General features: G+C 42.4%; 1 protein-coding gene across 1 annotated transcript; it reads right to left on the bottom strand.

Annotated features, from left to right (window-relative positions):
* Positions 1-40781: 40781 nt before the first annotated feature.
* Positions 40782-84835, bottom strand: snx33 (sorting nexin 33). The gene is made up of 2 exons (XM_055934909.1): positions 82167-84835; positions 40782-45560 (listed from the first exon to the last, which is right to left on the bottom strand). The coding sequence occupies exons 1-2, from the start codon at positions 83587-83589 to the stop codon at positions 45307-45309; spliced, it is 1677 nt and encodes a 558-aa protein (XP_055790884.1). The 5' UTR covers positions 83590-84835; the 3' UTR covers positions 40782-45306.
* Positions 84836-102276: the final 17441 nt, after the last annotated feature.

The following is a 102276-nucleotide window of genomic DNA, read 5'->3' as shown; positions in this document are numbered from 1 at the left end:
TGGCTACTTTGATGTATCAAGTGGGCGAGATGCGCAGTCTGTGTTTGACTTTATGAATTTTGGCATGTCTGAGTTTAACTTCATGGAGCAACTCGTTGTCCAAACCTACTATGGCGCAGCTGTAATGGAATGTATCTGCTGTTTGTATTTACAGCCGAGTCCCCTCCTGTTCCCTGATTAAGAGTTGATGACCACTCCACTCCACTACCATCGTCAACTTTCTCCTGACATGAACTGAAGCCACGACTCATGTGCCCGCTCATCCACTGGCACATTGAATGTTTCCCCTCCAAGCACCCTGAGTACCCCTATCAATTTTCTCTCATTACTGTGTGTAGTATCAATCACATACAAAAACACAATCCCATTATTACACATCAATGATTTTACTCCTTGCTTGGAATAGCTCATTTTTAGATATTTTGTCTAACGGTGTAGTGTGTTGTGTTATTGTTTTTTGTCTTGCCAGTCAAATCCTGTCCTGCACTGGTGAAGCCTCTGAATATCTCAACTCATGCCACATACCCTCATTCAACCACTGCTGTGATCCCTTTCCAACACTGTAAGTAGCCCTGTCATTCCCATTCCACATGATATTGTACTACAAATGTAATTATTAAATGCTTTAGGTTCAAATAATTCGTCTTTGACGATTTCTGAAAGACACTTTGTGGTCTCTGTGCGTTCTGCGCCTATACTATGGGTCTCCCATCCTCCTCAATTTTTAAAGTCACCAGCCTCCACTGCCATACACTGAGTATACAAAAAATGAATAACACCTGCTCGTTCCATGACATAGACTGACCAGATTTATTCAGGTGAAGGCTATGATCCCTTATTGATGTCACTTGTTCAATCCAATTCAATCAGTGTACTGTGGCTGAAGGGAAGGAGACGGGTTAAAGAAGTAGCTTTATGCCTTGTAACAATTGAGACATGGATTGTGTATGTATGCCATTCAGAGGGCGAATGGACAAGACAAAATATTTATGCGCACTGAGGCGCACACGCTCCTAATATGCACAACCAGAATGACAGAGACATAGGACACAGACGGAACTCCGACATAACACTGGAAAACAAAGGAAAGCATACATTGAATTAAATTAACAGAACTTCTACCTCAAGAGTCTTGTGAGCGTTCATGTGCACAATAAACATAGTGCCCACTCAGAGTTTAAGACATGGTTGGCTAAATAAGAATGTATCATAGACCTATCAAACATGAAAAATAAATGTATGCGTTGCAATAAATGGTACGGGGATGGAATGATGAAACGCTAACAATTAGGGCCTATGCATTTAAACATGTGAAAGCAAGAGCAAACATTTCAACAAGATTTTAAAAAACACTCCACTGCGCCTATGGTGCGTCTTCGCCAAAGTAATACTTCATTTGAAACATATTCCAAATGCAAGCTTCGTAAGTAAATAATCATATTCAAGTAATTGTTACTTACCAAAATACCAGTAGGTCTATATTAGTAATTGTTGCCCAATTGCTGATGAGATTGCAAAGTAAACAGTTCATATTCCTGATCACCAAACCATTTTTGGAGCTATTTATTATGGCAATCCCCGCTTCCTATAACTTGACGTTTGCGCTGCACCCGTACCTATCTATAGCTGTACAGCAAATCAACAACCTGTTCGCTAGCTCACCACCCGATCTGTGTTGATTGACAGTTTACTTGTCCAATCAAAGTTCCCAGTGTGCGTTTCACCAATCTGTTGCTGGTTTTTCTGCAAGAACGATGCTGCCGCTACTGTATCTGGCTGTGTGTAGAGTAATCCATGTAGACTCTGTGTGCCACAAAATTAGTGACAAAACATGACAAAACCTGGCAAGATAAGTTCAAGTCATCAGTCTCAAGTCAAATTCGAGTCCCGAGTCTTGAGGTTCCAAGTCCAAGTCAAGTCTCAAGTTTATTTTCTATGAAGTCGAGTCTCAAGTCATCAAATTTGTGACTAAGTCAGATTTGGGTCCAAGTCATGTGACTCGAGTCCACAACTCCGTGGTTACATAAGACAGAAGGTTACTTAAAGCAAAAACGAAAGGAGGGTGGTAGGTGGACATATAAGGTCAACATCTATTAACATCTATTAATTAATTATTAAGGTTATGTCTTCTAACGGAAAACTTTAGCATTTTAGCTAATTAGCAACTTTCAACAACTTACTACTTTTTAGCTAACGTAAACTCACCCCATTCAGTGGTTGCTTTATGTGCGCAACCGCAACATTCAAACGAGGCTACAAAGAAAACGAATGGGACTGTAGCGACTGTGTTGACTTCAAAATCAGGGGTGTGAACTAGGTTTCTATTCAAGCGTTGATCGACATGGTAATGGCTCTATAGTATTGGAGAAAAGTTGAAAAAACGGACCCTCCGTTACATATTGACGTGTCATGTCGTAACGTACAGCATGCATAAAGCAACTATTTCTGTCTTACAATCTCTCTCCACCAGGTGTAGCACTTCTCTCATCCTTAAAAACAAGAAATGGACAGTGACGGGGGTAAGGGGGATACCTAGAAATTTTTTGCGTCATCATTGCATGCGATCATCATTCTCAAAGCCGCTGTTTACTTCTAAGATCACTTTAGCACCGCCCTAAAAACCTGATTCAAATTCGACACAAACCTTCAAATAGGTATGTAATGACACATTATATAAACCCTTTATAGTGTTTTATTTACATTTTAAAGGCGATAAGGTGATAAGTTGGACAGATTGAGTGAAAAAAAGCAATTTTCCCACACTACATCTCTCCTTCTCACTATCACGTATTAGTTTCGCTTCCACACCCTCCATTTTTAAAAAGACCCGACGGGCCTCATTGCCTGTTTGAATTATGCAGAAACGGGCAGCGTTTAGGTCATGTAATTGATTCTGTTGGAAAGGGGAGAAATTATGCTTTACAATGGTATTGACATTACAGTTGATCTGGAAGTATTACGTTTTTGGGGCGCTAAAATAAGGGCAATTGTACGGACCAAGGCGATGTACGAGTTTACGTGAGTTTACGTTACTTTGCAACTACTTAGTATGTTAGCTAACCCTTCCCCCAACACTAACCCTAAACTTAACCCTTTTAGCTAACCCTTCCCTTAACCCTTTAAACTAACTCCTAACCTTAAACCTAACCCCTAGACTAGCTAACGTTAGCCAGCTAGTCGACGTTAGCATTAGCTATCAAGCCACCTAGCTAACTTTAGCCACAACAAATTGGAATTCGTAACGTATCATACGTTTTGAGAATTCAAAACATACTGTATCATACGAATTGTAACAAATCATATATAGCATCCAACAATGTATACATAGAATACGAAACATAACATATCATACTAAATGGGGTGTAAATACGTACAGAATAATGAGAAATGCTATGAGACCAGGTTGATCCACCGCATCCACCAATGTCGGACTTCCGCATCTGCCGTGGAAGTTGGCAGAGCAGCGGTGTTTGTCAAACCAGGAAACATCCTGAAAATCTCACAATAATGTATATAGCGTCCGAACGGTTTGGGCTACAAACTAACATGACCCTTCTATGGATGGATGAAACTCAAACTCAATGATGTTCTTCGTTTGAAGTCGGACCGCCGATGTGCAAACTTCTGTCTGTAGCGTCTGAACGGTTTGGTATAAAAAACAGATAATGAAATGGGAGACACCTACCAGGTGTCTCCCATTACCTCATGTGTATTTATACCTGCGTTTTCTGTTTGTCTGTTGCCAGTTCGCCTTGTCCCGTCAGGTCCTACCAGCGTGTTCCCGTGTTCCCTGTGCTCTAGTTTTTGCTTTTTATAGTCTTTCTGCCTGTTCTGATCCTGCCTGCTGTCCTGTACCTGCCTGACTCTGATTTGGATTACCATTCTTTGCCTACCTTGACCTACATATTGCCTGCCCCTTGTACTGTAATAAACTGTGAGATTCGTACTATCCGCCTCCTGTGTCTGCATCTGGGTCTTAGCCAGAGCCGAGATAATATGAACTGGCCATGACTGACCCAACAGACTCGGACCAGCGCCGCAACGTGTCTTCCAAGGAGGCACCATTGGAAGACACAAGGAGTTACTGTAAAGCCTTATGGAGGGACTCCATACTCTGGCAAAACGCCATGACCATGCGTTCAGTACATTGCTGGAGCAATTCCACAGATTCACAACTAGGCACAGATTCACAACTAGGCAGCAAGCCTCAACAGTAATCCCCCAGACTCTCAGCAACCCGCCACCAACGGCGCTTATTTCCAGCCTACCCCATTGTCCCGAAAACCTTGCTTACCTCCTCCAGAGCGCTACATAGGAGATTCTGGAACCTGTCGGGCGTTTCTCTCCCTTGTGCTCCCTCATCTTCGAGCTGTAACCTTCTTCGTTCCCCTCGGACCGCTCAAAGATAGCGTATTTGATAACGCTGATGTCCGGGAGGGCCCTCGTCTGGGCTACGGTGGTGTTGGAGTAACATTCCACCGTTTTCCTCAGTCTAGAGGAGTTTGTGGCGGAGGTACGTAAGGTGTTCGATTCTCCGTTGTCCGGGAGAGAGCCTTAAACATGGCAGCGGGCACTACAAGTGCCTGGTCCCGTCAGTTCGTGGTGGAGGTTGATGCCTCAGACATCGGAGTGGTGGCTGTCCTGTCCAAGTGTTCTGCCCAGGACCAGAAGCTGCATCCATTTCCTTTCCCATCGTTTTAATCCTGCTGAGAGGAACTGTGATGTGGGAAATCGAGAATTACTCACAGTTAAGATGTTGTTGGAGGAGTGGAGGCACTGGTTAGAAGGGGTGAAACATCCATTCTTGGTGTTGATGGACCATAAGAACCTGGAATATCTCTGCACCGCCAAGCGTCTCAACTCCAGGCAGGTGAGAGGGGCCCTGTTATTTGCTCATTTCCATTTCACTATCTCCTACCGCCCTGGGTCCAAGAATGTGAAGCCTGACGTACTTTCACATCTGTACAGAAACGGTACAACACCATCGGACCCCGAGAACTCCTGCCTACTTCCTGTCTAGCGGCTACTATCATCTGGGGAATAGAGAGTCTGGTCCACAAGGGTAACCAGATGTTTGTTCTGGACTCTGCCTGTGCTCTGCATGGCTAACGTTTTACATTCTCCCAACCAATTGTGCTATTTTGTAATCTTTTTGTGTTTTGTGTAACTTATTTTTTTACTTATTTTGTACATAATGTTGCTGCTACCGTCTCTTATGACCCGAAAATAACTTCTGCACATCAGAACAGCGATTACTCACCACAGACTGGAAGAAACGTTTTCCTTTAATGAGTCTGACGAGAAGGATGTACTGCTTTCACTGGAACAGGCCCAGATCCCCGTAATTTGCTTGAAGAAAAGACGGAGGAAAAGGGGCTGCAGATCAGGCTGCCTTCTGAGAATCCGTAGGCGGGCAAGTAAACCCCAACTGCCATGTGTCTATGTGTGTCTATTTGTCAATAACAGCTGGTGCGCGATGTCTAATATTAAAGAAGTCTTGAGGTATTGCTTGCCTGAGGTAGAGTACCTTATGATAAGCTGTAAACCACGCTATCTACCAAGATAGTTCTCATCTATATTATTCGTAGCCGTCTATTTACCACCACAGAACGAAGCTTGCACTAAGACCGCTCTCATACAACTCTATAAGGCCGGGGACTTTAATGCAGGTAAACTTAAATCAGTTTTACCAAATATTTACCAGCATGTCACATGTGCAACCAGAGGGAAAAAAATCGTAGACAACCTTTACTCTACACACAGAGATGCATACATATCTCTCCCCCGCCCTCAATTTGGCAAATCTGACCATAATTCTATCCTCCTGATTTCTGCTTACAAGCAAAATCTAAAGCAGGAAGTACCAGTAACTCGCTCAATACGGAAGTTGTCAGATGACACATATGCTACACTACAGGACTGTTTTGCTAGCACAGACTGGAGTGTGTTCCGGGATTCATTCAGTGGCATTGAGGAGTACACCACCTCAGTCATCGGTTTCATTCATAAATGCATCGACAACGTCGTCCCCACAGTGACCATATGTACATATCCCAACCAAAAGCCATGGATTACAGGCAACATCCGCATCGAGCTAAAGGCTAGAGGTGCCTCTTTCTAGGAGCGGGAGACTAATACAGACGCTTATAAGAAATCCCGCTATGCCCTCAGATGAACCATCAAACAAGCAAAGCGTCAATACAGGATTAAGATTGAATCCTACTTCACCGACTCTGACGCTCCTCGGATGTGGCAGGGCTTGAAAACTATTACGGACTACAAAGGGAAACCCAGATGCGAGTTGCCCAGTGACTCAAGCCTACCAGACGAGCTAAATGCCTTTTTATGCTCGCTTCGAGGCAAGCAACACTGAAGTATGCACGAGAGCACCAGCTGTTCTGGATGACTGTGTGATAACGTTCTCGGTAGCCGATGTGAACAACACCTTTAAACAGGTTAACATTCACAAAGCCGCTGGGCCAGACGGATTACCAGTACGTGTACTCAAAGCATGCGCGGACCAACTCTCAAGTGTCTTCACGGACCAACCTCTCCCTGACCGAGTCTGTAATAACTACAGTTTCAAGCAGACCACCATAGTTCCTATTCCCAAGGAAGCGAAGGTAACCTGCCTAAATGATTACCGACCCGTAGCACTCACGTCGGTAGCCATGAAGTGCTTTGAGAGGCTGGTCATAGCTCACATCAACAGCATCTCCCGGACACCCTAGACCCACTCCAATTCCCTTACCGACCTAACAGACGCAATCTCAATCGCACTCCACACTGCCCTTTTCCACCTGGACAAAAGGAACACCTATGTGGGAATGCTGTTCATTGACTACAGCTCAGCGTTCAACACCATAGTGCCCACAAGGCTCATCACTAAGCTAAGGACTCTGGGACTAAACACCTCCCTCTGCAACTGGATCCTGGACTTCCTGATGCCCCCAGGTGGCAAGAGTAGGCAACAACACATCTGCCACGCTGATCCTCAACACTGAGGCCCCTCAGGGGTGTTTACTTAGTCCCCTCCTGTACTCCGTTCACCCACAACTGCGTGGCCAAACACGACTCCAACACCATCATTAAGTTTGCTGACGACTCAACACTGGTAGGCCTGATTACCGACAACGATGAGTCGGCCTATAGGAAGGTCAGAGACAGGACAACAACCTCTCCCTCAACGTGATCAAGACAAAGGAGTTGATCATGGATTACAGAAAAAGGCGGGACGAACAGGCCCACATTAACATTGACGGGACTGTAGTGGAACTGGTCGAGAGTTTAAAGTTCCTTGGTGTCCACATCACCAACGAACTATCATGGTCCAAACATACCAATACAGTCATGAAGAGGGCACGACAAACACTTTTCCCCCTCAGGAGACTGAAAAGATTTGTCATGGGTCCCCAGATCCTCAAAAGGTTCTACAGCTGCACCATCGAGAGCATCCTGACCGGTTGCATAGGCGGTGCCTGGTATGGAAATTGCTCGGCATCTGACCGTAAGGCGCTACAGAGGGTAGTGCATATGGCCCAGTACATCACTGGAGCCATACTTCCTGCCCTCCAGGACCTCTATATCAGGCGATGTCAGAGGAAAGCCCATCAAATTGTCAGAGACTCCAGTCAGCCAAGTTATAGACTGTTTTCTCCGCTACCGCACGGCAAGCGGTACCGGAGCGCCAAATCTAGTACCAGAAGGCTCCTCAACAGCTTCTACCCCCAAGCCATACTGCTGAACAATTAATTAAATCGCCACCGGACTATTTACATTGACCTGCTGCTACTCGTTTTTTATTATCTATGCATAGTCACTTGACCCCAACCTACATGTACAAATTACATGTACACTGACTCTTGTTATTCTTATTGTGTTACTTTTTATTATTATTTTTTACTTTAGTCTATTTGGTAATATTTGGTAATAACTCTTCTTGAACTGCACTGTTGGTAACGGCCTGTAAGTAAGCATTTCACGGTAAGGTCTACATTTGTTGTATTTGGCACGTGACAAATAAAGTTTGATTTGATTTGCTCCAGTCCTGGAATGGCCATATTCCTCAAGACTCACCTGTCATCCTGACTCCCGTCAGACCTTGGCTTTCATCCAACATCATTTTGGTGGCCTACCATGGTTCCTGACGTCTCTGCGTTCGTTACCGCCTGCACTTTGTGTGTGCAGAACAAGACTCCGCGGCAAGCTCCAGCTGGCCTCCTTCTAACACTCCCTGTTCCTCACCGCCCTGATCCCATATATCCTTGGACTTCATCATGGGTTTCCCTCCGTCAGATGGCAACACCACCATCCTTATGGTGGTGGAAAGGTTTTCCAAAGCCACCCATTTTATCTCCCTTCCTAAGTTGCCCTCAGCTAAGGAGACGGCCTAGCTCATGGTGCAGCACGTCTTCCGGATCCATGGACATCCGGTCGACATGGTATCCGATTACTGTCCTCAGTTCTCATCCCGGTTCTGGAAGGCGTCCTGCACCCTTATTGGGTTGTCGTGTGGGGACGACTCTTCGTTGCCTTGTCTCCACCAATCCCACCACCTGGAGCCAGGAACTCGTGTGGGTGGAATATGCCCGCAACACCCTTCCCTGTTCTACTACTGGTCTCTCGCCTTTTGAGTGTTCCCTGGGATATCAGGCCCCACTCTTTCCGGAGCAAGAGTTCAGCCTACCATCTGCACAGATGTTCATCCGTCAATGTCGCCGTACCTGGAAGAGAATATCCTGGACTGCCATCGACACCCCGATCAACCAGGTATGTCCCAGGGTAGGACGCCAAGTGGTGCCCCTAGAGGGGGATGGGGAGGGGACTGTCAAACCCTGATGTATTTAATTTCAACTCAGTTCTTCACAATTCCTGACATTTAGTTTAGTTAATCTTAGGTCAGTTAGGATCACCACTTTATTTTAAGAATGTGAAATGTCAGATTAATAGCAGAAAGAATGATTTATTTCAGCTTTTATTTCTTTCATCACATTCCCAGTAGGTCAGAAGTTTACATACACTCAATTAGTATTTGGTAGCATTGCCTTTAAATTGTTTAACATGGGTCGAAAATTTTGGGTAGCCTTCCACAAGCTTCCCACAATTTTGGCCCATTCCTCCTGACAGAGCTGGTGTAACTGAGTCAGGTTTGTAGGCCTCCTTGCTCGCACAAGCTTTTTCAGTTCTGCCGACAAATGTTCTATAGCATTGGGGTCGCTTTGTGATGGACACTCCAATACCTTGACTTTGTTGTCCTTAAGCCATTTTGCTTCAACTTTTGAAGTATGCTTGGGGTCATTGTCCAATTGGAAGACCCATTTGCGACCAAGCTTTAACTTCCTGACTGTTGTCTTGAGATGTTGCTTCAATATATCCACATAATTGTCCTGCCTCATGATGCAATCTGTTTTTTGAAACGCACCAGTCCCTCCTGCAGCAAAGCACCCCTACAACATGATGCTGCCACCCCTGTGCTTCACGGTTGGGATGGTGTTCTTCGGCAAGCCTCCCCGTTTTTCCTCCAAACATAAAGATGGTCATTATGGCCAAACAGTTCTATTTTTGTTTCATCAGACCAGAGGACATTTCTCCAAAAGGTACAATCTTTGTCCCCAAGTGCAGTTGCAAACCATAGTCGGCTTTTTTTATGGCGGTTTTGGAGCAGTGGCTTCTTCCTTGCTGAGTGGCCTTTCAGGTTATGTCGATATAGGAGTTGTTTTACTGTGGATATAGATACTTTTGTACCTGTTTCCTCCAGCATCTTCACAAGGTCCTTTGCTGTTGTTCTGAGATTGATATGCACTTTTCACACCAAAGTGTGTTCATCTCTAGGAAACAGAACGCATCTCCTTCCTGAGCGGTATGACGGCTGCGTGGTCCTTTGGTGTTTATACTTGAGGCGTTTGGAAATTGCTCCCAAGGATGAACCAGACTTGTGGAGGTCTACAATGTTTTTTCTGAGGTCTTGGCTGATTTCTTTTGATTTCCCCATGATGTCAAGCAAAAGGCACTGAGTTTGAAGGTAGGCCTTGAAATACATCCACAGGTACACCTCCAATTGACTCAAATGATGTCAATTAGCCTAACAGAAGCTTCTAAAGCCATGACATAACTTTCTGGAATTTTCCAAGCTGTGTAAAGGCACAGTCAACTTAGTGTATGTAAACCTCTGACCCACTGGAATTGTGATACAGTGAATTATAAGTGAAATCATCTGTCTGTAAACAATTGTTGGAAAAATGACTTGTGTCATGCACAAAGTAGATGTCCTAACCGACTTGCCAAAACTATAGTTTGTTAATTAGCAAGAAATTTGTGGAGTGGTTGAAAAACGAGTTTTAATGACTCCAACCTAAGTGTATGTAAACTTCCGACTTCAACTGTATGTTGTTGTTTCGTTTTTATAAAAATTTGATTAGAATTATACACTGTCTTTTTAGTCCTTATCAATAGCATAGTGAATTTAATCTTGCTTTTTGACTACGCTGTGCATGCCCATTTCCAGACAGCAATTTACAGTAGACCTATACCCTATTTTAGCGTAAGTGCTATAGCCTATGTTCAACAATGTATTTCCATGTTTAAGCAATGTAATTAGAACACTGGGGACTACAAATATTTTCAACATATTTAACACATATGGGGCAGGCTATTTAACTAGGCTATAATGGACTACGATTCGAATTGGAGTTGATGACAGCACAATACATAAAATGCCATAAATACCGAACTTGAAGCAACCACGTATTTATCCATGGAGGACATTCTGATTGGCCAGTGAGGGGCCAAGCCTCGAGACACCCACAACTTGTTTATTCATTAAAACCCAGCACTTTCGCACCATCATCAGCTACAGTGCCCATAATTCCAGTTGTGAAAATAGCAAAAATATTTCTGACACACCCCCAAACCTAGAACGCTAACACCAGAGCTAAGATGTATCTTTTTGGTAGGTTTGTGTTAAAATAGAGTGCTAGATGTAGGGTTATGTTGGACAACTGACCATTAAGATATTTTTTCACAGTTGCCAAGATGAAGCATGTGATGTACATAGGATAAAGAGTTACAAGCCTGCATAGAGAGGTCATTTTGTTGTTTTGTTGCAATGAAAGTGCAACTCACAAAACAGAGGTTGCACCATCTGTTGAGACTTTGAGGCAAATTGTTTTCAAGAACAAGATGTAAACAGAATGCATCAGATTTCACCAAACCATGGACCACTTGGCAAAGTTTGCCAGCTCTAGTTCCAATAAACAACCCCAGTAACGTTTCCAACCTGCGTGATTTCAAGTTGGTTCAGGACCATTGTTTTGAGTCATTAACCTCTCATATCATTGAAAGCCAAATGTTGTTCACTTGGGTTTTTCACCGACTCTGCGTCTCAGACATCTTCTCAGACATTGGACTCTGTGACCACTCCCAAAGCCCAGTCAGTCTTCCCCTCCACCTGCACCTCATAGGATAATCTCCCTGAGGAGAAGTCCCCCAGCTAGCACATAACGCTCTGAGAACCATATGTTTCTTGGAGCTTGGTGAGAGCGTGGTTGTCCTATGGTTATTTTGCACACAACCTTCCCACAACTTTCTGGGAATGGTGCATGATAGTTGCTTGACATTGGAACATTCTCACCACATTTAAAGGGGAACTGCACCTGCTGATTTGGCTTCGTTTTTTTGGCTTGCTCCTCAAGAAATGCTGGTGGCCATGACAGAAGCCAAATGTGAGTTGGCTTGGGGGTGTGGTTTGATGTGGGTGTTTCTTGGGTGCGTCCAAAACACACCTTTCTGTCAGAAGCTTTCCCACAGCTCTTTCCTGCTACTCAATCACAACAAATAAACCTCCTGCGGGTTGAGTTCAATAACTACAGGCAGATGTACGGTGAGATGCTCGAGGAAGCTTCGAATAGGTAAATAGCCCACAGAGTAATATGAGAAGAATGCAATTGCTGAAATTATGTAGATTTTCTAAACTAAGTGTTTTGATAACTTTCAAATGTATTACAGGTCCATGCAAATAGTCCCATGGAAGCAGTGCTCTGCTAATATAAGAATATGCACCTTTCATCTTTCATTCCCAGCCGATACAGATAATGTGCCTATCGGCATTTTGTCTGGTGATAATGGGGCTACCTTGGCAAACATGTCAGAGTGCTCATCGGTTCCTGTGTGGTGTCCCCGATACAACAGGAGGTCCCAAAATGCACAGGGTTTCTCCCGCCCCATATTGACTGATACCATTTGATTCAATAAAAAAAGATAATACAAGTGAAAATGGTAATGCCGAGTGCCAGGTCTCTCTCAATTCAGAGACATCACTATCAAGCCAGTCTGGAGATCATCTTGCAAGTCTCTATGTGCTGGCTCCATACATGTTTCTGGGAACGCTCAGAATCACTGTTTTATTACCAATGGTAGTTAGTATAGGTCATATCTGACACACGAACAGGTACTATGTTGACGTTTTAATAGGTCAGATAAAACCTACCCAATTTTGTTCTCCCCATCAAATGACAGAGGCTGCCGTCTGGTAAAAGCATCTTCAGTCCATCTGTAGAAATAGGCAGATGTTGTGACTTTGACAATGAATTTTCAAGGTCATTTACTGATTAATTACTGGAATAATTAATTGATCTAATTGATTTATTTAATTTGGTTATCCTATCCAAATTAACCTAAGTGGGGCACCATTAAGGGTTTTGATATGGAGAGACCCCTTGAATTAACTATATCAGTAGTTATCATTAACTCAATATGAACAATAGTCTTAATCAACAGTCAATTTACCATATTCTCATTCTGAAGGGTTGTTGAGCTCGGAAACTTCAAGAACCCAATCGCTTGGTAATGGATTCAAAACAAAAAATAATTAATTTAAGGTTTTATTTAATAGACTAAATAAGTTGGAAAATTAGGTCGTTAACAGATACAATAGTATCTACATGCACTGTAGTCTTATAACCCACTCCTCAGAGCCTGATTCCTCTCTAGGTTTCTTCTTAGGTTCCTGCCTTTCTAGGGAGTTGTTCCTAGCCACATGCTTCTACATCTGCATTGCTTGCTGTTTGGGGTTTTCGGCTGGGTTCTATATAAGCATTTTGTGACAGCTGCAAATGTATAATACATTTGACTTGTATGAACATTTTCACATATCTGTGACCAATGGTTCTCCATAATGTTTTCCTTTAGATCTGTTTCCCATTTTTTCCATGTCGGTCATTTTTCAACCCTTGATATAACTTGGCAATCAACGTCTTTGGCGTAGCAGGTTATTTCAGTATGTTTAAATTCATCTAGATTCTGCCACTCACAAAACAGGTTGGACCATGCACATCTGTCGAGACTTTGAGGCAAATTTATCTCAGGAACAATAAGTAAACAGATTGCATCAGATTTCATTAACCATGGACCACTGGCAAAAGTTTGCAGACTCAGCAGGTTCCAGTGTCCAAGTATCGTTTCCAACCTGTGTGAGATCAAGTTGGTTGAGGACTATTGAGTTCAGTCATTAACCTCTAATATCATTGAAAGCCCAGTGTTGTTGACTCAGGGGTTCTTCACTGAAGTCTTTCTCAGACAGCTTAAGTACTAAGGATGTGACTGTTTACTTTGCTTAGAAGTGTGCTGACAGCATCTAAACACAATTCTTTCTTAAGTACATGGCTTATGTATACATAGTACAATAACCTCGATGATCAAGGTTATCCAGGTTCGTGTGTGTGTGACTGCATGCGTGTTTTACTGACTCTGAAGGATAACATGCCTCTGTCTACTTTTCATTCATATAGTCATTTATTTCCCCCTCTTTTTTAGGAAATGTTCACATACAAATCATTGAATAGCAGGAATAGTGTGTATGAGACACAAAACATGGTTAAACTACTTCGGATGAGAAAATTACCAAATAAAACTTGAGAAAGATATTGACCCTTTCAATGTGTCAACAAAAGTTTGAGTCTGTTTTACTGACAGGAGTGATGATCAATGGGGCTAGGTTTATACCATTCTCATAAGTGTCTGGACCGAATAATAGAGTTTCTCGGGGAAGGTGTAGTCAGTAATGGAGTTGATGTGAAACCTGGCCTCCACATCATAGAAAGAGACCTGACTCATCTCGTAATCCACAAACACCCTCACCTTCTGGGGCTTCTGATTAATAGAGGACAGAGGTGTAACCAAGACCTCCATACTTACACTGAGTATACAATACATTAAGAACACCAGCTCTTTCCAAGACATAGACTGACCAGGTGAGTCCAGGTGAAAGCTATAATCCTTTATTGATGTCACGTGTTAAATCGGTGTAGATAAAGGGGAAGAGTGCCCCCCAAAAAAACATTTTGGGGACTGCCTCTCGGGCCTCTGTCGTGATTGCGACTCCCGGAGTCGTCGTTGATCCTCCTTCGCTGCCTCCGACCAACTTCCATGGCAGGGTCTTGTCCCCTGCCATAACCTCCTCCCATGTCCATGATGTCCTCCACTCACTTTTCTCCCAGGCCCAGGATCCCTGCTCCTCCTGGCCACGCTGCTTGGTCCTTTGGTGGTGGGATCTTCTGTCACGCTCGTTGAAAGAATTGGACCAAGGTGCAGCGTGGTAAGCGTACATTTTATTTTATTTAAATGAACAGCAAACAAAAACAACAAAAACTGAACAAAACGTAAAGCTACTGGTGTGCACGCGGGCAACTATCTGTAGACAAGATCCCACAAAACACAAAGGGGAAATGTCTGCCTAAATATGATCCCCAATCAGAGACAACGATAAACAGCTGTCTCTGATTGGAAAGCATACCAGGCCAACATAAACCATTAAACACCTAGATGACCCACCCTTGTCGCTATCACGCCCCAACCAACAGAGAATTAACAGCTCTCTATGGTCAGGGTGTGACAGGGGTATATGTTGTACTTAGGCTTGGTTTATAAATGAAGCCCCAGCTGTGCAAAGCTCTTAGTGATTTACCCCAAAAGTATCACAGCTATAATTGCTGCCAAAGGTGTTTCTAACATGTATTGAAAATTGTTAGACTTTATCTTCCACTTTGACATTACAGAGTATTTTGTGTAGATCGTTGACAAAGAAATGACAATTAAATCCATTTTAATTCCACTTTCTAATGCAACAAAATGTGGAAAAACGAATCACAATTCACCTACACCAGATTTTCGGGGGCATTTGGGGGCATTTGGCCCATAGACTGAGAGTTGCCCCTTGCTATTGTTCCGTACACAACTCCAATATGAGCAAGGTGACAATATAAACCCTCTTGAAAACTTGATATAAAGTAAATAAATATAGAGTATATAGAAAAATATATTCAGAAAATATATTCAGAAGCAAGAGGAGTGACATACCGTTGATTAATTAATATGTATCCATGGGATAAGCACATTACAGTTCACCACTGTACATGAAAATACACTCGCATGCCCTTGATATATCTGCACACTATCACAACAGTCCAGAGTCATTACATTTTTCAGGAGTCCACTATAACTTGACTTACAGTGCCTTCAGAAAGTATCCATTCCTCTTGACTTATTCCACATTTGGTTGTGTTACAGATTCAAAATGGATTAAATATTTTTTTTTTCTCACCCAGCTACACACAAAACCCCATAATGACATGTTTTTATAATTTTTTTGCAAATGTATTGAAAGGATAAACAGAAAGGATTAATAGTGTCAGTTGCCCTGGGATCCACTGTACACAAAGTCCGTGGATGCATGTGTGCGTGTGAACCCCGTACAGCTGTTCCTGACTCACCGTAAGCAAGCCTGTACGGACGTGTGTTTTTGAACCATGCAATGACCTTTTACGCAACCTCAGCTTCCTGACCGGGAGACAGTGTAATTTACTGGTGCTTGGTGGTGACAGAAGAAGTGGAGCATTAGAAGGGTCACAAAACTTTTAACTGGCTTCTTTTCATCCTCTATTTGCTTTCAATATTAGTCCTAATCAGTGTGGGTCCCTGTTGCTTGATGAAACTTCTGAGGAATCGGTCTCTGTGTTTCATTGTGAGCAACTGTGCGCTTATGCGGTGACCCCATTTACGTCCACCTCAAAACAATCCAAATCAATAAAATAAAAATGTATTTGTCACAAACAGTGAAATGCTTACCTCTGGGTCCTTTTCCAACAATGCAGAGTTAAAGATATAAAATAAAACATAGAAATAGTGACACAGTGAATAAACAAATAACATTAACGAGTAAAAATAACATGGCTACAGTTGAAGTCGGAAGTTTGTATACACTTAGGTTGGAGTTATTAAAACTCGTTTTTCAACCACTCCAAAAATGTCTTGTTAATAACAAACTATAGTATTGGCAAGTTGGTTAGGACATCTACTTTGTGCATGACACAAGTCATTTTTTCAATAATTGTTTACAGACAGATTATTTCACTTATAATTCACTGTATCACAATTCCAGTGGGTCAGAAGTTTACATACACTAAGTTGACTGTGCCTTTAAACAGCTTGAAAAATTCCAGAAAATTATGTCATGGCTATAGAAGCTTCTGATAGGCTAATTGACATCATTTGAGTCAATTGGAGGTGTACCTGTGGATGTATTTCAAGGCCTACCTTCAAACTCAGTGCCTCTTTGCTTGACATCATGGTACAATCAAAAGAAATCAGCCAAGACCTCCACAAGTCTGGTTCATCCTTGGGAGCAATTTCCAAATGCCTGAAGGTACCACATTCATCTGTACAAACAATAGTATGCAAGTATAAACACCATGGGACCACGCAGCCGTCATACCGCTTAGGAAGGAGACGTGTTCTGTCTCTTAGAGATGAACGTACTTTGGTGCGAATAGTGCAAATCAATCCCAGAACAACAGCAAAAGACCTTGTGATGATGCTGGAGGAAAACAGGTACAAAAGTATCTATATAAAACGAGTTCTATATCGACATACCCTGAAAGGCCGCTCCGCAAGGAAGAAGTCACTGCTCCAAAACCGCCATAAAAAAGCCAGACTACGGTTTTTCATCTGCACTTGGAGACAAAGATCGTACTTTTTGGAGAAATATCCTCTGGTCTGATGAAACAAAAATAGATCTGTTTGGCCATGATGACCATCGTTATGTTTGGAGGAAAAGGGGGGATGCTTGCATGCCAAAGAACACCATCCCAACCGGGAAGCATGGGGGTAGCAGCATCATGTTGTGGAGGTGCTTTGCTGCAGGAGGAACTGGTGCACTTCACAAAATAGATGGCATCATGAGGGAGGAAAATGATGTGTATATATTGAAGCAACATCTCAAGCTATCAGTCAGGAAGTTAAAGCTTGGTCGCAAATGGGTCTTCCAAATGTACAGTGACCCCAAGCATACCTCCAAAGTTGTGGCAAAATGGCTTAATAAGGACAACAAAGTCAAGGTATTGGAGTGTCCATCACAAAGCCCTGACATCAAACCTATAGAAAATGTGTGGGCAAAACTGAAAAAGCGTGTGAAAGCAAGGAGGCCTACTAACCTGACTCAGTTGCACCAGCTCTGTCAGGAGGAATGGGCCAAAATTCACCCAACTTATTGTGGGAAGCTTGTGGAAGGCTACCTGAAACGTTTGACCCAAGTTAACTTCTTTGGGCTGCAAGCCCGAAGCCGGGCACAATATGACAACAGCCACTTCAAGTGCAGGGCGCGAAATTCAAAATATATTTTTTAGAAATATTTAACTTTCACACATTAACAAGTCCAATACAGCATATGAAAGATAAACATCTTGTGAATCCAGCCAACATGTCCGATTTTTAAAATGTTTTACAGCGAAAACACCACATATATTTATGTTAGCTCACCACCAAATACAAAAAAGGACAGACATTTTTCACAGCACAGGTAGCATGCACAAAGCCAACCTAACTAACCAAGAACCAACTTCATCAGATGACAGTCTTATAACATGTTATACAATAAATCTATGTTTTGTTCGAAAAATTTGCATATTTGAGGTATAAATCAGTTTTATATTGCAGCTACCATCACAGCTACAGTCACAAATAGGACCGAAGCAGCCAGAGTAATTACAGACACCAACGTCAAATACCTAAATACTCATCATAAAACATTTCTGAAAAATCAATGGTGTATGGCAAATTAAAGACAAACATCTTGTGAATCCAGCCAATATTTCCGTTTTTTCAAGTGTTTTACAGCGAAAAAACACAATACAGCATTATATTAGCTTACAATAGCCTACCACACTACCGCATTCATTCATCAAGGCACGTTAGCGATAGCAATAGGCACGTTAGCGATAGCGAATAAACCAGCAAAAGATATATAATTATTGACTAACCTTGATAAGCTTCATCAGATGACAGTCCTATAACATCAGGTTATACATACACTTATGTTTTGTTCAAAAATGTGCATATTTAGAGCTGAAATCAGTGGTTATACATTGTGCTAACGTAGGATCTTTTTCCCAGAATGTGCGGATATTTTTATGGCACTCAACTATTCTGACCAAATAACTATACATAAACGTTACTAAAAAATACATGTTGTATAGGAAATGATAGATACACTAGTTCTTAATGCAATAGCCGTGTTAGAATTCTAAAAATAACTTCAGTACGACATCCAGCTTAGGTATAGCGAGAGAGTACCCAAAATCTGGGCGCAAACGACTATTTCACATGTTCGACAGATATATGAAATAGCATCATAAAATGTGTCCTACTTTTGATGATCTTTCATCAGAATGTTGTACAAGGGGTCCTTTGACGGGAACAATCGTTGTTTGGATTTAGAATGTCCTCTTCTCCAGTCAGTTAGCACGGAAAGCTAGCAAAGTGGCGCAAAGCTCTCCTTCCTGAACAAAGGCACGCAACGCAACACGCCTAACGTCCCGAAAAATTTTCAATAATCTAATAAAACTATATTGAAAAAACATACTTTACGATGATATTGTCACATGTATCAAATAAAATCAAAGCCGGAGATATTAGTCATCTATAACGACAGCTTATCAGAAGGCAAAACCAGGTCCCTTCACGCGCTCTCCAGAAAACAGGAAACTGGTGACACGTCATGCCGAGAGCTTTTATTCGACCCCAGATCAAGTTATACACTCCATTTCTTCTCTCACTGCCTGTCGACATCTAGTGGAAGATGTATGAAGTGCATGTATTCTAATAAATATCAAGGACATTTATAGGCAGGCCCTAGAACAGAGCATCGATTTCAGATTTTCCACTTCCTATCAGGAAGTTTGCTGCAAAATGAGTTCTGTTTTACTCACAGATATAATTCAAACGGTTTTAGAAACTAGAGAGTGTTTTCTATCCAATAGTAATAATAATATGCATATTGTACGAGCAAGAATTGAGTACGAGGCCGTTTGAAATGGGCACCTTTTATCCGGCTACTCAATACTGCCCCTGCAGCCCAAACAGGTTAAACAATTTAAAGGCAATGCTACCAAATACTAATTGAGTGTATGTAAACTTCTGACCCACTGGGAATGTGATGAAATAAATAAAAGCTGAAATAAATCATTCTCTCAACTACAGTGGGGAGAACAAGTATTTGACACACTGCCGATTTTGCAGATTTTCCTACTTACAAAGCATGTAGAGGTCTGTCATTTTTATCATAGGTACACTTCAACTGTGAGAGACGGAATCTAAAACAAAAATCCAGAAAATCACATTGTATGATTTTTAAGTAATTAATTTGCATTTTATTATGGTGTTGGACGCTGAGCTGTAGTCAATGAACAGCATTTTCACGTAGGTTCCTTTTGTCCAGGGGGGTAAGGATCAGTGTGGAGTGCAATTGAGATGGCCTTTTGCATATCCTCCAGAATGTTATGAAGAGTGATCAGGTGAATTACAATTAATTGCAAAGTCCCTCTTTGCCATGCAAATGAACTGAATCCCCAAAAACGTGGATCACGTGCCGTCATCATTGCTTTGCACAAAAAGGGCTTCACAGGCAAGGATGTTGGTGCCAGTAAGATTGCACCTAAACCAATCATTTATCGGATCATCAAGAACTTGAAGGTGAGCGGTTCAATTGTTGTGAAGAAGGCTTCAGGGCTTCAGGGTTCAGAACGTCCAGCAAGCACCAGGACCGTCTCCTAAAGTTGATTCAGCTGCAGGATTGGGGCACCACCAGTACAGAGCTTTCTCAGGAATGGCAGCAGGCAGGTGTTAGTGCAGCAGGCAGGTGTGAGTGCATCTGTACGCACAGTGAGGCAAAGACTTTTGGAGGATGGCCTGGTGTCTAGAAGGGCAGCAAAGAAGCCACTTCTATCCAGGAAAAACATCAGGGACAGACTGATATTCGGATAAAGTCATTTTCTCTGATGAATCCCCTATCCGATTGTTTGGGGCATCCGGAAAAAAGCTTGTCCAGAGAAGACAAGGTGAGCGCTAGCATCAGACCTGTGTCATGCCAACAGTAAAGCATCCTGAGCATTCATGTGTGGGGTTGCTTCTCAGCCAAGGGAGTGGGCTCACTCACAATTTGCCTAAGAACACAGCCATGAATAAAGAATGGTACCAACACATCCTCCGAGAGCAACTTCTCCCAACCATCAAGGAACAGTTTGGTGATGAACAATGCCTTTTGCAGCATGATGGAGCACCTTGCCATAAGGCAAAATGATAACTAAGTGGCTCGGGGAACATAACATCGATATTTTGGGTCCATGGCCAGGAAACTCCCCAGACCTTAATCCCATTGAGAACTTGTGGGCCATCCTCAAGAGGCGGGTGGACAAACAAAAACCCATAAATTCTGACAAACTCCAAGCATTGATTTTGCAAGAATGAGCTGCCAACAGTCAGGATGTGGCCCAGAAGTTAATTGACAGCATGCCAGGGCGGATTGCAGAGGTCTTGGTTAAAGAAAGGTCAACACTTAAAATATTGACATGCAATTGTCAATAAAAGCCTTTGACACTTATGAAATGCTTGTAATTATACTTCAGTATTCCATAGTAACATCTGACAAAAAATATCTAAAGACACTGAAGCAGCAGACTTTGTGAACATTTATATTTGTGTCATTCTCAAAACATTTGGCCACGACTGTATATACAGTAAACTCCAAAAGTGTAAATTATACAATAACTATGATGTTAAAGTACATACTGTCAGCTTTAATTTGAGTGTATTTAGATTTCTTGGTTGTTGAAATTACAGCACTTTTTGTACATACTGTAGTCCCCCCATTTTAGTTGGATGCATTTGCTGTTTGTTTTGGATGTCTTTCACATTATTTTCTGCCAAATAGAAATGAATGGTAAATAATGTATTGTGTCATTTTGAGGGAGGGTGGGTGGGTGAGAGAGATTTGGACACATGGTGTAAAAAAGAAAAATATCACTCTCTATTACTTGTCACGTCCTGACCATAGTGCTTATGTGTTTTGCTTGTTTTAGTGTTGGTCAGGACGTGAGCTGGATGGGCAGTCTATGTTGTGTGTCTAGTTTGTCTGTTTCTGTGTTCAGCCTAATATGGTTCTCAATCAGAGGCAGCTGTCAATCGTTGTCCCTGATTGAGAATCATATATAGGTGGCTTGTTTTGTGTTGGGATTTTGTGGGTGGTTGTCTCCTGTGTCAGTGTTTGTGCCACACAGGACTGTGATGGTTAGTACGTTTGTTGTTTTGTATTCTTGTCTAGTTTTCATGTCATTAAATTATGGAAACTTACCACGCTGCACATTGGTCCTCCGATCCTTCTCGCCTCTCCTCGTCTGAGGAGGAGGAAGAGCTAGACTGCCATTACATTACTGGTATTTTAGATATTAATGTTCTGCCATAAGTGACTACCCAGCAAACTGGGAATGTTCCCAGAACATTAGCTAAGATCCCCATTAAGTTGTAGTTAGGATTTTATCTCTAATTAGGATAATAACACTAAAATGTTGTGAGCAACAGCTCTGACAACCACGACAGAACATTCCCCAAAAGTTTGTATGTTTATATAAAATTCACCTGATGTTGCAAGAACATTCCCAGAACACATTTTGTCTGTTCCTTAAATGTTCCCAGAATGTTTCATCAGGTTTGGGAACAGTCTGGTGGGAACATTGTGGGGACATCACAAAAGATATGTTCCCAAACACCAAAACTTTCCAGTTGTGCGGATGATTCTACAATGTTTATTTTAGGATGCAAAAAACATTCATCTCATGTTACAAGAACATTCCCAGAACACATTTTGTATGTTCTTTAATTGTTCCCAGAATGTTTCATTAGGTTCTGAAAACATTGTGGGAACATGACAAGAGATACGTTCCCAAAACACCAAAACTGTCCAGTTGTGGTGACATTCAGATAATGTTTGTATCACGGTGCACAAAACATTCCTTTGATGTTGCAAAAATGTTGGCAAAACAGCCTTTCTGAGTTCTTTAATTGTTCCCAGAACATGTAATTAGGTTGTGGGAACAGTGTAGGTACATTTCAAGAAATACTGTAGGTTCCCAAAAAACAAAATATACTCACTTGTGATGACATTCATACAATGTTTCAGCCAGGTTGCACAGGACATTCCCGTAATGTTGTAAGAATGATGTAAGTCAGTTTTTATGATAACATAATATTCCATTGATGTTCACACAATACACATTTGACCTTGTCTTGGAGGTCCTCAGAACATTACGTTTTACCTAATATTACCACCTAATATTGTCAGCATGCAAATTAAAGCAGATTGGAATACATCCCCATTATGTTTACTCTTTAGATGTAATGGCAATTCGCATTTGAGGACTTGTAGGTGATATAGAGACACGTGGTGTTTTAATTTAATTCATAGGACATTTTAACAGCATTTAATCGTACATGCACAACCACATTTTTGACACCTCACATGTTGACAATCTGCACATTATTTCATTCATTATACATTTGAACAGTATGTTATCATAAAACCCAACCATCTTAATTAAAGAACAAAAAATGACATGAATTTTAGTCATTTAGCAGCCTAAGATCACGATGCGCAATGTCAAGCGTCGGCTGGAGTGGTGTAAAGCTTGCCGCCAATGGACTCTAGCCGTGGAAACGCGTTTTCTGGAGTGATGAATCTTACTTCACCATCTGGCAGTTCATGAATCTTGGTTTGGCGGATACAAGGAGAACGCTACCTGCCCCAATGCATAGTGACAACTGTAAAGTCTGGTGGAAAAGAAATAATGGTCTGGGGCTGTTTTTCATGGTTCAGGCTAGGCCCCTTAGTTCCAGTGAAGGGAAATCTTAACGCTACAGCCTTCAATGACATTCTACTTTGTGGTAACAACAGTGTGGAAGGCCCTTTCCTGTTTCAGGAGACAATGCCTCTGTGCACAAAGCGAGGTCCATACAGAAATGGTTGATTGAGATCGGTGTGGAAGAACTTGATTGGCCTGCACAGAACCCTGACCTCAACCCCATCAAACACCTTAAGGATTAATTGGAACTCCGACTTGTGAGCCAGGCCTAATCGCCCAACATCAATAATGCTCTTGTGACTGAATGGAAGCAAGTCCCCGCATCAATGTTCCAACATCTAGTCGAAAGCCTTTCCAGAAGAGTAGAGGTTGTTATAGCAGCAAAGGGAGGAAAAGCAGGTGTCCATTTACTTTTGGTCATGTAGTGTACATTTCAACTGAAAGCTTTCACATACAACCATGCTTTATTAGAAATGCATGTCAAGCATCATGTGTCAATTTATATGTTGACTGTCTGGGGTTTGAACCTGCAATTTTTGGTTAGCAAGCTGGAACTTTTATCCTCTGCGCCACCAGGAAAACATTCTTGAGGGGTCTTTTTATAGTATATAGCCATGACAATATGGTCAATCAGGAATTACATGCTTTCTTTGATATAACTAAGCCAGGGAACAACTGATAATTGGGTTATTCCCCATCACTTCACCAATCCTCTTTTTATGCTGCGTGCTTCTGGGCCCATATTTACAAGGTATCCAAGACTCTGAGTGCTGATCTAGGATCACTTCTGCTTTTTATGATCATGAAAATAAGACAGGGGGGGGGGGAGCATATCAAACATCTTCATCACATGTGTTGAAAGTCTTATTAAATGTGATTTTTGTTGGATAGAGCTTCCTTTAAATAACCTGTATTTGTGTGTTTTCATATGCTTCTTAAATACAGACTCAGAACCTTTTCAATTTCAAAATCACTTCCAACACCTGATGAAGAAAAAATATAATAAAATACAGTGTTACAAGTACACAGCATTATAAGAGAATGGAAACATATTAATAACGGTTCTGTTTTGTGTCGTGATTGACCATTTTTGACTGAACAACAAAAAAACTAAAATCCCAGGTGTGCAGCTATCACCTGGTGGAGCAGAGGGATAATGATCTACCTCTGGAGCGAAACAATACAGGTTCAAACCCCCACATGTACCGGTTGTGAACATATGTGAAAAAATAAAATATATGTTTCATTAATAAAATGCTCTTCAAAGGTTCTGTGAATTTATAAATGTGCAGATGATGTTAAAATGGCTTCTGTCTCAATATCATCTATAATAGAGCCCTCAAATGCCAATAAATCTACAGAGAAAACATAATGGAGATGTATTACAAATTGCGTGCTGAAAATGTTGTGGTAATATTAGGTAAAAGATGTCCTAAACATTCTTGAAATGTTCTGAGAGCCTCAAAGACAAGGTCAAATGTATATTGAGTTAACGTCATATAAACAGACTTATTTAATTCTTACAACATTAAGGGAAAGTCCTGTGCATCCTGACATAAACATTGTATGAATTTCATCACAACTGAGCATATTTTTTGTTTTGGGAACCTATCTCTTGTAATGAACCCGTACTGTTCCCACAACCTAATTAAATGTTCTGGGAATGTTTAAAGAATTTTGAAAGACTGTTCTGCCAGCATTCTTGAGACATCAAAGGAATTATTTGTGCATCCTGATGCAAACCTTACCTGAATGTCAGCACAATTGGACAGTTTCAGTGTTTTTGGAACACTAAAATGTGTCATGTCGACACAATGTTCCCACCAGACTGTTCCCACAACCTAATTAAACATTGTGAGAACCTTTAAAGAACTGAGAGAAAAAAGGTTTCTGGGAACTGTATTTTTTCTATACTATATTTTTTTTGCTCGTTAAAAGAAACGTTTTTTTGTGTTTTGGGGAAATTATTTTTGTGATGTCCCCACATTGTTCTCACCAGACTCTACCCACAACATCAGGCGAATGTTTTATACAAACATTCTACAATCATCACTACGACTAGACAGTTTTTGTGTTGTGAGTACATTTTCCGCGACCTAACGAATGTTCTGGGAACCTTCACAGAACATTTTTGGTGTGCTGGATATCCTTTTTTTTATGTTGACATTGTACATTGTTTATGTATGTACATACTCTACCGTTCAAACATTTGGAAATAAAATAACATCAAATTGATCAGAAATACAGTGACGACATTGTTAATGTTGTAAATAACTATTGTAGCTGGAAACGGCTGATTTTTTTAATGGAATATCTACATAGGCGTACAGAGGCCCATTTATCAGAAACCATCCCTCTTGTGTTCCAATGGCACGTTGTATTAGCTAATCCAAGTTTATAATTTTAAAAGGTTAATTGATCATTAGAAAACCCTTTTGCAATTATATTAGCACAGCTGAAAACTGTTGTCCTGATTAAAAAAGCAATATAAATGGCCTTCTGTAGACTAGTTGAGTATCTGGAGCATCAGCATTTGTGGGTTCGATTAAAGACTCAAAATGGCCAGAAACAAAGAACTTTCTTTTGAAACTCGTCAGTCTATTCTTGTTCTGAGAAAGGAAGGCTATTCCATGCGAGAAATTGACAAGAAACTGAAGGTCTCATACAATGCTGTGTACCACTAACCAGAATAGAAAGAGGAGTGGGAGGCCCCGGTGCACAAATGAACAAGACGACAAGTACATTAGAGTGTCTAGTTTAAGAAACAGACGCCTCACAAGTCCTGAACTGGCAGCTTCATTAAATAGTACCCGCAAAACACCAGTCTCAACGTCAACCGTGAAGAGGCGACTCTGGGATGCTGGCCTTCTAGGCAGCATCCCGTAAGGCCTTTCTTGCCTTATGCTGGGCATCATTCACAAGCTATAATATATAATTCACATGGCTAATATTTTCACCCATCAGACTTTTCTTGATTTCATTTTCTTTACACATACTAAATAATATACGTAAAATTTGTTTTGATTTTAGAATGGTCCATTATCATGCACCTGTCTCAAAACAGGGGCGGGTGAAAAAATACATGTCATCTATGCACTGAAATAGTGAATGGAAGACACTTTTCCAGTGGTTCATTTTCATGCCAACCAGGTAGGCTATACTCCTGTTGTAAAGAGAAGCAATGTGCTTAATATTAGGAGAGTTTAGAAATAAATATAGTAGGCCTAGCCTATAGAAAGCTGATGGGAGTGCTGAGTACCATGCAGTTAGCAAGTTCGGTGTGTGTGTGTGTGTGTGTGTGTGTGCGCGTGTGTGTGTGTGTGTGTGTGTGTGTGTGTGTGTGTGTGTGTGTGTGTGTGTGTGTGTGTGTGTGTGTGTGTGTGTGTGTGTGTGTGTGTGTGTGTGTGTGTGTGTGTGTGTGTGTGTGTGTGCGTGTGTGTGTGTGTGTGTGTGTGTGTGTACTTGCGTGCATACATGTCCGTGTATCTGTAATTTTCTAACGTCTAACAATCACAATACAGTAGCTCTCACTCACAGATGGATGTTCTTCTCCAGTATGTATGATGTAAAACTGTAAAAATGATGGCAGCCCTTACCATGTTAGTTTATGGAGAACTTACAGTACATTGACTCTGAGAGACTGAGGATGTGATGAAAGAGAGGGAGGGAGACTTGAGTAATGACAGTGAGATAATGGTTTTCTGTGGCCATTGCTGCACTGTGGCTTTTCCCAAAGCTGGAATGTTGTTTACAGGGGTCAGGCAGCATCCCAGGAATGCGGACTCAGTGTTCTGAGGAAATGGCTGTTGTTTCAAGAAGGAACTCTTGCCTGGCTCCTGACCCACGGATAAGTCTGAGCGGGACGGACTTGAATCCTGTAGCGAAGAGTCGTGAATGAGGACCCATATCTTGCGTTGTTAGTAACTTCTTGTGGCTGCAGGGGCAGTATTGAGTAGCTTGGATGAAAGGTGCACAGAGGTGCCCAGAGTAAACGGCCTGCTCCTCAGTCATGGTTGCTAATATATGCATATTATTATTAGTATTGGATAGAAAACACTCTGACGTTTCTAAAACTGTTTTATGAATTATGAATTATGTCTGTGAGTATAACAGAACTCATATTGCAGGCAAAAACCTGAGAAAAAATCCAAACAGGAAGTCGAAATTCTGAGGCTGGTCGATTTTCAACCAAGATCCCATTGAAATCACAGCGAGATATGAATGAGTTTGCACTTCCTATGGCTTCCACTAGATGTCAACAGTCTGTACAACATTGTCTGATGCCTCTACTGTGAAGGGTTGCCGAATGAGATGGGAATTAGTCAGGTCTGCCATGACCCGACCATTCTTTGACCATGCGCGTTCACATGAGAGGGATCTCTGTTCCGTTGCTCATCTGAAGTCAATGTAATTCTCCGGTTGGAACGTTAATCAAGATTTATGTTAACAAAATTCTAAAGATTGATTCAATACATCGTTTGACATGTTTCTACTGACTGTTACTGAACTTTTTGACATTTCGTCAGCTTTTAAGGAACGCGCTTCGTGACTTTGGAATTGTTTACCAAACGCACTAACAAAAGTAGCTAATTGGACATAAATAACGGACATTATCGAACAAATCAAGCATTTATTGTGGACCTGGGATTCCTGGGAGTGCATTCTGATGAAGATCATCAAAGGTAAGGGAATATTTATCATGTCATTTCTAGTTCTGTTGACTCCAACATGGCGGCTAATTTGACTGTTCTGAGCGCCGTCTCAGATTATTGCATGATTTGCTTTTTCCGTAAAGTTTTTTTGAAATCTGACACAGCGGTTGCATTAAGGAGAGGTATATCTATAATTCCAAGTGTATAACTTGTATTATCATCTACATTTATGATGAGTATTTCTGTATAATCGATGTGGCTATGCAAAATCACTGGATATTTTTGGAACTAGTGAACGTAACACGCCAATGTAAACTCAGATTTTCATGGGGATACTCGCCGCAGATGGCCTGGCTGGCCACAACCCCAGCAGACCCTGGGACCAGGGCGTGTGTTTCGTGCCGCCTGTAGCGACACAGCACGAATGAGTTCTGTCATTTCAGCCACACATGCAGGCTTTTCCGGCTCCGGGCTGCTCTGCACCCCAGCTCGCACAGAGGGTCTGTCTCCCTGCACCCCCACCAAAGCCCCAGCTGAAGACCCAGCCCACACCAGCTCCCTCTCCAAAGCCATCTCCAAGGCTATCTGCAATGACCCAGGCAGCTGGGTCTGTATGCGCAGCTCCGTAGGATAGAGTGCTTGTATGAACTGGTCCCGTGCTAGCTCACTCTGCACGGAGGGGGGCATGTGAGCATATGCCCGCCGAGAGAGGCTCTCAATGTCATTAGCTAGCACCCGTAGAGGCTCTCCAGGCTGCCTGCGTCTATTACTCAGTTCGGAGCACAGTAGCCCGGGCTGTACACACTGTCCATAGCGCCTCCTCAGTGCTCCCACTAAAGCACCATAATCACGTCTGTCCTCGGGGCTAATCAATATCAAACAGGCCAGAGCTTCATCCGTGAGGCATAAAGCCAACTGCAGTGCCCTATGTTCATTCGACCATCCCCTAAAATGAGCTACCAGTTCAAACTGAGCATGAAAAGCTTCCCAATCCGCCTTAGGGGAATACTTCTGGGTCTTAACAGATACGGACGCAGCCGGGAACTGGGTGCCGCCATGTTTGTTTACATCCTGAGCCCCAGATTCCTCGTCCCGCCGCGTCGACGTCACCCCTTCGGTCCGACCGCCAGAATCCGCGCGAAGCACAGTCGACGAAGGACTCATGCCTGCTTCAGGCGCCATCACTCTAACGTCCTCCCTCAAGCGGCCTCTGGGCTCCAACGCCCTGGCAATCTCCTCAGCCAGATCCTCCGACATCCATGCGCACGCACCTCCTTGGCCACAATTGCCCCCTACCTCCACCTTCACTTTCGGATTTCCTCTAAGCATTTTCAACCCCTGTTCTCACCTACGGTAGCTAGCCACAGAAGTCAGCTAGCTAGCTGGCTAACTTTTATCAATGTTTTTACTTCTGACACCAATGTAATGACCTGACTAGATCATAAAGGAACAATTGTCCAGACAGAGGGTTGAGTTTACGAATTGACGGTTTATTAACCCAACTTTACACAGGCTACTGTTTGGCCGTAGCCCACGCCAAATAAACAAAAGATACCCCACAAGCCAACCGTGACCTTCTCTTGTGAAGCCCAGACGTAAGAGAGAGAGAACAAAGGCGAAACCTGGTCTTAACTTCCAATGCTCCATCCCCCTGCCCAACCCCCCTCCACGCCACTCCGCCAACCGCCAGGATGCCCGGCATCAGAACATTCCTGGCATCCCCGTGATTGGCAGATAGCAGGTTGATTGGCATGTCGGACCCCGCGAACACTGGTAAGTACAACACAACCCACTAATAGCCTACGACATAACACACCGCTGTCCGTGCGGGTCGCTACACTAATAATTGTTTCAGCTGATTTTTCTTCTAAAGAATCCCCAAGCTTGTCTCGACAAAATACTGCACTATTACACTTTTTCCTTGTGATATGAATCACTGCAAGTCTGCAATGGCAAGATAGCATTGAAATGTACAGTTGAGGATATTCTTGTAAAAGCAGAGAAAAGTTGGCTGCCTATGGTTTTCTAATGGAAAGGGAGGTGCTAACTTTCCTATTCCATCTTTGGTTCTTTCTTGTCTTTCCTTGTTTCCCCACATCATCTCTCCCTTCCTGCTTACCTGCTTCTCAAAATACGCTGGAGAAGATACAGGGTCCCTCCCCCTTGACCTTGAAGGAAAGAGGATGGACAGAAAGACAAATTGGGAAACAGCCTTACTCTTGAAACAACCAAGAACAACAACTGTGTCAGTGCGGATCTGTGTGTAAGTATGTGTGTTTATCTGCAACAGGACAGCAGAGGCTCTCTGCATTTTCTTTAAACAACAACATTTGATTAATGTATTGTCCTGTCCTTACCGGACACCAGTGATGACATCAGCGAGGGATGAGGACGAGGCCCTCGGGAGATGATTAACGTGTCAGGATTTCGTCTTGAGAAACACCATACGAAGCAGACGTAGCCTATAACTGGGACTTTCCATAAGAATGTTGGAGCTCCAAGAGTCAAACCCACTGGAATTTCACTCCGTTGTATCCAGGCAGAGGAAGGGAGCTTGGCGTTGGGCTGGGATTGAGCGATTGGCCTCGACGCCTGCTTATGATGGGCGGAGAAGTGCCACACCTAACTGGGCAAAAGCCCCTCACAACCACCCCCAGCACGTCAATGTGTTCCCCTGGAAGGCCTGGATGCATCTGGAGTAGCAGCCGCCCCTCCCCCCCAAAATGCAAGACATGGGTCAGTTCTAGCCTTTCTGTACTATAGAGAGGGACTGAGTGGCTGCTGGGGGACTAGAGCTATTTCCACAGCTCTAAAAAGCTGCTAACCACAGCAATGCTGAGGAGGCATGCATCACTTTAACACATTGCTGTCCCCATGCAGAGAGAAGGATACAGCAGAGCATCACAGTGGAAGTAGAAGTCTTGGGCAATGATTATTATAGAAAAACAAAAACATCATGGAGTTTAAAGGGCAAGGAACACATTGTGTTTTATCTGTTATGAAAACATTGACAGTAAAAAGTGTACTTGGTACCGCCTATGTGTTCTTTCCAATGTCCAGTTTGAGATGCAAAATAATTGGTAACACTCTGTGAACCACCTGTGTGTAATGTGTTGCAAATGGTTGTTAAAAGGAGCCAAGATTAGATATTTGCCCAATCCAGAACCAACCCCTAATCCCTACTCCCTATGTACTTGTTGAAATCTGAGGCTTTGATAAATGTAAGCAATATGGTAAAAATTCCATAGGGTTTGATTTAGGATTGGCCATTATGAATGCTTAGTTTGGGTCATGGAAATTCTCCAGAGCCTATAGAAAAGCTTTGAATGTATTAGAGGGTGATAGGTAGCAGGTGGTTCATATAAAGTATTACCAAATAGTTTATACAGTTGAAAAATATTTGTTTTACTTCAGTTTATTTATTGTATGAATTGGCCATGGCCTTGTGCTTTGCAAAAGCGGTGATAAACAAATCCGTTTTTTTTAAGAACAAGTGCTTGAGATTCTTTATGCCTCTATTCCATTTGTCCCTGAAGTTGCTCTATTTGGGTATGTCTATCCATGCAGATACACTCAGTAGCAAAACAAATCCCACACACACTTCTTCCATACCCACGTAATAAGATGAACTTGCATTCCAGCTATGTTTCGAAGACATACAGTACAAATGACTTAAAAGTAACTTAATAAACTAATATACAATGTTTCCTCAGGGAATCATATCCAAGGGAGGAGCACAAAATGAAGTGCTTTGGGAAATGCAGAAAATAAATGTGCATCCCAGATTCCCAGTCAGTAACTATTTCCTGCAAACATAAATAATTGTGCATTTATTGGTCCAAAACATGCTAGCATCAGACTCGAGTTCCTGATACAATACCGTTCAAAAGTTTGGGGTCACTTAGAAATGTCCTTGTTTTTGAAAGAAAAGCACGTTTTTTGTCCATTAAAATAACATCAAATTGATCAGAAATACACTGAAGACATTGTTAATGTTGTAAATGACTATTGTAGCTGGAAATGGCTGATTGTTTATGGAATATCTACATAGGCGTACAGAGGCCCATTATCAGCAACCATTACTCATGTGTTCCAATGGCACGGAATTTTAGCTAATCAAAGTTTATATTTTTAAAAGGCTAATTGATCATTAGAAAACCCTTTTGCAATTATGTTAGCACAGCTGAAAACCGTTGTGCTAATTAAAGAAGCAATAAAACTGGCCTTCTTTAGTCTAGTTGAGTATCTGGAGCATCAGCATTTGTGGGTTCGATTACAGACTCAAATTTGCCAGAAACAAAGAAGATTCTTCTGAAACTTGTCAGTCTATTCTTGTTCTGAAACATGGAGGCTATTCCATGCGAGAAATTGACAAGAAACTGAAGATCTCATACAACGCTGTGTACTACTCCCTTCACAGAACAGTGCAAACTGGCTCTAACCAGAATAGAAAGAGGAGTCGGAGGTCCCGGTGCACAACTGAGCAAGAGGACATTAGGAAAAAAAGTACATTAGAGTGTCTAGTTTAAGAAACAGATGCCTCACAAGTCCTCAAATGGCAGCTTCATTAAATAGTACCCGTAAAACACCAGTCTCAGCGTCAACAGTGAAGAGGTGACTCCGAGATGCTGGCCTTCTAGGCAGAGTTCATCTGTCCAGTGTCTTAGGAGATTCCTTAAAACTAGAATCCTTAGTTATCTGTATGCTGTTGTTTGTATGTGTATACCCATTGATTATTGAAGAATATAATTTATAAATGTCTCATGAGCTAAGTTCAACTGTCATACCCCATCAGAACCCCAAATATAAGCTTGTTTTACCCCAATATTTGTAAACAATGCAAATTTAAACAAACACAGTATAGCCTCAAAACATGGTTAAAACTTTATTTTGGTATCATGGATGGTCAGTCCTTGCATCCATAGCTCTGTCAAGGTAATAGTCAAACTGCATTTCACAGCGTGCCCTGATTTCTCACTGAGTTTGGGACAAATGAGAATGCTCATTGGGTTCAGTGTCCTCGAAGGTATTCTGTAACAGGGCTAAAATAATGCTGTCTCTTCTCAGACTCCCAGACATGAGCTGCTGGTTTCTCTCTCCTCTTCTCAGCATGCTGTTCTTTTAATGGACATCTGCTGGCACTTTGGCCTGTAACGTGTTTGCCATGTGCCCCTCCAGAAGCACACACGCAGGAGGAGCTGGAGGAAATATGCCCCTCTCCTGAGGGGTGACTAGACCTATCCTTCTCCAGCACTTTGGAAACAAGATGACGACAGGTAGGGTATATACAGTAGATATATATATATATACACACTAATATATACAGAGGAACTCATAGTCTGCGTCCAAAATGGTACCCTATTCCCTTTATACAGTAGTGCATTACTTTGGTCTCTGGTAAAAAGTAATGCACTATATAGGGAATGGGGTGCCATTTGGGATGCAGCCTATGAGTTCCTCTGTATAAATTAGTTCAGTGTTCGAGCTTAGGGACCATATTGGACTAGTTTCAAGAACTGTTCCCTTGACTTGTGAAAACAGGTAGTTACCTCATTCAACCCTCAGCTATGTCCTATGGAAAAAGCTCAAAGGAGATGAGGTTGACTTGTTTTCATCTCTCCACTTCCTCACTTTCTTGAATCATGGCACTTTGGGAGAAGTGCACAGTTAGCATTACTTTGGCAAGTGATTCAAGGTGTTGGATCTTTTTCCAAAGTGTTGGCCATGGGTGGATTGGCCATCAGGCAATTCTGGAATTCTGAAAAAAGAGATTTTCGCACCTTCTCTCTGTTGTCATAATAATATATTTGAGCATTTGCCCCCCCCCCCCCCCTACCAAGATGAGCCGGCCCAGTTTTCAGATTGCCTGAGCTGAAGTCACGCAAAGATTCACATTCAAAGTCAACTGTGCATCAGCAAAGAGACCCGCTCTGACCAAGTGCTGTGACTGTGTATGTGCTGAGAAATGATGCTTGGCTTACCACCGACAGATCAGCTGCTGCTGCAGAAGACTGTGCAGTCGAGGTAGGGAGAAAACAGAAAAAGACACACACACCGACACAGATTTAGCCTACAGCTGCCAGTTCATATTTTGGCTGTATATCGTATGAAATAGTAGGCTAATTAATACTTAGGCCTAGTTAGGGAATTGGGGATTCAGGGGAACTAACTTGCAATAAGCCTAAAAAGTAATTTGATTGGCTTTTATAACACATAAGCCAATAAGACATTAAATACAGTGCTATTACTAGTTATAAAATACAATTCATAATCGGTACCCGATAATATAAACCGACACCAGAGTCACTCGTTACGACAGGTCATAAACTAAGACCCACTCGCTGGCTGACGAGACGGAGATTCAGAAGCAAATAAACATGGATAAAACTATTAAAAATCACAGAGTCCCTGAACTGACCATTAACAGAGGATTATTTAGCAATTATTATGCATTAATTCAGTGTTTCATTGTAATACATTATGACAGAAACACTATATTTCAAAGGTCTGTAATAAACTATTTATAAGGTGTTAACCATTCATTAATCATTACCCCAACATTAATAAACCATGTACTAATCATTAGTGAAGTATTTTTGCAGTCCCTAATCTAAAGTGAGCGCTATTTATACTTTATAAAGTCGTGACAGATGGAAGTCGTGACAGTACCCCCCCATTACGCGCGGCTCCAGCAGCGCGCCGACACCGGCCTCGGGGACGACCCGGTGGGCGAGGCGCAGGGCGATCTGGACGAAGACGGTGGAACTCCTGCAGCATTGAAGGGTCCAACACGTCCTCGACCGGAACCCAGCACCTTTCCTCCGGGCCGTACCCCTCCCACTCCACGAGATACTGAAGGCCTCTCGCCCGACGCCTTGAGTCCAGTATGGAGCGAACGGAGTACGCCGGGGCCCCCTCGATGTCCAGAGGGGGCGGAGGAACCTCCCGCACCTCAGACTCCTGGAGCAGGCCAGCCACCACCGGCCTGAGGAGATACGGTAATCGGGGGGAAGCTGTAACCTATAACAAACCTCATTCACTCTCCGCAGGACTTTAAATGGCCCCACAAACTGCGGACCCAGCTTCCGGCAGGGCAGGCGGAGGGGCAGGTTTCGGGTCGAGAGCCAGACCCGGTCCCCCGGTGTGAACGCCGGGGCCTCACTGCGGTGACGGTCTGCGTTCTTTTTTTTGCGCAGCACGGCCCACTGAAGGTGAACACGGGCAGCTTCCTATGTCTCCTCCGCGCGCCTGAACCACTCGTCCACCGCAGGAGCCTCGGTCTGACTCTGATGCCAAGGCGCCAAAACTCGGCCCAGGGCACGAACGCCGCCCACTCCCCCGGCCGGTCCTGGCAATAGGACCGCAGAAACCTGCCCACATCCTGGTTTACTCTCTCCTCCTGCCCGTTACTCTCAGGGTAAAACCCTGAAGTAAGGCTGATCGAGACCCCCAGACGTTCCATGAACGCCTTCCAGACCCTAGACGTGAACTGGGGACCTCAGGCACCCCGTAGTGCCGGAAGACGTGTGTAAACAAGGCCTCCGCAGTCTGTAGGGCCGTAGGGAGACCGGGCAGAGGGAGGAGACGACAGGACTTAGAGAACTGATCCACAACGACCAGGATTGCGGTGTTACCCTGTGAGGGGGGAAGATCGATAAGAAAATCCACCGACAGGTGCGACCAAGGCCATTGTGGAATGGGTAAGGGGTGTTGCTTCCCTCTGGGCGGTTGCCTAGGAGCCTTATACTGGGCACACATCGAGCAGCAGGAAACATAAACCCTCACGTCCTTAGCCAAGGTAGGCCACCAGGATGACCAGAGGAGGATGACGTGTGGGCCCTATAGATCAACCGGTCACGAACAGCAGACGGGACGTACAGACGCCCAGCAGGACACTGGACGGGAGCGGGCTCTGCACGTACCGCCTGCTCAATGTCCGCGTCCAGCTGGGAGTGGGCTCCATGGGCAACTCCTCTGTGTCAAACAGCCGGGACAATGCGTCTGCCTTCACGTTCTGGGAGCCTGGTCTATAGGAAAGTGTGAACACAAAACGGGGAAAAAACATGGCCCACCTTGCCTGACGAGGGTTCAGTCTCCTCGCTGCCCGAATGTTCCTCAGATTGCGGTGGTCAGTCCAGATGAGAAAGGGGTGTTTAGCCCCCTCAAGCCAATGTCTCCACGCCTTCAAGGCCTTGACGACAGCCAACAGCTCCCGGTCCTCCACGTCATAGTTTCGCTCCGCCAGGCTGAGCTTCTTCGAGAAGAAGGCACAGGGGCGGAGCTTCGGTGGCGTACCCGAGCGCTGAGAAAGCACAGCTCCTATCCCAGTCTCGGACGTGTCCACCTCCACTATGAACGCCAAAGAGGGATCCGGATGAGCCAGCACGGGAGCCGACGTAAACAGAACCCTCAGGTGACTAAAAGCCCTGTTCGCCTTAGCTGACCACTGCAAACGTACCGGGCCCCCCTTCAGCAGTGAGGTAATGGGAGCCGCTACCTGACCAAAACCCTGGATAAACATCCGGTAGTAGTTGGCAAACGCTAAGAACCGCTGCATCTCCTTTACCGTGGTGGGAGTTGGCTAATTATGCACGGCTGAAATGCGGTCACTCTCCATCTCCACCCCTGAGGTGGAAATGCGATACCCTAGGAAGGAGACGGACTGCTGGAAGAACAAGCATTTCTCAGCCTTGACGTACATGTCATGCTCCAACAGGTGAACAAGCACCCTGCGCACCAGGGACACATACACCACTACACCCTGCCTGTGCAGGTCCCTGAAAATCTTGTCTACAAAGGCTTGGAAGACTGATGGCGCATTCATCAACCCGTACGGCATGACGAGGTACTTATAGTGCCCTGAGGTGTGTGACGACCCTCCCACTCTGTCTGCCATATTCTCTCTTTGTTCTTGTTTCCTTATTAGGATGTCGGTGGGCGGAGTTGGGATGGTCGTCAGATACATGGGAAACACCTGGGCCCACTGTCATAGGATAAATGCACCATTTCCCCATTCATGGGGAGACTCTCTCCATGCCCAACTTATTCCAAAAATGAAACACGTCGCTAAGCCTATCAGGGGTAAAAGGCTATAGCTCCGGGTAGCAAATTCCACTACCCTACCCAAATCTCCCACTGAGGTACACAGCCGATTACTCACCTCCTCAGACCGATGTCCCAAAAGAAAGTAGAACAGAGTTCTAACCATTATACTGTCTCCAACGCAGCACGCAAACCAAACAACAAAGGCAACCAATACTGGGCCTATCAGACTCAAACAAAATATGCAAACCAAACACGTACCTCCACGTTCTCCCAAACCAATACGTTCAATTATCCCGGACGAGCCCCCACTTGTCACGAACCGGCTCAAAGCCCGTAACAAAAGGGAGACAACGTGGAGATAAGGAGTAACAAAATATATTTATTAAATAAAGTAACCTAAATGCAATTAACAATGGTGTGTGTAATCAGTAATCAGTAGTGTAAGTGAGTGTTTTGGCATGCATGAATGTGATAATGCGGTGTGTTGAAAGGTGCTAAAACAAACAACCAAAAAGTCACAAAAAGCCACAACAAAATCTATCAAAGTGTCTGCATGGAGAGAGTCTCCCCATGAATGGGGAAATGGTGCATTTATCCTATGACAGTGGGCCCAGGTGTTTCCCATGTAGCTGACGACCCTCCCAACTCCACCCACTGACATCCTAATAAGGAAACAAGAACAAAGAGAGAATACGGCAGACAGAGTGGGAGGGTCGTCACAGGTGGTACTGAAAGCCATCTTCCACTCGTCTCCCTCCCGGATACGCACCAGGTTGTAAGCGCTCCTGAGATCTAGTTTGGTAAAGAAGCGCGCCCCGTGCATTGACTCAATCGCTGTGGCTATGAGTGGTAGCGGGTAACTATACCTCACCGTGATCTGATTCAGACCCCGATAGTCAATACATGGGCGCAGACCTCCCTCCTTCTTCTTCACAAAAAATAAACTTGAGGAGGCGGGTGAAGTGGGATACCGAATGTACCTCTGATGCAGGGATTTGGAGACATGTTTCCATAGCCTCCGTCTCCGCCTGTGAGAGGGGATACACGTGACTCCTGGAAAGTGCAGCGTCTTCCAGGAGATTTATTGCACAATCGACCTGTCGATGGGGTGGTAGTTGAGTCGCCTTCTTTTTGGAGAAGGCGAGAGCCAAATCGGCATTTTCAGGGGGAATGCGCATGGTGGAGACCTGGTCTGGACTTTCCACCGTAGTAGCACCAACGGAAACCTCTAAACACCTCCCCGAGCACTCTTGCGACCACCCCGTGAGAGCCCTCTGTGGCCAAGAAACAGTGGGGTCATGACAAGCTAACCAGGGTAGGCCTAGCACCACGGGAAACACAGGAGAGTCAATAAGGAAGAGACTAATTCTCTCCTTGTGACCCCCCTGCGTCACCATGATCAGATGAGTGGTGGCCTCCCTAATCAACCCTGACCCTAATGGTCGACTATCTAAGGCGTGAACGGGGAAGGGCACAGCCACGGGAACAATGGGGATCCCCAAACTATGGGCGAACGATCTATCTATAAAATTTCCAGCCGCGCCTGAATCGACGAGCGCCTTATACGGGGAAAACTCAGGGAATGTGACATACACAAACATATGTGCAACAGAGGGCTCTGGGTGAGAATGGTGCCGGCTCACCTGGGGTGACGCCAGAGTGCCCTGCCTGCTGCCTCGATACCCAGAGGAACCAACCTGGCACCGACCGGCAGTGTGACCTCTGCGGCCACAAAGGATGCACGAGCTGGAACCCCCTCCGGTCTCCCTGCGCACCGCCCCTCCCAGCTCCATGGGTATCGGAGAGGGGGTGTGGGGGGGTGGAACCAACAGACCCCGATCTGAACGTCCGCGGGTAGCCAGCAGGTTATCCAGCCGGATGGACAGGTCCACCAGCTTGTCGAACGTGAGGGTGGTGCCTCTGCAGGCCAACTCCCGACAAACGTCCTCGCGCAGACTGCAGCGATAATGGTCGATCAGGGCCCTGTCGTTCCATCCCGCGCTGGCAGCCAGGGTCCAAAACTCCAGGGCAAACTCCTGGGCGCTCCTTGTCCCCTGCCTCAGATGGAAGAGGCTCAGATGTAAGAGGTGAACTCCTCAAACTGGTCCAATGCCGCATCTCCCTCTCAGCACACGGCGTTGGAAGGGAGAGATGAATCCCACTGGGTCCAGGAGAAGAAGGGGTGCGTAGTGGAGACCCCAGTTGTGCTGGTGGAGGCGCTGGGAGAACTCCCTGTCTCTCCCAGTGGTCCATTGTCTGGACAACGCGGTCCATGGCGGTGCCAAGATGGTGGAGCATTGCTGCGTGCTCCTCCACCCCTATACCCGGGGTACCTGCTCCTGCTGACTCCATAAGTTAGGTCCGGAATTCTGTAGGGGGTGTGTACTGGCGGCAGAGAAGTCAGGCGCAGAAGAGCAAAAACTGATTTACAACAGCGCAGTTTAATAAACAAAACCACTGTAAACAGAACAATAAATCAATGGGTAAACAAACCCCGTTACACACCAGCATAACGTGCACAAGCACTACAATAACCAATTCCGGACAAGGACATGGGGGGAACAGAGGGTTAAATACACAACATGTAATGATGGAATTGAAACCAGGTGTGTGGGAAGACAAGACAAAACAAATGGAAAACGAAAGGTGGATCGGCGATGGCTAGAAGACCGGTGACGTCGACTGCCGAACGCCGCCCGAACAAGGAGAGGGACCGACTTCGGCGGAAGTCGTGATAGACCCAAGTTAAACAATTTAAAGGCAAAGCTACAAAGTACTAATTGAGTGTTTGTAAACTTCTGACCCACTGGGAATGTGATGAAAGAAATAAAGCTGAAATAAATCATTCTCTTTACCATTATTCTGACATTTCACATTCTTAAAATAAAGTGGTGATTTTAACTGACCTAAGACAGGGAATTTTTACTAGGATTAAATGTCAGGAATTGTGAAAAAGCCAAATACATTTAAACTCAGTTAAGGTGTTTGTAAACTTCCGACTTCAACAGTATATTTCACATTAGGTCCAGAATGGGGCATGTCCAGAATGCAAATATTGGCAGACATAGGACTCTATTCAATCCGTATTGCGGAGGTTCAGCGTTATAGTGTGATTGAAATTTAAAGCCACGTTCCCGCATTAGCGGAGACTGTATTCACGGTAAAAACTTTTACATTTACTTTTACATTTCTAGCGTGAAAATCTGTAACGCTTCAGCGATAGATTGAATAGAGCCCATATTTACATTTGACATAAATACATTGAAGTGGATGATAACAAGCACCAAGGCCAGGAAGAAGTGGAAGAATGCATCCTTCCTCCCCTCATTCCTCATGGTGATAACAGTTCTGACATACATGGACGTTATGGTGGCATCCTGCTTTCTTTCAGGTGTAGGATCTTAATTTGATCACTCTTTTGTTGATGAGAATTTTGGGGCAAGGGAAGGTGCATTTGTGACATTTATACAGTGACAACCATTCTTACCGAGCAATGCATACGCCATAGGAATTATATGAGAATGCTTGCTGACATAAAATGTATCTTTTTCCAGCTTTGACTGGGAAACTACTGCAACAAATCAAACTCCCTCTATGCAAACTCGTAAAAAAAAAAAAAAAAATCTCCATATTTTTTTTCACAAGTTTGCATAGAGGGAGTTTGATTCGTTGCAGTAGTTTCCCAGTTAATAAAGCTGCAAAAAAATCCATATTATGCGATGTCAAATATCATTGTGTTAATAGCACAAGTGCCTTTTTTGTGTCTTTTACCCAGCAATTTATTAATACAATTTGTATAGTGTGTATTCATCCCATATATTTTGAAGGCTCCAGAAAGCAGCCCCCATCTTTTCCCAAGGCAACATTAACTCACTGTTCCACGTACAAAGATAGATAAACAACATTAAAAATCAGAATCAGCATGATCGCTTTTATTAAGACTTTCAGAGCCTCCCTTAGTGACATCGTTCCTTGTGCCAAAAACCTAAGACAGTGCGTATTTCAATATAGGAAAATATAACAGAACCATAGGTCTCATCATGCCAGTCCCAGTCTCAGTCTCACACATCCTCGTTAAGCCAGAATCATCCATGTGAGACTCAGTGTCCTTCCACCAGCCATACAGTTTGTCAACATGTCCTTACATTACCGTTCACACTGCCAGTGGCAGTCAGAGTAGGTGAGTAACAGTTCACATGGAATCATTTCCAGGCCTTTTCCCCTGAAAATTCCTTCTCCTTTTGCCCTGTTAGTCTCTTTCCACAGAGGTTGTCAGACCCATCTCCTCAAAATGTGACCGGTTGAATAAGAAAACTATTGAAGACAGCCAACACTAGACCACCTCCTATGTACGGTCAGCTATTTATTGGGAGACCCTTTCATTTCATTTGAAACTGAGTGCTAAATAATGATACTTTGGTCTTTGTGCAATCAACAACAAAAAAACAGGCGAGAAGATGAGGACATTTCAAAAGAAGGGTTGTGAAACACCTGGTTTTAACATCTACCCATACCCTGGAATGTACGTTGGAAGTGGAAAAGCCATTGATACAACACTCAGTACTGAGTCATAGACAGAGTCAGACTTCTGTGGTTTACTTCGAAGGTAATGCAGGGCAATCTTTGTTTATTTACTGAAACTATGGTCTCAAGCATTACTGGGAAAAAAAGGGCACCATCCAATAACTTACAGTATTGTTATTTTGGTGATTGGTTTGTGTCCTGTCGAATTGAGATGAATGGAAATATGTCAGGAGATCTCTTTGGGGTCTGTGTTAGACATTTATACTTCAATATTCCATGATCAGAATAAAAACCCTGAGTAGAGTACTGTATTATTTAACGGTACTTGGGAAAAGCCAATTAAAGCATGCGAATGGACCGTTAACTCAAGTAACTATTCAAAGCAACGCCTTAATTGTGAACAAGTTAGTGCTCTGCATTTAATAATTTACTTGACTGTTCTTGAGGCAATGCTTTCACTGAGAAGCAGCGTCTCTGTCTTAACCTCTTAGATTCATAATAGTTCTGAAAGATAGCACAAACAAACCACGGATCTCTATAAAGTCTCACAAGATGGCTCCTATTAAAATCCGTGTCTTATATGACTGGAACAACTTAAATGATTTGGTAATCAACACTGAAATTGGTGCGGTAGTGATTCAGTTAAGACAAGAACACTATGTTCAAAGCCAACATTGTTTCTCACATAAGGGGGGTGATTACTCCTTGTTTACACTTATTGTAACATTAAGTACTTCCAACTTCAAGACTGCTGGCCAAATGTCTGTTGCAACAGACAGAACAGGGAGTCTATCAATAACCCAACAAATGACAGTCGCACGGAGGCACACACACACACACCATGATCGACGGGTACAAAGCTCCTGTACAAACTCAGCTGGAGCACAACTGATTCCAAAGACCTGTTTCTCCTCCAATGGTGCAAAGAAGCAGGTGAAGACAGTTGTTCAGAAAATCACACTCAAATGCCTCTGCTCCTTAAGGCACTTACAGGTTACCACAGGGGAAAAAAGTAACATTAATTACATGATGTTAATTATCTTAAGTTACGGAGTGCAGCTGCTGCCTCGTGGGACTTTAAAAGCCGCCGACAGGCACAGTCATGGCTTGTATGGAGAGCTATCTCAAGAAAATACATCACGGTAACACGTTTGCAGTGAACACCTGAGCATTCAAGCCCTTACTCTGAGAAACAACGGGAGGAGATGGCATGGACTCTGTCATGGTTTTCATACATTACACTAACGGAGTTCTGTTTCTACTGTCTGCTTAAGGCTACACATGCCTATCTTTGACCCTCTACAGAGAATTCTTCAATGCCCCCTATCAATGAACGTATTAAGATTTGTTGCAAACACCTTAAATAGATGGTATTGTATACAACAACAAAAAAATGTTGGTCATAACATAGCAAAATTGGTGGATTTATGAAGAAGACAATGGTCCCTTGAAACAAAGAATTTAGACTTTGAATTTCAGCCTGGAAAGTGACTATTACGTGAAGTGCACAAACGGGCTTCCCCAGCCTCTTCAAGAACATGCCCTCTTTCTGTCCGAGTCTTTGAACCACGTGGCCCATATTCAAGTCAAAATAAGCAGAAAGTAATCTTTATAAGGCAGCAACCTCAGCAACCCCTCTCTTCTTTCAAGCCAGGGGTTTGCGTGACTATCATGGTCCACCATGAAGAAAGAGAATAAACAGATAAACTTTTCCAGCTACAGCCATCCCGCTGGGCACACGCTGGTTGAATCAACATGGTTTCAATACCATTTGTCAAAGTATTGTGACGTGGAATCAATGTGGAAAATACAAAAAGTCATCAAACAGTACTGATTTCATCTCATTTCAACCAGCGTTGTAAGCATTGAAATGAGGGTAAAACGTCAACTTAAATACAATGACTTAACCTGACTAACAGATTGTTACATCAATCTAATTTCAACATAATCATCAGAACTATGTATACGTTGAAAATGCATTGAAAATTCCACATATAAACGTTAAAAAATATATATATGTAATCCTATGTTCATCCAGGTTAAGTGTACAAAACATTAGGAATACCTACCTAATATTGAGCTATATCGCCCCCTCCCTTTTACCCTAAATTCTTGACACAAACCAGTGTGCCTGGCATCTACTACCATTCCCCTTTCAAAGGCACTTAAATCTTTTGTCTTGCCCATTTACTCTCTGAATGGCACACAAACACAATCCATGTCTCAATTGTCTCAAGGTTTAAAAATCCTTCTTTAACCTGTCTCCTCTCGTTCATCTACACTGGTTGAAGTGGAGTGAACAAATGATCCTAGCTTTCACCTGGTCAGTCTATGTAATGGAAAGACCAGGTGTTCCTAATGTTTTGTACACTAAGTGTTTATCGGGTGGTTGAAATTCAGTGTTGCGGAGTAGTGAACTACATGAAGTTCAACTAGTAATTTAACTACATTTGAAGTAGCTAGGTGGTAGTTGAACTAGTCAAAGTCAAATCAGTAGGTAATTACCTCTGTGCCACGCAGTGGTGTAGATAACAACTGAACATGACTCTTTTTGTTAAAAAATGTAATAAAATATGGGAGAAGTAGGAAATATTTTGGGGGGGTTTTCAGCGTCAGACCTGCCAAATTCTCACTTGAAACGTACATATTCTATTAAAATGACATATTCCATTCATGTATGACCCCAAAGTGAACTGTTCTTGCAATTTGTAGTCTATGACATTTCAGAGGGTTAAATGCAGAAGACACATTTCAGTTGAATGCATTCAGTTGTACAACTGACTAGGTATCCCCCTTTCCCTTTCCCTATATTTCCAGAGTAAATTCCCCAACACTGTTGAAATTATGTTGAATTTTATGTTTGATTAGACATATTTCATTTGACCTAGTAAAATTGTGTGTTTGAATCAACGTCGGTTTCAACTTCAAGTCATCAACCGAAATAAAGAGGTAAATTCAGCATCCTAATTATAAGGATAATGGTAACTACTTCTAAACTTCTAAAGATCCAATCAGCCATAGTCGAATGACAGCATACCTAGCGTTGAAATGATGGTGGCCTTTGGGAAAATCCGATGTCAATGTAGCTTACATAATAAACCCAACCTCACTCCAAACTTACTTTCACATACAGCTAGTGTAAGAAAAGTTAGAGGAGTTACTTTCAACTATTCAATGGTATTTAGGTAGTCTATGCAAAAGTGTATGGAAGCTGACCAATGTCTAACTGTCTAGACATGATAGGTCAGCTGAATTGAACGCAGCTTGTTTCTCAAGCTAAGCGGGGTACATAGAGGAAGGCATCTGTATGGTAGACTTGTTTCACTGAAGTGCATTACCTCTCCGTAGGTGTCAGTGTTCAGGCAGGAATCGTTGGACTGTGGCTTACCATTTTATTTCAATATACCTCTATTTAGGTTGATGGCATGACGTGGAAACGATGACGTCGATTCAAACATACCATTTTACTGTCAGCATTGAAACAAGTTCAAATAACATATGTCTAATCAAATATGAAATTAAACATCATTTCAACCACCCAAAGTTGAAGATTTTTTACATTTCTACGTGGAATTTTCAACGCAATTTCCACGTATTTAATTGTTATGATGAATATGTTGAAATTAGACTGATGTAACAACCTGTTCACCAGGTTAAGTCTATGTAGTTAAGTTGAGGTTTTACCCTAATTTCAACGATGAAAACTTTGTTAAAATCCAATGTATTTTCCACGTCACAATAACCTGACAATAACTTGACAAATGACATTTAAACAACCAGTGTGTGTCCAGTGGGATTTCTCTATTTCCACTAGGCTTTTTGACAAACCCTGAAGAGGGCCCGTTGAACTGGGCGGCCATTTCGGATCAAAAGGATAACGTCAGGGCTGATGACAAGCCCGGCCTCTACAGGTTGTCGTACATGTGCAGGGTACGCTCCAGCTGTTGGCCCACGCGCTGGTAGAAGGCGATCTGCTGTTTGATGTAGGCCTGCATCATCTCCTTGAAGTCCACCTCGCGGCGCTGGTGGAAGTGGTTCATCTCAGCCTGTAGAGCGAATCCCACTGTCCGGCAGCGTTTACGCACTCCGTCTGCCTCGTCCTGGTCCATTTTCCCTTCGTCGCTCATCCGCTGACTCTCTTTGACCTTGGCAAACGCACCTGAGGAAAGAGAGAGAGCAGTTGGCGGTTAGCTAGCTACTGATAAATGAGTGTTACTAATCAAGTCAAATCAAGTTTATTTTATATAGCCCTTCGTACATCAGCTAATATCTCGAAGTGCTGAAAAAAAAAAAACCCAAACAGCAAGCAATGCAGGTGTAGAAGCACGGTGGCTAGGAAAAACTCCTAGCCACCGTGCTTCCTAGCTACCTGTGGAGGGAAAAGTTTGCGGTTCGCTAGCTAACGATACAAAATAAATGCTATGACCTGTGGAGAGAGCAGTTAGCAAGCTACCGATACAATGAATATGCTATGACCTGTGGGCTAGCTAGCTACCGATACAAGGGAAATGCTACTACTACCAGTGCATGCGTGTGGACCTAGCATGACCTGTATAAGACAATGACACCTTGAAAATTATATTCAGGTTAAACATTTGAATGGTGTTTGAATTTGAGGGCTATGATCAGGAATTGTAAAAACTTGTACGACTTGTTCATATGCTTTTGAGACATTTTGGAAAACATGACAGCCTTGTGAGACTTTAGCTTCCTCATAGTCTCGTAAAACCTTTCCTTGGCTGACCTGGAATATTACAGTAGACAAGAGATTGGCAAGATAAGGCACCCTCCAACCTTTAACAGAATATGCTTTAGACCAAATAGAGCATATTACGCCACAGACTTAACTGCTACAGTAACAGTACACAAATCATGTTACTGTAAGAAACAGCAGCTAACACAACTCACTGAATTCAAAACAGATGTAGCAATTAAAATGTTGCTTCCTTCATCAAGCTTTCAAGTGTTCACATTCTTACTACATTACACATGTAGGCCAGGCTTCTCATCGACGGGGCTGTAGTGGAGCACGTTGAGAGCTTCAAGTTCCTTGGTGTCCACATCAACAACAAACTAGAATGGTCAAAACACACCAAGACAGTTGTGAAGAGGGCACGACAAAGCATATTCCCCCTCAGGAAACGAAAAAGATTTAGCATGGGTCCTCAGATCCTCAAAAGGTTCTACAGCTGCAACATCGAGAGCATCCTGACTGGTTGCGTCACTGCCTGGTACGGAAATTGCTCGGCCTCTGACCGCAAGGCACTACAGAGGGTAGTGCGTACGGCCCAGTACATCACTGGGGCTAAGCTGCCTGCCATCCAGGACCTCTACACCAGGCGGTGTCAGAGGAAAGCCCTAAAAATGGTCAAAGACCCCAGCGACCCCAGTCATAGACTGTTCTCTCTACTACCGCATGGCAATACCGGAGTGCCAAGTCTAGGACAAAAAGGCTTCTCAACAGTTTTTACCCCCAAGCCATAAGACTCCTGAACAGGTAATGAAATGGCTACCCAAACTATTTGCATTGTGTGCCCCCCCCAACCTCTCTTTTTACGCTGCTGCTACTCTGTTTATCAAATATGCATAGTCCCTTTAACTATACATTCATGTACATACTACCTCAATTGGGCCGACCAACCAGTGCTCCCGCACATTGGCTAACCGGGCTATCAGCATTGAGTCCCACCACCCACCAACCCCTCTTTTACGCCACTGCTACTCTCTGTTCATCATATATGCATAGTCACTTTAACCATATCTACATGGACGTACTACCTCAATCAGCCCGACTAACCGGTGTCTGTATGTAGCCTCGCTACTTTTATAGCCTCGCTACTGTATATAGCCTGTCTTTTTACTGTTGTTTTATTTCTTTACCCACCTATTGTTCACCTAATACCTTTCTTGCACTATTGGTTAGAGCCTGTAAGTAAGCATTTCACTGAATACCTGTTGTATTCAGCGCACGTGACAAATAAACTTTGATTTGATAGGCACTAATTTATGTACTCTCTGTCATCTGGAGCTGCATGGGAAATAGTCCAGGAACACAAAGTAAAGCACAAAGTATAATTCCCAAGGCCTAGTCAGCCCTTCCCCCTCTGAAGGGCCAGTATCCAGAGAACTGACTATTGAATGTTTTACAGAATAATACTATATATAGTATCTATGTCTGGTATCTATCTGAAACTTGATCACTCTGATGCTATCTATATGGATGTCTATATGGATGTATGATCTCTGTGGTAACTTGTATCTGTACAGGGTGAACTCTAAACTCCCGACCAATTCTTCCTAGTCAACGTCAACTCATTGCCTCTTGCTTGCTTGTATATTTTAATTATCTTTATGCTGCCAGATAAACATTTTGAAGGAGGCAGTGTCATGGTGTGTTTGTAACCGTGGGAAGTGGGAATTTACCACATATGACTGGGGGAAAATCCCTTGAACGGACCTCCAACTGGTTATTACTAGTGAGAAACTCGCCTATCATCCTGAGCACCCACTTCTCCAACATGGTGACCTCTAATGTCACCTACTAAGGAATTGGCCTCTATAATAGGGTTGGGTGGGATCCAGATTTTCATATCATCATACGGTCCTTCTCTCATCTCGGGATTTATGTTATTACCGGTTTAGTACAAACGGATTCACCAAAAAGCAAAAAAGCCATTGGGAATCTATTACAAGAACGCAAAAAAAAGGGCACAAGTAATAGCAAATTTCCAAGGAGGCTGCTTGCGAAATATACAAACGAGAGCAAACAAAAATAAACCAATTGCAAAGATCTAGCTCATAAAGTTATACATACACTGCTCAAAAAAATAAAGGGAACACTTAAACAACACAATGTAACTCCAAGTCAATCACACTTCTGTGAAATCAAACTGTCCACTTAGGAAGCAACACTGATTGACAATAAATTTCACATGCTGTTGTGCAAATGGAATAGACAAAAGGTGGAAATTATAGGCAATTAGCAAGACACCCCCAATAAAGGAGTGATTCTGCAGGTGGTGACCACAGACCACTTCTCAGTTCCTATGCTTCCTGGCTGATGTTTTGGTCACTTTTGAATGCTGGCGGTGCTCTCACTCTAGTGGTAGCATGAGACGGAGTCTACAACCCACACAAGTGGCTAAGGTAGTGCAGCTCATCCAGGATGGCACATCAATGCGAGCTGTGGCAAGAAGGTTTGCTGTGTCTGTCAGCGTAGTGTCCAGAGCATGGAGGCGCTACCAGGAGACAGGCCAGTACATCAGGAGACGTGGAGGAGGCCGTAGGAGGGCAACAACCCAGCAGCAGGACCGCTACCTCCGCCTTTGTGCAAGGAGGAGCACTACCAGAGCCCTGCAAAATGACCTCCAGCAGGCCTCTAACTGCCCTGAATACCTCTGGTGATCCTACAGCTATTGTATGCAGCAATCATATGCTTTTGAACCAGTTTTATGCTGTTAGCATTTAGGCGGTGTGCCCTAGTAGGAAGTCCACTGTGTGCAGCTCACCCTGCACTAACATAAACAAGACGAGAATGTCTACTTCTGCTAATCTTTCCAGTAAAGCAATGAAAGCAATCAAGCATCCCAGAAAAGTTATCAAAATCTACCACGTTAACATATGTAGCTTAAGAAACAAGGTTCATTAAATTAACTTGCTACCAAATGATTTTGCCAACTAATTGAATTATTTTTTCATTGGCAAGATTAGCAAACATGCCAGCAACAAACGCTGACACAACACATCCGAGTATATCTGACCAAATTATGAAAGACCAGAATTGTAATTTTGAATTCCGTAAAGAGAGTGTGGAAGAGGTGAAAAAATTTGACAACAATGACAAGCCACCGGGGTCTGACAAAATGGAACATTTTGGAAAATGACTGCGGATAATAGTGTACGATATTGCCACTCCTATTTGACATAACTTCAATTTAAGCCTACTAGAAAGTGTGTGCCCTCAGTCCTGGAGGGAATCAAAAGTCATTCGGCTATCTAAGAATAGTAAAGCCCCCTTTACTGGCTCTTTACTGGTATTTTCCGTGAAGGAAAACTCTAGATGCACATCCCTGATCACTCTATTGACGCAAAAAAAACACTGTTGACTTTCAATATAAAACGTGACCCCTGTCAATACACAGCTAAACTCAAATGCTCCGGCTTTCTCCCGTTCTGCTATTTACAAACAAACACACGACTCGTTCAAATGTTCTGGGGAACTATGGTAAGCTTCATAATGTAAAATAATGTGACAGGTGAAATGAAGAACTCGATCTGCTTTATCTCCTAATGCATGGCACAAGTTGACTACAGGCATTTACTTAAAAAGTAGCTACAAATATAAAAATGTATTGAAAAACATCTTAAGAAATAGTTTCAACGGTATTGAGGGTATTGAAAAACCATGCCATGGCTATTTCCAACTTCCCAGGTATACGGTATATACGGTATACTGCCAAAACCTATTCTATAACAGCATTTTTGTCAGTTAAATGCAACAACAAAACATTATTTAATTAACTATTTAACTCTATAATTTGTTTACAAGCATGATAGCTGTATTTTTTGTTTATTGTTCACGCAGCTTGTTGGCCGTTAGTAGAGTGTCACGCCCTGGCCTTAGTATTCTTTGTTTTCTTTATTATTTTAGTTAGGTCAGGGTGTGACATGGGTATTTATGTGGGTTTTGTAGTGTCCAGGGTGATTGTAAGGTTTAGGGGGTTTATTTAGAGTAGTTGGGTTTATGTTTAGTATAGTTGTCTAGCAGTGTCTATGTTGTGTGTAGTTGTCTAGGAAAGTCTATGGTTGCCTGAATGGGTTCCCAATTAGAGACAGCTGGTTTCTGTTGTCTCTGATTGGGAGCCATATTTAGGGTAGCCATAGGCTTTAGTTTGTTGTGGGGAATTGTCTATGTTGAACGTTTGTAGCCTGTGTATGTGCACTACGTTTATAGCTTCACGGTCGTTTGTTGTTTTGATAGTTTGTAAGTGTTTTGTTTCGTTTTGCCTTCTTCATAAATAAAAGAAGATGGCTTATTTTCCACATGCTGCGTTTTGGTCCGTCTCTCCTCCACACGATCGTGACATAGAGCTGAGCAATTAGGGCTTTTTGATGTCGGTTCGGTTTCGGTAAAAAAGATTTTGGGGGTTTTCAAACATTTTTTCTAAACATTAAATGCACTATGCATTATGTGGGTTGAATGCTGTAACAACACAGAATAAAACCATTTTTAAAAGTCCCATGATGTTAGCGACTGCCCATTACTGCTTATATGCCATCATTTATTCACATTACTTTACTTTAATGAAATATTTCAATTGTTGTGTATTTTACATTTGTTTTACTTGATTACTTGATTATTTAATTCCAAGTCATCATCTCATCTCTATAGAGCTGCTGCCTATGCTGTTTGACAAAATCACTATTTTGTAGATCTTCAAAGAAAATAAGGCATACTTTTATGACTGCTGAATACCAACTATCAATCACTTAGATCATGTATTTTCAGGTAGAAAATACCTTGCAAAGCAACAGCTGCTCTCTATATCATCTCACAATTGTGCACTCTTCTCTCTTCAGTAGTAAAAGAAACACAGACTGGACAAGTAAATGAGCAACAGATATTGGTCATTGTAGTTAATTCCCACGTTTTATGCGCTAAACTATGTAGAATATTGGCCTATTGAAAACTACAACTGCCTACTACATTGCACAGTTCAGGCTGGATCTCTAGAGAAACTGTGCGATATACGGATTGATCTCACAGGAAAAAATGGAATTCAAATGATTGAACCGATTAGTTGTTTTAAAAAACAAAAAATAACGGAAATTTCGATAATTTGCTTAGCGCTAGCCAGTAGCCAATCGGCTTTTTTAATGAGTTCAAATCACATGAACGCATCCAACTGGCATTTACGACTTCACAACTGGTACATTCCCACCTCCCACATGGTTACAAACGCAGCATTAAAGTATAAACCTGAGAGGCACAACATAACAATCCTGTCACAACAGACAATGCCAGGAACATTGTGAATGCTGAACATTGTGAATGGCATCTCATTTTCCCGCTGTACCAAACCCAACCGTGGCCCTAAAACCGCAATATGTGCACCGTGTGTTTGGTGAACTGTTACACCCCTACCGGCAATACCGTTGTAACTGTTTATTTGAAGTTTTTTAAATACATTTTAATATTTGTACCTACTTTTTAAATAAATACCCGCAGTCAACTTGTGAAATACGCCAGGAGAGAAAGCAGTTTGCGTTTTTAATTTCACCTGTCAAATTATTTTACATTATTAAGCTTACCGGTAGTCCCCAGTCACACGTTTGTTTACAAGCACACAACAATAAGAGACCAGAGCCTTGTGAGTCGCTCACTGTTGTGCAGCACACACCAGGTTACAGTATGAAATTCACAATGAAACGTTTGCCAGCTAGATATCTTATAACCGAACTATTAAGTTAACGGTCTAAAATGTGCTAAATGTTCTGCAGTTGTGAATTTGGTTGCTAACTTAGTAGCTAGTTATCTTTCTAAGTGGTTAGCTTCTTGCAATCAAGCTCCTCTTGGTAACAGCAGACTCTCCTGGATTGAGAGCCTTTATGTCTTGCATGCAGCAAACTGTGAGTAGCATTGTAGTTACTTGTATAACTTTGTGAACTGATATGTCTGTCGTGCAAATCATTTATGTCAGAGGAGAATGTATAATAACTGCATATTCGCTATGGAACTTTACATGTACACTACCGGTCAAAAGTTTTAGAACACCTACTCATTCAAGGGTTTTTCTCTATTTTTACTATTTTCTAAATTGTACAATAATAGTGAAGACGTCAAAACTATTAAATAACACATATGGAATCATGTAGAAACCAAAAAAGTGTTAAACAAATCAAAATGTATTTTATATTTGAGATTCTTCAAATAGCCACCCTTTGCCTTGATGACAGCTTTGCACACTCTTGGCATTCTCTCAACAAGCTTCACCTGGAATGCTTTTCCAACAGTTTTATAGGAGTTCCAACATATGCTTCGCACTTGTTTGCTGCTTTTCCTTCACTCTGCGGTCCGACTCATCCCAAACCATCTCAATTTGGTTGAGGTCGGGGGATTGTGGAGGCCAGGTCATCTGATGCAGCACTCTATCACTCTCCTTCTTGGTAAAATAGCCTTTACACAGCATGAAGGTGTGTTGGGTCATTGTCCCGTTGAAAAACAAATGATAGTCCCACTACGCCCAAACCAGATGGGATGGCGTATCTCTGCAGAATGCTGTGGTAGCCATGCTGGTAAAGTGTGCCTTGAATTCTAAATAAATCATAGACAGTGTCACCAGAAATGAACCCCCACAACATAACACCTCCTCCATGCTTCACTGTGGGAAATACACGTGCAGAAATCATCCGTTCACCCACACCGCGTCTCAAAATACACTGCAGTTGGAACCAAAAATCTCCAATTTGGACTCCAGACCAAGGTACAAACGTCCAGCAGTCTAATGACCATTGCTCGTGTTTCTTGGCCTAAGCAAGTCTCTTCTTATTATTGGTGTTTTTAGTGGTGGTTTCTTTGCAGCAATTCAACAATGAAGGCCTGATTCACACAGTCTCCACTGAACAGTTGATGATGAGATGTGAACCCTGTGATGCATTTATTTGGGTTGCAATTTCTGAGGCTGGTAACTCTGAACTTATTCTCTGCAGCAGAGGTAACTCTGGGTCTTCCATTCCTGTGGCGGTCCTCATGAGAGCCAGTTTCATCATAACGCTTGATAGTTTTTGCGAAAGCACTTGAAGAAACTTCTATAAATTTTCCCGGATTGACTGACCTTCAAGTCTTAAAGTAATGATGGACTGTCGTTTCTCTTTGCTTATTTGAGCTGTTCTTGCCATAATATGGACTTGGTCTTTTACCAAATAGGGCTATCTTCTGTATACCACCCCTACATTTTCACAACACAACTGATTGGCTCAAACACATTAAGAAGGAAATTAATTCCACAAATTAACTTCTAACAAGGCACACCTGTTAATTGAAATACATTCCACGTGAGTACCTCATGAAGTTGGTTGAGAGAATGCCAAGTGTGCAAAGCTGTCATCAAGACAAAGGGTGGCTACTTTCAAGAATCTTAAATCTTAAATATATTTTGATTTGTTTAACACTTTTTTGGTTACTACATGATTCCATTGTGTTATTTCATAGTTTTGATGTCTTCACTATTATTCTACAATGTAAAAATAGTCAAAATAAAGAAAAACCCTGGAATGAGTAGGTGTTCTAAAACTTTTGACCTGTAGTGCACTTGTTAGCATTGCTAGCCTTCGTATTGAAAATAGCGCCCCTTGTGTTTAGTGTCGGTATAACCGAATATCCCAGGATAGCACAAGGTCGGTATGAAGGTATTGTATCTGGATACCGCCCAACCCTAGTTTCTATAGAATTCCAGGCTGCAGTCTGAGGAAGCATGTAGGGCAGTTTATTGCTGTTCCAGGGGCAGGGCTGTACTGACCAGTCTGTGGCTCTGACCAAGAATAATGTATTGTGAAAAAAAAAGTAGGGGTTGGGTGGGGGGGAGTTTCCAAATGTCCTTATGCCATGTCCCTTAAGAAGAAAAGACTGGAATGTGGATCACACGCAATGGTCTGTTTCCCTATGTACGTATATAACGTATATGTTATAACGTATATAACATATGAAGATATTGTATCGGTCCATTATGTACATGGGGCATTTCAGACCCTACACTGTGATGTGCTAAATAAATACAATTAGTAATAGTGGTAGTCATCATAGTAGTAATGGTGGTTGCAGAAGATTGGTTTCCCTTTACTCATGTCAATCCACTGGAATAAATACTTGCTAATAAATGTCCCAATGGCCTGGAAAGCCACCACCTGATTTGTTTATTTAGTCCAACCAGATGGCTTTCCTCAGCTACTGACCCACGTCTTGTGACCATTCTGAGTTGTGGAGAGAATTGAGCTATATTATAAGTGAGAGCAAAACTGGTATGCTAACCATGCTATGCAATCGAGGAAGAGTGACAGAAAGAGAGAAGGGGGAATAGAGAGGAAGAGGAGAGAGGGCGAGAGGGGTTCGGGGCGGAAGAGATTAATTGTGAACACAACCACTCTGGTGAATTAAACACAGGAATCTCCAGTACAATTTTGTGCATTCCCCTTTCCCACACAGGCCTCCAGAGTGCTACCATTTAGGGACAGTTCAACATTTATTTGGGGGTAGTCCAAAATAGGGGAGGGTTGTTCAAAATAAATTGCTTTCGGGAGGGTTGTTGGACCCTTTGACTTGGCTGTGCGAGTAAAACATTTTGTTGGTCGCATCGGTGTGAGCTTCACATTCTACATGGTCACCTCACTCAAAGCATCAATTTTTTTTAGGATGCTAAAAACAAGATTTGTCATACAGTAAAGTGCATTCCCCTCATGATTCCTATAATGTCTGCCCTGCTGCTGTGCCTGTTTCGCAGGGGCCTGGATGCTGTGATGAGTGAGCCACTCTCAATGGCTCTCCCACTGTGCTCCGGGAGAAAAAAATGCTTAACATTTCAAAATCAAGAAGAAAAAAAACATCTAAAAAAACACAGCTATCCTGTGTAATACTTGTTGTCAGAGTTGAAGAGAGGGGTTTCTCTGCTTTCTGTAGGTATACGTTTTTTTTTCCAACATATTTGATATGGCTTTGAGATACGGAGCGCACAAAATGCGCATTGGCCATTGTGAGGTAATGGGCCTCATTGGGTAGTAGGCTAAGACTGCTACGTTATTTTAGGACATTACATTTACTGTTATATTAATACATGGCTACTACCAGTGGGTATTATATTTAGAATAACGATCTAGCTAATGTGTTTTGAGTTTCCACTTACTCAGGTAGTGAATTAGCCCCAAATAAATCTGCCTATGATATTTGTGCACATAAAGATGTAGGCAAATTCATGTCTATTGAACTAAAACATATCTATTAGGGCTGTCCCCGATTGAAAAAGATCTTGGTCGACTGAGAGTCGTCGTATTCTTTCGACTAATTGATTGGTCTCAATGTTTCAACTGATTTTTCCCATATAAAGACAGACTGTGTGTTTGAATAATAAAATCAACTACATATACACTGAGCTTGTCTGATGCTTTAAGCACACACAAATGACTCAAGAAAGAGCCCGATGATCACACAGTGTTAAAAGAAATTGCCAGCGCATGCCTGTGTGGCTGAAGCACGTTGTCTCACTCTCCTCCCTACTGCAGCGCAACGGCACCAAAGCACAGCAAGTGTTTATTGAACTGTCTGTGCTGAAGCTGCAAAATGATTTCAGTCATTTATTAGTCTCTTTTTCTGACTGTTTCTACTGTAAGTCGCTCTGGATAAGAGCGTCTGCTAAATGACTAAAATGTAAATGTAAAATGTTATGTGTTGTAAAGCTAGCCACAATAAGGATTAGGCACAATAGTGGAATTTGCGGTTTGCCTTCAAAATAAAAGTATGTCAATGACAGTGATGCAAATTAATACAAATAGTAGAATTATGCCACACTTTTATTTTGAAGGCTAACCGCAAAGTCCACTATTATTGCTAATCCTTATTGTGGCTAGCTTCACATAGATGGGGACGACCACCATTAATCAAATAAGAACTGTCTTAAAAAGTAGGGTTATTTTAGATGACACCTAGCTATATGACACTTAGCAATGATGTCGCTCTTGCTGCTGGTGATTCTCTGATCCAGCTCTACGCAGATGACACCATTCTGTTTACCTCTGGCCCTTCGTTGGACACTGTGTTAACCTAACCTCCAGATGAGCTTCAATGCCATACAACTCTCCTTCCATGGCCTCCAACTGCTCTTAAATGCAAGTAAAACTAAATGCATGCTCTTCAACCAATCGCTGCCCACACCTGCCCGCCCGTCCAGCATCACCACTCTGGACGGTTCTGACTTAGAATATGTGGACAACTACAAATACCTAGGTGTCTGGTTAGACTGTAAAATCTCCTTCCAAACTCACATTAAGCATCTCCAATCCAAAATTAAATCTAGAATCGGCTTCCTATTTCGCAACAAAGCATCCTTCACTCATTCTGCCAAACATACCCTCGTAAAACAGACTGTCCTACCGATCCTTGCCTTCGGCGATGTCATTTACAAAATAGCCTCCAACACTCTACTCAGCAAATTGGATGCAGTCTATCACAGTGCCATCCGTTTTGTCACCACAGCCCAATATACTACCACAGCCCCATATACTACTGCGACCTGTATGCTCTCGTTGGCCGGCCCCCGCTTCATATTCGTCGCCAAACCCACTGGCTCCAGGTCATCTATAAGTCTTTGCTAGGTAAATCCCCACCTTATCTCAGCTCACTGGTCACCATAGCAGCACCCACCCGTAGCACGCACTCCAGCAGGTATATTTCACTGGTCACCCCCAAAGCCAATTCCTCCTTCAGCCGCCTTTCCTTCCGGTTCTCTGCTGCCAATAACTGGAACGAACTGCAAAAATCACTGAAGCTGGAGACTCATATCTCCCTCACTAGCTTTAAGCACCAGCTGTCAGAGCAGCTCACAGATCACTGCACCTGTACATAGCCCATCTGTAAATAGCCCATCCAACTACCTCATCCCCATACTGTTATTTATTTTATAAATATATATAAATGTTATTTATATTAACATTTTGTCTGCTTTTAGTGAACGCGCTTCCTGACTTTGGATTTGTTTACCAAACACGCTGACAAAAATAGCTATTTGGACATAAATGATGGACATTACCGAACAAAATAAACATTTCTTGTGGAAGTGGGAGTCCTGGGAGTGGATTCCGATGAAGAGCAGCAAAGGTAAGTGAAGATTTATAATGTTATTTGTGAGTTTTGTTGACTGCACAATTTGGCGGGTAACTGTATCGCTTCCTTTTGTGTCTGAACGCTGTTCTCAGATTATTGAATATTGTGCTTTTGATGTAAATCTTTTTGAAATCTGACACAGCGATTGCATTAAGAACAAGTGTATCTTTAATTATATGTAAAACATGTATCTTTCATCAAAGTTTATGATGACTATTTATGTTATTTGACGTGGCTCTCTGCAATTTCTCCGGATATTTTGGAGACATTTCTGAACATGGCGCCAATGAAAACTGAGGTTTTTGGATATAAATATGAACTTTATTGAACAAAACATATATGTATTGTGTAACATGAAGTCCTATGAGTGTCATCTGATGAAGATCATCAAAGGTTAGTGATTCATTTTATCTCTATTTCTGCTTTTGTGACTCCTGTCTTTGACTGGAAAAATGGCTGTGTTTTGCTGTGATTTTGCGGAGACCTAACATAATCGTTTGTGGTGCTTTCACTGTAAAGCCTTTTGAAATCGGACACTGTGGTGGGATTAACAAGAAGTGTATCTTTAAAAGGGTGTGAAATACTTGTATGCTTGAGGAATTTTAATTATGAGATTTCTGTTGTTTGAATTTGGCGCCCTGCACTTTCACTGGCTGTTGTCATATCGATCCCGTTAACGGGATTGCCGCCATAAGAAGTTTTAAGACCAAATTCTTATTTACAATGACGACCTACCCCGACCAAACCCGAACGACGCTGTGCCAATTGTGCGCAGCCCTATGGGACTCCCAATCTCAGCCAGATGTGATACAGCCTGGATTCGAACCAGGGACTGTAGTGACGCCTCTTGCACAGATGCAGTGCATTAGACCGCTGTGTACATGTGTATGTTAAATATTTAACCGTACTAGAATATTTAAAAGGCCGCTAAAATTTTTGGTATTTAAATATTGGATATCAGTCAAAATGTCATATCGGTGCATCACTAGTGGAAACTACTGGAGATCAAGAAAAAGAAGGGTATACAACAAGCGTTGCGGGAGTATTATGTTTGACAAACAGTTACCGTTTGGCAACCATAATATTACATTTTTTTCCTGACCATTTGGAACAGTGTAAACAACACTAAGTGTACCAGAGAGTCTGTCCTCACTCATTTAAAAATCTATAAAATATTTATTACAGCAGACTAAAAACCATTGCATGCATTCGTGAATTGAGGTTAATTTATTGTTTAGGCTAATTATTCAAAGTTCCCGTTGTTATTTCATTTTAAAACTGAAACGCTTGAGTGCATTTCAAAGCATGCATGTCGCGTATGCTGTGTGATGGCATGAACAAATTAATGATTGATTGGATTGATAGATACAGTAGCGTATATGTTGAAATATAAGCCTAAGTACGTTCCGGCATTAAGACTAAACAGGATGTGCTCTTAGGCCTACAGCTTGATAGTAGTTATACAAAGCTACTATACAAAGCCTACTCATGATAACGACATTACTCATTATTATAATGATGAACATAATAATAATTGTAATAACAATAAGAAGGAGATCAAGAAAAAGGAGGGTATAGGAGCGAGAGCTTTATGCATATGTGTGACAAACAAGTGCTGTTAGATTATAATATTATTTTTGCCTGTTTGGAACAGTGTAAACAACCCTAAATAAATTATATGTCACGTTCCTGACCTGTTTTCTGTTAGTTTGTGTATGTGTTAGCTGGTCAGGACGTGAGTTTGGGTGGGCAGTCTATGTTTTCTGTTTCTATGTTGGTTTAAGGGTGACCTGATATGGCTCTCAATTAGAGGCAGGTGGTTTTCATTTCCTCTGATTGAGAGCCATATTAAGGTAGGTGTTTTCACACTGTTTGTTTGTGGGTGGTTGTCTCCTGTGTCTGTATGTATGTTCGTGCCACACGGGACTGTAGCGTTTGTTTGTAGTCGTGTACCTGTTCGTGCGTTCTTCAAGTTATATGTAAGTTCGTGTCCAGGTCTGTTTTCATCGTTTATTTGTTTTGTAGTTTATTCAAGTATAGTTCGTTTTCTGTCTACGTCGTGTTTGTTGTTTTGTCGTGTCTTAAATAAATCATGTCATCATACCTCGCTGCACATTGGTCTTCAGATCCCTCTCTCCTCTCCTCGTCTGAGGAGGAGGAGGATTTAGAGAACCGTTACATTATAAGTAATACCAGTCTGTTCTGGCAATTTTTTTTGTAAAGCCTTTATTACAGCATAGCAAAGATTAAAAACAGCCAAATCTGTGAAATTGCATTATCCAACATTTTGCCGTTGCATGAGAGTTGGTGCTCATGAAATCAGTATGCTATTAAACAAACACTCAAACAGGCAACAGAAGCAGGATCTGTCTTATTTCTGTAGATATATACGGATGATTTATAAAGCTAGGCACATTTAATAGTTAGGCTATTGATTATACACCTAATTAAATTGGGGTTTCCTTTCTCCTCAATTTTCTTTAACACAATTAGGCTAAGGCAAGGGCGGTTTCCACGTCTTTGCTGCTGCTGCCTCCGCCGCATTGTTCTCAATCCCAAAATGCTGGTTAACTTTGCTATTATGCACATAGCAACACAGGGAACGGCGCCAATTCTACGACGCACTGAAGATTATGTTTCAGAACCGCAGACAGCGGCCGTATCCAACGCGGGAGAAAGCAAATTTGTTATTAAATAATATTAGATTTATTAGTGTTATTATTTTTACATAATCTAACCATATACAATTTCAGTATTACATGTCTTAGAGTGATGGACTGTGCCTTCCCCGTGGCATCCGCAAAGGATTAGTCCACTGAGACAGGCGCAAATCAGACAGGTAACTAAAGGAACCTCAGTCGACCAACAGCCTATCGACTAATAATCGAACAGTCGTTTAAATGGAGTCAGCCCTAATACATACACTACCGTTCAAAAGTTTGGGGTCACTTAGAAATGGCCTTGTTTTTTAAAGAAAAGCACATTTTTTGTCCATTCAAATAACATCAAATTGATCAGAAATACAGTGTAGAGATTGTTAATGTTGTAAATTACTATTCCATAAAAAAATCTGCCATTTCCAGCTACAATAGTCATTTACAACATTAACAATGTCTACAGTATTTCTGATCAATTTGATGTTATTTGAATGTACAAAAAAATGTGCTTTTCTTTCAAAAACAAGGACATTTCAAAGTGACCCAAACTTTTGAACGGCAGTGTATACACACACACAGTTCCTTCGGAGAGTATTCAGACCCCTTGAAATTTCCGTTACTTTACAGCCTTATTCTAAAAATAAATAAAAAATTCTCCCTCATAAATCTACACAAAATATCCCATAATGACAAAGCGAAAACATTTTTTTGGAAATGTTTGCTAATTTATTTAAAAAAATAAAAAACGGAAACAATGACATAAGTATTCAGACCCTTTACTCAGTACTTTGTTGATGCACCTTTGGCCGCAATTACAGCATAGAGTTTTCTTGCATATGAAGCCATAAGCTTGGCAAACCTGTATTTGTGGAGTTCCTACTACTTCCTTCTCTGCAGATCTTCTCAAGCTCTGTCAGGTTGGATGGGGAATGTCGCTGCACATCTATTTTCAGGTCTCTCCAGAGATGTTCGATCGGGGTCTGGTTGGGCCACTCAAGAACATTTAGAGACTTGTCCCGAAGCCACTCCTGCGTTGTCTTGGCTGTGTGCTTAGGGTCATGGTCCTGTTGGAAGGTGAACCTTTGCCCCAGTCTGAGGTCCTGAACACTCTGGAGCAGGTTTTCATCAAGGATCTCTCTGTACTTTGCTCAGTTCATCTTTGCCTTGATCCTGACTAGTTTCCCAGTCCCTGCCACTGAAAAACATCCCCACAGCATGATGCTGCCACCACCATGCTTCACCGTAGGATTAACAGTATAACTTTAAACCGTCCCCTCGCCCCGACACGGGCACGAACCAGGGACCCTCTGCACACATCAACAACAGTCACCCACGAAGCGTCGTTACCCATCGCTCCACAAAAGCCGCGGCCCTTGCAGAGCAAGGGGCAACACTACATCTAGGTTTCAGAGCAAGTGACGTAACTGATTGAAACGCTACTAGCACGTACCCGCTAACTAGCTAGCCATTTCACATCCGTTATACTCACCCCCCTTTCAACCTCCTCCTTTTCCGCAGCAACCAGTGATCCGGGTCAACAGCATCAATGTAACAGTATAACTTTAAACCGTCCCCTCGCCCCGACATGGGCGCGAACCAGGGACCCTCTGCACACATCAACAACAGTCACCCACGAAGCGTCGTTACCCATCGCTCCACAAAAGCCGCGGCCCTTGCAGAGCAAGGGGCAACACTACATCTAGGTTTCAGAGCAAGTGACGTAACTGATTGAAACGCTACTAGCGCGTACCCGCTAACTAGCTAGCCATTTCACATCCGTTACATAGGGATGGTGCCAGGTTTGTCCCTGACCAAGGCTCAGTTGGTCGGACGACCAGCTATAGGAAGAGTCTTGGTGGTTCCAAACTCCAAACTTCTTCCATTTAAGAATGATGGCGGTCTGTGCCACGACACAATCCTGTCTCTGAGCTCTAAGAACAATACCTTCGACCTCATGGTGTGGTTTTTGCTCTGACATGCACTGTCAACTGTGTGACCGTATATAGACAGGTGTGTGCCTTTCCAAATCATGTCCAATCAATTGAATTTACCACAGGTGGACGCCAATCAAGTTGTAGGATGATCAAGGATGATCAATGGAAACAGGATGCACCTGAGCTCAATTTTCGAGTCTCATAGCAAAAGACCATGCCATACAATGACTATGCATTAACTTCTCACATGGATCGACCCAGTGACCCCGATCAGGGGTGTAGTGGAGGGTCAACACATGTAAAAGTTTATTTTTTGTGAAATAGAATTTACTCACCTTTTAGTTCATTATCGTTTACCCGCTTATTATTGCATTCCCAACGTTGATCAAAGCTCAGAACGCTAATATTCTTATCTGAGTTCTAATCACGCCTGCCTCACTGCAAACGAGTGGAATCATAATTCATTTACCACTCTGTCCAACGGCAAACTAGCTAGCTACTGCTCTGGCTACTGATAGCCAAACTCTCTAGAAGGATAAAGTTAGAAGCTAACGTTAAACAAAGCCTGGCCTCAGCAGGAGCAGTTGACTGAAATTAAGCTAGCTATAATCTTAACAAAAGATAGGCTACTTATCCTGAACAAAAATATAAACTCAACATGAAACAATTTGAAATATTACAGTTCATATAAGGAAATCAGTGTCACGGTTTTCTTCCTGGGATGAAGGAGAGGACCAAAATGCAGCACGGCTAGTGTTCAACATGTTTAATTAGACGAATAAACGGTAACACTAATACAAGTAACAAATTAACAAATGTGAAAACCGAGACAGCCCTATCTGGTGCAGACAAAACACAGAGACAGGAAACAATCACCCACAAAATCCCAACACAAAACAAGCCTCCTATATATGATTCTCAATCAGGGACAACGATTGACAGCTGCCTCTGATTGAGAACGATATTAGGCTGGACACAGAAACAGACAAACTAGACACACAACATAGAATTCCCACCCAGCTCACGTCCTGACCAACACTAAACAAGCAAAACACATAAGAACTCTGGTCAGGACGTTACAATCAGTCAATTTAAATAAATAAATTAGGCCCTAATCTATGGATTTCACATGACTAGGAATACAGATAAAGCATCTGTTGGTCACAAAAAAAGGTAGGGGCGTGGATCAGAAAACCAGTCAGTATTTGGAGTGACCACCATTTGCCTCATGCAACGCAACATAGCTCCTTCGCATAGAGTTGATCAGGCTGTTGGTTGTGGCCTGTGGAATGTTGTCCCACTCCTCTTCAATGGCTGTGCGAAGTTGCTGGATTTTGGCGGAAACTGGAAAACACTATTGTACACGTTGATCCAGAGCCTCCCAAACATGCTCAATGGGTGACGTGTCGGCTGAGCATGCAGGCCATGGAAGAACTGGGACATTTTCACCGAGTTGTGGCTGAACAACGACATGAATAACATACAGCTGGTAGGTAATACACTGTACCGGCAGGATAGAACAGCTGCCTCTGGTAAGACAAGGGTTGGCAGTCTATGTATGTTTGTAAACAACAGCTGGTGCATGACATCTAAAGGAAGACTCAAAGTTCTGCTCGCCAGAGGTAGAGTATCTCATGATAAGCTGTAGACCACACTATCTACCTAGAGAGTGTTCATCTATATTCTTCGTAGCTGTATATTTATCACCACAAACCGATGCTGGCACTAAGACCGCACTCAATGAGCTGTATATGGCCATAGGCGGCCTCCTAGTGGCAGGGGACTTTAATGCAGCAAAACTGTGTTACATAATTTCTACCAGCATGTTAAATGTGCAACCAGAGGGAAAAAAACTCTAGACCACCTTTACTCCACACACAGAGACGCATCCAAAGCTCTCCCCCGCCCTCCATTTAGCAAATCTGACCATAATTCTGTCCTCGTGATTCCTACTTACAAGCAAAAATTAAAGCAGGAAGAACCAGTGACTCAGTCAATAATGTGGTCAGACGAAGCAGATGCTAAGCTACAGGACTGTTTTACTAGCACAGACTAGAATAAGTTCCGGGATTCTTCCGATGGCATTGAGAAGTACACCACATCAGTCACTGGCTTCATCAATAAGTGCATCGATGACGTCGTCCCCAAAGTGACTGTACATACATACCCCAACCGGAAGCCATGGATTACAGGCAACATCCGCACTGAGCTAAAGGCTAGAGCTGCCGCTTTCAAGGAGTGGGACTCTAACCCAGAACCTTATAATAAATCCTGCTATGCCCTCCGACATACAATCAAACAGGCAAAGCATCAATATAGGACTAATATCGAATTGTACTACACCGGCTCTGACGCTCGTCGGATGTGGCAGGGCTTGCAAACTATGACAGACTACAAAGGGAAGCACAGCCGAGAGCTGCCCAGTGAAACAAGCCTACCATACGAGCTAAATTACTTCTATGCTTGCTTCGAGACAAGTAACACTGAAACAAGCAAGAGAGCATCAGCTGTTCCGGACGACTGTGTGATTGCGCTCACTGTAGCCAATGTGAGTAAGACCTTTAAACAAGTCAACATTCATAAGGCCGCAGGGCCCGATGGATTACCAGGATGTGTACTCCGAGCATGCACTGACCAACTGGAATGTGTCTTCACTGACATTTTCAACGTCTCCCTGTCTTAGTCTGTTATACCAATATGTTTTAAGCAGACCATCATAGTCCATGTGCCCAAGAACACTAAGGTAACCTGCCTAAATGACTACAGAACCGTAGCACTCATGTCTGTAGCCATGAAGTGCTTTGAAAGGCTGGTCATGGCTCACATCACCACCATTATCCCAGAAACCCTAGACCCACTCCAATTCGCATACCGTCCCAACAGATCCACAGATGATGCAATCGCTATTGCACTCCACACTGCCCTTTCACACCTGGACAAACAGAACACCTATGTGAGAATGCTATTCATTGACTACAGCTCAGAGTTCAACACCGTAGTGCCCTCAAAGCTCATCACTAAGCTAAGGACCCTGGGACTAAACACCTCCCTCTGCAACTGAATCCTGGACTTCCTGACGGGCCGCCCCCAGGGGGTAAGGGTAGGTAACAACACATCCGACACACTGATCCTCAACACGGAGGCCCCTCAGGAGTGCGTGCTCAGTCCCTTCCTGTTCTCCCTGTTCACTCATGACTGTACAGCCAGGCACGACTCCAACACCATCATTAAGTTTGCCGATGACACAACAGTGGTAGGCAACAACGACGAGAAAGCATATAGGGAGGAGGACAGAAACACCTCTTCCTTCTCGGGAAGCTGAAAAGATTTGGCATGGGTCCTCAGATCCTCAAAAGATTGACTAGCTGTATTACCTCTTGGTATGGCAACTGCCTGGCATGCAACCGCAAGGCACTAAAGAGGGTAGTGCGTACGGCCCGGTACATCACCGAGGCAAAGCTTCCTGCCATCCAGGATCTCTATACCAGGCGGTGTCAGAGGAAGGCCCTAAAAATTGTCAAAGACTCCAGCCACCCTAGTCATAGACTGTTCTCTCTGCTACTGCATGGCAAGCGGTACCCGGGGTGCCAAGTCTAGGTCCAAGAGGCTTCTAAACAGCTTTTATCCCCAAGCCAAAAGACTACTGAACATCTAATCAAATTGCTAGCCAGACTACTTGCCCCCTTTTACGTTGCTGCTGCTCTCTGTTATTATCTATGCATAAGTCACTTTAATAACTCTACCCTCATGTATATATTACCTCATTTACCTCGACTAACCGGTGCCCCCCGACATTGACTCTGTACCAGTACCCCCTGTATATAGCCTCGCTATTGTTATTTTACTGCTGCTCTTTAATTAGTTGTTACTTAATTTCTTAATTTTTGGGGGGGGGGGTCTTAAAACTGTATTGTTGGTTAAGGACTTGTAAGTAAGCATTTCACTGTAATGTCTACATATGTTGTATTCGGCCAATGTGACAAATAAGATTAGATTTAGGGGGGGGTTCTTTTTCTATACTTGGGGAAACACTGGGGAAGTGCTCGGGCTCCAGTCGAAAAGAGAAGTTCAGTAATGCCTCAAACACAATTGTCAACAGTGAAATGGGCTACATCTTTGTGAATTAATGAGGAGGTGGAACACACCTCAATTCAAACTGTTAGAAAATAAAACTTGTTCCAAAATAATTTGAAATTGACAAGTTGAAACAGCCTATACTGTAGATAATTAGTAGTCAGCATGCCTTGGTTTGAGGGCAGCGTGGGTTAACTGTCCTGTTGCGCAACAATCACATTTTTGAATAGTGAGTGCTTTGTGACATTACGCGCCGTGTCAACCGTTCGAGATATTTTGAACTCACAAGTGAAAAGGTTAATAAGACCTCAGCATGTAAATTGTGTTGGTCATGGTATCACTCCCTGACAAAGGCTAGACAAGACACGCCAAAACGTTTATGAGTTTGAAAGATTTTGTTCAATTGAACATTCCACTGCAATGAAGGCATTTTAATTGCATGAAGAGTGCCTTGGTCCTCCTCATTTTTGATGTGTTTGGTCATGTGTTGGTCCATGATTGCAAACAAATGTAGTACATAGAGGGGCAAGTGTGCAATAGATCCAACTGGTCTAACCATATTCACACTGAGAGTATTGTTCAACAGATGCCTTGTTGGAGGTCTGATGAACTGTGTTCTAACACTATCACACCGTCATGTTCCGATGGATCGCGTGATGAATTGACACTGAGTCAATGTCTCACAGTGTTGTTGATTAAGAGCGATCGCCATTGGCAACACGACCCTTCGTTCTCCCCGATTTTGCGTGCCTTTTTTAAGTAGAGCCATACTACGAACGAGTGATTCATCTGACCAAAAGCACAGCTCTCATAACACAACAAGCAATTAGGGTTTAGGAGTAGCCACTTTACTAGTCACAAGGCCCAGCAGAGTGTACATATTAGAAGATTACAATTTGAAAGAAAAGAGCAGCTGCTTCTCCCTTTTGACCAGGACACAATTGACAAATAGATGAATATCTCAATGGGACGTACCTGGTCTAAATAAAACTTAAAATAAAAAGATGAGCGAGTGACATGGCTAACCCCTTTTCATACACATAATATCTTGTGCTGCCTATTTCTACCTGACCCGACAGAGACACACACACACACACACACACACACACACACACACACACACGTGTCTGTACATAGACCGTGCAGCCAATACAACTCAGCACAGCACCAGATTAATGGCTACCGTCTCCATGCCAACCATTGTCAGCTTTATTAGGCCGGCAGACATAGAGCGCAGATGCCAAGAGTCTTAAAGAGCAGACAGTTATAGCTCCATTTGATGTCCTGCAATCAGGGGAGAGAGGAAGGGGAGTGGAAGTGTGGGGGTTGGAAGAGGTAGGAGGGCCAAGAATTTAAGCCCAAGCAGAAGCCTGTGAATTTTCTCTGAAACAAATAGGTCATTTTTGGAACGCCATAAAAGCCTTTAGAAAACACATACAAACACTCTGCTAAATGGAACTACTTTACCAACATGGTAACATTAATTCATCCTGAAATACATATGAAATTCATGGCACAAATTGCAAGATGCAACATCCAGTATGTTTCTTAAAGCAGTTTATGAATTCCAATCTTCTAAGACATCTCTGTATTGTATAACATCCCCACTGTGAAACAGCAATGTGCTAGCTAGGAAACCCAGTCAGCCAGGAATGCAAAGACATTTGGATAGAGAGTGTGTGAAAACACAGTCCTACCATTTGTCAATGTTTATGTGTGAGCAAATAGACAAGAGAAAACATTCACATGCAGACCAGACTAAGCAAGGGGACTCTTGTTGAACGAAAAGCACTTTATCAGGTGAACAGAAGGCGCCATTACTGGACAACTTAAAAAGGTGTTGTCGTCTTTATCTTCCTGTTGATCACACTTGGTTCTGATTTTCTGTGTACAGTTTGGGCTCGTGCTATTGTGTAGTGTGACACATTTTTGCCTAACCAATGTGCTATTTAGGATAGGATGTACACATTGTGCTCTAGTGCATAATCAATGGGGGCCTGTCTGACTTAGGGTCATACTGTAGTATGCTGTAATATCAATTATTCATCTCTGGATCCGAGCACACACACGCATGCACTCTCTCTCACACACACACACAACCAGACAGCATTTACATCTTCACTAACACGTTGCATTCCTGGTAATGTATCTAGGGCCATGTGCCTCTCCAGGTCCTGCTCTCTGGTCCCCATAAGTACAGGAACAGATGGAGAGGTCGTTTGGCCCACATTTCCACAAAATCGGGCACACACATCTTTGCTTTTCTTTGCTTTATAAGAAAAACCCTGATAGATGGATGTGATGTGTTCTGCCACATACACTGGAGGACAAAGCGGGCCTCTTGTTCACGTCAAAGCCTCAATGGCCGTTACAAGGGTATGCATACTGGGGACTGGGGAAGCGATCCCTAATTCTCAGAGTAGACTATGTCTGAGAGGGCTGACTGGCGGCGTGAGGTAAGAGGGCTGACTGGTCATGATGTGACGCCATCTTGCACTATGAACCGAGCTAAACAAATGTGAATGAAAATAATTCGTAGTACATATTTCCAATGTGTATTCAAACAATTTTAGAGCTGTTTTTCTGCCCATAATCTCCACCCCCATTCCTCCATTTTGATTTATTCTCTTTGGGCAGGTGTTACCAGATCTAGGCTACCATGCATGGGAACCTCACATTTCATCTTATGCAACATGTGGACAGCAGCTCTGTTCGATACCGACACCACTGGGGTCAGTCAGTTTCACTCCATTGTATTCCCTCGCCTCTTTGTTCAAGATTTCAACAGGTGGTTTTCTCCTTGGAAGTGACAGCTAGTCCAGCTACACTGCAGTGCTCATTGAAGAACACGAAAGATAATGATGCTCCGCCCACTCCACTGCACACTTGCTCATTGGTAATGGGTGGGACATGTACTGTGTCATATACATCAGTCTTCCATTGCAGTGCACTAACTTATAATGAAAATGTAGTGCTCCTTCAGACAGTGAGTCATGTGGCCGTGGCAGGCAGACGGACATCGAGACATTCGATTGAATGTTGAAATGGGCAAAACTAGCGACTTAAGCGACTTTGAGCGTGGTATGATCGTCAGTGCCAGGCGTGCCAGATTCAATATCTCAGAAATGGCCACCCTCCTGGGCTTTTCGCGCTTGACAATGTCTAGGGTACTCCGACAAACAAACAAACATCCAGTTAGGGGCAGTCCTGTGGGTGAAAACAGCTCGTTGATGAGAGGTCGAAGGAGAATGGCAAGAATGGTGTAAGCTAACAGACAGGCCACAAACAGGCAAATAACGGCACAGTACAACAGTGGTGTGCAGAACAGCATCTCGGAATGCACAACTCGTTGATCCTTGTCCCGGATGGGCTATTGCAGCAGACAACCACACCGGGATTCACTCCTATCAGGTAAAAACTAGACGAAGCGGCTTCAGTGGGCACGCGATCACCAACACTGGACAATTGAGGAGTGGAAAAACATTACCTGTCTGACGAATCCCAGTTCCTGTTGCATCATTCTGATGACAGAGTCGGGATTTGGCATAAGCAGCATGAGTCCATAGACCCATCCTGCCTGGTGTCAATGGTACAGGCTGCTGGTGATGGCACACCACCGTTCAATCTGCAGCAACTGCGTGATGCCATCGCGCCAACATGGGCCAACATCCCGGTGGAACGTTTCCGACTTCTAGAATCCATTCTCCAAAGAATTCAGGCTGTTCTGGAGGCAAAGGGGGGTCCGACCCGGCACTAGATGGGTGTACTTAATAAACTAGCCGGTGAGTGTATATTCATATTCAAGTCTTTCAATAGAGGTCTACCTATTGGATTAATGTTGGCGAATGCTCAAAGCACCTCTGTGGGACCACACTGGATTAACTCCTGTGTAAGTGAAACCATCCAGACCGACTGTCTAGAGAGACCTAGATATCTGAGTGAGATGGTTGGTATTCATCAAAGAGAAAGGGAAAGAGAGAGACAGAGAGAAAGAGCGTGAAAGACAGAGGGAACAAGAGAAAGAAGGAAGAGAGAGAGAGAGAAAAGGGGGGAGAGAGAGAGGAGAGAAAGGTAGAGATAGATAGAAAGACAGACTGAGAGGTCAAAGGAATTGTCCGTAGAGCGAGACAGGATTGTGTTGAGGAACAGATCTGGGGAAGGGTAACAAAACATTTCTGCAGCATTGAAGGTCCCCAAGAACACAGTGGCCTCATCATTCTTAAATGGAGGAAGTTTGGAACCACCAAGACTCTTCCTAGAGCTGGCCGCCCGGCCAAACTGAGCAATCAGGGGAGAATGGCCTTGGTCAGGGAGGTGACCAAGAACCCGATGGTCACTTTGACAGAGCTCAAGATTTCCTCTGTGGAGATAGGAGAACCTTCCAGGAGGATAACTATCTCTGCAGAACTCCACCAATCAGGCTTTTATGGTAGAGTTGCCAGACGGAAGCCACTCCCCAGTAAAAGGCACATGACAGCCCGCTTGGAGTTTGCCAAAAGGCACCTAAAGGACTCTTAAACCATGAGAAACAAGATTCTCTGGTCTGATGAAACTAATATTGAACTCTTTGGCCTGAATGCCAAGCATCACGTCTGGAGGAAACCTGGCACCATCCCTACGGTGAAGCATGGTGGTGGCAGCATCATGCTGGGGCTGGGAGACTAGTCAGGATCGAGAGAATAGGGGAACGGAGCAAAGTACAGAGAGATTCTTGATGAAAACCTGCTCCAGAGCACTCAGGACTTCCGACTGGGGCGAAGGTTCACCTTCGAACAGGACAACAACCCTAAGCACACAGCCAAGATAACGCAGGAGTGGCTTCGGGACAAGTCGCTGAATGTCCTTGAGTGGCCCAGCCAGAGCCCGGACTTGAACCCGATCAAACATCTCTGTGGAGACCTGAAAATAGCTGTGCAGCGACACTCCCCATCCAAACTGACAGAGCTTGAGAGGATCTGCAGAAAAGAATGGGAGAAACTCCCCAAATACAGGTGTGCCAGGCTTAGCATCATACCCAAGAAGACTTGAGGCTGTAATCGCTGCCAAAGGGTCTTCAACAAAGTACTGAGTAAAGGGTCTGAATACTTATGTAAATGTGATGGTTGAATTTTTTTATAAATGTACATACATTTCTAAAAACCTGTTTTTGCTTTGTCATTATGGGGTATTGTGTGTAGATTGACGAGAGAAAAAAACAATTGAATCCATTTTAGAATAAGGTTGTAACGTAACAAAATGTAGAAAAAGGGGAAAGGGTCTGAATACTTTGCGAATGCACTATAGAGAAAGAAAGAGAGAAATCTGGCAAACACCCTGAAAAACAGCTAGCTAGTTGATTTATACCTAGACTGTCTCTAGCCTTTCCTACCCAGCCATGCGTTATCAATGCCATATGTAGCTCACACCACACCCGGCCGAGTATGCAGTGATATTTCACGAGTTCACACATCCAGTCATCCACCAATATCACAGTTCAAACAGTGTTCATTACTCTATGTTAGGGAGTGGGCAGGAGAGAGCTGTGATGAGAGGATAGGATGTGAACTTTATAGGAAGAGTTGAACCCAGGTTTTGTGTGTGTTTGGTATGTTGTCACAGCTGGATCCAGTTGGGAGGAACACAAGTGACTTCGAGGAAAGCTCTCGAGCTCAGCTGGGATGCTTCAACTGACCGTCAAGTTTGCAACATTAAACTCAACACTCCATGTTGGTAAAGAAAATATGGCTATAGTTATTGATTCAAAATGTGACGTAACCCTCAAATATATTTTGGGAATATATATTCTTAGATATCTAATAAAATAAAATGTTATTGGTCACATGTGCCGAATACAACAAGTGTCACAGTGAAATGCTTACTTACAAGCCCCTAACCAACAATGCAGTTTAAAGGGAAAAAAAGAAAAAAAAAGAATAAGAAATAAAAGTAACAAGTAATTAAAGAGCAGCAGTAAAGTAACAATAGCGGGACTATATACAGGGGGGTACCGGTACAGAGTCAATGTGTGGGGGCACCGGTTAGTCGAGGTAATTGAGGTAATATTTACTGTACATGTAGGTAGAGTTATTAAACTGACTATGCATAGATGATAACAATAGAGAGTAGCAGCGGTGTAAAAAGGGGGGAGGCAATGTAAATAGTCTGGGTAGCCATTTGATTAGATGTTCAGGAGTCTTATGGCTTGGGGGTAGAAGCTGTTTAGAAGCCTCTTTGACCTAGACTTGGCGCTACGGTACCGCTTGCTGTGCAGTAGCAGAGAGAACAGTCTATGACTGGGGTGGCTGGAGTCTTTGACAATTTGTAGGGCCTTCCTCTGACACCGCCTGGTATAGAAATCCTGGATGGCAGGAAGCCGTACGCACTACCCTCTGTAGCGCCTCGCCGTCGGAGGCCGAGCATTTGCCTTACCAGGCAGTGATGCAACCAGCCAGGATGCTCTCGATTGGGCAGCTGTAGAACCTTTTGAGGATCTGAGGACCCATGACAAATCTTTTCAGTCTCCTGAGGGGGAATAGGTTTTGTCGTGCCCTCTTCACGACTGGCTTGGTGTGCTTGGACCATGTTAGTTTGTTGGCGATGTGGACACCAAGGAACTTGAAGCTCTCAACCTGCTCCACTACAGCCCATTCGATGAGAATGGGGGCGTCCTCTATTTCCTGTAGTCCACATCACCATATGATGTCTCTATGTGCCTTGCCTTCAGCTAGGTAATGAGAGTACACTGAGCTGAGAGGAAATGGAATTATTAAATATACTGTACTGACTATGCTATCACTACATTTTAAAGTCATTGGGCCAAGGTCATTCAATGGTCAGCCACATTTTTCACGAGTGGGCTTATATTTGTATTTCCAATATTTGCAGTTGAATAAATATGACCATTGGTCTCTAACATAATGCTATTATCTCTATGACATTTTCAATGTCTTTCAATTGATGTACAATTAAGGGTGTGGTGCAGATGTGATTTTTGCTGAACTCTATTATTACGCTACGAATGAACTCTTTGCACTTGTTTGCGTAATATTGCAACGCCCTTATTTACCTTGCACAACTAAGAGAAACGTGGCTTCCTGTGCTGGAGGTCCCTCCCCCTTCCATCACCTGATATGGGTTGTTTGAGAACTGAAGTATGGCCTTGGTATGCTGGTCGTTTGACTTTCTTGCTCAAATACTGCACCACCCTTATGACAGATACAGACACGTCGAAGTTTTAGGCCATGGCAAATGCATCAGCTGTGACTAAGCATGTTCTAGGCGTATCAACCCTTTCAATGCATCCAAAGAAGATGAATGATCCTTCGCATTGTATGGGGCAGGGCCTATTGAATATCACCTTTTGCATTAACACTAAAAGCTGTATTTCTTACACCTCACTGTACCATTAAGGGACAGACCATTGCAGGGCTGGCTCTAGCCTTTTAGGGGCCCTAAGCAAGATTTGGTTGAGAGCCCTAAGTGAGAAGACGTTCTGTATTCTGCTACTCTAAATCTCAACAGTAAATTGAGACCCCGACTGAGTTACTAAAAATAATTCTAATAATAGTTGGGGAGGGTTGGGGGTCCCTTGGCGGCCTTGGGCCCCAAGCGACCGGGGGCCCCAAGAGACCACTTATGTCACATATGCCTGGAGTCATTTCATAGATAATGTATATTACTCCTTTACTTACTTTTGTCTTTGAAATGTAGTCTAAAGCTAGTAGCATCCTTTTAACTGCTATGAGACCAGGCAGAGACTCTAGCAGTCAAGAGCTGTGATGACTAAGCAGATTCACACTGGCTACTAGACTCTCTGCCTGTACCATTACATTCCTTTGCCTTGACTTACAGAGCTAGGCTGCTAGCAACGTCTATTAAATCCATGCAATACAGCTAGCTAGCTGGAGCTTGAACTATATAAGCAACCAGATTTCAACCCAATTGAACACTAACACCAAGCCCAAACCAATTATATTAATTTGAGGACCGGTCGAAAAGCATTAAACATTTATGGTAATTTAGCTAGCTAGCTTGCAGTTGCTAGCTAATTTGTCCTATTTAGCTAGCTTACTGTTGCTAGCTAATTTGTCCTGGGATATAAACGTTGAGTTGTTATTTTACCTGAAATGCACAAAGTCCTCTACTCCGACAATTAATCCACACATAAAACGGTCAACCGAATCGTAAGGTAACAAAATGTGGGAAAAGTCAAGGGGTCTGAATACTTCCGAATTGAAATTCGATAATATGATTTTCTTAAGATTCGATGTTCCAAACATATTGCTTACCATTTGTGACTGACTGGCTCAATCGGTCTTATGTAGCAAAAATTGAAATTGTGTTTTTGTTTTTTTACATTAGATAATAGCAGAGACTCAGAGCGACAAAATGGTATATCATACGCGACAGTTGAGGAACAATGGGAAAGTAATTCTGCTTTGAAAGTTGATAAACTTGTAAACTCACTTTTGAGAAAATGGCCTTTGAATATTGGTACTACTACTGGAGAGCCCTTCTTGTCTACACCCATTCAGCATCGTTCACACCCTCTTAAGCTTTAGCCCCACCCATCTCTTTAAGGGTTGATCCAAGCGTTCTGTACCAACAACAGCAGTGAAGCACCCAAGCCAACTTGCTAGCTACTTCAGATACAAATGAGAGAACAGCTCACTGAACATAACTCACCCTAGCAGAGCTGGTTAGGCTGTTAAGTTATCCAGAGTGTTGGTGACTGCAAATGTGCTGTCAGATTGTCCGTTTGTATATTCAGAGCGTTTCACTCTCGGAGCGATCAGAGCGCACACTGGACGCTCTGGCCGATGAGTAGGGTTGATCCGAACGTTCTGACCTCACAACGGCGGCCAAGCACCCAAGCTAACTGACTAACATTGGCTAGCTTGCTTTCTACTTCCAGACACAATAGACAGAACACCCCATTCTAACCATTTTACCCGCCCTAGCAGAGCTGGTTAGGCTGTTTTCATGTTATCCAGAGCGTTGGTGACTGTAACTGTGCTGCAGGCAACATTTTAATTACGCTTTTTTGCCAACGTTTCCTGACACCGGCCATATTCTACGGGTGTTGAGCGTTCGTAAATGCAGTTCTTCTACGCTCTGGCACGCTCAGACGAGTGTGCTATCATGGCTAGACTGAATTTACGAACGACCCGAAATGGTTACTTGCATAGTGGAGTCTTTTGTTAAGACATGTAGCCAGCTAGCTAGGTGAACAATGAACCATAAACCCAACTCATGACATTACTACTTGGCATGAATCTGCAGGTAGCTAACCAACCAGGTTCAATGTTAGCTAGCTAACATCAGGCTATAGCTAGCCAAGCAAATGGCTCTGAGATACGAATAATAAGATAATACACGTAAGGTTAGCGAGCGAGACAGTATTTAGGGCCATCCATCATTCCTTCAAATCTGACCAGTCCCTGCCGATGAAAACCATCCCCACAGCATGAAGCTGCCACCACCATGCTTCACTGTGGGGATGGTGTTCTCGGGGTGATGAAAGGTGTTGGGTTTGTGCCAGACATAGCATTTTCCTTGATGGCCAAAAAGCTCAATTTTAGTCTCATCTGACCAGAGTACCATCTTCCATATGTTTTGGGAGTCTCCCACATGCCTTCTGGCAAACACCAAACGTGTTTGCTTATTTTGTTCTTTAAGCAATTGCCTTTTTCTGGACACTCTTCCGTAAAGCCCAGCTCTGTGGAGTGTACGGCTTAAAGTGGTCTTATGGACAGATACTCCAATCTCCACTTCAGGGTTATCTTTGGTATCTTTGTTGCCTCTCTGATTAATGCCCTCCTTGCCTGGTCCCTGAGTTTTGGTGGAAGGCCCTCTCTTGGCAGGTTTGTTGTGGTGCCATATTCTTTCAATTTTTTAATAATGTATTTAATGGTGCTCCGTGGGATGTTCAAAGTTTCTAATCTTTTTTTATAACCAAACCCTGATCTGTACTTCTCCACAACTTTGTCCCTGACCTGTTTGGAGAGCTCCTTTGTCTTCATGGTGCCGCTTGCTTGGTGGTGCCCCTTGCTTAGTGGTGTTGCAGACTCTGGGGCCATTCAGAACAGGTGTATATATACTGAGATCATGTGACAGATCATGTGACACTTAGATTGCACACAGGTGGACTTATTTAAATAATTATGTGACTTCTGAAGGTAATTGGTTGCACCAGATCTTATTTAGGGGCTTCATAGCAAAGGGGTGAATACATTGGCACACACCACTTTTCCGGGGGGGTTCTTCAAAAAATTTGAAACAAGTAATTTTTTTCATTTCACTTCACCAATTTTGACTATTTTGTAAATAATAGACAGAAGCGTGCTATATGGCAGACCAATCCAAACTCATCTCTCGACATGTCCAGCCCACTCATTATCTCAGCCAATCATGGTTAGCAGGAAGGTTGCTCCTCTTTTTCTGCGGCTAAATCAACTAGGCTCGTAATTTAACAATTTTATTCGTATTTAATAACAAGTTTGTTATTAAGGCACATGAAAGTTCACATGTTCGAGAAGGCATTTCTGCCAAAAACCGCATTTTGATAAAAGTTCAAACGGTTCTCCTGTCAAGTAGTGCTAGCTTCCTGAAACGGGTCACATTTGTCTGCTGCCGAGGAACAAGAGACAGTCATGATAAAGCAGTCATGGAAATAAAAGTGCTGAATTGGCTCCCTATTTATAAAGATAGAGAGCAAGCTACGAAGGAAAAATACTGGAGTTTTGGTGCAGGTACAGTCAACTAGTGCAAAAATGTATATTGCAATACTGTCAAAATGATTCGATATATCGTCAAAAATAATATCCCGATATGTAACTGTATCGATATATTTCCCCCATCACTATTATATGTGATACGCCTGTACAGAGTCATCTCTCTCCTTCTCTCTCACCAAGTCGCACCCCCCTGTCACTCAAGGAGCAAAGTTGTTGTTGCTCAACCATGAGATGACTTGCCAACCGTTCACTCTTCAGTCTGCTTGGTCAATGCAGCAGATGCAACAATATGTTGACGACAATGACGCTGCTTTCAACTCCGCTTCTTAACATAAATCCACAAGCATTATATAATTACACTATTAGTTTGTGTCTTCCTGTCTGCAAACAGCTAGTTTGTCTTTTTTTAGCAAGTAGTGGCCAAAATAAATCATGTTCACCCCTAGTGCTCATCGCTAGTTAGCTGGCTAGCTATCTAACTAGCTAATAAATGTATGTCAGGGCTATTCAGCTATTCACCACAGATGAGATCACTACACTGCCTGATACACCAGAGCATACTTTGCGGTTAACTCAGTGGTGAGTTAAAAACACCATGGACTGAGTTATGGCAATCATAAACTTTATCCGATTAACATCTAGCCTGCAACATAGCTTGTTTTGTAGTCTGTTGAGCATCATGATCTTTAGTTTATTAGATGTTTGTTTTTTTAGTGATCAATTGAATGGACTTTGGGACTACAGAGAAGTGATACAACAGTTATTGACACAATTGACAAACAGACTTCCTTTCAAAATAAATGTGTAATTATCTCTTCTGATTTGAGCCCAAACAAATGCTCTATTCCCTACACTGCGCAACTACAGTTAAAGTCGGAAGTTTACATACACTTAGGTTGGAGTCATTAAAACTTGTTTTCCAACCACTCCACATATTTCTTGTTAACAAACTATAGTTTTGGCAAGTCGGTTAGGACATCTACTTGGTGCATGACACAAGTCATTTTTTCAACAATTGTTTACAGACAGATTATTTCACTTCTAATTTACTGTATCACAATTCCAGTGGGTCAGAAGTTTACATACACTAAGTTGACTGTGCCTTTACACAGCTTGGAATATTGGCTTTAGAAGCTTCTGATAGGCTCATTGACATAATTTGAGTCAATTGGAGGTGTACCTGTGGATGTATTTCAAGGCCTACCTTCAAATTCAGTGCCTCTTTGCTTGACATCATGGGAAAATCAAAAGAAATCAGCCAAGACCTCAGAAAAAAATTGTTGACCTCAACAAGTCTGGTTCATACTTGGGAACAATTTCCAAACGCGTGAAGGTACCTCGTTCATCTGTACAAACAATAGTACACAAGTATTAACAAAATGGGACCATGCAGCCGTCATACCGCTCAGGAAGGAGACGCGTTCTGTCTCCTAGAGATGAACGTGTGTAACAGTATAACTTTAGACCGTCCCCTCGCCCCGACACGGGTGCGAACCCGGGACCTTCTGCAAACATCAACAACAGTCACCCACGAAGCATCATTACCCATCGCTCCACAAAAGTCGCGGCCCTTGCAGAGCAAGGGGAAACCCTACTTCAGGTCTCAGAGCAAGTGACGTAACCGATTGAAATGCTATTAGCGCGTACCCGCTAACTAGCTAGCCATTTCACATCCGTTACACGTGCTTTGGTGCGAAAAGTGCAAATCAATCCCAGAACAACAGCAAAGGACCTTTTTAAGATGCTGGAGTAAACAGGTACAAAAGTATCTATATCCACAGTAAAACAAGTCCTATATCGACATAACCTGAAAGGCCGCTCAGCAAGGAAGAAGCCAATGCTCCAAAACTGCCATAAAAAAGACAGACTACGGTTTGCACATGGGGACAAAGATTGTACTTTCTGGAGAAATGTTCTCTGGTCTGATGAAACAAAAATAGAACTGTTTGGCCACTTCACAAAATAGATGGCATCATGAGGCAGGTAAATTAGGTGGATATATTGAAGCAACATCTCAAGACATCAGTCAGGAAGTTAAAGCTTGGTCGCAAATGGGTCTTCCAAATGGACAATGACCCCAAGCATTCTTCCAAAGTTGTGGCAAAATGGCTTAAGGACAACAAATTCAAGCTATTGGAGTGGCCATCACAAAGCCCTGACCTCAATCCTATAGAACATTTGTGGGCAGAACTGAAAAAGCATGTGCGAGCAAGGAGGCCTACAAACCTGACTCAGTTACACCAGCTCTATTAGGAGGAATGGGCCAAAAGTCACCCAACTTATTGTGGGAAGCTTGTGGAAGGCTACCCTAAACGTTTGACCCAAGTTAAACAATTTAAAGGCAATGCTACCAAATACTAATTGAGTGTATGTCAACTTTTCCAAGCTGTTTAAAGGCACAGTCAACTTAGTGTAGGTAAACATCTGACCCACTGGGAATGTGATGAAAGAAATAAAAGCTGAAATAAATCCTTCTCTCTACTATTATTCTAACATTTCACATTCTTAAAATAAAGTGGTGATCCTAACTGCCCAAAGACAGAGAATTTTTCCTAGGATTAAATGTCAGGAATTGTGAAAAACTGAGTTTAAATGTAGTTGGCTAAGGTGTATGAAAACTTCCGACTTGTATATTCCAACTGTATATTCAGTCATCCTCAGTACAGATCACTCTGGTGATGTCAGAGTTTTTAGATAAACTGAAACCTAACTTTGCAACAAGATTTGGTGAGTTTAAGTCCCCACAGAGGTGCGGGGGGAGAATGACTTCTCCACAAAAGGTAGTCAACTGAGATATGCCATGCATAAAAGGTTTCTATGTGTAAAAAGACAACACAACAAGACAAAGATGATGAAATAATAAAGAAATAGAACATAGAACAGAATGTGATGCTGGTCAACTGAGATATGCCATGCATAAAAAGGTTGGCTATGTGTAAATAAGACAAAAGATTAAGCTATGTATTTGAAACAGAAAAGAGAGTGGAAATTTATGTGATGCATGTCAACTGTGTTATAAGTACAAATGTGTTCCATTATTTAAACAATTTGATACACTGAATTATGCTAATCTTAAAGCCCATAAAATGAACTTTTAGCGACATTTAATTTTAATAAAAGTGCTTTATAAGATTAGAATTGTGTTGGTGCATTGTTTTTGTTATACCCGGTCTTAGGTAAAGTAATCCCATGTAGAAAATGTCTGGCCCCCCTGTAAAAGAATTAGAGGTCGACCGATTAATCGGAATGGCCAATTAATTAGGGCCGATTTCAAGTTTTCATAACAATCGGTATTTTTGGACACCGATTGTGGCGAAATTTTTTATTTTATACATTTTTTTACACCTTTATTTAACTAGGCAAGTCAGTTAAGAACACATTCATATTTTCAATGACAGCCTGGGAACGGTGGGTTAACTGCCTTGTTCAGGGGCAGAACGACAGATTTTCACCTTGTCAGCTCGGGGATTTGTTTTTGCAACCTTCCGGTTACTAGTCCAACGCTCTCACCACCTGCCTTACATTGCACTCCACGAGAAGCCTGCGTGGCAGGCTGACTACCTGTTACGCGAGGGCAGCAAGAAGCCAAGGTAAGTTGCTAGCTAGCATTAAACTTATCTTACAAAAAACAATCAACCTTAACATAATCACTAGTTAACTACACATGGTTGATGATATTACTAGTTTATCTAGCATGTCCTGCGTTGCATATAATCGATGCAGTGCCTGTTAATTTCTCATCGAATCACAGCCTACTTCGCCAAACGGGTGATGATTTAACAAGCGCATTCGCGAAAAAAGCACTGTCGTCGCACCAATGTGTACCTAACCATAAACATCAATGCCTTTCTTGAAAATCAATACACAAGTATATATTTTTAAACCTGCATATTTTGTTAATATTGCCTGCTAACATTTCATTATTTATTTGAGGCTAAATTGATTTTATTGATGTATTATATTAAGTTAAAATAAGTGTTCATTCAGTATTGTTGTAATTGTCATTATTACAAATCAATTTTTAAAAATCGTCCGATTAATCGGTATCTGCTTTTTTAGTCCTCCAATAATCGGTATCGGCATTGAAAAATCATAATCGGTCGACCTCTACAAAGAATATAAGGTCCCACTCCCCTGGGAAACACTGACCAACACTTTGGTTCCTACCCTGTCACAATAACGTCTGCATAGAGATCCTATTAGTACTGCAATTCTTTGAATGCTTCCCTGGCTTTTTCATTTGTCAAACAACACCGTATTTAAAGTGACACTATTACATTGTAACTATAGAATTGGAATAATCATTATATTTCCATGATTCCAACAAATGTCACCTAAGTGTTTTGATCTAAATCACAAGTCAAATCGCAATTGCAATATTTGGTTAAAAATATAGCCTAGATTTTTGCCCATATTGTGCAGCCCTACGTGGCAGTGTGGAAATGATCTAATGACATAAGTTTGATTGAACATTATAAAACAATCAGAATGGAGAACTACCCATTGAAATCACTTAGAATGTATGGGTTGCCACCCTAGGGTCAAGCACAACTCATAAAGCAAATTTAGAACTTTTATTATTCAAAAATATAAAATGCCCTCAAATATCATCGTACCGACAAAACATTTGAAAAATATCGCCCGGCCCTACATTGCAAGGAACTTCAAAGCAGTTTCATCTTTTTAAAAATTGTGTATCTGGTAGTAGTGGATGTGTACTATCAAAGACGGAATGTTTACAAGATAGCTGTTCCTCTGTTGATGTGATGGAACTTTCTTCCATCCTTCCCCGCACTGGTGTTTTTAATGAGAGGAAGTAGCGGAAGTTACACAATTATCTGAAAACCAAGTGGACTTTAAAATGTACAGTGTGATTGAGTACTTTAGTAACACTGTACACAGTGTTGAAGTTCCTCTACATGCAGCTAAGGAATGGCTTGGGGGTACTTCGATTATCTTTCCATTTACCAGAGTGACAGAGTAGTAGAACTGGTCGGAATTTAAGAGAGACCGTTTGAGTAGAGCTCAAAGACATGTTTGATAGAACTGTCAGCTTCCATCAATCAAGGAACCCTTGATTTCTGAGTAAGAAGATGGCTGAATGTCATCCACTAATGAACCACTGTATGTTTGGAATTAAATCTTAACGATGAACGTTGAATGATTCTAACAGCGGTGTCAACTTTTTTCCACTTTTCCATTTTTCCTCCTGTCAATGTGATTAACAACAGATGTGCTGTATGGCCACCGGAAATAATTAGTTTATAGGATTCTGGACCGCTATCCGTCACTACTTTGTAAGAGTTGCCCTATTGATTTGCCAGCTGTTGTGGTAATGCATGATCACTTAAAACATATCAATATGGGCCAAACTTAGTTATAACAGCTATCACAAGAGTGATACTGAGGCTTTGTTTCCATGTGACGCAATGCAATGAGTTAAGGATTCATCTTTAGGACAAGCTATTAGACTCTAGGTCTAACACTAATAAGGACATGATAAGGGGAGTACATTACCTTTCTGTAGATGAATAATGTCCGGGAAGTTGGCGAGTAGGCCCTGGTAGAGTGACAGTTTGTCCAGCATGTGGAAGAGGTCATACTTAGGTTGCTCCGCAAACATTTCCCCAATGTTCTCGTAAGTACGTCCCGTGTGGGAGATGGCGGTGTTGAGGGCGTCCGAGCAGTGGGGAGGGTCCAGCATGAACGCCTGACTGACGTTCTGGAAGGCGTTCCCCAGCCGCTGAAATTCCTTCCGGAAGCCTCCGAGGTGCTTCCGCACCAGTTCTGAGGCCACATGCGTAAGCTGCATGACGCTGTCATCCATTTTCTTGGCGAAGGACTTGAAGGAGTCCACACGTTCCTCCACGTCCTGCAGGTCCTGGTGCTCATTTGGGATCTGGAAGGTAAGCATGAAGTTGGCGCCCATCATCTCGTCCTTCTCTGCCCGTCGTTTGCCCAGCTTCCACTGCTTGTCATCGGCGCACATGAGGAAGTGCTCGAAACCCTCGTATTGCGACAGGACCGGGTGGCTGGTCATGTGGTCCATCCAGAGGATCAGCCGCCTCTTGCGCTTCTCGATGAAGTCCTCTTCGAAGCGCCCTGTTGCCTGTTTCTCGGGCAGATGGGGCACGGAGATGACGGTGAACTTGTGCAGTAGACGGTTGTACAACCAGTCGAAGTGCTTGTAACGCCGGTACACAGGCCTCGCATTGTGGCTTGGGGTCACTCGGTATGATATGTAGGTCTTGATGCCTTTGAACTTGGTCTGCTTGGTAGGGTCCTCGATGGAGCAAGAGAAAGGTGTGGGGCTGTCTTTCCATTGAGGCCCTTTGGGGCCCATCTCAATGGTGTACGACTCCGCTATCTTAGCGTTCATGGGCACATCGCCCAACACAAAAGCTTCCACCCCTGAGCGTACAAAGCTGGAGAATCGGTTCAAGTTCCTTCCCACCATACTGCCCTTCCGCGAGCTGGAGATGCTGTCCTGCCTCTCCATGTAAGGTTTGGCTCGATAGTGGACATTGGGGTTGTTGGAGTGGGGGCTCTGATGGGAATGTCCATTTGCGCCACTGCGGCCATCATCGTCCACCACTGTGGAACTGTCATCCCAATCATCCCAGTCATCATCATCGTCGTCATAGTAACCTTGTTGCATGTGAAAGGGCGTGTTTGGGGCGGAGGGGAAATATGAGGAGTCATTGCCTGGAGAACCCACCGGGCTTATGGAGCAGTCTGTCAGGTTGGAGTTGGAACGAGGGCGGATGACTTCCACGTAAGAGGCCGGGAAGAGACCTTTCTGTCCTTTACTGTTCTCCCCTTGTAACCAGCCATCTACAGAGTTATCGTCAAAGATAACCAGTTCCTCATTCTCCTGTATGCTGATCTCCTCTTTGTTTTCACTTTGGAAAGTGTAGAGTGCCTTGCCTTTCATCGACATTTTGACTCTCTGATGAAAATCATATGCACACGCTGCCTAAAATCATTGTGATGCTGCTACCCTTGGGCACAACATTTTAACACGCAAATAGATGATTTCAGACTATTTCAGCTCATTTCAACTGCAGTCGCCCAACACTTGTTTGAATCAATAAGAGATGGTGTGAGAGAGTTATGTAAATCTAATGGTATTGTGCTGGAATGCCACAACAACTGTCAAATGGCATAAATACTGATCTGTGCTCATGCACTATAACACGATAATAACCTTAGTGCTATATCTGTTTTTACTGCCTAAAAAAACAGCTAGTGCAGTATCAAGCTGGGTATATCTACGACTCGATTACACAAGTGTCTGGGGTTGTTTTCTATACTGTGCCAAGAATCTTGTCCATCTTTTTAGTAGGCCTGTGGACTGCATACAAAAGCAGTAACATCGAATTGCAAATGGTTTTCAGTGGTTGTGAGAATCCATTCCTGTACACATACAATTAACAAGGAATATGGGCTATTTACTTTGGTATTCTTACTGCAAATATCAATTGCAAACTGGATGAATTGCTTAATACCACATGCCATGCACCCACTGCCTACTACATCAATACCATATTCCTATCGATAGCCTTATGTCCCATTAGCCTAAACGTTTTTTTCTGTTTCTATTGAGGATATCCAAGCTTTACCTTCGATACTTGAAACTGCAATTGAACTTGTGGGCTATCGCAACTTGTAACTCCTCAGTCCATGCATCACACCAGCAATGACACACCGGTTCATCCGAAAACTCGTTTTCACCAAGAATCAATTGCAAACATTCGTCTATTCGTTGTAATCCTGAAGAATAGTTTGATTGTTATCCTTGCGTGATAACGTCCTCGAACACAGACTTGCTGTACATCCCACCGACGTGGTCAAACATTATCAAAATATTTTGTTTCCAGCACAAAGACAAAGTGCCCCGAGTGGAAGAAACCATTCAGCGCCGAGAGAGATGAGTAATGATATCCCAGACTAGTGCATTCTGGTCTTGATCGACATTCCTTGGACTTGCTCCACTTCCCCCGCTAAACAGGTTCTTGTGTATCTTGATCTGTTTCCTTTAATACAAAAAAAGATGAAGCATTATTAGCAAATTATTAGGGTCTGCGATTAAATCAAAGCATAGACTACTTCTTGGAGGTTATTTCTATACGTTCTGTAACAAAGTAACTATTTCCATGACGCTAGGCATGGACAATAAAACATATGTGACGCTAACCACAATAACGATTAGCCACAAGTGGAATTTACGGTTTGCCTGCAAAAACTAAAAGTCCCCAATTGAAAGTGAAGCAAACAGATACAAACAGTGGAATCATGCCATATTTGGACTAGATAATGCTAAACAATGTTATAATGTTATTATATAAATTCAACAAAAGACAATAATTAGTTAATTTGACATTCAAAAATCTGTTGAAATCTCACTGATGTATTAAACTTCAATTGCTTTGGAGGCATACTTAATACAGTGAGCTAAAAAAGTATTTGGACAGTGACACATGTTTTGTTGTTTTGGCTCTCTACTCCAGCACTTTGGATTTTAAATGATACAATCACTCAGAGGTTAAAGTGTAGACTGTCAGCTTTAATTTGAAGGTATCTTCATCCATATCGGGTGAACTATTTAGCAATTATAGCACTTTTTGTACACAGTCTCCCCATTCTATGGGACCAAAAGTATTGGGACAAATTCACTTATATGTGTATTAAAGTATTAAAAAGTTAAGTATTTGGTTCCAAAATGGATGAAAATATCCTCAAATGAATGCTGACAGTCTGCGCTTTAACCTCATAGTTATTGTATCATTTCACGTCCAAAGTGCTGGAGTACAGAGCCAAAACAGAAAAATGTTAGGTATTTCACACCTATGGATTGTGGATCCATGAAATAGGGTATTAGTCGACACAGTGACATCCACAGAACAAAATTGTCATGAGTTTACACAAATATTAGCGTCGTAGCACTTATTGTGGGACTTTGACTGTGGGGAATCACCTTCCTATCCAGCCTATTGTGTGTATTAAACTTCATATTGCACTGAACAGCCTTATCTATGGATTGTGGGATAAATGGGGTATGAGTCAACTCAGTGTTACCCACAGAACACAATTATTCACATTCCAAGCCTGTTTCGGGTTATCTAGTCCAAAAATATGTCATGGTTCCACAATTTGTATCCGTTTGCATGACTTTCATTGAGGAACCTTTATTGTGAAAGAGACCCACAAATGCCACTATTGTGGATAATCGTTATTGTGGCTAGCTTCACACAGGTGACAAAAGAGGACGTTGTTTTCATCATTGAGGTCTTTTATCCATTCTCTGAAATGCAAGAAACAAGCTCTATACTGCCCCCAGCATGAGAAACATAACAACATGAAGAAATGAATATGCTTTTCTCATAAGTCAATTATTTTCATATGCTACATTTACATATAGGCTATTTTTTTATTTTGTATTTATTTAATCTTTATTTAACAAGGCAAGTCAGTTTAGAACAAATTCTCATTTACAATGACGGCCTACCAAAAGGCAAAAGGCCTCCTGCGGGGACGGGGGCTGGGATTAAAAATAAAATAAAAAAAAATATATAAATATAAGACAAAACACACATCAAAACAAGAGAGACAACACAACACTACATAAGAGAGACTTAAAACAACAACATAGCAAGGCAGCAACACATGAAAACACAGCATGGTAGCAACACAACATTACAACAACATGGTAGCGACACAACATGGTAGCAGCACAAAACATGGTACAAACATTATTGAGCACAGACAACAGCACAAAGGGCAAGAAGGTAGAGACAACAATACATCACTCAAAGCAGCCACAACTGTCAGTAAGAATGCCCATGATTGAGTCTTTGAATGAAGAGATTAAGATAAAACTGTCTGAGTTTGAGTATTTGTTGCAGCTCGTGACTACCTCAAGCTCTAAACCCTCAGAGATAGTAATCATACCTGTGGGGAGAAGGGCATTCTTCTTACCAAACCACATGACCTTTGTTTTGAAGGTGTTCAGAACAAGGTTAAGGTTAAGGGTAGAGAAAGCTTGTTGGACACTAAGAAAGCTTTGTAGTAGAGCATTTAACACAAAATCCGGGGAGGGGCCAACTGAGTATAAGACTGTATCATCTGTATATAAATGGATGAGAGAGCTTCCTACTGCCTGAGCTGTGTTGTTCATGTACATTGAGAAGAGATTTGGGCCTAGGATTGAGCCTTGGGGTACTCCCTTGGTGACAGGCAGTGGCTGAGACAGGAGATTTTCTGACTTTATACACTGCACTCTTTGAGAGAGGTAGTTAGCAAACCAGGCCAAAAACCCCTCAGAGACACCAATACTCCTTAGCCGACCAACAAGAATGGACTGGTCTACCGTATCAAAAGCTTTGGCCAAGCCAATAAAAATGGCAGTGATATTGATGATTGATGATTGATGATTGATGATGATGATGTTGATGTGATTGTGGAGTAGCCTATAGGCTATGAAGATTATGAGAAAGATACTGCCATTTGCAATATTTGAGATTGAAACACTAAAATGTCAATCAAGATTAGTTTCCTACTCCTCTACATGACCTTTGCTTGTGTAAATTGTTGACAGAAATGTCAGCATTTAATGTGAGGATGGATGAAAAACCTAACAAATTTGTTTTGCACCGTACTGTAGAGCTATTGACATTTAATGCCTGTGTACACTATATACGGCTCATGTACACTGGCACGCATGCCGCTTAGGCCATCCAGAGTGGCTCACTTGTGGGCATGTTGGCAGCATATGGCATCATACAGCAGCAAGTTTGATTGTGCATCAAGAATTCAGCATAGCAAGGTTGTATGAAGGTCTGGTTATTAAATGGGTAAATAGTTTAATCCAATCTCCATTTCATGAATTTATTCACAGGTAAATAGTAATATGCTCTAAAACGCTCAGGTGACTACCAACCTTTGCTCCCCTGTTTCCAATCATCCAAAAGGCTAGGAGAACCTATTCAAGTAAGTAAATACATTTCGAAAATGTTTTAAAAAACAATGTATTATTAGCTAACTAGCTACAGTGCAGGCTAATTCAAATGAGCTGCTAACGTAGCTAGCTAGCTATCTAGTCAACTTCACATACTGTATAGGTAGCTGGCTAAGTTAATTAAATATCACCAGCTACCTAACTTCATATTAGCTAGCTATCTTGATGTATTATTCACTGTAAAAAAACTCCAAATGCATTTATAGTTAGCTAGCTAACAGCCATGGAGGAGTGTGAAAGGATAGCATCCCTAACTGTCAAAGTGAGAGAGTAGGCTATTCTGGATAGGACAGGTACTTTTGTGTAGTTCCAGTCCCTAGAAGTGAAGACGGAGATAATAGTAACATAATATTCAGAGCGGTCTATTTTGAGTATATTGAAGTCTGTTTCTTGTGAGATTTTCAGTCCTCAGATACAGAGAGCTGTGAAAGCCTGTCTGCAGATGAAGAGATCCCATTTAAGAGGAGTGTCCTGGTCCTGGAGAGTCCTGGTCCTGGTAACAGTCCTGGTCCTGGAGACTCAAAGGGGTGCACATTTTTGCACTACACAGCTGATTCAAATGATCAACTCATCATCAAGTTTCAAGTCGTATTTATGTATTCATTTGGGATGCAATCCTCGATATGATCCTGCTATTGGTACATGCACATGCATTTATCTATCCAATGTTATCATGATTTGTTATAAGGGATATTATACTTTAGTAATCCACAATAACCTTGTGATGTAAAAGTCTAATAACGACATTATTCCTACAGATACCTTGTAACTGTAGATTCCTTCAAAACGATTGTCTACAGTTACCATGTAGGACACTGCAAGGTTGGATGACCAGAGCAATCTGGGACTGCCTCCTGGAGGAATTCAGGCGTGTGAAGGCTAACTGTGTCCTGCATAACTTCAGGAGGGGACCTGCAGCTCGCCGCCATGTACTAGGGGAGATGTCTGCTGCTCTGCAGGATGTTTCAAGGATGGGGACCAACAACGCAGCAAGAAAGGCAATCTGTGTAAGAGAGATCTTCACCTCCTACTTCTTCAAAGAGGGTGCTGTTCCCTGGCAACACCATGGACTACACTGTGCACAACAAAGGCTCTTTTAAGAGCCATCCACATTGCAATAAGAGTATTCTTCCTTTTACTTAGCTATGTCAACTGCAGTTATTCAATTCCCAGTTTATCTCCCTTTGATTTCTACTTCTCGGGTGAGGGTGCTGTTTAGGTAAGGGTGTGATGTCTGTACAAAAACAGGCTATTTTAAAAATGAGAACAATTAGATTCCCACACCTACACACTCATGTACCAATATGATTGATGGATTGTGTTGTGCAGTAAGCAGACTCAGGTGTATAACTGTGGTTCCTTCCACCTTCAAAGAATAGGCAAGAGGGCCAACCATGGGGAATAGTAAGACACTTCATTATTTCTATAACTACGCTATATTGTTTGTCCTTGTGTGTCTGTACATGTTTTTCAGCATAAAGTACTCTGCCTCCACTTAGTATGGACACCAAGTGAGGCAACACACACAGATTCCTCTTGAACACTGCCTCTTTAACTATCTTATTTTCTCAATAACGGTCTCTCACCTTCACTTCATCCCTCTCTCCTCTTCTCCCTAAATCCTCTATTATGTACTTGTGATGAACTGATAGAATATTAGTGTAGCACTGTGATTTATCAATCATATGCTGTCTTCCCTGCTCCTCTGTTCTTACCTCTTTCCCTTTCTTTCTTTTACACCTCCCTCTCCACCTCCTCTTTCTTCCTCTGTTTTTATAATGCACACCAGGTGTGCACTGAAGTACAGATTCAACTTGTATTTATAATATAATATTACAATTATAATATTTACAATGCATGTATTATGTATTTATAACACTTGGATAATGAACTTCTGTCAATAAAGTGTTTCACATTCTCTACTGGTGCAAATTACGTCTCTCATTTGATGAAATACTACACCTGTCCTGTGTTTATCAGCTCAATGCAGATGAAGGAAATTAGATATTGAGATGAACCGGTTTTAGAGTATTTACATGATGCATAGGAAGTGTAGTGTACTATTTTAAAAATTATGTTTCTGTATATATGAATTACAAATAAGCCTTGAACTAGTTAAATCAATTTTCTAGTCTATTGCATAGTCTATTGCATTGATGTCCCAGGAGCAGGATTGGTAAACACTGTTAAAGTGTATAATTGTAATACATACATGCAGACACAGCATCATACAAAGACTGGAATTTGATACTCCTGGTATTGGATATGACTGAAAAATTATCTCACAGCCATTCATACCTGAACTGCACCTTTATTTGCCAAGGTAGAGTACATGATCAGTGAATATATTAAATGTACAGGCTACAATGTGGGGATCTCATGCATGGTAATAACTACATTTATATACGACTTGCATCCTTGGTACAAAGTTATATTATATTCTACTCAATCCATGGGCTTCATTAATGTAATTCAGACTGTTTTAAAGTTGATACAACTGGCTATGATAGCTGAGGTTCATAGCTAGGTTCTGAACTAATATGTACTTATACCAAACGTTTTAGGGTCCACACATATCGGCTACATAACTAGCTACATATCCATAGGCATACTGTAACGGCATTCCTCCTCCTCTTCATCTTCGGAAGAGGAGGAGTATTGAGGGAACCAAGGCGCAGCGTAGAGAACAGACATATTTTATTTAACAAAACACGAACTTGATTAAACTAACAAAAACAACAAACGGTGTAGACAGACCTAGACGACGTACTTACATAAAACAAGAAAAACGCACAAATAGGAACATAGGCTACACAAACCGAACAAACCGTAAACAGTCCTGCGTGGTGTACAGACACAGACACAGAAGACAATCACCCACAACGAACACTGTGACAACGCCTACCTAAATATGACTCTTAATTAGAGGAACGCCAAACACCTGCCTCTAATTAAGAGCCATACCAGGCAACCCAAAAACCAACACAGAAACAGAAAACATAGAATGCCCACCCAACCTCACGTCCTGACCAACTAACACACATAAACTAACAGAAATAGGTCAGGAACGTGACACATACAGGTATTTTTTTATCCTCCACTGCACAATAAGCAAGAAAATAGTTAGCTAGCTGTGTTACTTCAGTTGCATTGCATGGCAAATATCAGCAAGGCAAGCTTACAAAATTGTACATATAATTTGCAGTAAATGCTTTAAGCTAGTTAGATTCTTTACATCCACTGTTTCACAAGACGACAGCCTGGTTTGTTGGTTGCTTCAGGAGTCCCTAAAACATTAAACAACCAGAATTACAATTTATACTCATGTCACAACACCCCAAAAGCTAGCAAGCTAGTTGGCTAATATTAGCTAGTCAGTGAGCTTGCTAAATACAATTTTCTTAAATTAACTTTATGAGAAAAAAATATGCATAAGCGTTTGTCTCCACATTAAGTAACATCTCAACTGTACATTGTTTTTGCATGATTCGTTATGATGTTATAATCACTTATATTTGCTTCCATCCTAGTATTTTTGTCAACCATCTTTGCTGAAGAAAGTCTCCAGCCTTGGGTCACATAGCGTCAAATTCGTCACAGGATCCACTCGATATGATTGGTCATCGCCCAGCGGTTTTTGCTGGTGACTTCTAATCATATCGAGTGGTTCCCATGAAGAATTTGACGCTATGCGGCCCAAGGCTGGAGACTTTCTTCAGCAAAGATGGCTGACAAAAATACTAGGATGGAAGCAAATGTAAGTGATTTTCCCCAGTCTCCGGAAGTCCCCGGCGTCTTCGTCCCCGAGAGGATCCAAGCTTACCCGAGTTCCTCCAAGAGCCTCCGAAGACCGCCGATTTGCCCCTTCCCGAGCTGCTGCAGCTCGGCAGGGCTAGGCTGTCTCCAGCCGAACGCGTACGCATACTTAACACCCAGAGTTGTCTGTATTGGAGGTACCGCTGGTCATTATGTGTCTACCTGTCCCTTCAGGACACCTATCTCATTGGTAGGAATGAGTACTCTGGTGGGTCTTAAAGATAATGTTGCTTCTCCCCCTACTCTCTCCCCTCTCCATGCCACCCTGCTGTCTGGCGATCAGTCCAAGTCTCTCGAGATACTCATCGACTCGGGGGGCGAAATTAGTCTTATGGCCGTTACCCTGGTGTCCGAGCTGGGCATCCCCACTCAATCCTCCTCCATTCCCATGGATGTTAGAGCACTGGACTAGCGCTCTATAGGCCGGGTCACCCACCATACCACCACCATCAACCTACGAGTATCGGGGAACCACAGCGAGACAATCCAATTCCTGCTAATTGAGTCTCCGCAGGTTCCTGTGGTATTGGGATTCTCTTGGCTCCAGCGACACAATCCCTCAATTGACTGGTCTACTGGTGCCATCGTGGGCTGGAGCCCGTTCTGCCAAGCCCATTGCCTGAAATCAGCTCTGCCTGCCCCGGGACGTCTTCCTGGGGGCTTGGAAATTGCCCCGAACCTCTCCGCCATACCCGCGGAGTACCAGGACCTCCGGGAGGGGTTCAGTAAGGCCCGAGCCACTTCGCTTCCACAACACCGACCGGTAACCAAGGAGGTTAAGCCGGATGTGCTGGCATGCCGCTATAGCCCCGCGGCTACACCCCCGGAAGCCGAAACCTTTCCCCTCTGCTCCAAAATCAATAGCCCCTATGCTGTTAATCCTCTGTTGCCCTGTACCCTCCGTATACTTCCCTACTTTTCATGTGTCTAGATCTAAACCCATGTCTAACAGCCCTTTGTCTCTTGTTTCCAGGCCCACCCCTCTCCCCCGTCTCATCGACGGCCAACCGGCATACAGGGTGAGACGTCTCCTGAAGGTTCGACCTCGGGGCAGGGGATTCCAGTACCTGGTTGACTGGCAGGGTTATGGCCCAGAGGAGAGGTGCCGGATCTCCGCTAGGGACATCCTGGACCCAGGCCTCATCTCTGAATTCCATGCCGACACCCCGCTCAACCTGGTGGCGTCCCTGAGGGGGGGGGGGGGGGGGGTACTGTCACACCCTGATCTGTTTTACCTGTTCTTGTGCTTGTCTCCACCCCCTTCCAGGTGTCGCCCACCTTCCCCACTTATCCCCTGGGTATTTATACCTGTGTTTTCTGTCTGTCCGTGCCAGTTTGTCATGTTTGTTCAAGTCGATCAGCATTTTGTCTCAGCTCCTGCTTTTCCCCAGTCTCTCTTTTTCTCGTCCTCCTGGTTTTGCCCCTTGCCTGTCCTGACTCTGAGCCTGCCTGCCGTCCTGCGCCTATTGCCCTATTCTGGATTACCGACCTCTGCCAGACCTGACCCTGGGCCTGCCTGCCGTCCTCTACCTTGGCCCCACTACTCTGGATTATTTGATCCTGCCTGCCTTGACTTATCGTTTGCCTGCCCATGTTGTTGCTATAAACATTGTTACTTCAACACAGTCTGCACTTGGGTCTTACCTGAAACCTGATACTTGGGCTCCCAGTCGGCCCGAAGGTTATCTTAAGAGCGGGTGAGGTGGCGATGACGAGACTGGGGGTTGGCATCCTCTCTCACATCAAAACAAACATGTAGACGAGAGACAGATGGAGAAAGAGAGAGCATGTTTAAGCCTTGTTTTTCTTTATTCTAACACTGTCAGGCATCAATCATCAGGAGTTAAAACGCGAAACTGACCTTGGATCATTAACTCTGGGACTACTGCATCTCTATTTGTAGTAATACTTTAGTAATACTTCCTGTTGACCCAACCAAGTGACCTCTCACCTCTGATCATGCTGTGCCCTCTATGTACCCAGTTCAGATGTGGGAGGGGTTCACCGACACAGCTGATATAACCTAGAGGATTTAGGGAGAAGGGGAGAGAGGGATGAAGTGAAGGAGAGAGACTGTTATTGAGAAAATAAGATAGTTACAGACAGCGTTCAACAGGAATCTGTGTGTTTGGCCTCACCTGGTGTCCACACTAAGTGGCTGCAGAGTGTTTTATGCTGAAAAACATGCACAGACACACAAGGACAAACAATGTAGCGTAGTTATAGAATTAATGAATGTGTACGCTGTGATGTGTACGCCGAGGAACTTAAAACTTTCCACCTTCTCCACTGCTGGAGAAATTTTGGGGAAATGGGATGCAACCAGCAAAGTTACATCTATATGCAGGTGATACAGTTATATATGTGCTCCTTCTCTGGTTCAGGCTGTTGAAGAGCTCCAGGTGGCTTTTCAGTCACTGCAGGCCTCCCTTTATAGTCTCAAACTCGTCTTGAATATGCAAAAAACTAAATGCATGACGTTTACCATAGCTATAACTCTGCCAGAGAACGTTAGCATTGTCACATCTGGTGGCTTATCCATTGAAAAAGGGTCATCCTACAAATACCTAGGTATTTGGTTGGATGACAAATTGTCCTTTACAGTTCATGTGGATAATCTTGTGACAGCTTAAATTGAAATTGTATTTTTGTAATAAGGCTTGCTTCCCGCTTATGGCTAGAAAGAAGCTTGTTCAGGACACTTTTCTCTCTGTAATTGATTATAGTGACTTGTTGTATATGCATGTAACCTCCTCTGTCTTACAGAGACTGGACTCTGTTTATCATGCATCCTTGTGTCACGACTTCTGCCGAAGTCGTTGCCTCTCCTTGTTCTGGCGGTGTTCGGCGGTCGACGTCACCGGTCTTCTAGCCATCATCGATCCATTTTTCATTTTCCATTGGTTTTGTCTTGTCTTCCCACACACCTGTTTTCACTCCCATCCATTACCTCCTGTGTATTTAACCCTCTGTTTCCCCTCATGTCTTTGTCAGAGATTGTTTCTTGTTACTATTGTTTTTTATGTGTATAGGTGCGCGACGGGTCTTCGTACCCATATTTGTTTGTTCGTTTCTTATTAGTGTTATGGAGCATGTATTTGGACATTCATTAAAAGACTCCATTTTACACTCCATTTGACTCTCCTGCGCCTGACTTCCCTGCCACCTATACACACGACTCTGACACCTTGTGCTTTATTACAAATGCCAAGTCACTCACCCACCATTGCACATTGTACTAAATGGTAGGTTGGACCTCACTTTATATGCGCAGAAAGATACATTTGTATGTGTTCATCTACAAAGCCCTTTTGAGTAAACTCCCTGTTTACCTCTGTAGTCTGGTCTCCTTCACCACCAGCAGTTACCATACCCAGTCTGTGAGGTGGTTGCTACTTAAAGTCCCCAGGACATTCACAGTATTAGGCAAGACTGCCTTCTCTTCTTGTGCACCAGACACATGGATTAGTCTACAATCCATGCTTCATCTAGATATGTTAGTGCCACTGAATGAATTTAAAATAGTGTTGGGAGACTTTTACAGAGGAGTGTAAATGTTTTTTTAAGGCTGAATCATGGTGTTGTATTGTATTGTTGTATGTTTTAATTCTGTAATGTATTGATTATTGCTGCCTTCTTGACCAGGTCTCCCTTGAAAAAGAGACTCTGGGTCTCAATGGGCTTTTCATGGTTAAATATAGGTTAAATAAATAACTAAAAGATCCGAGTGCTCAATGGCAGTCAAGCACGCAAGCTAACTGGCTAACATTGGCTAGCTACTTCCAGACACAAATGAGAGAACTCTTCACTCTGACCATTTTACTTGACCTAACAGAGCTGCTGACTGTAACTGCTGCTGGCAACAGTTTAATTACACTTTTTTTTGCCTGAGTTTTTCTGACATAGCCGATATTCAACGGGTGTTGAGCATTCGTAAATTCATCAGTTATCATGCGCTCTGGCACACTCAGGCGAGAGCGCTCTGAAATCAGAGTAGATAGCCAGAATTAACAATGTCCATCGAAACGCACAACGACTATACCACTTAGCTAAGAATGATGTGAATAATCAAGTCAATAAACGTTGGGTAGTTAGTTTGATAGCAGATAGTTAATATTCTGCCTGGCAAGTTCGATGTATTTGTAGCCAACTAACGTTAGGTAACTAGTTAACATACCGGTAAAGTACATACTGCTGTAATGCTATGCACATTGCTCAACATTATCGTAACAATTGTCATAATTAGTGAAAGCAATGAATTTGTATCTGCTCTCGTCGGACTTCGGCTGTATATTTTCTGCCATTTTCTTCAAATCTGAATAGTTATGAAGCCATGGCCATTTTCTGAAGTATTGCATTGCGGGGCCCTAAAAGCACGGAAATAGTGTCCACTGCATGTATACTTCGTATTTTGGCAAATTTAGTACGACATCCGGGAACTTTTGGCATAGTAACTATATCCATACTATGACCAATAAGCATACTACATACTCAATTCACGTCACAAATAATAAAGTTAGTGCTGTTAGTATGAGTATTCGAACACAGCTAGTGACAGTACCAAGAGAATTAACTCCATTCTAACCATGGCAGTTAGAATGGTACAGCATTGCTTTGGGGATATCTGGTGAACGTGCGTGTGACTTCCTTTTTAGTTAAATCGTTGTCGTTTTTTATATTATTGTTATTTTTTATATTGCAGAAAAAACAGCATACAAACAAGAAGTATACAAACAGACAATAATAACATATGCTATGGGGTACAACAAATGACAGATTATACAAAGACCTTAAAAGATGCACACATATTGATTGTTTTAACAGCTTTCTTATTAGAGGAATGTAGAATAGTCTTAATGTACTGTATGAATTCCTTATAGAAAACACAAGGGTGTTTTTTTAATTACTGAATTTACATTTATGAATATGACATTTTCCATTAGCACAATTAGACTTATGAGGTAAAATAGTTTTTCTTTATACTTTTTATAGTTAAGTCTTTAAGAATATTAACAATTACAAACTATCAATATCTTTCCATAATTCTTTACATGTAGAAAATGCTAAAATAAATGCAAAAAACAGTTTGTGGATGCTCAACATAAAAAGTACAGTTAATGTTAATGTCTTTTTGAGTTTCTTCAGGTAATGATTCGCAGGGTAATACTTATGGATCATTCTGAAAGAGACTTCTTTGACCTGGTGTCATGATTTCTACCGAAGGTAACTCCTCTCCCTGTTCGGGCGGCGCTCGGCACTCGGCGTCGCCGGTTTACTAGCCGCCACCGATCCCTTTTTCCTTTTCTGGTTGTTTTGTCTGTGTTCCTTTTCACACCTGGTTTCAATTGCGTTTATTTCTGTGTGTATATAGGGCACCTGTTACCTGCCCCATCGCTCCACAAAGGCCGCGGCCCTTGCAGAGCAAGGGGTAACACTACTAATACGTTTCAGAGCAAGTGACGTAACTGATTGAAACGCTACTAGCGCGTACCCGCTAACTAGCTAGCCATTTCACATCCGTTACACGGGATTAAGCTTGTGTGTATTTGCGCTCGATTATCTTTGATGTTTCTTGTTTTCGTTATTACGTACGTGTAGTTAAGTTTCGGAACTGAGTTTGTTCCTCCGAGCGTTTGGCACGAGTTTCTGTATTGTTTTCACTATTTAGGCACTTGTATGTAGTTGTCACACCCTGGCCTTAGTTATCTTTGTTTTCATTATTATTTTAGTTAGGTCAGGGTGTGACATGGGGAAGTTTGTGTGTTTTTGTATTGTCTAGGGTGTTGTATGGTTTAGGGCAGGGGTGTCAAACTCAAATACCCAGTGGGCCAAGATGTAAAACCTGAACAAAGTCGCGGGCCAACATTGAACAAATGAACCTTTTATTATGGACCCAAACAAGTTTTGCTTTAACATTGAATATGGAACAAGCATAGCTTATTACCATACAATATATAATTTAATAGTGGAGACATGCAAAATCGAATTTTAAAAGAAAAAACATCAAGGGCATTAATTTATTAAATAAATAAAATTTAAATAAAAATCGTATGCCTCTTTTCTATTTGCAGCCTTCTGATTTAAATACCAAAATAAACTTTTTCCACTGGCTAATAATTTTACAAATAAAATGATAATAAATCAATCAACCATTCAAGCCCATGCCTTGTAGCAAGAAAAAGTGCACAAAGAAAACGTTAATTATTGCACACTGATCTAATCTGATGTGCCCAAGCCAGATACCTGGCATCTCTTCTTGGATGCTAGTTCATCAATGTCTGGGCTCAGGCTCTGAGCTGAAGAAATCTACTATGTTCCTGCTCAGGCTCACGTTTGAAAATGCTTACTTTTTCTCTGGGCATACGAGGTCACAAACTTTCATCATGCACTTTTTCACGAACTCTCGCTCATTAAAGGGCCGGGCTGATTTTGCGATCTCTGCTGCCACTATATAACTAGCCTTTACAGCAGCCTCACTTTGTGATGTGGCTTTTTTTAACATATTCTGTTGTGAAACCAAACTTCTTTTCATCTCCTCTACTTTCTGGCTCCTTTTGAGTCATGTCCAGGTCCTTGTATTTGTCATGGTGTTTCGTTTCATAGTGTCGTCTAATGTTGTACTCCTTACTTACAGCCACGTTGACTCAAACACACGTTGACAAACAAGACAAACAGGTTTGTCTTTTACATATGTAAACAGATATTCTGCTTCCCACTTGTCCAGAAAGCTCCTGTTTTCAGCCTTTCTTTTAGCGCGCTGACAGTTGTAGCGTCTATGTTGCTATGACTTCTGTCACAGAGGAGAGGGTGTTTCTGGGTCGTGTCCTGATTGGCGCGCGAAAACAACAGCAGAGCATTATGGGATTCGTAGTATTAGCGGTGAATGCGCTGTATAATACCGGTGGGCCAGCTCTAGTAGTAATTTGGTATTGTCTCGCGGGCCAAATATAATTACCCCGCGGGCCAAATTTTGACACCCATGGTTTAGGGGGTTAAATAGAGTAGATGGGTTAGTATTCAGTGTAGGTGTCTAGGAAAGTCTATGGTTGCCTGAATTGGTTCTCAATCAGAGACAGCTGGTTATTGTTGTCTCTGATTGGGAGACATATTTAAGGCAGCCATAGGCTTTAGCTGTTTGTGGGTAATTGTCTATGTTGAACGTTTGTTGCTTGTCTGTGCACTAACGTTTGTAGCTTCACGGTCGTTTTGTTGTTTTGTTTTCAGTTTATGTATAGTGTTTGTTTTGTGTTTTCTCTCTCTTCTGAATAAAGAAGATGTATTTTTCACACGCTGCGCCTTGGTCCACTCTCTCACAGGAGGACGATCGTGACAGTAGTGGTTGTTCCTCCGTGTGTTGGCACGGGTTTCTGTTCCTTCGAGAGCGTAGTTTTGGATTTTCGTCTGTGCCAATTTTGTATTGGTGGACTATGTATATATAATTATATATTAAACACGCTTCTCAGAAATCCCTGCTCTCCTGCGCCTGACTCCTACATCTCTCACCGAGACGCACCTTATCACACCTGGTTAACAAGCAGGTATTTGTGTGGTAATAACCAGACTTTTTCCCAACAGATATTATTAACAAATGTATTCCAGTAAATTGTGACATAAGGAATGGATAGAATATCCCTTTGAAATAAAGCACGTATAGATCTGTGGTTCTGAGGGAGCAAGGAGAAACACATTTCTCCTATTGGAGAGTCAACTGGATTAAGCAAGGGTCGGTCAAGAAATGGAGGTCTGTTTACAATGTGTGTGACTTCCATGTCCACTCCTGCTCTGGCGCTTGACATCACCGGTGAAACTAACTTCCTGACCTGGCAACACATCTTTAGCACACCTGCGTCTCATCAGTCACAACTGGACTTCATTACTCACGCTTTATATAGCACTCTTTTGTTATCAGTCATCAGGTAGTATTGTTTATGTTTCTATGTCAGACCCTTCGCTTGTTTTGTATCGCGCCATGGTCGTTATTATTAAACTCACTAATTAGGACCACATTAATGTACCACTTCATTGTACAGTGTAGGCAAGGCTAATATCCCCCCGAATTTAAGTGATAGCATCCACTTGAACCACATACTTGAACCCCTTTTCCCCAGCCACAAAATATAAAAAATATTTATTTTTCAAACGAATAAAGATAAATTGGAAAAACGATTTTACAGTGTAGAAAGTATTAATAAAAAAACGTTTTCTATTATTCAATTTAAACGAGTGGATCAGAAAATTGAGTACTTGAGAGACTGAAATGAATATTATATTGTTCAAATTGAATGAGTTTATTAGATCATTAGACTGATAAGTGTTGCACGGACCAAAAATACTGGAAGATCTCCGCTAAACATACAATCAACCCAAATAACTTGGGAACGAAGTTGACTGCAAATACAAAGTTGTCAATGTCTTTGCAATTGAACAAGCAAATTTTGATTTGTTTACCTTTATTTAACTAGGTAAGTCAGTTAAGAACAAATTCTTATTTTCAATGACGGAACAGTGGGTTGTCTGCCTTGCCTTGTTCAGGGGCAGAAAGAAAGATTTTAACCCTGTCAGCTCGGGGATTCGATCTTGCAACCTTTCGATAACTAGTCCAACGATCTAATGCTATGCACTATGCTACCAGACGCATATAAAAGTATGCTTAAAATAAAACATTAAGTAGGCTACATAGTGCTATATATTTGAATCATATTGAAATACATTTCATGTTCAGTCAATTGAGTTGTATTTTTATGCTACACTGTCTGTCATTTTTGCCTCAATATATTTCATGTGTAACAACATGAGTGCAATGACGTGCCAAATGAATCTGTGATTGAGTGCATTATTATAGGGGTAAGCATTAGAATAACCCGACTCAATATTTCCAGCCATTAGGGGAAAATATATATTGGGTCAGCTTTCTCCATTCAAACCTTACCTTGACATTAGAGTTATTACACAATACTGGCCACGGACCAGCTCCTATAGACCTATTACCCACTGGGGACAGACGTCAATTCAACGTCTATTCCATGTTGGTTCAATGTGATTTGACGAAATTACGTGGAAACAACTTGATTCAAGCATTGTGTGCCCAGTGGGTATCACCTATGGTTGCAAATATTGAGGCTGCTTATTCTAATGCGTATCCTATAATAATCCACCAAATCAAGATTTTCACGTTAGGCTACACATCATGAAATATATGGAGGCAAAAATTACAGACAATAGCCAAATAGCTAAATAAAACTCAGTTGAATGAACATGGAATGCATTTCATTATCATTTAAATATATACAATGTGCCTGTGTACTGTGTAGCCTATACTGTAGGTAGGCTGTATAAGAATATTTAGAAGATAAATACACAACGCAGAGACAGAGTACGAGAGGTCAAGAGGATAAGTTAATAGAATTAACGATCAATGGAAATAGTGTTTTTTCTGTAATAGGGAGTTATTTATCAATGGGTCAGAGACATGCGAGGAATATGTCTATACAGTGAGCCTGAAATAGGATACTTGTTATTTGGCATTGGCCCAGTTGCACTGCAAGGACTTCTAATTGGTCAACCACAAGCTAGGGCTGGGTTATACAACTAGATCCTGTCCCTTTGTTCTGTGGAGATAATCACAGGAGAGACATTGGCAACTTTGAATTTGTAGTCAACTTCCTTATCACAGATCACAGAGACAGGTACATATCTTGGGTGCGTTCGTAAGCTCACTCTGGCTATCTACTCCGATTTCAGAGCACTCTGGTTTGAGAAACTCGGTTGTTATGACAGTTGGAAGTAAACATCGGCAAAAAAAAATTAAGTTGTTGCCATAACACAGTTATAGTGACTTACCCTCTAGATAAGATTAAAATGTTCTAACCAGCTCTGCTAGGGCAATTACAATTTTCAGTGTGAAGTCTTCTCTTTGTTTCTGGAAGTAGCTAGCAAGTTAGCCAACGTTAGCTAGCTAAGGTGCTCGACTGCTGTTGTGAGGTCAGAATGCTCCAATCAACCCAGAGCATCCAACGTGCGCTCTGAAAGCGCCAAGAACGAAATGCTCTGAATTGACCAACAAACAACCTGACGACGCTCTGAATTTACGAATGACCCAGAGCGCACTTTGACACACTGGAGCCAATTTACGAAAACGCCCCTTGATTCCATGTTTAGTGGGATATCTTTGGTGTAGACGTGACGCACTTAGATGTTCTACAAGTGGCTTGAGGCAGTCGGTATAAAATAGTGATTTTAAGTGCAACTTTAGTGACGATGGTTTTGGGAAACAGCTCGGAGATTTAATGATGCTCCTACAAAGGTTCTAACATGAACTTAGCCTTAAAAGCTGCAATATGTAACTTTTAGGGCAACCCAATCAAATTCACATAGAATTGTGAGTTATAGATATGTCATTCTCATTGAAAGCAAGTCTAAGAAAGTGTATATATGTTCTATGTGTGCTATTTCTATGCTTCCTGATCTTAAGTACATTTTTTTGCTTCTTTCACTTTCAGTTTTGTACACCAGCTTCCAACAGCTGAAAATACAATATTTTTGGTTATGGAAAATATATTGCACTGCGGATTAGATGGTACAATGATTATATACACTATAGTTGCTTGTTTCGTAAAATAACCTGAAATTAGGCGAACCATTAGAATTTTAGCAACCAGGAAATGGCGGCGCAATTTCTGCATAGTGCATCTTTAAGATGCTTTGGGGAAACCGGGTCCTGGACAGGGTTTATCGTTTTTGTTATTGTGACAACTGAATTGTAGGGACGCACTGGGTGTGACGCAGGGTGGAACG

This window comes from Salvelinus fontinalis, chromosome 9 (genome assembly GCF_029448725.1).
Source record: "Salvelinus fontinalis isolate EN_2023a chromosome 9, ASM2944872v1, whole genome shotgun sequence".
Taxonomy (NCBI): domain Eukaryota; kingdom Metazoa; phylum Chordata; class Actinopteri; order Salmoniformes; family Salmonidae; genus Salvelinus; species Salvelinus fontinalis.
The sequence above is the reverse complement of the archived record's forward strand: the minus strand, read 5'-3'. Positions and strand labels throughout refer to the sequence as shown.

Excerpts from the sequence above, each read along its gene's own strand:
- snx33 (XM_055934909.1), bottom strand. The coding sequence starts at position 83,589 with ATGTCGATGAAAGGCAAGGCACTCTACACTTTCCAAAGTGAAAACAAA. Across the intron at positions 45,561-82,166 it reads CATTATTCATCTACAGAAAG|GTGCGTTTGCCAAGGTCAAA; the intron begins GTAATGTACTCC and ends CTCTTTCCTCAG.